This window comes from Neovison vison, chromosome 6 (genome assembly GCF_020171115.1).
Source record: "Neovison vison isolate M4711 chromosome 6, ASM_NN_V1, whole genome shotgun sequence".
Classification (NCBI taxonomy): Eukaryota; Metazoa; Chordata; class Mammalia; order Carnivora; family Mustelidae; genus Neogale; species Neogale vison.
In genome coordinates, this window is record NC_058096.1 from 94499700 (window position 1) to 94643878 (window position 144179).

Here is a 144179-nt window from a genome sequence, read left to right on the forward strand (position 1 = left end):
CATTTGATGTGTAAGACTAGCCACATAAGATTGAGAATAAGACAAAAATGTTCACATGCTCCTCTTTATTCAACATAGTACTAAAAGTTCTAGCTAAGGCATTCAAGCAAGAAAAAGAAATAGAAGGCACCCAAGTTAGAAAGGGGTAAATCAATTTGTATTCTAAAATGGCATAATCTGGTGTACAGGAAATTCTAAGGGACTCACCAAAACACTATCAGAACTAATGAGTTCAGCAAGCTTGTAGAACACTGGGAATATGAAAATTTAGTCTTCTACACTAGCAATGAATAATCAAAAAATGAAATTAGGATGGGAATGTAAATTGATGTAGCCACTATGGATAACAGAATGGTGGTTCCTAAAAAAAATAAAAAATAGCAGTATGATAGGATGCAGCAATCTCAGTTCTGGTTATTTAGCCAAAAAAACCAAACACTACCTTGAAAAGATATTGCACCCCATGAAGCATTATTTACAATAACCAAGACATGGAAACACATATTTATTATAGATTCTTATTGATGACAAATTAAGCAATAAGCCTCCTCTGAAAATAGTAATTACCTTCAGAACATGAGCAGGCCAATGATGAAGGATTTTTCAAACTTGTAAGAATCCAAAATAAAAAGCTCTTCATGCCATACCTTTCTAAATTCTCATTTCCCATATAACATAAATTTCCTTTTGTCACAAGCATACTAAATTTTCTATTAATCCAATTAAAATTTCACACTCTCACTTCAGAAATAGTTTATACTTCACAGCTAATTGATTCATATTTAACATGTTGATACAGGTCCCCAATTCTCAATCCTCTGATACCAAGTCTTTCAACAGGAATTTTTATTTAGAGTTTATAATCTAGGGGCAGTGGGGTTGGTTGACCAACCAACCAACAAACCATCCAACCAACCAACCAAGGAGCTCAGTTGGTTAGGGGTCTGCCTTCAGCTTAGGTCATGATCCTAGGGTCCTAGGATTCAGCTCCCCTCTGGCTCCCTGCTCAGCAGAGAGCCTGCTTCTCCTTCTCCCTCTGCGGCTCCCCCTGCTTTTGCTTCTCTGTCAAATAAGTAAATAAAATCTTTTTTAAAAAGTGTTTATAATCCAAGTTTGTAGCAATTGAAGGACATCATGCCAGACTTAGTGTCAGACGTAACTGATGAGTCAATCCTCCAACCCTATTGATCATAATAGAGAAAGTTATTTCCCTGATTATTCCAGCCTTTTTAGCATGTGTTGGTGCCAGGACTGAGGCAGGAGCTGGATTCCCACCTGTATTTGCAGTATGTGACAAGATCAGTGGAAGGTCAGAGACAAGGCTACAAGGTCAGATCCGTTATACCCTAATCTTTAGCTAGGCAGTGATAGAAAAAAATAGAAAAAACAATGCTGATGGATGGACTGGGTAAATACTGTGCACCTGTGCCATGCGACGGCACTATACAAGGGCCGAGGTATTGGGGCTGCAAAGGAAGAAATGTCGGTCTTTCATCATACTTTCCAGTTGAGTTTCCTCTTTTATTACGTTCATTATTACATTTGTTACATATGTTATTAAATTCTTTCCATAAAAGAGCTTGTGCTGAGCCGGTTACCAAAGTCTTGTTTCCCAAAAAGGCACTGTATAATTGAGATGATTTATGCAATTGGAAGGGAGAATTCATCAGGCGACAAACTGTAGATCGTGACGAAGCCCAATCATTTCCAGTGACCTCAGATGCCCAAGCTGGATTCAGGATTTCAAGCCGAACCCTCGCCGCGGCGTGCAAGCCGGAGACAGACTCGGTTCGAGAGCAGGGGAGGATGGTTTCCGACGTAAAGAACCTCCAGTCCCAGAATCCCATCGGGACTCCAAATCCCAGAAACCCGGCAGGGCTAATCTATCCCAGTCCCTGGTCGGCTGACCGCGGACGCAACCAAGTTGGGAAACCGGGGTGAGATGCTGCCGCCTTGTCCCCTAATGTTTTCCCTGCAGGAAGGGGGCTTTGTAGGGAGAACTTTGGCATTCTCTCAGTCACAGCTTCCAAGAAGGTCTCCCTTCCGGCCCGTGTGATGTGACAGGCTGCGTCTCCCATCCTCTCTCCCCCTTTTCCTAGCCCCCGTAAGAATGGTGCAGGCGGGCGGTGAGGCTCCTTGAGATGGATCGATGGTTGCGCCCGCCCTCCCCCGGAATGTGGGCCTTTGGAGCGAGCTAGGTGGGAGGGACCCGAGCGGGGAGGCGTGCTGGGCCCGGGCGGCGGGAGGAGCCGCGCGGTTCCGGCTGCCCCGGCGAGGCGACCCTTGGGTCCGCGCCGCGGGCGGAGTGGACAGGTAAGCAAGCGGCAGCCGCGCCTCTGGAAGAGACTCGGGTAGCGGAGTCCCCCCACGGCGCCCGGCGCGCCCCCCGCACCCTCGGCCTCCCGCGTTGAGGCGGGGGAGTAAGGAGATGCCGACCCAGAGGGACAGCAGTACCATGTCTCACCCGATCGCAGGCGGCGGCAGCGGGGACCATTCCCACCAGGTCCGGGTGAAAGCCTACTATCGCGGGTGAGTGTCTCAGAGTAGGGGTGGGGGTGGGAGGGGAGGGGAAAGGCCCGCTCCACTTGGACTGGAGGCGGGGAGGGTGAGGGGCTGGAGATGTGGGCGAATGGGTCCGGGTGGGAGCCTCTAGGGACTCAGGGTGGGTGACCAAGTGGTCGGGGGAGGAGCATGGGGCGCTGCGTTGGGGCACCCCAAGGTGTGTTTCAGGGCGCCCGGGAGTCGCGCGGCTGATGGCTCCAGACTAGGGTCCGAGGGAGGAGTCTTGGAATGGAGCACGTCCACCTGGTGGGTTCGAGAGAGACTCGCCTACTAAGGGATTTACTAGGGCTTTACGTCATGAAGTCTGAATGTGTTTGGGGTTGCGAGTTGATTCCGAGTGATGCCTCAGTGAACTAAGTTTGCTCTAGGCTTGAAAGACAGGACCGCTTTAGTTTGCTGGTTCTTTGGATTACCAGAAGGCCTAAAGCCTCTGGTTCTCTAAGTCAGGTTTACCTTCCTCGCCTAGAACAGTTCACAAAGTGTATCCGGACTGTGGTCAGGCTGCCTGTGTATTAGACATAGGAGTTATTATTTAAGAGTAAAGTTGATGGTTTTTAGGGATGTGCATTAGGTACTTATGTCTCGCCGAGATTAGGCTGTATATGTGTAGATTAAAACTGTGAATGCTTCTTTGTCAGTGTTGCTTCAAGGACCATTTTGATGGGGGGAGATACTGCAAGGAGAGAAGAGGATGAACCAAGGCATAGTTTTAATATCTGTGATCTTTACGCATATTATTACCTGTTACAACTCCTGTGCTTACACCAGTAATAACCCAGTCCTAATATTGTTGTATTAAATCATAGTCTATAATCAGTGACCTGACGGACATATCCCCCTTCTCTTGAATTCAGTTGTGGTTTGAAATACGAGATAATTATATTTAGTAGCTTTAGAGAGGTGAAATGTTAGTGTGAACATGAAGATTTGAAGTTAAGGGTTAACAGAAAACCCAGTGGCTTTGGCCTGTCTGACTGTTTGTCCAAGCAGAAGTAAATTGCTTAAAAAAAACTCAAGCACTAGGAGGTTGAAACTGCAATGCATACTTTTACATTCCGGAGGGGATCAGTGAAGATAGCAAATTAAAAAAAAAAAACAAAACAAAAAACCCCGCCTCTCTTGTTTTGATTTCAAAGGAAATGGAAGCCCTAAAATGTGTTATTGGTTTGATATAACGACTTACTAGTTCTCTTGCTGCCATGTAGCCTCTGACTTCTTGTTTATTAGGTTGAGTGTATTCAGCAGTAGTTTACAAGAATTATTTTGGACAGTATCAGTGTTTTTGATTAAATTGATCAAGGAGGTCTTTAGTTTAAGACAATACCTAGAAGTGTGTGTGCCTGTTTTTTAAAAGTTTGTAGTGGTCCCAAGAGCTGTTTTGACTTGAATATGGTCAGCTATGAACTTTGCAAAAAAAAAAAAAAAAAGTTTTTGCTTCCTTTATCTTACCTTTAACTTGATAGATGAGGTATTTCACTTTACTTTCTTTTCTTTTTTTTTTTTTTAAGAATAGTGACTGGTCATATAGGCTTTTTTCTTAAGTAACATTTTATTTATTTGACAGACAGAGAGTCAGAGAGCACAAGCAGGGGGAACAGTAGAGGGAGAGGGAGAAGGAGGCTCCCCACTGAGCTGGGAGCAGGACTTGGGACTCAATTCCAGAATCCTGGGATCACGGCCTGAGCTGAAGGCAGACACAACCGACTGAGCCACCCAGAGAGTCACCTCACTTTCCATTTTACAAAGTTGAGAGTCCATGAGTTATTAGGCCTAGAGAATGAAATGTATAGTAGGTGTTTGGGTTTTTTTTTAAGGTGTCTCATTATTGACATTTAAAAAACTGGATTAAATGAATATACTCACGTGGTAGGAATGTGCAGATTATACAGAGGTATAAAATAAGCGACTTTCATCCCATTGTCCTAGCTTCCAGAGGTATGCTGTTAACAGTTTATTTCTGTTCTTCTGGTGGTTGACTTTAGTACTTTAAAAGTTATACTGCTGTTTCATGATTCAACTTTAGATAGTACCTTTTAATCCAGTCCTCTCAAAGATTAGAAATTGGGTGAACACTGCCTTTTGTTTGCCCTTCTTCTGGTTGGTGCTTCTCAATTTTTGATTGTTAAACTATTATTCTCAGTTCTCTGGTTTACATTTATGACTTTAAACAATATAAATTCTTGTCTTACTAAATTTAAATAATTTCCAATGATTTTAACTATGAAGAGGAAGAAATTTAGCTCTCCCCCCCATTTTTACTGGTTTTACAAATAGAAATAGGCCTAGTTAGTAAATTAAAATTACCATAAACTTCTCCTTTGGAAAGAAATCAAAGTCTGTTATATTTCAGGAATGTAGGTGTCATATTGTCTTGGCTTATTGCTACAATTATTTTTATAAAAGAGAAAAAAAATATAACCCTTTAAGTGCCTGACTAAAATTTCTCCAAAACAGTCAAGTTAACATTTTTTTTTTTTTTTAAATCTATCAATTTGGGCACCTGGGTGGCTCAGTCGTTGAGCATCTGGCTTCAGCTCAGTCATGATCCCAGGGTCCTGGGATTCAGCCCAGCATTGGCAGGCTCCCTGCCTAGCAGGAAGTCTGCTTCTCCCTCTCCCACTTCCCTGCTTGTGTTCTCTCTCTTGCTGTGTCTCTCTCTGTCAAATAAATAAATAAAATCTTAAAAAAAAAAAATAAAATCTATGAATTTTTGTTAAAGAATTTTTTTGCCCTTTATTGCTTTTTATTCATTGGAAGCTTTCTAACAGTGCCTTCATTTCAAGCCTCATTTAAAGACAACATCAGCACTTTCTAAATTGTACCAATTTCTGTCCCCTGAAATTAGATCTGTTAAGATTATATGTTTATTAACAATAGTCTAAACTGGTGGTTTTGATATTACATAGTCAGCTGCTCATTACTACAGATGAAACTAAAATGAGTCACCAGTGAGGGTAGCTAATAAACAGGTAGGCTAACTAGAACACCTACCTGATTTTAAAATAGAAAATTCTTCCTTTGTATCAAGAAATGTAAGGACAAGGTGCATTTGAAAAAAGTTTCTATTCTTTCAGATCTTATGAAAGGCTATTATTGGAAAGTTTTCTCCTATCCCCTTGTAACAGTATTTCTTTCCAATGAACATTGAATCTTGGAATAGCCAGAATTTTTCAGTGAATCAATTGCCTTCTCCTTTCAAAGACGTGTATAGTGTTCTCTCATTCAGTTAAATTTGTTCTTAGTGCAAATGTGACATCCCTCTAGATGTAACAGATTTAATTAGATTTTTTCTAGTTTTTAAGCAGCAGATTAATAGCATTGCGAATCCGACTGGTTTGGGGTGCCTGGGTTGCTCAGTTGGTCAGTTGTCTGACTCTTGATTTTGGCTCAGGTCGTGATCTTGGGGTGATGAGATTGAGCCCAGTGTGGGACTCCTTGCTCAGGAGGGAGTCTGCTTCATATCTCTCTTGCTGTCCCTCTGCCCCTCCCCCAGCACGCACTCAAGCTTTCTCTCTAAAATAAATAAATCAGTCTTCAAAAAAAAAATCTGACTGTGTCACAGCCTATACACCCTTCTTTCCTTGACATGGGAGTTTGTCAGTGAGTGGCCTTCCTTCTTCAATCATTACCTAGTAGTGTTAGGAGGAAGAGAAACAGGTTTTGTTGGTTAGTGATAAATTGTTATTGTATGCGCTTATCCTTATATTAAAGTTACTTGATATTATGGGATAGAGTTTAACAAGGAAATGTCTGGACTACTCATTTCATTTTACATTATAAATGTATGGGAGATTTTGCAGAAAGATTGTAAAAATGCTTTTTAAACCCACTGCCACTGAACGGTTATAACATTCTAGAATATTCTTTTTGTGCACATCTGTAAATAGGAGATTAACTCCTTGTGTATTTGGATTGTATAGCTGGTTCAGTGAAGAAGTATGCAGGATTTTTTTGTGAACAAGTCTTGGCAAGATTTGTTTTTAAAAGTATTGCAAAATAATTTTAGCAATATAAGGCATATCTCTAGAATGTTTTAAGGAAATACAAAGAGTATATTGAGTTGGGAGTTGGGGGAATGTTAGTTATTAGTCCTGGAGCTTCTGGCATGACACCTAACCACAGGACAACTCCTCATAGCTTTATCAGAGGAGAAATGACTTGGTGGCCTGGTGCCAAAAACCAAAATAGCTCTCTCAGAAATTTGAATCAGATAATACAGAGATAAATTGCTTGGTAGCAGTGAAGACTGGAGCTGCAGAGTTAAGGGAGAGGCTAGTGAGGCCAGCACCAACCAAATACAAACGTCAGGTCTGAGAAAGCAGAGGAGGAGGCAGTTTTCTGTGAAAAAATTCTTCCTGGAGGTCCATGAGAGCTTTCTAGTACAACTCTGAACCCTCTTGTTAAGGTAATTTGAGTGTTTGGGTTTTTTTTTCAAGGTTGAAGTGAGCATAGTGAAAACCTGAATTTTAAAAATTCCACTCTTGCTTAGGATTTCATGTATTACCTAAAGTGTGTTTAAACTCACTTTAGTAAATACTGTTGAATACCTGCTGCCTACTCGAAGGTAGGCACATGGTGCTAGGGTGGACAGAGGGTGTAGAGGTGACTAATATAAGGCTCTGCCCTCAAGGGACTGAGGAACTTCTAGGAGGACAGACATAGAAGAGTTAATAAAGGAGTGTGTATGTGTTTATGGTAAGGTCCTTGCAGGGATGGATATTGGGGAGGGGTTTGGGAAACCTTCTAGAGGATGAAGGGTTTGAGGCTTTTAAAGGATAAATAGGTTTGCCTGGTTGATGAAGATGTGGGGTGAGGGTCATTCCAGGCATTGCACAACTGCGTGGTATGTTTGGGGAATTCAGATCAGTTTAGTTGTTAGTCCCATAGTCATTCCTTATTAGGACATAAAGTGTGAAGTGGGCACTGATAAGAAGTGAGGCTAAGAAGAGGTTCACAAGCACTACTCATGAAGATTCTTGAATATCATACTTTGGGCTTCGGACTTTTTTTCATTTGGTGAGGGTTTTAAGTAAGAGAGATTTATGCTTAGATTTTCATCTTAGAAGGCTCACTCTTAGAACCAGTATGGGTGATGAGTTAGCAGTGGATGAAGACTAATTTGGAGGCTTTGGAAGTAGTCCAGCTGAGAGAATCAGAGGGGGAGAAGAGGATATGGATTGAACAGTGATTTTAGGGGTAGAATCAATATGAATTACACATTGATTGCCTGTGGGGAAAAAAGGGATTCTGACAACAATGGGTTTCTTATTTCAGAGAGACTAGGGAATAAAGGAGGAAAAGATTAGTGAGAGGAGGTAATTCATTATGTGGAACAAGTAACTGAATTTTGAGTTCTTCATGCTTTGCAGGCATCCAGGTGAAAATGCCTAGAATTAACTGAAGTGCCATTTATTGTGTGCCTGCTGTATGTCCCAAGCCCTATACCTGGCAGCTTACCTATGTAAGAATGTGGCTGAGAATGATGATAGAAACAAAAATGAAACCAGTTACCAAATGTAGATGACAAAGGCAAAGGACTAAAACTATATTTTAACATACCTAAAGTGGAAAGTTCCCCTTCTACCCTCTCAGCCTCACTTCCTAATGGTATCCATTGTTAATAGTTGGGATATTCTGCATCATATTAATATGTCTTTAAGTATAGATATTGTATGCACACAACCCCTTTTTTTTTTTTCAAGTAAACAGATTTGTATTTCTACACGTTTCTGCAACTTGAATTGTTTTCATTCATGATCATCTTTCCATGTGAAGGTAGGCAGGGATAACTAGAGACGTTCATATAGAGAGAGCAAACTGCTTACTTGATAATCGATGTGTAGTGTTCTATAGTGTTGTTATATCATAATTTAATCTTTTTCCTGGTTGATGAGCATAAAAAATTACCTTCATTAAATCAGTATTTCAAATTATGCTGAAGGAACATCATTTTTATTTAGTATATATTCTTGCAAACGTGGTCCAAAATTTGCCTATTTTAAAACTTGATAATTGTCTCCAAACACCTACCAATTTATGTTTCAAACAACAGTGTACAAATGAAGTATTTTCCTTGTTTCCCAACTGCACATTATTGGTCTTTAAAGTTTTTCCCAGTGGGGGCGCCTGGGTGGCTCAATCAGTTCGGTGTCTGCCTTCAGCTCAGGTCATGATCCCAGAGTCCTGGGATCAAGCCCTCCATTGGGCTCCCTGCTCAGCTGGGAGTCTGCTTCTCACTCTCCCTCTGCTCCTCCCCCTGCTCCTGTGTGTGTGCGCGCTTGCGCTCTCTCTCTCTCTCTCTCAAATAAATGAAATCTTTTTTTTTTTTTTTTAAGATTATTTATTTATTTATTTGACAGAGAGCGATCACAAGTAGGCAGAGAGGCAGGCAGAGAGAGAGAGGAGGAAGCAGGCTCCCCGCTGAGCAGAGAGCCCAATGCGGGACTTGATCCCAGGACCCTGAGATCATGACCTGAGCCGAAGGCAGCGGCTTAACCCACTGAGCCACCCAGGCACCCCTCAAATAAATGAAATCTTAAGAAAATAAATAAAAATTTTCCCAATAGGCAAAAAATGCTAACTTTTTTTTTTACAGCTATCTTTTTATACATTACTGATCATTTGTAGTTCTGCAGCTTGTTTTTTCATGTCTTTTGCCCAGTTTTTCTCTTGGATTCTTTTTTTTTTTTATTTGAAGGGGCATTGACATTTTGTCTGTTAAAAAAGTTGCCAACATTTCTGTAACCTGTTTGGAATTTTTCACTTTAATCAAATCCATCTGTTGTTTTTTTTTTTCCTCTTTAGCTTCTGGGTTCTCTTAGGTATGGGTATTTCCCATCTAAAAATATTTTTTGTATATTAATTATGCAGTTTTTCAAGTGATTATCTTTTCAATCAATCTGATATTTGGGGGTTTAGTTGTTTGTGATGTACTGATACGACTTAATTTTTTTTTTAAAGTGTATTCTAATATTGTTACTGAATAGGTTCTTTAACCATTGGGCTGAAGGACAACTTTGTTCCATACTAAATTTTTCAGATGAACTTAAGTACTTTTTATTCTGTTTCATTGATTTTTTTTTTTAAAGATTTTATTTATTTGAGAGAGAGAGAGTGAACATGAGCAGAGGGAGAGGCAGAGGAAGAGAGAGAGGGAGAATTAGACACTCTGCTGAGTAGGGAATCAGATGCAGGACTCTATCCCAGGTCCATGTTATCATGACCTCAGCTGAAGGCAGACAGACACTCAACCAACTTGAGCCACTCAGGTGTCCCTTTTTCACTGATTTTGGGGAGAAATATATTTTTGCACATACCGCCATTAGTTTAATTATTTTAGTTAGTTTTGATATATGCTATGGAAAAGTCATTTCATTAATTTTCTATTTCCACATTTCCTTGGCTGTTCTTGTATATTTATTTTCTCTTCCAGATTAGTTTTTGAAGGTTTTTCTAGGTTCCAGGAAAAAATCTTTTATTTTTTAAATTTTACTTTATTTTTTTTTAAAGATTTTACTTATTTATTTCAGAGAGCAAAAGTGAGCAGGGGGAAGAGCAGAAGGAGAGGGACAAGCAGACTCCCATTTGTGCATGGGGCCTGATGCAGGACTTAATTGTAGGACCATGAGATCATGACCTGACCTGAAAGAGTCAGACACTTAAGAGACTGAGCCTCCCAGGTGTCCCCAGGAAAGAAAAAATCTTACTGGTATTTTGATTTGGAATTGCTTTGAATTTATAAGTTAATGTGAGAACTGATAGTTTTATAATACAGAGCTTTGCCTTTTAACTATGAGGTATTATTTATTGATTTTTTTTTTCCACTAAGGTTTCTATCCCTTAGATTTTACACATTTCCTGTTAAATTTATTCTTAAATGTTTTATAATTTTGTTCTTTTTGTGAATGGAATATTTTGTTTTCAGAAGCTTATGATATAGCATCTATTTTTGAATATTTAAGTTTAACTGGTCACCTTAATTCTAATAATTTCTTAGTTAACTTGGAATTTATAGCTAGATAATATCTGCAAATAACAATTTTGCCTCTTTAATATATATCTCACTTTTTTTTTTACTATATATTTCACTTATTTTTCTTATCTTAACTATTTGGCTAGGTTTTCTAGACAGTGTTGAATTTTAGCAAGATCTTTTATCTTTTTTTTTTTTTTAAGAGAGGGAAAGGGGGAGCGGGGTGGGGTAGAGGGAGAGGGGGACAGAGAGAAAATCTCAAGCAGGATCCATGCCCAGCTTAATGTAGGACTCCATCTCACCACTCTGAGATCATGATCTGAGCCAAAATCAACAGTTGGACGCTTGACTGACTAAGTCATCTGGGCATCCCAGCAGTGATCTCTTACCTTAATGAGGTGGTATTATCAATAGTTAGAAAAATGTCACAAATTATCGCCAAAGATGCCCAGTCTCCTTTCCCCCTCTATGAGGAATGCTAAAAAGCATAGAAACTAATCTTTATAATGTATCCAGTTGTTCCAAGAACTATGATGAGTGTTTTCCCATCATTTTAATTTAATCTTCACGGCAATATCCAGACACAGATATCTTCATTGTATGGATGGTAATGTTGAGGCTTAGTAAGCCACAGCACAAAGCTGAGTCTTTACCCTTCAGAGAATTTTTTTTTCCTTTTACTATATGGATGGGGCTTTTTAAAATCAATTTTTTGCTTTTTTGTCAAAGTCTTATTTCACAGTTCTTTTTAAGCCAGTTTTCTTTTTCTTTCTTTCTTTCTTTCTTTTTTTTTTTTTTTTTTTAAGATTTTTAATTCACTTGAGAGAGAGTGAGAGAGCACAGAGAGAGTGAGCAAGCACAGGGAGGGGCAGAGGTAGAAGGAAAGAGAAATTCCAGCAGACTCCTCCCTGAGCTCAGAGCCTGGGGGCGGTGGGGGTCACCTGAGACTGTGACCCTAAGCTGAAAGTAAGAGTTGGACACTAAACCAACTGCACCACTCAGGGCCCTATTTATCATCATGATCATTTAAAAATGGCAGTTGCTTTATGACTTTTTATGAATAAATTAAAGGAGTGGTACTATGAGATTATATGAATATTCTCTTTCCTCAGAACTTTTAACCCAGTGATTTTACCATCCATGGATAATTCTGCCTGAATCTATTATATCAGTGATTACAAATAAGACTTTTTTCTCTTTATACTACATTTAATTTTGGAGAAAAACTTATTTTGAGATAGCAGAAGGACTGAACTAGTGGTTCTTTTTTCAAGTTTATTTTTAAAAGCAATTAGTCCTACAGAAAAACTTTAGATTCTATATTTTAGAACATAGGAACATAATGAATGCTTAAAGCAGTTTGTCTTCTGAAGCCCAGTAGCAAAATTAAGACTGCCTTTTTTTTTCTTTTTTAAAAATTCAGCTTAAACTATATCTAAATTTGCCATTTTGGGAATTTTTGTGGTGAAGCAGACTATATTCTGTCGAAGACCAGTGGTAAGATAATTTATGCTAACACTGAAGTTAAAACCAGAAAAAAAAATCTTTCATGCATAATTTGTTTTATACCTTTAGAAAGTAATATCTTTATTTTGTAGCTCATTTTTAGCTTTAGGGCTATAATAAGGATCTGGTGTTTGTAGAGGGTATGAACATGGTGCTTTTTCAATTACTTAGAGAAGTGTTTATATAAAACTCCCTTAAATGTTTTAGTTCCTGGAACTTAAGGAGTGGCAGTTGATAAAGCATGACTCCTTCACTGAGTCTCTTTATGATGTTTGTACTTACGTTTTTTAAGGCTTATTTTAAAAATATTCTGATAAATATTTTTTAGCTCTTGCAAAATAAGATTTCTTAAAAATTCCTATTGTATACAGACATGCTTACATATGTGTTAATTTTAAGTTCATGTGGACCTTAATAAGGAAGTCACATTTTGATGATATCTGATACTGGTTTTTTTCCCTTGCCTTCAAAAAACACAATGCCATACTTGTTCTTTGCCAGAGAAAGTCTACAGGAGCTTTTACTTATTTAATTCTAAAATACATTCTTTCAACTTTTACTCCCTTATACTAATGACCTTAAGGGTATTTTGAAAGAAAAATTGCTGGGGAGGTGGGGGGGATGGGCAAAGTGGGTGATGGGTATTACGGAGGGTGCTTTTGATGACCATGAGGTGTTGTATGTAAGTGATGAATCCCTAAGTTCTACTCCTGAAACCAATACTACACTATATGTTAACTAACTTGAATTTAAATAAAAGCTTGGAAGAAAAAATATAATATTAAAGAGATAAATAAAATTGAACAACCCCCCCCAAAGTTGCTTTAAGGTTACCATATCTCTTAATAATGTTGTTAGAAGAAGGACCTATTTTCTATATTTATTTTCTTTTTAAAAAATAAAATTTTAAAATATTTAAAACAATTTTATTAATAAAAATCATTTTAAATTTTTAAAATATTTTGTTTATATTTTTTCTAGAAAGCAAATTTTATAATAAAATCATACCTTTATATGGTAGAGAAATTAATGATTATCTATACCATTCAGAAGAGTCTAAGTACAAAGCACATCTTCTTTCCATCTCTGATCTCTCCCCAATCCCCAGTTCCACTACCCAGAGTTAACTACTTTTTAAATTTTGTTTTGTTTTGAGGTGCCTGGGTCAATCAGTCGGTTAGGCATATGACTCTTGATTTTAGCTCAGGTCACAATCTCAGTGTCCTGAGATAAGCCAGCGTTGGCCTCCACGCTGGGTATGGAACCTGCTTACGAATCTTTCCCTCTCTTGTCCCTTTCCCACTCCCCATGCTCGCTCTCTCAAAAAAATAAATAAAAATAAAAATCTTGAAAATTTTGTTTTATTATATCTATTGTTCAGTATGAAAGATGAGGAATTTAATACTTCTTTGTCATTGTCTCTCCTGGTTTTTAGTTCTTCTAATCATTATGTTTGTAACTTAAATAATGTACCTTCTTCTGCTTTTCTTTTTAATTGTGGTTTAAAAAACCCACTTAATTCACATCTTAACCATTTTTAAGTGTACAATTCAGTAGTGTTAACTATATTCACATTGTTGTGTAACCAATCTCTAGAACTTTTTCATTTTGTAAAACTGAAACTGTACCTGTTGAACAACTCCCCATTTCCACCCACCCCCAACCCCTGGGAACCACTGTTCCAATTGAGTGGATTCATACAGTATTTGTCTTTTTCTGACTGGCCTACTTCGCTTAACATAATGTCTTCAAGGTTCACCCATGTGTCAGAATGTGCTTATATTACTTCCTTCCTTCATTCAAGCAATCTCTGCACCCAATATGGGGCTGTAACTTGGGACCCTGAGATCAAGGGCCGCATGCTCCCCTGACTGCTCCAGCCCGGTGTCCCAGAATTTCCTTGAAGGCTGAATAATATTCCTTTGTGTTTATAGATCACATTTTGTTTATCCATTTCTCTTTTAATGGACACTCCGGTTGCTTCCATCTTTTGGCTATTGAAAGTAATGCTACTATGAACATGGGTGTACAAATACCTTTTGGAGTCCCTTTGTCCTGTTCTTTTGGACCTGTACCCAGAAGTAGAATTACAGGATCAAGTGGAAATTCTGTTTTTAATTTTTTGAGGACCCTCCATACTTTTTCCTATAGCTGCTGCACCGTTTTACATTCCCACCAACAGTGCACAGGGCTTCTGTTTCACCACATCTTTGTCAACACTTGTTATTCTGTTTTGTTTTGTTTTGTTTTGTTTTGTTTTGTTTTGATAGTAGTTATCCTAATGGGTGTGAGGTGATATTTCATTATGGTTTTGATTTGTATCTCACTAATGTTTAGCTATGCTGAACATCTTTTCATAAGCTTGTTGGCTATTTGTGTTATCATTTTGGAGAAATGTCGGTTCAAGTCCTTTGCCCATCTTTTATTTGGGTTATTTGGTTTTTTCTTTTTCTTTTTTTTTTTTTTAAGATTTTATTTATTTATTAGAGAGAAAGAACAAATGGGGAGGGGGACAGAGAGAGAGGGGCTCCATGCTCAGTGGGGAGCCCCTTGTGGGACTCAATCCTAGGACTCTGGGATCATGACATGAGCCAAAGGCAGACACTTAACTGACTGAGCCACCCAGGTGCCCCCATTTGGATTTTTCTTGTTCCCTGTTTTTATTTTTAACTTATTAATTTTAGATAGAGCATTGACTCTCTACTAAGAAACATTCTGAAAATAAAATTTCTCCACATCTTGATTTTTCTTAGAAATTTTTACATTCTAAAAGTTTGTAACATTGTTCTCTTTAACTTACAAATTTTTGTTTAAAGCAATTGTTAAAAGTATTTATGAGTTGCCTAACTGGCTCAGTTGGTAGAGTGTGTGACCTTGATCTTGGGGTTGTGAGTTTAAGCCCCATGTTGGGTGTAGAGACTACTCAAGGATAAAGTCTGGCGCACCTTAGGGGAAGGGGTGTGGGGTTATAAATATTGGGGAGCTATGGTGAGTGCTGTGAAGTGTGTAAACCTGGTGATTCACATACCTGTACCCCGAGGGATAAAAATATATTATATGCTTATAAAAAATAAAAAATTAAAAAAAAAAAAAAGTCTGGCACACCTGGGTGGCTTAGTTGGTTAAACATCTGACTTCAGCTCAGATCATGATCTCCAGGTCCTGGAATCAAGCCGTGCACTGAGCAGGGAGTCTGCTTATCCCTTTCCCTTTGTTCCTCCCTACCCCCAACTGGTGCGCACACGTGTACTCTGTCTCTCTCTCAAATAAATAAATAAAATCTTTTTAAAACAAAAAAACCCCACATTTATAATGAATGCTTATGTAGGTGTTAAGTACTTGAAGAGCCAAGTAGTATGATCAGATGCTTAAAGAAGGAAAAGTAATCTTGCATAAATAAAACTTTTCTCTTTTAAAGGTTCCTCTTAACTTTGTTGTTTGGGGCTGATATGTTTTCTTCACCACTTTTATTTCATCTGTTTTCAGTCATCTGGGGTTTTTACTTTCTGGTCCGCTGGTGGTGCCTTTTCTGACTTCTAAGACAGCATAATTTGGCATTTCAGTTTTCTTCTCTCTCTTTTTTTAAAAAGATTTTATTTATTTATTTGACAGAGATCACAAGTAGGCAGAGAAGCAGGCAGAGTGAGGAGGAAGCAGGCTCCCTGCTACACTTGATCTTAGCCAAAAGGCTGCTAAGCAGAGAGCCCGATGCGGGCTCTATCCCAGGACACTGGGATCATGACCCAAGCTGAGGGCAGAGGTTTTAACCCACTGAGCCACCCAGGCGCCCCACCATTTCAGTTTTCTGATGTTCCATGGTCCCTTCGAATGAAGGGACACAGATATGTGTTCCTCTGCCATATTAAACCAAAGGCATTTGTTGCTTTTGTTTGTTGCTTTTAAAAGGTTAGTTGGGGAGGGGAAGGGTCAGAGCACAGTGTCCACCCCAGGTGTCATTAGATTTGGATTTGAATTCATATCCTATTTTTTTTTTAAGATTTTATTTATCTGACAGACAGAGATCACAAGTAGGCAGAAAGGTAGGCAGAAAGAGAAGCAGGTTCCCTGCTGAGCAGAGAGCCAGATGTGGGGCTCAATCCCAGGACCCTGGGACCATGACCTGAGCCGAAAGCAGAGGCTTTAACCCACTGAGCCAACCCAGGCGTCCCCATATTCTATTTTTTAACTGGGAGAGACTGGCAAATATTCCTTTATACTTTGCTTTTTAAATCTGTAAGATAGGTTAGTCTGCCTAGTTTGACAGTTACTGTGAATGTCGTATAAGATACAGTTTGTTTAAATACTCAGAGCACATTCAGTATTCTATGAATGCTTATAGGCAAAGGAAACATAAACCATGATAGTACCCTGTCAAAAGTGTGTTTTCTGGAAGATGGTTTTCTCCTAGAGAGTATTTCTTCTGTAGTCAGTTAAGAAATGTTTAAGTTCTTATTATGTTAATAGTTATGTGAATCTGTGAAACAGTCTGAGAATTCTTGTCTTCCAGTTGTGTATGGTTTAGTTGAGGATGTGTTATCAATGTATGAGTTAAATAACAGAAGATGGAACATAAGATACATGTTGGGCAGGTTTAGAAATGTAGACCATTGGGCTTGTGTGGTTGAAAAAGGCTTAATGGAAGTTCATGTTGAAATACCAGTTAAAAAATTGATCCCCACCTCCCCATATAAACTGGGCCTTGAACTGAGGAAAGGTCAGAATTAAAACTTGGATCATCAGGGTCTTCTGTGTGAAGGTCATGAGTAAACCAGATGTCTGTCATAGAGTATATGTGTCGGGGATGGGTTCAATTTGAGAATAGAACCAGATTATTAAAAAACTTAAATACCACACACAGAGAGCTGGAATTACAGATTTAAGAGACCCACTACATAGAGATAGTAATTAAAACACTGAATGTGAATTAGGTTTAGGGAGAAAGAAAGAATGACAGAGGATGAATATGAGAGAGGGTGTAAAGAGTATCTTGTGATTGACGACCAAAAGAGACTAGAGTTCAGAAAAGCAGACAGAGAACCAGGGTGGCATACTATTATGAAAGCCAAGGCAAGAGGGTTCTCAGAGGCAGGGGCAGAAAGTTCTGAGTTGCTTAGAGGGATTCTCAAGAAAAGGCCAGTCAGTTTCCATGCTCTGTTCTCTGCTTACCTTTGACAGCCCCTAAAGACTATAGTTGTTTTTTTTTTTAACTTTTTTACAGATGACTTAAAATTCTAAACTCCTTATTTCCCTCTCTGTGCTCTGTGTTCAAGCTCCCTATGTGTGTTCACAGTTCTTCCTTTCTTCCGTGAATATTTCTCAAGAATCCATTCTTTGGGGCACCTGGGAGGCTCAGTGGGTTAAGCCTCTGCCTTCAGCTTGGGTCATGGTCTCAGGGTCCTGGGATTGATCCCCACATTGGGCTCTCTGCTTGGCAAGGAGCCTGCTTCCCCCTTTCTCTGCCTTCCTCTCTGCCTACTTGTGATTTATCTCTCTGTCAAATAAATAAACAAAATCTAAAAAAAAAATCGATTCTGTGCTAGGCACTGGGTCTAGGCACTGTGTTGTCCACTAGGAATATAATGAACAAAACAAAATCCCTACTTTCATCAAACTTATATTCTAGCTGGGGTAGATGGTAGACTATAAACACTGGTTTACCTGTTGAAGTAGTAGAAGAAGTTGGTCCGAGAGGTAGCCAGCGCCTGGTAGACCCTGCTAGGGACTTTGTTACTCTGCATGAGAGACAAAGACATTTGAAGAGTTTAAAATAGGAAGGATATGAACTACATTAACTCTGTAAAACTCTTAGAACAGTTTGACACCTAGAGATCTTTGTAAGTGTTTGTTAAATTAGAGTCTTTCAGGCTATCTGACTTAACATTTGAAAGGATACTGTGGCTGGCTACTGGGCCTAGATTAGATCATAGGGAGCCTTCTCCAGGCTCCTTGGAGGAAACCCCAGGCCTCCTGTTACGATTTCAGGCTTCACAGTGAGTAGCTGCTGGGTAGATTTATTTGAATACTGTTGCTTATCTAACACTAAAACAAACGTAAATACACATTTATGTCTATTCCTATGTTTTCTGCGTATCTACCTTAAAACATTAGTCATATTATAAAACCAATTGGGGCAAATGGGAGTTCTTTGGGAAAAGGTGAAAATGAAGGTGTGCAGACTAAAAATCATGCCATACAAAGAATGGATGAAAATCTCATGGATAGTTAATCAGTGGATGTGAGGGCTGAGGAAGAGGACATGACAGATCTTTGTCCACTTATTGAAGAGCCATCTCTTAGATGAAGGGTAGACTTCTTAGGGAGGGGAGATCTGGAGTCAGCGATTAGAACAGATTTCAATTATATATAAGGCAGAAACTAATCAATAACTGAGCTGTTCATCTGTGGAGTGCAGTGCCTCACAGAAGAGTGTGCTCCTGAAAACTAATATTAAAGCAAAGTGGGACAAACGTCAGAGCAGTTAGGGTGGGCTTCCTGAAGGAGGAGGGAGATTGAATTGAAGTTTCTCACAAATCCACTATTTTTATTTTTAAATTTTTAATTTAAATTCAATTTAGTTAACATTCTACTTTTTTTATTTTTGAAATTATTGATATGGGTTTTTCTTTTTTCTTCTTTTTTCTTTTACTTTACAGAGATTGTAAAGTAAATAATGATACACTCACAAAATATCTGATGTCCTTCAGATTGCCAGGCATTCAGTAGTATGTAGAACATCATTAGTTTCAGTTATCTTCAAACTTAAAACTCTTTTTCTTTTTCAGGGATATCATGATAACACATTTTGAACCTTCAATCTCCTTCGAGGGCCTTTGCAGTGAGGTTCGAGATATGTGTTCCTTTGACAATGAACAGCTTTTCACCATGAAATGGATAGATGAGGAAGGTGAGTGATAAAGAGAGGGCTATATGTGTAGGCATTTGATCTAAGATACTATTCTGTCATTTATTTTTAAAATACAGTAAAAGTCCTAATTTATGGAGTATTAGGTAAATTAGAAATTCGATGCCATTTTTATTTTGCTTCAGGTACTTAAAAGAATATCACCAAAGGCGACAGTCTTTGTTTTGTCCTTTTGACTCCAAAAAAATGAGAAATTAATGTGACTGTCTACCCCCATTAACATAAACATCAAATAGTGTTAAATTTTACTTTAATTTTGAATATGAATGTTTTATACTTTAGAGATTACCATCAATAATTTGGCAGTATTTTTTGCTGAATATTTCTTCAAAGAAAATGTTACAGAATAAAAGTGATTGTGACACTATGATTTCAAAGATGGTGGCATTGATACCTTAATGACTTGAGCTCAGAAAACATTTATTGAAGATCTATGTACTAAAGATAGATATTTTCTGCTCTTAAAGTCAATGTCTCATTGGGAGATGGACATGTAAATAACAGATGTGGTGAGTTGAACATAAATGCGTAGGGGTCTTGGAATGCAAAAGCAGTAGCATGTCCATGTGCCCGAAATATTTGTGACATTTGGACTAAAATGTAACAGAGTAAAAGTTTTTGAAGTGGCGGAGGTGAGGGGAAAACCATTTTTGACAAAGAATAAGATAGAAAAAGGACAGAGGTATGAAGAACATGGTGTGTGTGGAAGAGCAGTAATTCACTAAATTAACGTGTGGGGAATGGTGTGGTATCAGGACTAGATCCTTGCTCCTGAGTGTGGTCTGCAGAACTTTTAGAAAAGGCTCATCACAGACTTCTGGATCTGAATCTATATTTTAACAGGAACTACAGGTAAGTCACTTGAATATTAAACTTGTAGAAGCTTAGGGTTGACTCAATCCTGGAAGGCTTTGCAAACCACATTAGACTTTATTTTACATGCTAGAATGTCACCGAAGTATAGCTTAAAGATACCCTAAATATACTAACTTTGTATTATGGCCCTCTATTAATTGTAATGAGAATGAAATTTCTTTTTAAGGAAAGTTGTTATAATATGTAGCTCAATATTTGGGGCCATTTCTAGGTTTCCTGATAGGAAGAACCCTGGAAAGATATTATCCTAGATCCAAGTTGTACATAAACTCAAAATCTATTTTTACTTTTTAAACACATTTTTAAAAAAAAGTTTTATTTATCTAATCTCTCTGCCCAATGTGGGGATAGAACTCATGACCCCGAGATCAAGAATCACATGTTCCTCCCAACTGAGCCAGCGAGGCACCCCTTTAAAGACATTTTTAAAAGTTTCTCTAAGGTAATCCATGTTTGCTGTTTGGGGAAAAAAAGTAGCACAGATGTTTTGAAATTTTGAAAGAAGTCTCTGTTTGCCCTTTCTCTTCTTTCCTTCCTCATCAGTCCCAGGCGTAAGAGAGAAAAACCACTGTTACAGCTAGTATATATCCTTCAAGATATTTTCTCTGTATATACAAATATGTTTGTTTCTGTACATTATTTATAAGTGTACTTTTTTAATACAAAAAGAATTCAATCACATAAATCATTAAATGATATTTCCCTTTTACATTTTGAATTGGACATTTTTCATTTCAGCATGAATGAAATTACACCATTGCCTTTTTTTTTTTTAAAGAATTTTATTTTTTTAAAGTAATCTCTGCACCCAAAGTGGGGCTTGAACTCACAACCTCAAAATTAAGAGTCACATGCTCCACTGACTGAGCCAGCCAGGCACCCCTACAGCATTACTTTTTTTTTTTTTTTTAAAGATTTTATTTATTTATTTTGACAGACAGAGATCACAAGCAGGCAGAGAGAGGAGGAAGCAGGCTCCCCGCTGAGCAGAGAGCCCGATGTGGGACTCGATCCCAGGACCCTGAGATCATGACCTGAGCCGAAGGCAGCGGCTTAACCCACTGAGCCACCCAGGCGCATTACTTTTTTAAGTGCTGTATAATATACCACATCATTGTAGATATTTCATGGTTTATTTAATCCCTTATTGGTGGATGTTTGGACTACTTTCAAGTTTTTTTTTTTGTTGTTGTTGTTGTTTTTTTCTACTATAAGCAATACATAATGAACATCTTTATATGAAATTTCGGGCAATTGTATGGGACTTTGTGTAGCAAATGCATAGAATATGCACATCATAAATTTTGGTAGCTAGGGACAATTCACATTCAAAACAAGTTCAAACCAATTTATGGCACAGTTACATTGAATGAGAGCATCTCTTTGCTCTTACCCTCACTAACCTCAGATATTATGAGTCTTAACATTTTTTGAAGTCTAGTAAGGGAAATACTAGCTTGGTATTTTAAATTCTGTATTATTTAAGGACAAGTCTGTCTATATTCATCCATTTTTGACCACAAGGCTAGTTTAAGTATTGTTAATTCTAATTCTATTTTTTTTTAAGATTTTATTTATTTATTTGACAGAGAGAAATCACAAGTAGATGGAGAGGCAGGCAGAGAGAGAGAGAGGGAAGCAGGCTCCCTGCCGAGCAGAAAACCTGATGCGGTACTTGATCCCAGGACCCTGAGATCATGACCTGAGCCGAAGGCAGCGGCTTAACCCATTGAGCCACCCAGGCGCCCCGTTAATTCTAATTCTAAATGGTGTGGATATCGCACAGTATATCTTCAGCCTAAATATGAGACTATATAGTTTAGCACAGTATATACAATATAGTTAGCATCAATAAATTGATTCTTGATGAACTAATGTTATTCTCTCTCTCTCTCTCTTTTTTTTTTTTTTCTTTAAATGAACTCTGCCTAATATGGGGCTTGAGCTCACAACCCTGAGATCAGGAGTCTTACGCTCTACCAAATGAGCAAGCCAGGAACCCCAGTGTTATTCTCATTTTAAACCTTTCCCGATAATTTCATGCCATTTATTTCCCATTTGGGATTTTTTTTTCAATTGGTGGTTTTCAAACTAGTACACATAGGAATCATAGATAATGCATTTTATTAAATTGATTTAGAGATAATCCATTAAAAATTGTTATAGTATTTGGGGTGCTTGGGTGGCTCAGTTAAGCATCCAACTCTTAATTTCATCTCAGGTCATGATCTTGGGGTTGTGAGATCAAGTCCCAGGTCGGGCATGGAGCCTGCTTAAGATTCTCGCTCCCTCTTCCCCTACCCCTATCTCTCTCACCGTCTCTGAAATAAAATAAAATAAAATTGAAACAAAATTTTATAGTACTCTTAAACTTTGTATTGTCTTTACCTGGGAAGCTCTGTTCCCACATTGTTATACGGCTGTCTCTTTCCTGTCATTCAGGTTACTCAAATGTCCTGCCTCCAAGAAGCCTTTCACTCCGATTCACTTTGAATCTCATTTTATGGTAGAATGTAAGCTCCATGAGAACAGAGATCTTGTCTTTGCCATGGAGCTCCAGTGCCTAGAGCAGTACTCAATAATAGTATGCTCAAAAAACATTTATGAGTTGTAGAAAAGGCTAAAAGCAAGGCTGTAGTTTTATGTACATTATTGAAGATTTAAGTGTTGGGAGTTGTGGTTTATTCTATTTTTTCTTAACATTATAGGATATTTTAATTAACAGATTCACATAGTAAATAAAATTAATTCTCTGGTGAAACAGTCTTATCCTTTTATAATGCAATTCAAAGTTCTTTGTCTCTAAATAGCTATTAAATGTCCTAATTTTCTGGGGAGAACTATAAAACTATGGCCTCATTCAAGTAAAAGGTTAAACTTTCTATTAAAGTCTGCTGATTCCCATGTGATCCTTGTTACCCTGGTTAATTTTGATACCAGTCTCTTCTTAATTTTAGGCATATAGAGCCAGTAGTAATTATTTTTAAGTTCCTTGCAATTATTTTTCAGTTGTAATTTTGTTACCTTTATTTTTAGCCAGGTAGGCATCAGGGGTGCTTATCTAGAGAAAAAATTCTCTTCAGAATCAGTGGGACACAGGACTGTGATTTCTCTGGTTTATGAGCAACACTGTCTAGAAGCTAAGCTTTTAACTGTGGTATTTTTTCTGTTAGAGCAAATAATCACAAGCTTACTTCACTTCTTAAAGTAGATCTATGACAGCCATTCTTTTTCCTTGTGTTCAAAACCAGTTTTACTGATTTGTTTTGATGTGTCTGTGGAAAAACTGGTTTGCTTAATCTAACTAAACATTTTAGAATGAATAGTAATTTTGTAACAAGTATACCTCCCTTCTCATGTGAGGAGAGAGTATGGGACAGAGAATGATAAATGACTTTTTAGTTCATCAAACTTTAATTGTGACTGTTTTTCCTTAAGGATAAGCTTTTTTTATATTCACAATCTAATATTTCTAATTCCATCAGTTTCTTATTCATTCAGAATCTGATTACCAGGTTTATATTTAACTGCTTCTATTCTGTCACTTCTCTTTTATTAGAAATTAGCCTGGGTGGCTCAGTGGTTGGGCCGCTGCCTTCGGCTCGGGTCGTGGTCTCAGGGTCCTGGGGTCAAGCCCCGCGTCGGGCTCTCTGCTCAGCGGGGAGCCTGCTTCCTCCTCTCTCTCTGCCTGCTTGTGATCTCTCTCTGTCAAATAAATAAATAAAATCTTTAAAAAAAAAAATTAACCTTTGGGTATTTTATTTCTTAGTTAAGTTTTTATTAAGAGTGGTGCTTGCTTTTTAACAAAAATATTGATTTGTTTGAAGGAAAAAGTGTCTCTGAGGATCCTCAGATCCTGAGATCTTTCCTATAAACAAATTAATGATGTCTTTTTTGGCGAATATACAACTAGAAGGGTAACAGTTGTTTCCTTTCTTACAAATAGCCAAATATTGTACAGGCTGTTATTTAACCTGCCTTTTCACTTAACATCTTGTGGATTATCTTTCTATAGCAATCTATGTAGAATTATATAACGTGGTTTATATAGTGTTTGTATAACATGGTTGTACCATAACTTAACCAATCCCCCTTTGGATCCAAATCCAAATATTTGGATTATTTTGTAGTGTATAAAAAATATTAATGCAGAGACTATCTTTGTACATACTTTTTGGGGGGACACCTGCACTATATTACTTATAGGGTGAAGTCCTTGAAATGCAAGTGTCCTTGAAAATAGGTGGTACCAAATTGACCTCCAAAAATATTCCACCTTTTGTTATACTTTTCACCAATAACACATGTAAATTATTATTTTATTATTATTTATATTTAAAAGGCCACCTAGGCACACCTCAGTCAGTTAAGCATCTGCCTTTGGCTTGGGTTATGATCCCAGAGTCCAGGAGTGGAGCCCCATGTTGAGCTCCCAGCTCAGTGGGGAGTCTGCTTGTCCCTCTCCCTCTGCTGTTCCCCCTGGTTGTGCTCTCTTATGCCTTCTCTCTCTCTCTCTCTCTCCCCCAAATAAATAAAATCTTAAATAAATAAAAATGAAGGAGGTATAATTGACACAATATAGTGTACATATTAAAAGTATACATGCAATTTGATGAGTTTCGACACCCAGGAAACCATCATCACAAGCAAGATAGAGAGCCTATCCATTACCCCAAGTGTTTCAGTGTGCTTTGTAATTCCTCACCCCTATCCCTCCATGCCAAGTAACTAATGATTTGTTTTCTGTCACTGTAGATTTGTTTACATTTTCTAGAGTTTTGTAGTCATGGAATCACACAGTATGTACTCATTTTGGGGGGCAGGCTAGTCTGGTTTCTTTCACTGAGAAAAATTATTGATATGTGTGTTGTGTGTGTCAATAGTTCATTTATTTTTATTGCTGAGTGAGTGGTATTCCATTATACGGATGTACCACAGTCTTTGAACTGTTCCTCTGTTGATGGCCATTGAGGCTGCACTTTGGGGCTATCACAAATAAAAACTATGGCAGTCACGTATGAGTCTTTGTATAGATACAGATTTTCTTTTCTCATGTTCAAATAACTAGAAGTGGAATGGCTGGATCATCTGGTAGGTATATATCCTTTCTTATTTATTCTTTTTCTTTAAGATTTTATTTATTTATTTATTTGACAGAGAGAGAGAGAGAAAGATCACAAGTAGGCAGAGCAGCAGGCAGAGGGAGAGGGAGAAGCAGGCTCCCTGCTGAGCAAGGAGCCCAATGCAGGGCTCCATCCCAGGATCCTGGGATCATGACCTGAGCCAAAGGCAGACACTTAACTGACTGAGCCACCCAGGTACCCTGGTATATATCCTTCTTAAAAAATAAAATAGGAAAAAAAGTATTTGAAAAGGAGATGAGGTGGGGTACTACAACCCAGGTGCATTCTTGGGCTGATGATTTTTAGAAAAGAATTTATATGGAAGTTGAGGATATGCAAATTGATACCTTTTAAAAACCCTCTAATCCTGGTCATCCCTGGAAAGTCTTCTGCACTCACAAGGATAGAGTACCCCATGCTGAAGACAACTGGCTGACTTAGAGAAGTCCTCAAGCCCTTCTTTCTGTTCTGGCCTCTGCCCCAACTCTGTGCTCCAGGCATTCTGTCCGGTAAACTCTTCCTGCTGCCATTTATACAGCAGGCCGTGTAGATGCCTGAAAGGCGAGGGGATCAGACTGGGGCCCACCTGGAAAAAATCCCTTGCAGTGGTAGGGTGGAGATGAGTTGAGAGGTGAGACAAGAGGGGCTATAAGATACTGACTGGTCACCAGAGATCCGAAACTCCAACTTACGCTCTGGTCTGTGGGAAGGTCTGTTCGTTGGCATCCCTGCCTCCAGTTGCATTTTAAGGGGTAACTACTATCGTAGAAAAAGTTTATAATTCAGACTGTTTCTCACTTACATCCCTTCATCTCCAGGGAACCACTAATCTGGTTTTCTGTCACTATTCTATATATATAAATAACAAAATGCAGTGTTTTCATGTGTTTTTAAATTCATATAAATCATACTGGCACATATTTTGAAACTTCCCCCTTTTCTACTGGACATATGTCTGGAGGTCTGTTCATGTGCCTAGAGAACTAGTGTACTTCTTTTTAAAAATTCTTTTTTTTATTGTCGTCAAGTATACCTAACATAAAATTTTAACTTTTGTTAAGTGTACAATTCAGGGACATTAAGCATATTCACAATTTTATGCAACCATCCCCCCTTACCATATTCTAGAATCTTTTTATTGTCCCAGACAAACTAATATTTCCCCTAATTGAATTTAAATTAAAAACAATAACAACTCTGGGGCGCCTGGGTGGCTCAGTGGGTTAAAGCCTCTGCCTTCGGCTTAGTCATGATCTCAGGGTCCTGGGATCAAGCCCCACATCAGGCTCTCTGCTCAGCAGGGAGTCTGCTTCCTCCCTTCTCCCTCTGCCTGCCTCTCTGCCTACTTGTGATCTCTGTCTGTCAAATAAATAAATAAAATCTTAAAAAAAAAAAAACAAAAAAAACCCTCCATATTTTCCCCTCCTCCAGCTCCTCTTCCTCACATGCTTTTCTTAGACTTCCTGTCTTATGAATTTGTCTTTCTGTCCCTATAAATTTCTCTGTGAAATAGATTTCTGGCTTCCTGCTCTCTAGGTCACCTTTGTTTTTGAAAGATAATTTTGCTGGGCAAATAATTTTTTAAATTTATTTTAATTTTTTTTTTTGCATTCTGTACACTGTCTTCTAGCTTGCATTGTCTCTGATGCAAATCTGCAGTCAGTGACCTTTGTTCTTCTCTATGTAATATATCTCTTTGGCTGCTTTTAAGATTTTTCTCTCTATAATTGGAAAAATTTTGGCCATTATCTCTTCAAACAATTTTTTTTTCTGTCACCAGACCCCTCTTTTAGGGACTCCAGTTACAGGTATGTTAGTTCTCCTGAGGTGTCATAAAGCTCACTAATGCTCTGTTCCTTTTTTTCTCCCCCAGTCTGTTTCTCTGCTTTTCATTTTCGTAGTTTCATTGCTGCCTGTCTAAGTTCACCAGTCTTTTCTTCTGCCGTTAATCTCATCTAGTATAGTTCAATTTGGGCCTTTATGTTCCATCTTTACTTGACATGCCCAATACCTACAGCTTCGTGAGCATATTGGATATAACTATAATAACTTTTAATATCCCTTCCTACAAATTCTTTCATCTTTCAGGGTCTTTTCCAATTGATTGATGTTTCTCCTGGTGTGGTTCGTATTTTCCTGCTTCTTCATGTGCCTGGGTCTGTTTTACTGGATCCTGGATATTGTGACATTGGCAATGGATATATTTGTATTTTTATGAATATTTCTGAGTTTTGTTTAGGGATGCATTTAAGTTACTTGGAAACAGTTGATCCTTTGTTGCTTATTTCCATCTCCTGAATCTTTTTTTCCACTTGTTTTGTGTAGTTTTCTTGTGTTTCTGGTGGAGGGTTGAATCCAGTTCCTATTACCTCATCATCTCCAGAAGTGGAAGTTGAGGATGGGCAGCTTGATAGGATAGCATATGCTTCTGTAACCACTGGTTTCCACCTTCTAGAAAAGCAAGCCAGAAGCCAGAAGTCTGCTGCTTTTGTGATTGGGCCTAATATTGAAAGGATGGCCATTTAAACACTCTAGCATTCTTGGAAACTTTTTGCAAATCTGTATTTTAAGCAATGCAGCCCTTCAGAGCAGGGAGTGCAGGAGCTTTCACAAGTAGTACTAGTGTTCTGAACCCAGTTTTCAGAGGGGGGATGGCAGTAGGAAGGTTCAGCGGGAACGGGGAGTTTGTAAATCTACAGCCGACTCAGGCATCCGGGAGAGGACTCTGGTGATACTACCTCAGGCAAATGTGAACGGTTGCCAACTTTGGTTGTAGGCTGCGTTGATTCTCTTAAGTGTGGGGCACTGAATTGAGTCATGTGCTGAAATACCTAATATAACTAGAGTTATATATAAGTTTCATTTTTTTTTAAAAGATTTTATTTATTTATTTGACAGAGAGAGAGAGATCACAAGTAGGCAGAGAGGGAAGCAGGCTCCCTGCTCTGCAGAGAGCCCGATGCGAGGCTCAAGCCCAGGACCCTGAGATCATGACCTGAGCAGAAGGCAGAGGCTTAACCCACTGAGCCACCCAGGTGCCCCTATGTATGTGTTTTAAGTTCTGCATCTTGTCAGGTTATCTCATAAATAACTGAGTCTTACATATTTATCAAACTCCTGAGGTCCAGTGCCCTAATTTTCTTCTTTCTTTTCATAGGTGAAAGAAAATGTAGATATATTGAAAGAAAGACTTGATCTGCTGGTTATAATACACACATTTTATTACCTTGAAATTCATTGACCATAGCTGATCGATCTCTGGCTGTATGTGTGTTTCAGGAGGTGAATTTGGACTTGAATAATAGAGGGGGCTTTGAGAAATAGCTTTTTTTCCTATCTTTGTTTCATGATGACTCTTCATGGAATGTTTTACTTCTGAGTTACGTGTCCTGCTTTATCAGGCATGAAACAGTTGGCCCAAAAAGGTAATACTTGAACCACAGATAAAAACAAAATAGACTTGAATATACGTAATGTCAGTAATTAACTCCTCTTTTCACACTTGTGATTTTTCAAAAGTATCAGTCTCTAGGTAAATACTGAATACAGGTACTTCACCCAGTCTAGGTTTCAACCAACAGCAAGCAGGTACTAGTCTTGCAAAAAGACAGTGTCTAGCAGAAGGGAAAGATTGATTTTTTAAAATATGGTTGTAATGATACTTTTAACAATAGTTAATTCCATCCATGGCATTTAGTCAAAGCACAATAATAAAAGCCACATGTGTAATGGACCAAGCATACCATGAGTCATTTTAAATATATGATCTTCAGTTTTCCCATTATCCTCACAATATAAGTAATAGGCCTCTGCAGAGAGAGAGATAGATATGTGTGCAGAGACATAAATATGTTATATATATATGTTTTTAAACAATGAGAATATAGGTGTTACTATATATATACATATATATGTATATATATAGCCCATGCTCATTAGCATTCACTACCTATTTCCCCTAAGTTCTTTACCCACTGCAGCCCTCATATGTATGTGTGTGTGTGTGTGTATGTATATATATATATATATATATATATATATATATAGTAATACCTATGTTCTCATTGTTTAAAAACAACCTGAGCTAAGTTTAAATGTATTTGCCAGCATGGATTCAGTTTCCTCACCTGGAAAATTGGAAATGAAGTGTTAGTTAAATTTTAGACTCAATCTATTTCTAGAATTCTTTGAATATTTCATTATTTAGAATTAATTTAGTCAGTTGGCTTGTTTAACTGGAATGATTTACACATTCACTGATATGTGAAATTTTTATTACTTTTTATGTTGCTTTTTTATTTTTGGCCTATACTTAAATCTACTGTAGAAACAAGTTAATTTTTTTAACCTGTATCAAAAATGGTATATAATTAAATTGACTTTCACTTTCATAAATGTGGCAAAATGGGAGAAATCTGGATAACTGAGAAAGTGAATCTGTGAATGAATTACTTTATTTCTTTGAGGCAAACTAAGACAGACTATGCTTTTGGACTAGAATTTTCTTTGCTGTCAGACTCAAATTTATAAAAACGCTGTATTACGTAAACATTTTTTCTAAAACAGCTTCACTGAGATATAATTTATTATTTAAAGGAGTTTTTAGTATATTCACAGAGTTACACAACCGTCACCACAATCAATTTTAAAACATTTCATCACCCAAAAAATAAATCCCATGCTCATTAGCATTTACTACCTATTTCTACTTTTTTTTTTTTTTTAAAGATTTTATTTGTTTATTTGACAGAGATCACAAGTAGCCAGAGAGGCAGGCAGAGAGAGAAAGAGAGAGAGAGAGAGAGAGAGGAGGAAGCAGGCGTCCTGCTGAGCAGAGAGCCCGATGCGGGGCTCGATCCCAGGACTCTGGGATCATGACCTGAGCCGAAGGCAGCGGCTTAATCCACTGAGCCACCCAGGCACCCTACCTATTTCCCCCTAAGTTCTTTACCCAATGCAGCCCGTAGACCTAGGTAACTACTAATCAACTTCATGTCTGTCTGTCTGTTTTTCTTTCTCTTTCTTTCTTTCTTTTTTTCTTTCTTTCTTTTCTTAAGATTTTATTTATTTATTTGAGAAAGAGAGAGAGAGCATGAGAGGGTAGAGGTCAGAGGGAGAAGGAGACTCCCTACCAAGTGGGGAGCCTGATGTGGGATTTGATCCCAGGACTCCAGGATCATGACCTAAGCCAAAGGCAGTTGCTTAACCAACTGAACAATGTGGGGGGCCCCAACTTTATGTTTCTATAGATTTGCCTAATCTACACGTGTCATATCAGTACTTGTTCAATTAACAAACATTTGGGTAATTTCCATTTTTTGGCTGTTATGAGTACTACCACTATGAACATTTAGTTACAACTTTTTATATGGCCATATGTTTTCATTTCTCTGGATATATACCTAGGAGAAGAATTGCTGGGTCATACGGTAACTATGTTTAACCTTTTGAGGAACTACTGGACGGTTTTTCGAAGTGGCAGCACCATTTTACATTCCCATCAGCAGTATATATGGATTGATCCTCACCAGTACTTGTTATTATCAGTGTATTGAGTGTTGACCCAAAAATGGTGTATCTGTGTAACCTGGTTGAATCATTTTGACTCACTGTTTTTTATCTAGCATCTTTAAGATATTAATAACACCAAGTTAAAGACTGAATGTATGAGAGAACCAATCTTTCTTTTATGTAAATTATACTCAGTCAGATAATAAATCAGAAGAAAAGATTCCATCCATAAAACATGATTTTTTTAAAATCTAGGGGTAAACTTTAAAGGAATGTGAAGAACCCATGTAAAGAAATCTGAAACAAAAACAACTGGATTCCATAAGCAAAACCTTAAATGAATGGGGTTAGGAAGAAGTATCGTGTAAAATGAGAACTCCCTGCAGATAAATCTATAAAGACCATGACCGCCCCCCCAAATTCTAATAGGATTTTTAAAAAACTGACAATTTCATTTGGAAAAATAAACAGGAAAATTCTGAAAAAGGAAATGTAAAGAGGGAAGAATTATTTTAATTTTTATGTTGAAAAACACCATAATCACAGATAAAAGAGTAATAACAGCTGACAGAAAATACTTGTAACATTTCCAGAGAGTTGGTATCTCTAATATAAAATAATTAGGTAAAAAAAAAAAGATGAAATATCTACTTAAAGAAATGTAGATAGCTAATTCATAAATGACCAAAAAAACTAAAAAATTACTAATAGTTTAAAAAACCAAAGATTTGAAAATAAGACATTTTCACTACCAGATTAGAAGATAATTAAAATTTAATAATTACTTATAGGGAGTTAGGAAAGATACACTGTTGTATATTTGATAACCATTTGGAGTTCCTTTCATTCTAAAATTTGTCATTTTAAATTCTAAATTCTAAATTTAAATTCTAAATTCTAAATAATTGCCAAAATTTTAAATGGGGGCCCTTTATTTTATTTTTTAAAGATTTATTTTAGAGAAGGAAAGAGCACGAGCAAGGAGAGGGGCAAGGAGGATGCAGAAGGATAGGGAGAGAATCTTAAGTAGATTCCATGCTGAAAGTGGAGTCCATCACATGGCTTGATCTTACGACCCCGAGGTCACGATTTGAGCTGAAACCGAGAGTAGGACAGCCAACCAACTGAGCCACCCATGTGCCCCAAGTGGGCACACTTTAATCAATCCTACTTGTAGGAAATCATCATGAAAAGTTATTCAAATACACAAATACTTAAAGAATATTTGCTGTCTTATTCACTAATAAAAAAGACTGACATACTGATACATGCTACAACATGGAGGAACCTTAAAAACGTGCTCAGGGAGGAAAGAGGGACATGAATGACCACATATTGTATGATTCCATCTATATGAAATGTCCAGAAGAGCCAAATCTATAGATGCTGAAAATAGTGGTTATTTAGTGGTTGCCTAGGTCTGGCAATAGGAGGAGAGGTTGGGGGAAACGGAGAGTGACCACTATGGGCAAGGGGCTTTTTTGAGGAGGAAATAATAAAAGTATTCTAAAACGGATTCTGTTGATAGTTACCAGCTCTGTGAACATACTGACAGCCATTGTACACTTCAAATGGGTACATTGAATGCTTTGTGAATTATATCTCAATAAAACCTTTACTAAAAATTAGGTTATCCTAGGCTTTTCAAAAAATGTGAAATATTACATCCTTAGATAGGGCTGTTCAGAAGAGGTGGCATTTGTCCTGGGTCTTGTAAAGATTCACAGAATTTCAAGATTCAGCTTGAAAGATGGCTGTAAGGTGTTGGTTCCATTAACAACTCACCTCAGAGTATAGTAGCGTTAAAAAAAAACCTTGCCGCTTTATTTTATAATCTCTCACACTTCTGTGAGTTGACTCACTCTGCTGGTCTCACGAGAGGTCTCTCCTGCAGTGGCAATCAGAGGGCAGCTTGGTCTGCAGTCACGTGGAGGCTCACTGGGATGCTGGCATAGTTGGTTCTCTCTCCCCTTTTGTGTAGTCTCATCACAAGGAGTCAGTATCTCGTTGATTTTCACTTTCTTAATGATTAATGATGTTAAACATCTTTTCATGTGCTCATTGGCTATTTATACATCTCCTTTGGAGAAATGTTCGTTGTTTTTTTTTTTCTCTTGCCTGTGGTTTTGGTGTCAAATCCAAGAAATCATTGCCAAATCCAGCGTCGTGAAGCTTGCTCCCTATGTTTTCTTCCAAGCGTTTTTATAGATTTAGCTCTTGCATTTAAGTCTTTGTTCCATTTTGAGTTAATTTTTATTTATGGTATGAGATAAAAGTTCAACTTTATTCTTTTGCATATGGTTACATTTGGATATTTTATATAAAATGAATTTTTGTTAGTCTTTATAGGTTTATAATGGTATTATGATCATATTAAGGAATTTTAGTTTTAAGCTAAAGAGATTTATGCAGAATGATACTGTAGAAGTGAGTGGCTATGTAAGGGGAAGCCAGATTTGGTAATATGTGTGAAAATTTCCAAAATGAGGGGTGCTTAAGTGGCTCAGTTGTTTAAGTGTCTGGCTCCTGATATCAGCTCAGATCTTGATCTCAAGGGTATGAGTACAAGTCCTGCATTGGCCTCCAGGCTGGGAGTGGAGCGTACTTTAAAAAAGAAAGAAAGAGAGAGGAAGAAAGAAAGAAACGAAAGAAAGGAATTGAAAAGAAAAAGAAATTTTTCAAAATGAAAAGTTAAAAAGGAGAGTTAGTAAACCAGGAAAATGGTGTTTAGAAACCTAGAGGCATGTTGGTGGAGGGATGGGGTAACTGGGTAACAGGCATTAAGGAAGGCATGTGATATAATGAACACTGGGTGTTCTATGCAGCTGATGAATTACTGAACTCTATATCTGAAACTAATGATATACTATATGTTAACTAATTGAATTTAAATAAAATAAGTTTAAAACAAAAAAGAAACCTCGATGCCAAGTTTCTGTAAATAGTCAGTGGGCAACTTAGCTAGATGCTATAGAGAGGTCCATTAGAGTAAAGACAGAAAAGGGGATTTAGCAGCTCTCTTCATGACTGTGGATATAGCACTTTTAGTAGACCATATGGACTAAAACTGGTTAGCAGAATTTTTGAGAGGATGGGAACATTGGAGAAAGCAAGGTGGATTCACTCTTGATATTAAGAAAAGCTATTTCTAATAAACCTAAAGGATTATAAACCTCTGATTAAAATTACAAAAGAAAAGTATGATGTCAAAGCCAAAGGCCCCATCGTTCTTCCCCTTCTTCTCACCCACCCCCTCCAGTTTCAGTCTTCAGTTTGCTCTTGAGACGTGTGGCTACTGAATGAAGAGAATGGAACCTGAGTGTGTGGGAGATTGCTGAGAGGGAGACACAAACATGCCTTTGCCTGAGAAGAGCTAGTGGAAGGAAAGAAAAATTGAAAACGGAAATGAAGGGGACTAATGGGATAAGGCCCAGAGAAGATAAAAGGAAGAGATTCCTTAAGGGAGTCTCCAAGTTGGAGAAAGGTACAGAGGTACTCATTTCTTTGAGCCTGGAGGACAGGAGATGGCTTCGGTTTTCTCTCTTGAGTAATAGACATAGTTCTCTGCAGAGAGTGATTGAGGTTTGGATAATGTTGGTGGCATCTTGTGTGTGGTCACATTTGGTGTAACCACAGGAATGTGCAAAAGCACTGCCCTGAGGAGGACCCAGCTCAGGCTCCAGCTATGATCAAAATGACTTTTTCATTGAGGAATGCCATCATCTGGGGAGACATGCCATCTCACTGTTGGCCAGGGATGACTCAGTTCTTTGGCTGGTTGATTAGGGAGGTGTTTCTCCCTTAACCTTTCTGTGGGTAAGTTTCCTAAAACTATGCATTCACGTTTGAAAGAGCTCAAGCAGGGCTCTCCGAGGTCTGGAGTACTCTAGTAGCTGTGCTTCTTCTTTGTGAGTCTCTTGGGTAAGGAAAGACTCACAGGTGAAGGAAAATTTTGATAGAATGATGACATTATGGCAGTGAAACCACTTTCACTTCCTCCTTTAAAGAGGAGGGTAACAGAAAGCTTGTCCCTGGCCATTAGTCATCTTGTAGTAACAGTCCAAATGTGGTCAGGGTAGATTCCATTTGCTGTATTCTGAATATCTATGTTATTGAGAATTAAATGGTTTTTGTATGTATCAAATTGGGTATTGATGAGCCTCATGTAATATTTTGTAGAAATAAAAATGGAATTTTGTTACCCACTTTAGAAAACAGAATTGTCTAAATATCTAAAATTTGTCCTTGCCAAATACTTGTCTGTGTGTGTGTGTGTGTGTGTGTGAGGAAATTGTTTTTCTCAAGATTTTATATAAAGGCAATTGGTTTTGCTCAAGATTTTATGTAATAAAAATTGCTTATTAAACATTACATTTTAGAGGGTTTAAAAGGTGAGCTTTGCTTTACTTTTTATATTTTTTAGGAGACCCGTGTACAGTATCATCTCAGTTGGAGTTAGAAGAAGCCTTTAGGCTTTATGAGCTAAACAAGGATTCTGAACTCCTGATTCATGGTAAAGAAGTAGTCATTTCTTACTCTTCTAGAGCTCCAATTTTTTTTTAAACCCTATATTCTTGACATTTTAATACATAATCCTGATGTCATTTTCTTAATCTCTACCCTCATTGCTATGTGACTGCTCATATTCAATAGTTTCTCAAATGCTAGAGAAAATAAAATCAATCATCTTAGACTCTTGGAAAATTTGTTATTTGGGTATGCCTTCGTGGATATTAAACTGATCTTCTCTCAAGTGTTTCACTTTAAAGTTTAAGAGAGAATTTAAAATTGAGTGCCTAGTAGGATTCTCCTGAGTCATTCCCTTGCAGTTTTGTAATGTATGCAAATAATGATCTCCAAAGAGAAGGTATCTGAAATGTCCTTTCTTTTATTTGAGGGTTAATAGTGAAACTATTTACATAGTCATAGAGATTACTGTGTTAAACATCTGCAGGCCCACAAGCTGGCTAGTGGTAGCGAAGAAGAAAAGAAACTCAGCCATCACGTAATGGTGTGTTGTAGACCAGGGTATGGAATCTGGGTATTCCGCTTCCAAGTCTATGTTCTTTTCATTCTACTATGCTACCCCTCAAATTTTTTATGTCCTGTAAAACCCACTTAATATATCACATTTCACTGCAATTCATCGGCATTATTTCATGTAATATTTTTAGGAGGCCAAACCTAGAGAACTCTTTAAAACTTGAACAAACGTAAATCGCCCATAAGTATAGTGAGTCAACACCTTGTTATTATTCCCTTGTACTTTTCTTTACAGTGTGTCTTTTAAAAATCAGTAGTTTGATATTTTCTACCTTCATAGTTTGAGATAGTGACTCCTAAGGGATCAGTAATCTAATTGGTTGAGGTCCTAGCAGAATGTCAGAAGTCATCCATTTTTGGAGTCATTTTTTTCTAGAATAAAACTGCAATGAATGTTGAAAGAAGTGATTGATCAGTAATATTAAACAGTTTGTTTTAAGTTTTTGTTATTTTTATCCCATAGCACAACTGAAGTTAGCTTATATTTCAACAGGTCATGATCCCAGCGTCCTGGGATCGAGTCCCACATCGGGCTCCTTGCTCGGCAGAGAGCCTGCTTCTCCTTCTGCCTCTGCCTGCCTCTCTGTCTGCCTGTGCTCGCTCTCTCTCCCTCTCTCTCTGACAAATAAATAAATAAAATCTTTAAAAAAAAAATATATATATAAGGGCCCATGCTTCTCATACTTTGTGTTTTTTTAAGCCATGTCCTTTTGTACACCACAGACTACAAATAGTTGACTAGTTCATAAATATACTGTCTTTATTTTCTATCTCTTTATGAAAATGGCCTGAATTAACATGTTTATAGATTTGTAGTTCCTAAGATAAAAAGTATATTTTTTGGATTTGGGTAATCTTAGTGATGTAAATTTTTTCCTAAATTCAGTATACATTTTTTAAGAATTGTAATGGTTTGTGTTCATATTTGTATACATTTTCTTTCTTTTTTTTTTTAAAGATTTTATTTATTTATTTGTCAGAGAGAGAGAGAGAGAGAGAGAGAGCACAGGCAGGCAGAATGACAGGCAGAGGCAGAGGGAGAAGCAGGCTCCCTGCTGAGAAAGGAGCCTGACCTGGGACTTAATCCAGGACACTGGGATCATGACCTAAGCTGAAGGCAGCCACTTAACCGGCTGAACCACCCAGGCGTTCCTGTATACATTTTTCTAATTCAGTTTTAGTTCTTCATTTTAGCAAACTTGTCAGTACAACAAAGATTTAAGGAAATAGTTCAAGGTTTTTCTAAGGGCAAAAAAATCAATTAGTAACATAATAGGGACTAGTGTGAATAATTTGAGCTTCTAATGCATTTGATTTTGGCTGTTAACTTTTATGAAAACTTTTTTCCATATAGACCTAATAAAACCAATCCCTTGAAAAAATATTACTGACCGCATGCTAAATATCTTGTGTCAAGAGAGGGTTGAAATTTGGGTCAGTTTTTTTGATTTAGAATTTTTCTATGTAATTTGTATATTTTCAATTTTCTATATTAATTTTAGTTTCTTTTCTTTTAGTCTTCCCTTGTGTACCAGAACGTCCTGGAATGCCATGTCCAGGAGAAGACAGTGAGTGTGTATTTACTTCATATCTTTGAACGTAGAGTTATTTATGGCATAAAGGCACAAGTGAAAGGAAATCAGAAATAGAACTTTTAGTCCATTTCATTTCTTTTCCATTCTTCAGTCTAATTTAGGCTATCTTAGCAACTGCCTAAATTCTCTACTTTTGCCAGATGAAAATCAGGCAGTTTTTAGTTACAAGTTACTGACATGAATATCTGTTGTACATTTGAGAGGAAAATTAAGTGAATTTTAAGTCATGTTTCTTCCTAGTTTTTAATTTTGGAAATTTTCAAACCTATGGAGAAGTTGAAACAACATTGAAAACAAAGACACAAAGATATCCTTTGCCTTCATTGACCAATTATTAAGATTTTCTATGTTTGTTTATTTCTGCATCTGTATGTGTTCACACATAGACATACATGTATATACATAAGGAACATGCTTGTTTATTTTTATTTTTTTTGTGTAACATTTGAAAGTAACATGATGCTTCCTTTCTAAGTACTTGAACATGCATAGTTAGAAATTGTTAGGGATTTTCTTTTGAATGTCTCGACTGATAGTTACCACTAGTAAAAAGAACTGAAAGAGCAAACAATTATCTGGTCTGATGGAACTTAAATATGTAAACTTATTTATGATCATAAGTTACTGCTTTTGATATTTTGTATAGCTTATTAGTTGTGGATATTACTCATTTTCATTTGTGGCTTCTGCACATATGCATGACTTTACAAGAATTGTGATAAGTATTTTCCTTTGAATTAAATGAAATAATTTTAAACTTGAAGTTCCGTGACTCTTTAAAAAAAAAAAAAAAAGATTTTATTTATTTATTTGAGAGAGAAAGAGAGAGTGAGCACACAAGCGGGGGGGAGGGGCAGTGAAAGAAGGAGAAGCAGACTCCCGACTGAGCAGGGAGCCTGACATGGGGCTTCATCCCAGGACCCCGGGATCATGACCTGAGCTGGCAGTTAAGGCAGACGCTTAACTGACTGAGCCTCCCAGGCGCCCCAGTTCTGTGACTCTTCCTGCAACTTGGTGAAGAAAAATAAAAGAGATAGGAATATTTATGTAGAGAGTTGAATGTACTATTTAGGAAGATGGGGAAATTTTTTTTCCAATTTATTTATTTTCAGAAAAACAGTATTCATTATTTTTTTTTACCACACCCAGTGCTCCATGCAAGCCGTGCCCTCTATAATACCCACCACCTGGTACCCCAACCTCCCACCCCCCCCCGCCACTTCAAACCCCTCAGATTGTTTTTCAGAGTCCATAGTCTCTCATGGTTCACCTCCCCTTCCAATTTACCCAAAAGCACATACCCTCCCCAATGTCCATAACCCTAAAGATGGGGAAATTTAAGGAAGTAGGTAGAACCCTGAAGTAGTAGTGAAAAATTTAGGTCTGAATTCAGAGAAGAATATTTCCCAGAGTTCCAATGATGGATGGATCAAAGACTGAGCCACCCAGGTGCCCTTAGGTTAAGATATAATTAACAGAAATTTTCTGCTTTGGTTACTCCTAACAGAATAAATAAATAAAAATAAAAGTATCTGTATTTAAGGTTCTGTATTATGCTATCTTAAGATTTCTAATTTAGAGCATTTCACTAGTTTTTTCTATCTTAATTTTAAATGGTAAATCCAGTGCTACATCGGCTTTAAAATACAGTTTAGAAACCTAATGGAATCTTTCTACAGTTTTAACTGTCACTGTGGAATGCTAATAGTAATGACTAATAGGCAATATATATAATAGTGATTGACTTAACCAAAGTTACACAGGTCAACTAGATTTGGTCTTATGGAAGCTCTTTGTTTAGAAAATGTATTAATATAAAAACCTTGATTAAAGATTAATGGGGAGGGGCACCTAGGTGTCTCAGTTGGTCAAGCCTCTGACTCTTGATTTCCAGCTCAGGTCATGATGTCAGGGTTATGAGATCAGCCCCACTTTGGCTCAGTGCTGGGTATGAAGCCTGCTTAAGATTCTCTCTCTTCCTCTCCCTCTGCCCCTCTCCCCCTCTTAAAAAAAAAAAATTAGTGGGGAAGATAATATTCTTGTGGTTGCAGAGTGTCCCCTTTAGAGCATCTATGAAAAGTAAAATGTACCTTTACAGTGAAGAGAACAAGCAGTCACTGCCTTTAACAGAGTGATTGAACTGGGAGTCAGCAATCTCACATTTTTTTTTTTTAATTTTACTTATTTATTTGACAGAAAGAGGGGGAGAGATCACAAGTAGGCAGAGAGGCAGGCAGAGAGAGAGGGAAGCAGGCTCTCTGCTGAGCAGGGAGCCCAATGCAGGCAGGACTCCATCTCAGAACCCTGAGATCCTGACCTGAGCCGAAGGTAGAGGCTTAACCCACTGAGCCACCCAGGTGCCCTGCATTTGTGTATCTCTTAATGTGATACCGCAAGCAATATATATCACCTATGTATTATTTTTGCCAAAAGTATTTGATACTGATTCTAATGAGGAAGCAGACAAATGCAGAATGTAGGACATAATATAAGACAACTGCCTGGACTCTTTTTTTTTTTTTTTTTTAAATCAACATCACAAAGGAAAAACAGCAAATATGGCAACATGACAGTTTCAGCCTACATTCAAGAAACAAAAAAGGTATAGCAACCAAAGGCAATGTTTGAATCTTGCTTGGATCCTGGAGAGAAAGAGAAAGCTATGAAAGATACTTTGAGGGCAAATAGGGCGTTTTGTATATGAGCTATTAGGGGATATTGAATTAATGTTGATTTTCTAAGACATGGTAATGGTGTTAGGGTTAAATAGCATTAGGGGAAACACCCTTAATCTAAGGCAGTAAGTGAATACTTAGGTATTTAAGGGTGAGATGCTATGTATGCAACTTACTTTTAAAGGATGCAGACAAAAAGAGAGGAAAGCAGATGCGGCATAATGTTAGGTATTGGTAAGTCTGCACGAAGGATTAACTGTTCATTGTTCTTGTCTTTCAGCTTTTCTGTGGGCTTAAAATTGTTCAAAATTAAAACTGGGGGGAAATTTTTTTTTAAAAAGATTTCATTTATTTTATTCTTGTAAGAGAGTGAGAGGGGGTGGAGGTGGCATGTAGGGGCAGAGGGAGAAGCAGACGCAGGGTTCGATCCGAGACCCTGAGATCGTGACCTGAAGTGAAGGCAGACGCTTAACCAACTGAACCACCCAAGTGTGCAAAAATTGGGGGGGAAATTAAAAGACAGAAAAGCCTTAATAGTAATTTTTAATACACTTTTGCTCCATAGGCTTTGTTTTCATTAATTCCTTGGTGAATCTATTTTATTTCTTCACTTTCAGGTTTTTATCAGAATATTTTTTTCTTAAAAAAAAAAAAAAAGAATATTTGTTTCTTAAAGTGAATATCATGAAAGAAGGTCACAGACTTAATTATAAGAAGACTTTTATTCACACTTGCTCTTTTTCCTTTTTTTAACGTTTTATCTCTCTTTAGAATCTATCTATCGCAGAGGTGCACGCCGCTGGAGAAAGCTTTATTGTGCAAATGGCCACACTTTCCAAGCCAAGCGTTTCAACAGGGTAAACCTGAGTTTGTAGAATGTTAATAACTTGAGATATCTGGTTTTTTTCTCCCTACTGTGAAAGAAGGGTAGTGTTCTTTTCCCTTTTAAAGGAGTCAGTAGGGTGACACGCTCCCATTTTGCCTGGGGCAGTATCTGTGTTATCTTGAGGTAATTTTTAATAGCATCTCCTTTCACTCTTAAAAATACCTCTGATTGAATTGTGTAGTTACCTTAGCTAAAAGAAAGTTGGCTTTTTTACTATAATTTTAGACAACCATAAATAAGCAAAGTTTATTTTGCAAACCTTTTAATGTGATTTTAACTTTAACTGCTTCAGAAATAATAATTGCAAACCACTTATCTAACTTTTACTAAGTACCAGGTGCTTTTCCAAATGCTTGACGTCTGTTGACCCATTTAATCTTTACAACAGCCTTGTGAATTAGGTACTATATATTTCTGTTTTATAGATGAAAAAAGCTGAGGTGTGGGGCAGTTAAGTAACTTGCCCAAGATGACACAGCTAGTAAGTGGCAGAACCAAGGTTTGAAAGAAGTCTGTTTCCAGAAGTCCTTGTTTTTAACTACTCTTCATAACTACAAAAATATGGACCCCATTTCCATTGTAAAACCAGTGCCATGTTCTGAATTCATTCATGTAACTAAAAGCTGTGACCTGAGGTTCCCCAAATCCTTTTCCCAGCAGCACTGATACTAACAGAGCTTTGAAAGGAACAAGTCACTTTAGGAAATGCTCTTTGAGAGAGCCGGGCTTTGGTTTGACCTCTGAACAGTCTGGAAGGTTGATGTTTGTTTGGGAGTCCTTCCGTAGCTTTTTCTGCCGAAAGCTTTTCAAGTTTAATTCACTTTTACTATTTTCAGTACTCTGAGTTTATGCGAAGACTAAAAATTCTTGAACTTATAACAGAAAACAGCATGTTGCAAATTTCACTCTTGCAAATAACTCTTTTCTGTTTATTTTTCTGTGTTTATATTTCTGTTAACTTTTCAGAAAAGTTACATTTGATGAAGGGAATTGAGTTAGAGAAGAAAGCCATTCATTTTCACTTTTTTTTTTTCTTTTTTGGAGAGAGAGCGAGTGCTTGAGTGGGGGTAGGAAGGGGCACAGGGAGTTGGAGAAAGAGAATCCCAGGCAGGTTCCACACCCAGTGCAGAGGCCAGACAGGGGTCCATCTCACCCCCCTGAAATCATGCCCTGAGCCCAGATCAAGAGACAGACGCTTAACTGACTAAGCCACCCAGCTGCCCCTTATTTTCACTATTTTGGCAAATGATTATGACATTTTATTTGCTAATAAGTTGCTGTTGAATTACTCTTTCCAGCGTGCCCACTGTGCCATCTGTACTGACCGAATATGGGGACTTGGACGTCAGGGGTATAAGTGCATCAACTGCAAACTCCTCGTTCATAAGAAGTGCCACAAACTTGTCACCATCGAATGTGGGCGGCATTCTATGCCACCGGTAAGGCACAACTGTCTTTTTTTAATAGAACATTTTCAGTAACACTGCTAGGATGGAGGGCTATATATAATACACGGGTGGTAAGGAATCACAGTTAAACACTGTTGATACAGAACCTAACTTTACAGTCCAGTTGACATATTGTGAGTTTTGGAATTATTATTAGAAATTTTTTTATGGTATGTAGCTAACTTTTTGATTTAATCTGCTACAGAATCATCAGGTTAAATTAGGTAGAGGTAGGAAGAACTATTTAAGAGCCTTTTTTTCTTCCTTAAGATAAACTCATAAGTTTGTAGCTCCCATTGTTTTAGCATCTACACTAAACAGAGATCAGGCAAGAAGAATCAGAGGCTTCATGTTTGCTATTTAAAGTGTGTGATTACTGGGGAGATTTTGAATTTAAAATTTTTATTTTCACTTTCTATTTTAAACATGCAGTTACAACATGTTCATTATAGAAAAAAAGGGGAATATAGATAAAGAAAAATTACATAAAAATCCCCTGTGAAATCTACTGTCTAAAGATAAATTGTCTTCTGGTGTATATCCTTCCAGAACTTTTTCTGTACAAATTTATATGCATACTTAAAATTTTTCCATATAGGAAATTTCTATAAGGAAAAATTTTAAATATTTTTAAGAGTCACTATAACAGTATAATGAACTTCCATATACCAGTCCCCCAACTTCAGTAGGTACCAGCTCATGACCAGTCTTAGTTCAGCTGCACCCCCACCCGTGTAACCTGCTTTCATCCTGTGTTATTTTGAAACAAATCTAAAAGATAAGGACTCTTTAAAAATGAAAAAGCAAATTCCTTATATCGAATATTCATCTAGGGAATGTTCAACATTCCAGTTGCCTCATAAATGTGAAAATTTTTAGTTTTCATTCTGAATCAGTATCTAAATGAAGTCCATATTTGCCCTTGACTGATATGTGTCCTAGATATTTTCTCAACTTACTGATTCTTCCATTTCTCTCTCTCTTCCCATCCCCCTTAAAATTTAAATGTAGAAGAAATTATGTTGTCATTTAAAGTGTTGCAGTATTTTTCTCTTTGCTTCTCTATGGTTATGTTTAAAATGTTCCCTTGTCCTTTTTATTTTCTGTGCATTATAGTTGGATCTAGAAGTTTAATTAGATTCTGGCTTTTCTTTTTCTTTTTTAAAATTTTATTTATTTGTTAGAGAGCATAAGCGGGGTTGGGGGGGTAGGGGGTGGAGCAGGCAGAACAGGCAGAGGGAGAAGCAGGATCCCCGCTGAGCAAGGGAGCCTGATGCAGGGCTCTATCCCAGGACCCCAGGATTATGACCTGAGCTGAAGGCAGACACTTAACCAACTGAACCACCCAGGCAGCCCCCTGGCTTTTCATTTTTGGTTTTTATAGACTGTTTTTGAGACTGCTTCATATAAGGTGGAATGTTTATCAGAATGTGCTTAATGTGTGAGTCTCATTCTTTTAAACAAAAGTGAGATCATATATATACTGTTCTCTAACTCCTTTTTTTCACTTAACTGTATTTTGGTCACCTTTCCATATCTATCTATATCCTCTTCAATTTTAGCATAGTATTTGGTTACATATCTATGTCATAATTGACTTAACCTGTTCCTCATGATTTTATATTTGATTTGTTTTCTACATTTTCCTGTAAAGAAAATCATAGGAAGTTTCTGGTAAATAAATCTTATTATTTCCTTAGGAATCCAGAAGTAAATTACTGGCTTAAAGGATATGCATTTTTTTTATAAAGATTTTTATTTATTTATTTGATAGAGAGAGATCACAAGTAGGCAGAGAGGTAGGCAGAGAGAGAGGGGGAAGCAGGCTCCCCGCTGAGCAGAGAGCCCGATGTGGGGCTCGATCCCAGGACCCTAAGATCATGACCTGAGCCGAAGGCAGCGGCTTAACCCACTGAGCCACCCAGGCGCCCCAAGGATATGCATTTTTAAAAAGATCTGGATGCAGGGGCTCCTGGGTGGCTCAGTCGGTTAAGCAACTGACTCTTGATTTCAGCTAAGGTCATGATCTCAGGGTTGTGAGATTGAACCCTATGCTGAGCTCCACATTGGTGGCTCTTTGGTATTAGAAGTATTTAGCTAGTTCATTTAAGCTCAGGAGTGGGTTTATCATTAGGGAGGTGAAAATTGCATCTTAAGGGAAAAAAAACTAGGCCAAAAATTGTGAACATAATTTATTTAGGCTACTGTGATATTCTTGAGTATTCTTCGGTGATGGAATGACCTGTGTAAATTTATAAATGTAGAAGGGAAGAGGGATGGAATTAGTGATTATTGATAATCACTAAATGCATTGTAAAATCCAGGAGCCAATCCAGACAGCCTTAAAATTACAACTGTGTAAGGGGCGCCTGGCTGGTGCAGTCAGTAGAATGTGTGACTCTTTTTTTTTTTTTAAAGATTTTCTTTATTTATCTGAGAGAGAGAGAGAGCATGAACAGGCAGAAGCAGCAGAGGGAGAGGGAGAAGTAGGCTTCTCACTGAGCAAGGAGCCCAATGCAGGGCTCGATCCCAGAACTCTGGGATCATGACCTGAGCCCAAAGGTAGAGGCTTAACCCACTGAGCCACCCAGGCATCGCGAGAACGTGTGACTCTTGATCTCAGAGTTGTGATTTTGAGCCCCATGTTGGGTGTAGACATTACTTAAAAATAAAATCTTCAAAAAAAAATTAAAACTGTCTTAACTAATGCTCCTTCTCAACTTTACCCTTTTTTTGTTGATATTTGTTAAACCTGGGTCCAAGATTAATGAATTAGAACATTTTGGTTTGAATTAACATTTTTCCTGAGGTTATGGGCAGTGGGTTGTTTTGTTTTTTTTTTTTTTAATTTTTTTTTTTTAATTTTTATTTATTTGACAGACAGAGATCACAAGTAGGCAGAGAGGCAGGCAGAGAGAGAGGAGGGGAAGCAGGCTCCCTGACAAGCAGAGAGCCCGATGCAGGGGCTTAATCCCAGGACCCTGGGATCATGACCTAAGCCGAAGGCAGAGGCTTTAACCCACTGAGCCACCCAGGCGCCCCGGCAGTGGGTTTTTTAAGTCAGTTTCTAGAATGATTGCTTTTCCTTATTTGGATCACTGGCACTTTTGAGAATCTTCAGAAAAATGGGAAACCCACAAAATTTTAGATTTATAGACTCATCTTCGGACTCAACTAAGGAACCTAGGGACTAGAGGCTCCCTTTGCCAAAGATGTAAAGTGAATATGTGGAGCTTATAGGAAGAATAGTATAGAAAAAACACAAATCAAAGTAGATAGAAGTTCAATTTGATTTCTAATTGATGGTCTGAAGTTAGTTTTCTGTTTCTTCTGTTATCTGTGAAATGTGACTAGTATTATCTCATTCACGGGAATATTGCATGGTTTCATATAATTAAACATAGTAATGAAGTTTTCATTTATTAAGTTCTGTTCTTTCAAATTTAAATTTTAATATGCTGTGTCTCGTCAAAATAATGTTTCTGAATTTATAGTGTTACTGGGATTTAGAAAGAACCTGCTAAGTTACTGTGTCTTTGGAAATGTTTGTAGGAACCAATGATGCCCATGGACCAGTCATCCATGCATTCAGACCATGCACAGACAGGTAAGAACGACACTGGCAGGAACTGTGATTCATCAGCAAGTGTCATTTAAAGCTTCTTTAGGTGACACTTCCACTTAAGATTGAACCCATTTATGTTCTTCCCAAATAAAAGTTAGCCCCATTTTGCAGTGGTACTCTCCGTCACAATATTTAACATATACCTTTGGCATTTTAAGAAGACAACTATGTAAACTACAATAAAGGACTCTTTTCTCGGATTCAGATAAATTTATTCTGAGACTTTTTTTAAAATTGAGCAACCTAGCTTTTTCAATAATGAAAACGCATACTTTTTTTCTGGGTCATGTTGATTCTTTAGGTGATCTGTTTTTATTAAAAGCTTTATTATTAGAAGTAGAAATTATGTAAAAGATATAGTATAGAAAATTCAAAAAAGATCATGTGATCTTCCAGAACCTTAAATATGTATCTATGAAATTTAGAGAGCAATTAATTGGGCAGAATGTACTGATCTTGGATGAATCAAGAAAGGGAAGGTGAGGGAGTTTTTCTGGAAGGCCGGAATGTACTTTCTTGTTCATACAAGAAGCTGGTTATATGAAACATGGGCTTTGTGTGTGTGTGTGTGTGTGTGTGTGGCTTGAAGTAGCTTTAAGGAATAGAAACCTAGAGTTCAGTCTTTGTCAGTTCTTTACTTGACCTATGTGGTATGGTAGTTAGGAACATTGTAAGTATGAAGGAAGTGAAGAGTAAAAACCAAGCGCCCCCTAACTCTGTGCCTTAGTCATACTGAAATAATTGAATAAGGTTTATGGAGTCACCCTTAGAAAAGGAACTGATTAATTTGTGAAGAAGATAATTTTTTTTTTTAAGATTTTATTTATTTATTTGACAGAGATCACAAGTAGGCAGAGAAGCAGTGAGAGAGACAGGAAGGGAAGCAGGCTCCCTGCTGAACAGAGAGCCTGACTTGGGGCTTGATCCCAGGACCCTGAGATCATGACCTGAGCCGAAGGCAGAGAGGCCTTAACCCACTGAGCCAGCCAGGTGCCCCGAAGAGAAATATTTTTTAAATGCCAAAAATATTTGTTAAAATCAGTACTTGGTTGCAGTTGGTTATGTCTCTCCACTCTCATTAAAGATTAGGATTTAAGTCATAAATACATACAGTTTATTACTAGTAGGACAGATACTCAATTTTAAATAATGCAAACTTATTCTGAAATAAAAACTTAAATCAAATCATGAAAACATTTTAAGTCAAACTCAGGTTAATGGGTGCTATGTTTTCTCCTTTTTCTTTTTTTCCCCATGTTTGGGATTGGGTTTTCAGTAATTCCATATAATCCTTCAAGTCATGAGAGTTTGGACCAAGTTGGTGAAGAAAAGGAGGTAAGATAATTAGTTTTATTGTACATTACATCATCAGCTTTTTAATAAGATTCAACAGTTAAAAAATATGACAATTAACTTGCTTAGATTTTTAAATCATAATGGTAAAAATGCAGAAATGATGTTTAATGATGGTAGAGTTTTATTCTGATTTAATCTAATTATTCATTTCATTTAAATTAAAACTCATGAGATAAGTTCTTTTTTTAACAGGAGAAAATAAAATTCAATAGCATACAGGAATAACATTTCTTTTTAAGATAGTAGAACCTATAAAGTATAATTAAGAATGAGGTTTAGAATACTTGGTAAGTATTGATAAGACATATTATAAATCCTACCATTTTATGGGCTAATTGTTTATTTAAAATATAAATGATTGAGCATCTTGACTGCTACTATTTTTTCTATTAAACATTTTATCAGCTTTTAAAGCAATAGGTTTTTAATTAAAATGATAATTTTTTTGAAAAAAAGCTTACAGTGAAAAAGATTTATCATGCCTCACACCTTCCACTCCCACTTTGACTTCTGAGAGCAACTCTTTTTAATCATTTCTAATTGTGCCTATAACACTTATAACTCAGTTTTCCAACTTTATATATTTTAAGCCATAAAGGTTTAGTTCACAGTACCTCCCCCCTCTTTTTTCTTTCCAGTGTTTGATAGGTGCATTATGTTTTACTCTCCATTACCTTTAAAAAAGCCCCAACTTTTTATCATGGAAAATGTAATTAAAAGTAAACAGGGTAGTATAACAAAGCCCCTGTATCCATTGCCCAGATAAAACAGTTATCAGTGTATCCAGTGTTGTTCCGTCTACCTACTTCCTTTGCTCCTGCATTATCTTGAAGTACATCTGTTGGTTACATATTTAATCTCATATCTTAGTTTTTTGTTCTATGTAAGTCAATAAGCTTGACTCTCTAGCCGTTCCTTCTCTTTCTTCCAGTTTTCCTTTTTTATGTGCATATTTATTTTTACATTGCCAAGGTTGTTAACATTTACGATCTGTTCTGCAGCCACAACTACATCTTCCATATTTTGTTCACAGGTTGAATGAATCATTCAAAGGAGGAAATTCCCAATAATAAGGAATGAATTCTCTATTCTAACGCCATGAATTGCTATAGTATTTCTTTCTTTTCAATCCTTGACACTTTTACAGCTTTTTGTTCTTTTTTGTTTCTGTTTATTGTTATTGATTGGTTTGTTTGTTTACCAAAGACTCATTTGCTTGTATCCTCAAGAGTTTTAATATTTTTTTAAGATTTTTTCTTATAAGTAACAGTCTATTGCACATCATTTTTTTTTTTAAGAGGTTTTTTTTGGGTTTATTTTTTGTTTTTTAAGATTTTATTTATTTATTTTACTGAGAGAGACACAGAGAAAGAGAGAACACGAGTCGGGGAGCAGCAGAGGGAGAAGCAGGCTTCCTGATAAGCAGAGAGCCCGACATGGGCTTGATCCCAGGACCCCAGGATCATGACCTGAGCCAAAGGCAGATGCTTAATGACTGAGCCTTTCAGGCGCCCCTTTTTAAGACTTTTATCATACAGTGAAGTATGCAAATCATGTCTGTATAGATAAGTGAGTTTTCATACACTTTGTAATGACCACCCTGACCAGGAAATAGGATCTACTAATATCCCAGAAGCTCATGTACTTTCTTCTAGTGACTAACGCTCCCTCCTCACTATAAGTGACCATTGTCTTAATACCAGAGATTAGTTTGGCTTTTTCCCCAAACTTTATATGAATGGATTCATATAGTATGTATTTTTCTGTGTCTGGCTTCTTTTGCTCAGTATTGTGTTTGTGAGATTCCGTTATGTTTCATGTAGTAGTATTTCATTTATGTTCACTGTTTCAATTTATCTATTCTACTATTGATTCCCCCCAATTGAGATTCGTACGATATACTGTTATGAACACTCTTATAAGTGTAGTTTGGTTCACATATATAAAGATTTCTGTTAGGTATATAATTAAGAGTGGAATTCCTGAGTCACATGTAACCGAACTTTAGTGGATAATTCCAAACAGTTTTGCAAAGTGCTTGTATTGTTTTATACTTTCACCATTAATGTGTGTTTGATTGCTTCACAAATCTTTGTCAGCACTTTGTATAGTCTGTCTTTTTAATTTTAGTGAATCTGTTGAATGTGTAGTGGTAGCTCATTATAGTTTTTTAATGTGCATTTCCTTGCACAACTTTTCATATATTTATTGGCCATTTGGGTATCATCTTTAGTTAGGTGTCTGTTTTTTTTAAATGAGTGGTCTTTGTTATGTTGTTTTATAGGAGTTCTTTGTAATTTCTTGACATTATTAGCCTTTTACCGGTTATATATTGAAAATATATTCTCCCACTCTATGGCTAGTATTTTCACTCTGTTAATGGCATCTTCTGATGAATAGATGTTCTTGATGTTTAAGGTAGTGAAATACATTCACCTTTTTCTTTTTGATACTGCTTTTGGGCCTTTTTATTTTTTTATTTTTTTAATTTGACAGAGAGAGAGAGAGAGAGATTACAAGTAGGCAGAGAGGCAGGCGGAGAGGTGGGGAGGCAAGCGCCTTGATCCCAGGACTCTGAGATCATGACCTGAGCTGAAGACAGAGGCTTAACCCACTGAGCCATCCAGGCGTTTTGGATGGCCTTTTGAAATCTGTTTTTCCCAACGCTATTGAAGATATTGAAAAGGCTCTACCTTCCACCATTACTCAGCAAAGCTATCTCTTCATCAGTTATATGCTTATGACATGATCTAATTTTGGATTCTCTCTTATTTTTTGTTGTTTTATTATTATCATTGGGTATTGTGCTTCATGATCACTTTAGCTTTATAATAAGTCTGTCTAGTAAAATTCGTCTGCTTTGCTGTCTAGGGATTATCTTGGCTACTCTTCCTGGCTTTTTGCATTTCCATGTAAATTTTATTTTATTTATTTATTTATTTTTTAAGATTTTATTTATTTGACAGAGAGAGATCACAAGTAGACAGAGAGGCAGGCAGAGAGAGGAAGGGAAGCAGGCCCCCTGCTGAGCAGAGAGCCCGATGTGGGACTCGATCCCAGGACCCTGAGATCATGACCTGAGCCGAAGGCAACGGCTTAACCCACTGAGCCACCCAGGCGCCCTCCATGTAAATTTTAGAATCAACTTGCTGGTTTCTACAAAAATCAAGCAAATAAACCAAATCGATCAGTACATTTCAGAAAAAGTGACATCTTTACAATATGAAATCTTCAAACTATGAGCATGATATTCCTTCTCTTATTTAGGTGTTTAAAGTCTGTCAATGTTTTATAGTTTTCAGAGTCCTTGAACTATAGGTATTGAATGTAAATGGTATTATTTTAAAATAAAATTTTCTATTTAATACTGTATTTCTATTTACTACTATAACTTTATTTATTTATTTTTAATTTTTTTAAAACAAGGATTATTTATTTATTTATTTGACAGCCCAAATAGGCAGAGAGGCAGGCAGAGAGAGAGGAGGAAGCAGGCTCCCCGCTGAGCAGAGAGCCGGATGTGGGGCTTGGTCCCAGGGCCCTGATATCATGACCTGAGCCAAAGGAAGAGGCTTAATCCACTGAGCCCCCTGGAACCCCAGAGGGGAAGGATTTTAATTCTAGTTTATGTCTGAAGAGATCTGGGACAATTTAGATATCTCTATTTTGTCTTGTGTTTGTGTTATTCTTGGGAATTTGTTGAGCCTAAATTCTCAGATTTATTGACGTGAAGTTGTCCATTTCTGAGAATATGAAATGACATCCTTTTTTATTCCTGATAAAATTTGTTGTGCATTCCCTTTTTCTTCATCATTCTTGCCAGGAGGTATCAGTTTATTAGTCTTTTCAGAGAATTAATGTTTGGCTCTTCTCTATTGGATGCTTATTTACTATTCTAGTGCATTGGTTTCTCCCCTATCTCCTTATGCTTTTTTGTCATTCACTTTAAAATAGTATCTTTTTGTTGTTGTTGTTGTTTTTTAAAGATTATTTATTTATTTATTTGACAGACAGAGATCACAAGTAGGCAGAGATGCAAGCAGAGAGGGAGGGGAAGGAAGCAGGCTCCCTGCTGAGTAAGAGCCAGATGTGGGGCTCAATCCCAGGACCCTGGGACCATGACCTGAGCCGAAGGCAGAGGCTTAACCCACTGAGCCACCCAGGTGCCCCTCACGTTAAAATATATCTTAATCTCTATTATGATTTCTTCTTTGGTCAGAGCATTATTTTCAAGTATACTGGTTTTTACATATTTGGAAAAAAATTTTCTTTTTGAAAAATTTTTTGACTTCTAACTTAATTCCTCTATAAGTCAGAGAATGCATTGTGTGTGATCTCTGTCCTTTGAATTTTTTTTAAATTTGCTTGAAGGCTAAGTTACATATACATTGGTATATGTTCCATACATATTTTCTAATACAGTATGTTTTGTAGTTATTGAGTATGGTGTTCTGTACAGGTCATTTAGGTCAAGATTATTAACAATGTTACTCCATTTCTATTGCCTCACTGACTATTCTTTCTCAACCACAAGGTTACATTGTAGATATGTCTGTTCCTTGTTTGTTTTGTTAGGTTTTGCTTTATATATTTTGAGGCCATGTTATTGAATACATACAAACTTAGAATCATAATACTTCTATTGGATTAACCCTTTTTCATCATGAAATCTCCCTTTCTGTTTTTAGAAATGCTTTTTGCCTTAAAATTCTTATGTTAGGTAATTGCTATGTAACAAATAATCCCAAAATTTAGTGACTTAAAACAAGAAGATTTATGTCATAGTTTCTATGTGTCAGGAATCCAAGCATGACTTATCTGGGCCCTTTGCCTCAGAATCACATACAGGCTACAGTCAAGGTGCTGGCAAAGACTGCTATTACCTCATAGCTTGACTGGGGAAGAAGTTACTTCCATACTTATCTAATTGTTGACAGGATTCTGTCCTTGCCACATGGGCCTCTCTAAAAGGCAGCTTATAACAAAGTAGCTTACTTTATTTCATCGGAGCAAGTAAGCCGTAAGATCCAGAGAGCGTGAATGCCAGCAGAGCAGAACTCAGTCTTTTGTAACCTAATCTCAGAAGTGACTTCCTATTGCTTTTGCATTTTTTTTTTTTTAAAGATTTTATTTATTTATTTGTCAGAGAGAGAGCAAGCGAGAGCGAGCACAGGCAGACAGAGTGGAAGGCAGAGTCAGAGGGAGAAGCAGGCTCCCCGCGGAGCAAGGAACCCGATGTGGGACTTGATCCCAGGACGCTGGGATCATGACCTGAGCCGAAGGCAGCTGCTTAACCAACTGAGCCACCCAGGTGTCCCTGCATTATTTTTTTTAATTACAAGCAAGTCACTACATCCAGCCCATACTCAAGGGGAGGGGATAACACAAAGGCATGAATACTAGCTGGTGGGGATCATTGGGGGACATCTTAGAAGTCAGCCTACACAGTAGGTGACAATTACTTTGTCTTATATTGGTTTAGCTACAACTATCTTTTGGTTAGGATCATGACCTGAGTGAAGGCAGATGTCTAACCTACTGAGCCCTGTACTAATGTTTTTAAATAGTCTTTATTTAGGTTTATCCACATTTTATTCTTTTTGTTCTGCATTCCTTCCTGTATGTCTGTCCTTCCATATGAGATTCTTTCTTCTTGAAGAACTCAATATTTCCTTTAGTGAGAGGCAACTAGTGATGGACTTCTTTAGTTTGTGTTTGTCTGAAAATGTTTTTATTTCACTTTCATTTTGAAGGCTATTTTTGTAGATAAGCAGCGTATTTAGATCCTTTGACGGTGACATACCACTGGTTTCTGCATCTGCCTTGTTATTGATTCTATGAAGGTGTTGTGCTTTTGTTCCATGTCATTCTCTTTTACAGTTTACAGTTAACCACATTTCAAGTCTGTAGATTGCCTTATCTTAACATTCTGTGCTTTCTTAATCTGCTCTAATCTGATTTCCTTCACTCCTCTTTATTTATCCTTATTACCACATCAGATTTTTATTTCTAGATTTTTATAAATGACCCTTCTCTTGAAGCATCACTTTCCTTCAGTTTTCATAATACTTTTTTTTTTTTTCTGATTTGCACTTGTTTTCTTTTTTTTTTTAAAGATTTTATTTATTTATTTGACAGAGAGAGATCACAAGTAGGCAGAGAGGCAGGCAGAGAGAGAGGAGGAAGCAGGCTCCCTGCTGAGCAGAGAGCCCGATGCGGGACTCGATCCCAGGACCCTGAGATCATGACCTGAGCCGAAGGCAGCGGCTTAACCCACTGAGCCACCCAGGCGCCCTGATTTGCACTTGTTTTTCTTAAAATTTGGTCTTTGCTTTTCTTGATACTCTTCACGTGAGAAAATTCGTACTTAATTCTTATGGGTACATCTGTTGATTATATGCAGAGGATTTTGCAGATATGTTAAAAAAGGATTATCTTCCAGTGTTCTCTATAAATTACTAGAAGCCTAAGTTTCTAGTTTCTAAGTTTCTAGTTGTAAATGAATTTAAGGCTAATTTTAATTTAAGGCTACTACTCATTCCAAAGGAGCCTTGGTACTGTGTAGAAAAAAATATTTTCTATTAGTTAAGCTGTCTCATGCTTGTTTTCTGTCTATAGCTTTTTTGAAAGTATCTCTGTCGTCGCATTAGTTCAGATGTCATATATCAAGCTTCCAGTAGACTCTTTAATCTTGATATCCCATTGTAGCTTGTATCTTCAGGATGAAAAACCAAGCCTATTATCTCAATAGCTCTGTCAATCTTATCCTGTGTGCACACTTTGTTTTTCTGTTAGTAGTACCTCCAATCTCCAGGTCATCAAAGTTAGTGTCATTTTTTAAATTCATGTATCTTCATTGCCTCCAGACCCAAATTTTATCAGATCTTAAGATACCCTTTAACACTTCCCAGATTTCAACTTCCTGTGACTATCCCTCTGAGCTCAATTCACGAATTGATCCTATGTCCTGTGTAGTTAGATTATATCATTCGGAATGATGTAAGAAGAGAATTATTAAGAACTTAGAAGATATTTTAAAATCATCTTAGGTATAATCAGGTGTTATAAATATAACGTATTACGCAAAATTTCTCCAGGCATAACTCTTTGATGTAAATGTTCTTGACAGGCAATGAATACCAGGGAAAGTGGCAAAGCGTCATCCAGTTTAGGTCTTCAGGACTTTGATTTGCTTCGGGTAATAGGCAGAGGAAGTTATGCCAAAGTACTATTGGTGCGATTAAAAAAAACAGATCGTATTTATGCAATGAAAGTTGTGAAAAAAGAGCTGGTCAATGATGATGAGGTAAGTACAATGATTTATTATTTCTGAACTGTTAAATTGGATTAAGTGTACTATTTTGGAGAAAACCTCAATGTTTCTGTCTTAAATTTCAGTCTATTCTAAATAAATGCTTCAGACAGATTACATAAGATAGATTTGATGTAATGTGATGATTACTAGATTTTTAAAAAATCAAAATCAAACCATATTATTATCAAGGAAATGTACTGGAACTTTGTAAAAGTTTTCGTAGACCATTTCATAATATCGAAAGATTTATTGGTGGTGTTTTCTCTGTATGTAGGCTCTTGTTTCCTGTTGTTTCATGAAAATCAGTGCTTTTGATTTTTGGCCTAGTTAGTAATTACATTTATGGTAATTGAATTACTAAGAATAAATTTATCATAGTTTTCATTATAATTCAGTTTGACATAGATTTCTTTCATTTTTGAAATAGGATATTGATTGGGTACAGACAGAGAAGCACGTTTTTGAACAGGCATCCAATCATCCTTTTCTTGTTGGGCTGCATTCTTGCTTTCAGACAGAAAGCAGGTAAGTTTAAAAGATAATGGGATGATTACTGGGCTTTACACAATGAGAACTGCTTTCTGCTGTAAGCCGGAAGTGGAAGACTGGGAGATGGACACAATAGTACTATGCTTAAAATTTCCTACTACTCAGAGTCCAATCAGTGATACCATTTTAACACTGGATCAGGATTTAGCATTAGGAAATTACCCGCTTTAGGCAAAAAAAAAAAAAAAAAGAGGCCAGATCATAAATATCTGTAAGAGTCTAGTTTTAGTTCTTAAAGCTTCCTAGAATTTAGCTAGAGGGAGAAATCCTAACTTCTTTATCTTAAGTAACAGATGAAAATGACTTACCTTGCAAATGCTGAACTTGGGGTGAGAGTGAAAAGCTCTGGATTTTAGTGGTGCTATTTTCAAATAGAAGAAAGAGTTTACACAACTGTGCTGGTTTGTTTTCTTGTATCTTCTGTGATTAAACAGCTTTCCACTCCAACTACCCTTTGTTTCCACCAAATTCCTGGAGTTTTTGTTAAGGGTAAATCTGTAGAATGCTCTCTGTGTTGTAACTGGTCTTTGTAGTGTTTAAGATGCAAAATGGCACTGCCTTATTTTGAATCTTGGTTTCATGTGCTCTCTGCTGTTGTTTATTTTTTTAAGCCTGCTGACATGTAAAGTTCCTAGATATAAGCGCTGCTGATTATTTCTTATTATTTCTTTTCTTTTCTTCTTCTTTTTAAAAAAAAAAAAACAACTTTTGGGGCTCCTGGGTGGCTCAGTCGGTTAAGTGTCTGCCTTCGGCTCGGGTCATGGTCCCAGAGCCCTGGGATCGACCCTAACATTGGGCCCCCTGCTCAGTGGAGAGTCTGCTTCTCCTTCTCCCTCTGCCAGCTGCTCTGCCTACTTCTGCTCTTTATCTCTCTGTCAAAGAAATAAATAAAGAATCTTAAAAAAAAAAAAAAAAATCTTTTTTTCTCTCCAGTTAGTTCACATACAGTGTAATATTAGTTTCGGGTGTACAGTATAGTTTAGTAATACTTTCATACAACACCTGTTGCTCCTTGAGAGTACCCTCCTTAATCCCCACCACCTCTGCCCACCTCCCCTCTAGTAACCATCAGTTTGTTCTCTAGAGTTAAGAGTCCATTTCTTGGTTTGCTGCTCTTCCCCCTGCCCCATGTTCATTTGTTCTGCTTCTTACCTCTTCTCTGTTTTAGATTGTTCTTTGTCATAGAATATGTAAATGGAGGAGATCTAATGTTTCATATGCAGCGACAAAGAAAACTTCCTGAAGAACATGCCAGGTAGATGTGTACTGTTTGTGTTAGATTTTTCCTGGAGGTGGGGCTGGTGGGAGGGGGCTTGGTGGGGAGGGAATGCTGTAGGACTTTTTATGTGTCTCTGGTTGAAAAAGAGTAGATAAATCATGTATTTTGATGCTAGTTAGTTTTTGTAAGTCACGTAGGGGCTAAGCTACAAGTTAGTTTACATTATAATATATAAATTATATGTAATGTTATATACATATTAATATAAGCAGTTGAAAAGTATAAACAGTGTTAAAGGGGGAGCCTTTAGTTTTCTAAACCCAGTTATTTTAAAATACTTTGTCTATTCAATATCCACAATTGAAACAATTGATGAATTTATAAACACTTACTCATCTAAGGTTTGCAGTGCTCTCTGACAATTTTTCATTGATTATTATTTGTATATACTTGAGAGTAATAAAACAATTTCTTTTAAGCTATTATGTAATTCTTCCAGTAATTATAATTTCTGAATTGTTCTGCCTTTGGCTTTTTTTTTTTCCTCTGATCACATACCTATTGATAAATAAAAGATCATTAAATATTATTTATTTATTTTGTGTCTTTAATTTGATATTATTATATAAGATTGTAAATTGCTTATATGTTGGAGGAATTAGGTGGGGAAGGATCATGGCCTTGGATAAGTTTAATTCATCTGTGCCATGTTTTGTTTTGTACTTAGAATTAGGAATAATTCACACCCTTTAGTGGTCCAAAATGAAGCATATGAGTATGCATATGCATGTGATGAAGGTTAAAGATTTTATTTTTATAAATACTTGTTCAGTGAAAATCTTGTTAGGACATTGATTATTTCTTACCAAAAGGAGATAATATCCTTCAATTTTATAAGAAGGTAGAAATTGTACTAATCTAATCTTGGGCCAAACTGTGTTTGGTTTTGTTAATTTCCTGTATGTTCGTTTCCTGTATTTAGTCTTTATTAAATGATCACCCTTCATAGCAGAGCCACAAATGATATTTCTGATTGTGACCATAGCTTGAATTTGTTCCATATTTGTTCCGTTGGACTTGGGGGAAGTAGTTTTTACTGTATTCAAGTGCCAGTTCTGGTTTTATTCCATCCTTTTCTGGGAACCAAATTACAAAATAAAATATCAGGTTCTTTCTGCATAGAATTAAGTAGCTGAGAAGGTATGTGTTAGGCACCTCCAAACATGATCATGGTAACATTCGCCAAAGTAGCCGTAAACCAACTTGGGTGTTTCGTTTTCATTATTCAGGTCAAAAGTTCTGGTTATCTACCAATGGGTTAGTGGCAGATCTAAAAAACTCTTTAACATTAAATGGTATGGTTGTAGAAGAATTTATTTTAATTCCCTCTCTAGAATTTTGGAATGGATTTTGAATAGTTTGAGTAGGACTTTTAGCATTTTTTCTATTCTAGACCAATCAGTGATTCTTAGCATTTGGGGAGATCATTCTTAGAGCAGTGGTGAAAGCTGTGGAAATCCTATAGAAGATGTACAAGTACACATATACATACAGCTGTGCTCTGGTTGTAGCAGTGTGGACTGCCCGAAGTCCAGCCAAGGACCCAGATTAAGAGCTCTTGTCGAGACTAGCAAATTAAAAATTTTATGACTTTAATGTAGGCTGGAACTTTTATAATTGTGTTTTGGGCTCAGATATTTTAAAGTAGTACTTCAATTTGTGTTTTGGTATTATTTCTAAAAACATTGGGAGAAAAAAATCTTTTGACATGATTTTGGTGTTTTCATTTGCAGATGGGAGTAGGACTTCTAGAAACTTAAAACAATTTAAAAATTTGAATCAAATGAGTTATTTTTCATTTTAGATTTTACTCTGCAGAAATCAGTCTAGCATTAAATTATCTTCATGAACGAGGGATAATTTATAGAGATTTGAAATTGGACAATGTATTGCTGGACTCAGAAGGACACATTAAACTCACTGACTACGGCATGTGTAAGGTGAGGGAAATTTCTAGTTAATCAGAAGGTCTCAGCAGCTCACAAAATTCTTTTGGTAAAATAACAATATTTAAAGTTGAGGAAATGACTCTACTTAGGGGTGATTTTTGGGATTTTAGCACAAGGATATATATACATATTTTCTAACCATTTAAAAAATTCTATATTTTCTGTGAGTGTATATGTGCTATAATAAGAGTTAATTTCTTTTTATTGTCTGTAAGCTTTTTATCTTGAATGTTGTGATACTACAGAAGAAAATTTGGAAATAAAAATTGTCTGCAATCCCATGACGTTAACGTAACTACTTACATGTCACCCTCCAGTTTTTGCTATTTAATTGTAACTTTTAATGATGCATTAAGGATTTTATCAGGAAATCTGTCATTTTTTAATATTTAAAGTTTAAATATCTGACATGAAGTATGGTAGAACAAAATAAGAATTTCAGTTACTCTCAGGACATGTCCTTTATTTCTTGGTACTTTATTCTTTCTGTAACAGTGTTTCATTTAAGGGTCCAGTGTTTTTCCACAAAATGTGTAGGGAGCTACTCTCCTTGTTAAAAGTAGCTGGGACAGAATTATCCTCACACAATAATATGGCAACAAGCATGTAAATGTGTGAATTACATTCCCCCATTCACTGGAGGGAAGTGCCTCCAGAGCTTGAAGGTTATTTAAATGTTAACATTAAGTAAGACTCTCTAATAGTATTGAAGATTCGACCTTATTATCTGTTCAGCAACATGAGAAAAGAAAATCTTTACCTAAAGTACTTTTGCTTTTAGGCACAAAACTCAGGCATTTATCTTTTCTTATATTTAATTTCTGTTTCCTTAAATTATTCTATCACACAAATCTTTAGTCATAAACATATAGAGATTTAGTAGGCAAACCCCTATGTACCCATCACTGAGATTTGTGATACCTTTTTCATCTCTCACTTTTTTTTTTAAAGATTTGGTTGATTTATTAGAGAGAGAGAGAGAGCATGAGATGGGGGGTGGGTAGAGGGAGAAGGAGAAGCAGATCCTCTGCCGAGCTGGTAGCCCAACACAGTTCAATCCCAGGACTCTGGGATCATGACATAAGCTGAAGGCAGATGCTGAACCAACTGAGCCACCCAGACACCCCTCTCCATCACTTTTTCCCCAGAGGATTTTTTTCTTATTTCAAAAGAAAAATGACAATAATATAAAAGTCAACAACAAAATCATGAGGAATGCTAACCTTATTATAAAGTGTACATATTGAAACAATAATGAGACTTAATTTTTACATGCCAGATACTGGTTTTTAAAATTAAAATAGTCTACTTACAAGAGTTTAAAGTAATAGGTATTCTCCTGTATCATTGGTGAGTGTATGCATTGTTACGATCTTGTGGATAACAGTTGGTGGGGATATATCAGGATTCTTAAAGATGTACAGCCACACTCTTCTGTCTAGTACTTCTGCCTTGTGATATTCTGAGTACATATTTTGATCTATGAGGAAAAGTTTGTGACCAGGTTTTTTTATTGTAGTTTGTGATAAATATTATAAATAATCTAACTGGTCACTGGTAAGAATAATGATTAGGGAAACTATGGCATGACCACAGAACAGAGCATTGTGAAGTCATTAAAATGTTTACCAGAAGTTCATGACCATGTAAAATGTTTAGAATGTAACATTAATTAAAGTTCTAAAGTATAGCATTGTCTAATTCTATATGCTTTGTTCTGTTATGTAGCATTACACATTTATTTTGTTCACCTTTGTGTATTTTTTTTTAAAGATTTTATTTATTTATTTGACAGAGAGAGATTACAAGTAGGCAGAGAGGCAGGTAGAGAGAGAAGGTGGAGGAAGCAGGGTCCCTGCTGAGCAGAGAGCCCGATGCGGGACTCGATCCCAGGACCCTGAGATCATGACCTGAGCCGAAGGCAGCGGCTTAACCCACTGAGCCACCCAGGCGCCCCATCCTTTGTGTATTTTTTAAGTTATTATAATGGGTATGCATTACTTAAACAATGAAACTCACAAAAATGAATTGTCTTTCTCTTGCTTGCTTAATTGTATATTTAGTATTATTTAGATTGTTTTTATTTTTTTAAGATTTTATTTATTTATTTGACAGAGATCACAAGTAGGCAGAGAGGCAGGCAGAGAGAGAGGAAGGAAAGCACGCTCCCCAATGAGTAGAGAGCCCTATGCAGGGCTCAATCCCAGGACTCTGGGATCATGACCTGAGCTGAAGGCAGCTGCTTAACCCACTGAGCCACCCAGGTGCCCCTAGCTTGTTTTTAAACTATCTTTTTATTGTTGATTTCTTATTTAATTGCTGTGTCCAGCAAATGGTCTAAATGATACAGGTTCTTTGAAAATATTTTGAGGTTTCCTTTGTGACTTAGTATTTGATCAGTATCCCACATGTATTTAAAAAAGAATATATAGGGGCACCTGGGTGGCTCAATTGGTTAAGCAGCTGCCTTTGGCTCGGGTCATGATCCCAGGATCCTGGGATCAAGTCTTGCACTGCGCTCCCTGCTCAGTGGAGAGCCTGCTTCTCCCTTTCCCTCTGCTGCTCTGCCTACTTGTGCGTTCTCTCTCTCTCTGTCAAATAAATAAATAAAATCTTCAAAAAAAAAAAAGGATATATAATCTCTTGTTTGTATGCAAGGCATCTCTGTTCTTTACACCCTCTCTCCTTCCCTCCTCCCTCTCTCCTCACATGCACATAGATTACACATATTCTATATTATATTTAGCTCTGGTTTTTATCTAAATACTTTTCTGCTTACTAGATTTTTTTTTGTCTGTATTATTTATCATTTTCTGATAAATATGTGTTAAAATCACCTATCATGATTGGAGATTATATTATCAGTTCAGCCCGATGCGGGGTCAGTCCCAGGACCCTGGGATCATGACCTGAGCCCAAGGCAGACTATTAATGACTGAGCCACCCAGGCGTCCCCCTCAAATGTAATTTTTATCTTAACTGAATTCTACCAACAGCTAATGAGGACAGGTTTTCTTTAAGCTATTTAATGGCAACCTGTGATTTTAATAATATGGACAACTGTGCTAGTGGTATTTTACTTTAAGCTTTATATATTACCATAGATGCTGAGTTTATATGATGATGAAATAAAAGAGATGAATTTAGAAGATAATTTTCTGTCTTACTATATCATTTCTCTCTCTCTCTCTCTCTCTTTTTTTTTTTTAATAAAAGGAAGGATTACGACCAGGAGATACAACCAGCACTTTTTGTGGTACTCCCAATTACATTGCTCCTGAAATTTTAAGAGGAGAAGATTATGGTAATAAATAAATAGGTGGCATTTTAGTTGTGTGCTAGATGGGTGGTTAAATTTGGTACCAAATGCATTGTATTATACTATAGTATTTAAATGCTAATCTTATTAATATAAACTTTCTTGATTCCCTTAAAACCTACATGAAAACCCTAAACTATGAAATCAGAGACAGTGGGACCTTATCAGTATTTGAAGGTACAGATTTGAATAATATTTTATTAAGGGCAACACTAAAAGTATTAGGTACTAATATAAGCAGTTTATACTATTAATTAAGCCTGTCAATAATCCTAGGAGGTAAGCACTGGTTAATTCCCATTTTTAGAGAAAGTTTAAATAAATTGTCCAAGGTCCTACAGCTAGAAAGTGGCAGAGTAGGGATTTAAATTTTAGCCATGTGACTCCAGAGTCATGAACCCCTAGAAGATTGTTTCTATTTCCTGGGGTGTTTCCTCTAGGAATCTGAAAAATGAGGGAAAGATTGCTGGTCAGGAACCAGAGGATATATTTATCTTAAGCATACATTTGACCTCTTGGGTTCTGACCCTTTGATGTAAAGGAGGATGGGTACTTCTGACAGCTGCTCATAATCTGATTCCAAGGTCCTTCAAGGATCTTTAATCAGCTAGCAAAAGATCAGGTTTCAGACCAACGAAAGTTATTCTCAAGTACAATTTAATTATATCCTCAAAAACAACATGTTAGAAACATGAGTCTGAAATTACAGGCATACTTGAGAAAAGAAACTTCTGTTTCATTCCAATATTTTATTTTTTATTTATTTGTTTTTAAAGATTTTATTTACTTATTTTAGGGAGAGTGATAGAGTCTATGCAGGTAGGGGGAGGGGCAGAGGCAGAGGGAGTGGAAGAGGGAAAGAATTCCAAGCAGACTGCACTGAGCCGGTACCTGACACAGGGATCAAACCCATGACCCTGAGATTGTGACCTGAGCTGAATCCAAGAGCCAGGTGCTTAAATGAATGAGCCACCCAGGTGTCCTTCCAATATTATATTTTTAAAGCTATCTTTTTGGTACCTCCCCTCTTTGAAAACTGAATTATTCCTATAATTGTCATTGCCTACCATGATAGTTATAATGCATTTAGAGTTTAGTTTTTCTTTATGTTTATTTTTTCATTATATAATAGAATGAATCTCAAGTTACTGACTTTTGGGAATGCAGAAGAGATCATTTGTTACTTCAAAGAATTTCTTTTTTGAAGGTTTCAGTGTCGATTGGTGGGCCCTTGGAGTACTAATGTTTGAGATGATGGCAGGAAGATCTCCATTTGATATTGTTGGAAGCTCTGATAACCCTGATCAAAACACAGAGGATTATCTCTTCCAAGGTAATTTACAGTATTTTATAGGGATTCTCCGTGAATAACCTGTTCTAGAGCATGAATGAGGATGGCTCACATTTTTACTTTGAGTAAGAAAGAGGAAAATAATTTGGACAGTGTACTTCTTAATATTTGAGTCTTCAATTTTTTAAAAAGATACATCTTCCTACCTCTCTACCTTCAGTCCATTTGCCAACTACTCTCTCATACTCAAAAATAAAACAAAGAGTTTCCTTTAGATTGTGTATCATAGAGAGTAGAGGAAGGAATCCTGTGGCTAGAGAGGACAGTCTTTTCACATGTACCCTGAGGGTGAGTTCATAAGTCCAAGAACAATATGGAGATAAAGTAGGGTACCAAGAATGTAAGAGAATCAAAAGGTAAAAAAATCAAAAGGTAAAAAAAAGGCCTGCGATAGAGACTCGAACTGGATACAAACAAGCAAATATCGAAGTAATATATGTCATGTCTTATTTTTTCCGCTAGAGTGCCTTATGTTCCTTGTAATAAAAATGTAAAGATTGAACCCATGTAAAAGTTAAATATATAATGCCGTAATTTTGTCTTTCTAGTTATTTTGGAAAAGCAAATACGCATACCGCGTTCTCTATCTGTAAAAGCTGCAAGTGTCCTGAAGAGTTTTCTCAACAAGGTATAAATCGCATATAACAATCTTTAGTGGTTTGTCTGTATGTAAATGAAACTGTAAGTAGAGGCCCAGGCAATGTAACATTCCAGAACATCAAAGTATGTGATTTTTTTCAGTTAGGTCTGGAATTTGTGTCTTCACCAAAGAATAATTTGACAGTGTTAGATCGTGAGATGAGTTGTCCTTTCCATTTTGGTGATGTAATTCACCCCCAGCTATATATTACATACGGTGTTTTTAAGTAAATGATATATATCATGTACACAATGAGAGAAAAATTGTAGTCTTTGGGGATAGCCTCAGTGGTACTCCTAGCTCCAGGACTCAGTTTTCTTTGGGTCATTACTCACTTGGCAGCAGTGTTCCCTATAGATGATCATGTCAAAAGCCCAAGATAAAATTTAGAAGAAATGAAGTGCTATCATTGGCCTTTAAAAGTCTGAAGATCATTCAATTATTTGTTGTTGTTGGTAGGTTAGAAGAGCTTTGGGATCTAAGATTATGATTCTGAACAGTTTTTACTCACAACACTTTTAACACCGAATGTGTAGGTTTTCCCCCACACCACAACCAATTCTCCAGCTCTCCAGACATACTGGGTGTCCCACAATTCATTTTTTGGGGCACTAACTTCCCAGAGTTAACATCAGATTCCAGGGGTTTAAGGGCTCAGGCTCACAAGACTGTCTTCACTTCAGAGGCCAGTCGCAAGTACTGAGCACCCACACTTCTGTGTGACTTGGCTGCAAAGTTGGGGGTTCCCACAACCCTCCCACGTCAGGTTTGAGAATTTGCTGGAATGGCTCACAGGACTCTGGGAAATAGTTTCCTTACCATCACTAGTTTGTTATAAAGGATACAGTGCACAACCAGATGAAAAGATACACAAGGCGAGGTCCAGAAGGATCCTGAAAGCACGGGAGCTTCTGTCCCTGTGGAGTTGGGGTGCACCACCCTCACAGCACATGGGTGTTCACCAACCCAGGAGCTCAGGGGGTTCAGAGGGTTTTGTGGCGGTTCCATGACATTCAGCATGGCTGATTAAATCACTGGCCAGTGGTGATTGAGCTCCATTTCCAGCCCCTCTGAAAAGGAGGTTGAAAGTTGCAACTCTAGTAATCACACGGTTGCTTCCTCTGGCAACCAGATCCCATCCTGAAGCTATGACAGGCCCACCAAGAGTCACCTTATTAGCATAAACTAAGGTATAATCAAAAGCGATTTGTTATGAAAAACGACACATCTGAGACTCAGGAAATTACAAGGGTTTTAGGAGCTCCGTCAGGGACCTGGGACAGGCCCCAGATATGCTGCTTACTGTATCACAGCAATCTTGGCAAATTGTAAATCTTACTTTAAATTTTAGGTTAGAAGGTAGGTTGATGTGCATTTACCTTCTCAGGTACATGTAGATAAGATAATGACGAATTTTAATAAAATAAGAAATTGAGGCTTTTGAGTACTTTATATGAAGAAAGATTTAAAATGGAAATCTAAGTGTCAACACACTGAAAAATTAAGGTGAGAGGTTTTTATATTCAAAACAAAATGTCTTTTACTGGAAAGGAGGATGGTAACATGGTCTCATTCACAGTCATGAATAAGCCATGACTTTTTATAAGTTGCAGTCCCTCCTCGGTCCAGTGAGTCACCTAATGGTTGTGTCACTATTGTACACAGATGTTGGCTTGTTGCTATAATTGGGCATAGGGCTTTTTTTTTTTTTTAATATTATTTATTTATTTATTTGACAGAGAGAGAGAAAGAGATCACAAGTAGGCAGAGAGGCAGGCAGAGAGAGAGAGGAGGAAGCAGACTCCCCACTGAGCAGAGAGCCCGAAGCGGGGCTCGATCCCAGGAACCTGGGATCATGACCTGAGTTGAAGGCAGAGGCTTTAATCGACTGAGCCACCCAGGCACCCTGGGCATAGGGCTTTTAAAATGAGCCAAGAACAGACTTGTGAAGTTTGGGGTTTGTATATTTTGACTAGCACTCTAACCTATGCCAAAGAAATATCAGGAAGCCACTCAAATGATTCTGGTGCTCTTTCCTCCCTTTTTCTTCAGCAAGGAGTGGACCTATGTCCACTAGAATCACATGATAGCTGAAGAGAAAGCCACAAGGAAATCTTGTCACAAGCTTCAGATACTCATTTAAGTCTTGTATTATGTTACATAGAAATGAAAGGTAGACCATACTGATTTCAGAAATAGAAGTATCGTATAATAGACATCAAACCCAGGTCACAAGATGATTTATTCTAAAGCATGATACCCACTCACTTCTTGAAACATTTCTTCCCACCATAGGACCCAAAGGAACGATTAGGTTGTCATCCACAAACAGGATTTGCTGATATTCAGGGACACCCATTTTTTCGAAATGTTGATTGGGATATGGTATGTAAATTTTCATTGTTTTCTATGTTAGGTTTCATTATTATCTTGGGCCAAATTTTATTATCTTGAAAGAATGCAGAAAAACAAATATATCACAGCTTCAGTAACTTAAAACCACTCTGTAAAGTGCTTTTAAAAAAGCTTTTAAAACAGTAATAGCTTGGAATATTAATTTAATGGATCAGGTTGTTGTAATATTAGTAAGGCCCGCATCAGTGTTCAGTTTTGTACATGATTTCCATCCTTGTGAATACTGTAGAGCCATTGCTATGAACGCACTGGGATAGGACGAGGAGGCATCTGAGGGCAGAGGAGAAATGTAGAGGTGGAATTTTTCTGGGAACGTAGGCTTGAGCTGTCATCTAATATGTCTTTTCTAGATGGAGCAAAAGCAGGTGGTACCTCCCTTTAAACCAAATATTTCTGGGGAATTTGGTTTGGACAACTTCGATTCTCAGTTTACTAATGAACCTGTCCAGCTCACTCCAGATGATGAGTAAGTAATTCCATAGACTGAAATATTTCTAAAGTTCTTTGGAAGCTTCACTGTTAGTGGCTACACAGTGCTTCGTTATCAAATTATAGTATGATTTATTTAGCCATTCAGTTATGGGGTATTTGAATCTATGACAGTCTTTTAAGTTATAACAGCCACCCTCTTCTACTTTGCCTCCCATGCCTTATCTCAGATTCTCACAACAGCCTTGTAAATCGACTTGCTGTCCTCTTCGTCTTACAGATGAGGAAACCAAGGCTCAGAGAGGTGAAGCAGAGTTTCACAGTCACCAGGCAGTGGCGTCAGGACGCAAACCCACGTGTGCCTGTGCTCCTGCCCCTGCTCTGGGCTGCCCTGCTGTGCCGATGGCCGTTTTAGTCTGAGTCCCTGTAGGTCACCTTAAGATAGATTCCAACAAAACGAATTAGGTCCAAGGGGATCACATGCTTCAGGCTCTTGATGTGTATTGCCAGATTGCTTTTTTTTAAAAGAGTGGTTTAGAATAATTTGGGGGTATTTCATCACTGACCTGTCATTACAGATTTGTTCTCTCATCTCGAGGAAGCCCTTCCTCCTCGGCAGTATTTTTACTCACGTCTTCTAATTCCTCTCACATTCCTCACGCAGCTGTTCCACACTGACTCTACATTTTAGAAGCCTTCAGTCCTACCCCCGTGTCCCCCACCATAGTGGATCAGCCTTGCCTTACCCTGACTGCAAGGACTGGGACCTCCTGCTTTGGGCTTGCTCCTCCTGCTTTGAGCTTGCTCCCTTTTCATCTCTCACCAGACCACCGCGAGGCTCACAATTGCTCTCTTACCTCCTTTTCCTTCTTCCGGGTGCTTGGAAGTTCCTCGTTTGCAGGGGGTGCTCCATTTCCCTACATCTGTTTCCTTAGCTTCTCTGCTAGGATTTCATTTTGTCAGTTATGTCTGTTCTTCTGCTTCCTTTAATTTCTCTTTCCGGCTGCTTTTCTGCTACTTACCAACATGCTCCAAAATCCAAGTTTTCCCCCTGAATCTTAGCACATCTTTGAACCGTCACATTTTCTTACTTCATTTTCTTCCCAAAATAATTAATAGATGCTCATGGTAAAAGAAAATAAATAAGCAGTATCTCTCTCGAACTCCTTCAGAATAGTCAACATCAATTGTCTTAAGCTTTCTTACTCTGGGCACTTCAGCTCCTTGCAGTTTAACCTGTTCCTCCAGCGTCTGAAGGTTGAATTGATTTGTTAATTTCTGACTTTTAAAGCGTATTCTGATTCGTGTGATTCATTGTCATCTCCCCTGACGTCTGTACAGCATTTGGCGCTCACAGCCTTGCTTTGGTTGGCACTAGCCATCCTGGTTCTGTGGCATCTCTGTGACCACTTGTCACCCTTTTTTCCCTGTCCCCTTGAGGCAGGGATGTCCCACAGTTCAGTTCACAACAGCCTTCTCTTTGCTGTGTGCAGTTTGTGTCTGGGGATTTCAGCCAGCCCCACAATATTGACACCAGCTCTTTCAGTGACTGCCAGCGAAATTGGCAAACAGTTGTTGAGCAAAAGGCACTGTGCTAAGTATTAGCCATTCGAAGACGATTAAGATGTAGGTCAGTCTCCCGAAAAGCTTCCTGTCTACTAAAGGAGAGAGAGACGTACCAATATCATTACTTCTGACAGCATCATGTGTTAGAAGTCACACCAGATTCAATCAAAGGACAGGAATTTGTCCTGACACCACCTCTTCCCCACTGGGTAACCTGGGTTTGAATGTCATAACTTCTCTGAGCCTGTTTGTTCTCTTCCTGCCTGTGTTGCAAGGCCACTGTGAAGAATGAAAGAACGATGGTTCTGGAGCACCTCGTCTCTCCACCCAGTGCCTCTCCTGAGCTGCATTTCTGTCTGCTGATTTAAACGTCTCCCCTAATTCGCCAGACAAGCACCTCAAACACAAACCCTTAAATACTTTCAGTAACGATGCTTGAGATGTCTGGCTGCATCCGTCAGTGGAGCGCGCGACTCTTGAGCTCAGGGTTATTTCGAGCCCCATGTTGGTACAGAGATTAAAAATAAAGAAAAGTAATGATTCTTTATGGTCTCTTTTTCTGTTCTCAACCTGCCATTTTTATTTACCTTTTTCTGTTCCTTATGTCATCACGTATTTGTTCAGATTCAAAATACCCATGATTATGGACCCTTCCTTTTCCTTAACAAACCGTAACACATTCAGCCGCCAAGTAAATCCTGTCTGTTCTTCCTTTACTTCACTACTTGCGTCAGATCCTTCATGTTCGTTCCCACTGCCATGAGTCCAGTTCGTATCTCTTTCAGATCATACCCAGAACACGACCCCATCCTCCTCATTGGGCATCTTCTTTGCTTTGCCACCCATTCGGCCCATCTCACTAAGTAGCCCTCCCAGTTCTGTCACCCCCTTGTCGGAAGCCTCCAGGGACCTCTTGCTTGCCTAGCAGATAAAATCTGTCCCCTAGGCCAGCAGTTAGAGCCTCCCACTTCTGCCTGACTCCCTGGCCGTCTCTCTCTCTGTGCTCTGTGTTCTGACCAGTGTCTTGTTACTCTGCGTTCCGTGATGGTGTGCTCTTACCTTTGTTGATGCTGTTCCTCTGTATGCATCCTTCATTTTTATGTACTGGAATCTTCTCCATCTTTCTGAGCTAGTTCAGGTGCAGCCAGATCTTTGATGAACCAAGGTGAAACTCCTCAGGGTAAACCTCACTGGCTTCTTTGAGCTAGCCATTACCTTCCTTTCAGATCACCTGTCATTTGACATGCCTCTGTTCCTGTGCTTTTAACTCGAATAAATTACTTGCATTTTCTCAGACCCAACATCATCTTTCGTGATTCCATTCAGTATATGTTTATGTAGTGGATGCTGGCGTTTTTGATTTCTCCAACCAGAAGTCACCCTTTATTTTAGAACTGTGGTTAGATCCAGGCTTAGCTGTCCTGTATGAAACTCAGGGTGTACTGCTTTCTTTTATAGCTTTTTGTTGTATGACGTTCCTTCCCTCCTTGAAGGAAGGGACTGTATCCTGTGTAACTTCGTGCTCTGCCATACAGTGTGTGCATTTAAGTATTAAAATACTCAGTAGTACTATTCTTACTGCATATTAAATTAGAAACCCAGTATAGCAGAATGCCAGCATGTTTATACCCTGCGACCCATTACCTCCTTGCAGTGTCTTTCTGGGTACCTGTCCCTATTGCCTTTTTTTTTTCTGGGTACCTGTCCATATTTGCGTGTTTTTTTTAAAGATTTTATTTATTTATTTGACAGAGAGAGAGACACACACACACACAGTGAGAGAGGGAACACAAGCAGGGAGAGTGCGAGAGGGAAAAGCAGGCATCCCTCTGAGCAGGGAGCCCGATGCAATGCTGGATCCGGGATCATGACCTGAACCAAACGCAGACACTTAATGGCTGATCCACCAAGGGGCCCCTTCTGGGTTAACCCAGAAGGTTAACTTTTTCTGGGTCTTGTTGTCATCACCTTCCTGTTGAGGTGATGACTAAATTGAATGCTAATTCAGACCTGTATGTTCACCTATAGAGAGGAATGTTGTTCAGGTCAAAAGTTAAAATTAACTAGGCTTGTGACAGTTTGACTTTTTTATTCCTAGCCTTCAGTTTTGGACCACCTTTTAGTTCTAAGCTTGCTTATGGGATTGTTAGTCTTCTTTTATTTTCAGTACTCTTGGTTCTTCTAGAAAATGTTTTGGAACTAATCTAAACACTTAATAGATTTCCCTTCCATAATTTATGTAAATTAGCCTTCTTTTTTCTTTTTTTAATTTTATTTTACCAATTAAATAAAAAGTTGGTTAGTTTATGAAAATTAATGTATTTTTCTTTCAACAGTGACATCGTGAGGAAGATCGATCAGTCTGAATTCGAAGGTTTTGAGTACATCAATCCTCTTTTGATGTCTGCAGAAGAATGTGTCTGATCTTCATTTTCCAGCTGTGCATTTTGCTTGTGTTGCCATTTAATGCATGAATAAACTTGTTACCACCTGGGATACAATGAACCATTTTATATTTTTCACCTACAAAAAAAGCACTCAATATCTTCTATTATTGGCTGTGAGAGTCAATTTATTACATCTAACTGTGAAAAAGAAAATGAAACTAGTTTCCAGACAGTGTCAACACTTAACTCTATTGGTAATCCAGCAGCCTACTGATGAGTAATGAAGTTGTCCTTTTGTTTAAAGAAACTACTTACCACCGCCTTTAAACGGAGAATCCATAGCATTAAGGCACCTGGTGGGATTATATCTTAAGTCTCCGTAATTTTTTCATTATTCACCTCACCTTGAAGTGTTTAATTTTGATATAAAACAATGATTCAAAAAACAGCAATTTATTATATTTCCTATTACTTTCTGAGTTGTCTGTGTTTAAAAATTCAGCTGTAAGTTTTATTGCCTTGGATAATTAAATTACTGATTTTTAAGGCAGCAGTTATTAAATTGGTAATAAAAGATGACTCTTGCTTTGAATTAGGGAATATGCATTCTGCTTGAGGGAGAAAAATGGGCACATTTTATTAAGCATCAGATTCCAATCATTAGCTGTTTTTGAAAAACTTATTAGAGTGATTTCTTTAGTATAGGGGCATTAACTTCTGAGCTTACCCCTTTTTAACTGGTAAGTTAATAAATGGCACGCAAAGAGCCAGGATGCTTTTGAATGGAGCATGTCTCAGCATATAGAAAGAAAAAAAAATAGACATTTAAAATAGATACAGAAAAGTGCAATGGTGAGATTTCTTTCTTAGCAAATCCCATAGGTATTTTTTGTGATTTGATTTAGATAATAAGGAAGCGCTCGTTATCAGACTTATAAAAACATTCCATTATCCAGTGGAGACAGAATGTATGCTATTTTTTTCTTATAGTTTAGTATACAGAAAAAGTATTTATCTTCCAAATAGTGGCTTAACCATACTCACTTCTTCACCAAAGCCCCATCATCCCTACTTTTGGACCCTGTTTATGGAGTCTTCAGTGAAATTTTAAAAAATAAGCACGAATAAATATTAGGGACACGCACATATATGCACAACGTTTCCAGCTCCTTAAGTGAGTTTGTATTAAGTAGATAACACAGGTAATCAGAGTGGAATACATTTCAAAGGCAGAGTTCTTCAGATTATTTTTTATTAATATTAGTGTTTAGCAATTTATTATTTAAAGGGATGCCAGTGATAGCATCTGTTTATTTTTTTTAATGAAAAGGGATGTAAAAAGTAACCATAATCATCTAAGTTACTTACAGTTGTCCAGTCTTGGTAAAATTGAATTTTGGAGAAAGCTAGCTAGTTTTAAAACTAGAATGATTTAAAATTTATAGGCATTTAATAAATTATCTCTTCTTGTGATGCTACATTTTACTAGAAATGTAATTTTTCTGAAGTTTCTGGCCATATACTCATTTTTCTTGAAATAACTAAATCTGAAAGCAATGAAAACCTCAAAAAGTTTATATATGTTCCCATGTTTATATAACAGGTATATATGTTTTTCTTAATACCTAAAACTTGTTTTAAGAAGCAATATTCACTGCAAACCATAAACCCATAGAAAATTCTGACATGTCTGAAATGTATTTATGATCTTGCTTTTAAGTGGTACTGTTTCCCTTGGGCATTAGTTCTCAAATTTCAGAATGGGGAACAATCACTTGGGACATTGTTTAAAATGCACATTGCTGGGCCCACCTTAGAATTCTGTTGGGTCTTTGAACCTTATTTTGAGAAACACTTTCTTGGAGCTATTCTTTCATGTCCTGTAGTTATATATTAGAATATTCATGATAAGTTTTGAGAAAGGGGTAGGCAGTGAATTACTATCTTATCTACAATTTTAAATAAATTTCAAATGACTTCTTCAGGTTAGATATCCCCCACCCCCGACCCCCCAAAAATCCCATCTATTTTCTATCAGGACTGTTACAAATGATGAACATTTTTCTGTGATAGGTTTTAACCATTATTCAGGGTGGTTTTTTGTTTAAAAAAATTTTTTTTAACAGATAAGATTTACCATGTATATTTTATACAAAACTGCATTACAAATATGTTTTTAATTGCATTGTTTTTTTTGTAGTTTTTAAGTGCCATGCCAGTTCCTTTTATATTATATAGAAGTTCTCACAAAATACTCAATGGGAATAAGGCAGCTGACAGAATGGGATTTTGGTGTTCTAAGAAAAAATTTATTTTGCATAAGCATGTCTGTGGTCAGATCATTTTACGTGTCTGCAGTCTGAATTGCATATCAGGTATTATGCTTGTTTAGTACCTGTACATTTACTTTTTAACTTTCGTTTTGATTTTTGTCATGTGGAATACTGCCTTGGTCATCATAATGTAATCTGTGTTTGTGTACCCTTTTTTTTACTTTAAAATCTTTAAATAAAATGTTTAATACTCATCAGGACTGGGACAGGTTTAATATGTAGCATTTCAGAAATTTATGTAAGAACAGGGTGCATCAGAATTTGTTCAAGAAGGAAAGTAGAAATTTTAGAGTTTGGAATTTTGCTCTACTTAAATTAGCATTCTGGTAGTACTCATGCCATAATCACAGACATTCATTCATAAAATATTGTTCAGTGTATTTTTAAACTCACTCTTCTATGTATCCCTGCTATTGGAAAACAAATTAGTAAGAAATCAGCAGAACGTAGAGCATTTTAACTAGTTTTAAAACTGAAGCAAATTTGAACAGATTCCAAATGGGTTTTTCCCAAATTATGTTGCACTGTAATCTAAAGTTCCAGAACTTGTCCTTTCTCGGTTGTAGTTGGTGTCTGTAGATAACAGCTGTGAGATCGCCGCCTCACACTTAGCAAACCTCTTTACCACAGCTTAATGTCGCCTTCCCTTCACGAGGAGAATGAAATCTTAAGTGCCTTTACTTTTTTTCCCTGAGTGGACTTGTCAGAGAGCAAGGGGTTGTATATTAAAAGCACCAAGGACTGATCTCCTGTGTCTTATTTTATGTTTTAAAAGATTTTATTTTATTTAAGATTTTATTTCTTTATTTGACAGAGAGAGAGATAGGGAGAGAGAACAAATGCAGGGGGAGTGGGAGAGGGAGAAGCAGTCTCCCCGTTAAGCAGGCAGCGCCATGCAGGGCTCAATCCTAGGACTCTGGGATCATGACCTGAACCAAAGGCAGATGATTAATGACTGAGCCACCCAGGCAACCCAAAAGTTTTATTTTAAAGTAATCTCTACACTAAGCATGGAGCTCCAACTTAAAACCCGAAATCAAGTCATATGCTCCACCAACTAAGCCACCCCGCACCTCCTGTGTTTTACTATTTTATCCTAATTTCAATTCTTGCTTAAAATGGAGTTAGAGGTGGTATTAATGAAGTTCTGCTCAAGCTAGCCCCAGTATCTAATCATGAGTTTGATTGTTTCCTTTGAGATAGTAAAATCCCAAAGCAGAGTACAAAGAGGAGCTTTGCAGCTTTAGGGAAACTGCAGTAAGGCGGTCACTGAGGCAACCGGTTTCTCCCTGAAAGGTAAAGCCAATTCCCAGTTTTTAAAATTCAGCAGCTTGGCTTCTGGACAACACCCACCAGTGAGTCAGTCTGGTGTATTGATGGCCTATCTCCCTAGATTTACCCTCCTCTGCCCTAGCACTTCAAGGATCAGTTAAAACCCAGATAATCCGTGTACTTTGTATCCATAGTTTATTGTTCCAGAATATACTGTAGTTTACTATGCAGGGTGCCAGAAAAGAATCTCTGGCCTTGACATTCAAGATGGAGCGTGGACACACTGAGAAAGATGTTCATGCCTACAACAAAGAATCCGATGAGAGGAACCAAATAAATGCAGTAAATGTACAGTATGTGGTTGTGATAGTTTATCATCTTCACCAGGGAAACTTGTCTTGAGTTTTACTTGACATTCGTATGTAATTTATGCGAGACGTTCTTCAAATTTATGGTAGATTCCGCAAAGCTTTCAGAATTCATATATATACAGAAAGAATTCGTTTATATATAATAAGAATTCATATATATACATACATGCTTTCATATATTATATTCGATTGTTTTTGGCTCTTGTGCCCAGAAATATGAATGGGAGTGGGAGAGAAAATTGTTGGATGCTTCTACTTAGACTGGATTTTGTACAATTCATCTCTGAAATTTATGATGACAATGAATCCGGCTCAGAATTTGAGAGTGATTTTCGGTAGCCAGTCCACCTTCATGTAGCCTTTGTGCCTTACTGACATTAACACTATTTTTACTGTAATTACTATTCTTAATGTTTTTATTGAAGAAAATGAAATTATAATTTTTCTAAGAGTTAAGTGATTGCTTGGCCTGATCTTTCATAGGATGTCTGAAAGTTAAAAAAAAAAAAAACAAAAACCATGCCAGCTGGATTTGAGATTTGAGAGAAATTCAGCTTTTTTTTTTTTTTTAAGATTTTATTTACGTATTTCACAGAGAGGGAGAGCACAAGCAGGGGGAGTGACAGGCAGAGAGGGAGAAGTGGGCTCTCCACTGCAGGGAGCCCAGTGTGGGGTGGGGCTCGATCCCATGATCCTAGATTCCATGATCCTGTGGTCACAACCTGAGTGAAAGACAGACCCAAACTGACTAAACCAGGCAGGTGCCCCAAGAACTTTAGCTTTTCATTGACAGTTTAGCTGATCAGAAGAACATTCTAATTCTATAGGAAAACCCATTAGGAAAGAGAGCCAGTTGAAAAGATCTATCAAAATCCTTGAAAAATTAGATACTGCTATTTTTTTTTCCATAAAAGGTAAGTGCTGGGCTTCTAGAAGTAGTGACACGAAATGAGATTTAAAACTTACATGTTAGGGACGCCTGGGTGGCGCAGTTGGTTGGACGACTGCCTTCGGCTCAGGGCGTGATCCTGGAGTCCCGGGATCGAGTCCCACATCAGGCTCCCAGCTCCATGGGGAGTCTGCTTCGCTCTCTGACCTTCTCCTCGCTCATGCTCTGTCTCACTGTCTCTCTCTCTCAAATAAATAAATAAAATAAATAAATAAATAAAACTTACATGTTATAAACTGTCTGCAATGTGGGTGGTTATTCTTGGTTACTTTTTTACATTATGCATAACATATTTAGGGGAAAATCAGGTAAAGGTAGTTAAGTACAGGAACTATTCTAACATTTTATGGCCTTTAACAGAACATTTTCTCTCTAAGCAACATTTCTTTCTAGGCACTCTAGGTTTTAATTTAAAAGTCAGGTTTTTAAACTTGAGGATCACGAAAGGATGTGCATTTGTGAACAGTTCGAAAGTTTACCCATTTTGAAACAGTATTTCAATGAGGAAAATCTAAATCACTGTGGCAAAGACTTGACATTTTGCTAAATTAATCCTTAAGTTTAAATTTTTAATTTTATTTATTGGAGGCATTACAATGTGTCTAACACTCTGCCAATTCTGCAGGATTTAGAAACATTTTATTATGAGAAATTTTTTTGTGATCTAAAGAAAAAATTCGTTCAGAAAAGTTGGCATAAGTTCAAAAGAATAGTCTGTATGCATGTTATTCCTTTAGATAGGGGATATTTCCTACGATTAAAACAAAAATTAACATTCTCCCACAGGCAGCTAGGTCCGAAACACAGGGCAGTATGTCCGCCTCTTGCAATGGTGATTCTATCTCCTTTACCACCACCAGGGGCCAGTCTGCTGCTGTAATCAAGGTCAGAGTCACCTCAGCCCTCTGGGAGACGCCGTCTGTCCACCGCAGGCCAGCGAGCAAGAGGTTCCAGGATTTCATTGGTGCTCAACGGGTATTGTGATTTTATAGAACTTTCGGAAATCAACATTTGAACTGCTCTTTTGAAGGAATTCTCAAGTATGTCACCCGGGAGTCTGGCAAGTTTTCTCAAAAGTGCTTTGCCTTCTGGGTGTTGGAACTTTGATATTTATTCAACACAAGTGAGGACCTACTATGTGCCAGGCACCGGGGAATAATTCAAGCAAGGATTTAGTCATATCACATCTCATGCTACTTGGGCATTTCCCCCCTCTACGGAGGGTACCTTCAGCTGAAAATAAAATCAGGGCTTTTTTTGGTTATTTAAACACCAAGAAATTCAGCAAAAATAAAATCCAAGATTCTTCAGTTGTGGAACTTTCTATATCAGATATGGCGTGACCTCACAGATTTAACCCATGAATGTTTGCAAACACTCAGATTGTCCATTAAAAACATGATTTCAGAAAAATTTTGACTCTGTTTCTATTTCAAAAACACTTAACACTTTTGTACTGGAGGTAAGGGGTTGAAAGCATCAATTTGCCAAGAAAAGGCTTAAAAAAAAAAAAGATTATTTATTTATTTATTTGACAGAGATCACTAGTAGATAGAGAGTTAGGCAAAGAGAGCGCGGGGAAAGCAGTTTCCCCACTAAGCAGAGAGCCCAATGAGGGGCTTGATTCCAGGACCCTGAGATTATGACCTGAGCCGAAGGCAGAGGCTTAACCCTCTGAGTCACCCAGATGCCCCAAGAAAAGGCATTTTCTTGTTAATCCTGTTGAAAATGAATTTCCACCATGCCTCAATTCTAGGCAGGTATTTACTTCATTGCCCAAAATAACTGCTTGTACAATGTGCCGTAAGTTGCATTAAACAACCTCACACCTTCTCCTTCACAGGCTTTTTCATCGACAACTTTTTTAAGACTGGGTGTGTTGTAGACACCACTTTGTAATCTGCACATTGTAACTTGGTAGTAAGAGGAACTGGGAAGTATGATGACTGTCCACTTGCACAGTTTTCTTAGAAGTATAAGAATTCCTTTGCATTTTTTAAAAGACAGGTGAAAGCTTGTACTTTATCATGAGGCCTGGCAGAAGTTTTTTGGGGTGTGTGTGTGTGTGTGTTTTAACTTATGCTTGATTTTCAATGATGCCAGAGGAAGTTAAATTTCCCAAAGAAAGTTGCTCCTCGACATTGAATCCACCCAGAAAGGAATACTATTTACTGATTTTAATAGCTAACTAACATGGGCCAGGGCTATGCCAAACATTTTTGCATTCAATCCTAAGAAACTTCTGACAGTGCCGCCCACCCCAGACCTACTAAACTGAAGTCTCTGGAGTGGGACCCGAGACTAGCATCTCAGACGAGTCTCAGTTTAAATTTTGAGAACCACTAACCTGTATTAATATGGGCTACTTTCACCATTCATCAGATTTTTTTTTAAAAATGGAGATTTAGGAAGCAAACTCCCTATGTTTTTGGTGCCTACTGCTTCTCAAGAGATTTTATATAAATACAAAGTTTGCACTAAAATCTGTCTCCTTCTGAGAAATTACACACAACGAACACACTGTTTTTAAAATGCTGTCTTGCTGACTCAAAGGCCATCTCTGTGGGTATGTTTAACGCCTCAGTCCATTCTCTGCAACTGTGTCAGTTCAAGTCGGCCAGCCTTTCACATGATGCTGTACTCTGTCTTTCCATAGTTTAAGCCTCCTACTCTATAGACAGGCCAGGACCCCTTCCTTTCAAGCAGGTAGAGCTGTGTGGTAGTCCATCAGAAACTGTTTCCAGGAGCTCCTGGGTGGCTCAGTTGGTTAAACATCTGTCTTTGCCGCAGGTCATGATTCCAGGGTCCTGGGATTGAGCCCTGCATCAGGTTCCCTGCTTAGCAAGGAGCCTGTTTCTCCCTCTACTACTCTCCCTGCTTGTACTCTCTTTCTCTCTCTATCTCTCTCTGTCAAATAAATAAATAAAATCTTTAAAAAAAAAAGAAAAGGAAAAAAAGAAGAAACTATTCCATATCTGACACTGGGTGTGAGCCTGCCCAGTGAAAGAATCCTGTGTCTGGCCTCCTTCCCCAGCTCAGACACCCTCAGATCAAGAAGTCCAGGATGCTGCTGATTTCTGGAAACTCAAGGTGCCCTCTAAAACACACCTATCACTAATGCTCTAGGTGACTGTGAGGGTTTCTTCTTTTAGCTCTTTGGAGTTCACTGTGCCCGTATGCCAGTGATCTCTGCCGACCGCCCACCGTGTGACTCCAGAGAGGTAACCTGCCTCATCCTTGCTTTCCCATCCTTCTCTGTTTTCACTCTTCCCAAAGTCAACCTTCCCTCTTCCGTACCCTCTTACCATTTCTCCAGTGCCCACTGGGATCCTGAATCAATGAACATTATCAAAGCTCTCAACCTATTCATGGCACTCTCCTTCTCCCTTTGACTCTCCTGGGGTCATTGTTTTCCCTCCACACTCTGAAGTAGAAGCTGCTTGTTCTCCCGATGGTTCCCAGCCCAGGGGCCAGCATTCTTCCGGTTCCTTCATGCCACTGCCTACTATGACTCCTCCACCCAAGTAGGAAAATCCTACTTCTTCCAGGTTCATGCCCTGTGGCTCGACCTCCTTGTCTGATAACGCCCTCCTGTTTATCCCATTTCACCTGAGGAGGATTTGGCCCCTGGCACATTGCTCTCTCTACCCTAAGGGCTACTTCCTTTCCCAGACCAGAAATCATGAGCTGAGCCGAACTCTTAAAGGGAGCCGCTTAACCGACTGAGCCCCGCAGGCGGCCCCATTCGTTGGCTTGTTTTATTATCATCTGTCACTTCCACCAATCTGGGGGCTCCACGAGGAAAGGGGCCAGGTCAGTTTCACTGACCACTGTAGTCCCAGCACCTGGAGCAATGCTTGGTACACAGACCCTCCAGAAATATTTATTAAATGAGTGAATAAACGAGTGAATGAACAAACATTACTGAAAAGAGAAAGCTCCCGGTGGCTGATGATTTCCCTCTGAGTGGAGAACGTCAGAGTAACTTTCATTGCTACAGTAGAGTGGGGGCTAAGGAGCCAGGACTTTGAAGAGACCACGTCGATGGTTTTTATGCTTTTACAGGGACTGGAAAGCGGAGCTAGGAAAAGGCCTTCCCCCACACACTGAATGCTGACCTAGGCTAAAGAAACTTTTTGCTACAATTGGGAAGGTGAATCATTCTGGGGTTTTGCGGGATTGCCCAGCACTGATAAAAACGGAAGCTTTTAGACAAGACCCTTAATTTCTCAGGTAATACATGGAAATCTGGGGAAAAGGGCCTCCTGAAATACTACAGAGGCTGCAAAACATAGACCGGTTTAGCTGATTATGAGTTTTCCACTTTGTAGGAAGAATTTAGGAGAGGAGAATTTCAGTTTATAGACGGCCTCGATTGCCTTAGCCAGGTGAATCCTATTGAAAAGGCTCAGTGGCAGCACATTTCATACTTTGAGGAAGGATCTGACTCAGAAATACTCCAAAGCTATTTAGAGTCAAGTCTCATGTGGGTGGCAAATCTGGGAAATATTGTTCTGGAAACCTGGACCTTAATTCTGCCTCCTTTCTTCTCCCTGATGCAAGAACCTCTGCTGGAATGACTTTGAGGTAAATAGGACATTTTGCTTCTTCTTCTTGACCCACAGAGGAAGGCTTCAATTCTCAGGGGAGAAGAAATGATGATGGAGAGAACATCTTTTTTTCTCTCCAGCTCAATGATTCCCCAAAGCTGCGTTCTTTGTCTTTTCATTCAGCCTCGGGAGAGGGAGAAGCAGACTCCTCACTGAGTAGAGAGCCTGACGCATGGCTCTATCCCAGGACCCCGGGATCAGGACCTGAGCCGAAGCCAGGTGCTTAACCGACTGAGCCACCTGGCACCCTGAGTTAACTACTATTCTTACCCCACATCCCATCTCTGCTGCTCAGATGAATAGAGGAAACAGGCATTTTGGGGTTGGGGGGACAGAAAAGAATTGCAATTGCCTTGCTTTTGTTTTGTTTTTTGTTTTGCTTTGTTTTGTTTTGGGTGACTTCTAAATTCCTTTTTACTAAAAAAATCAGAGTTTGCCTTGTGAGGATTAGTATCTTGTGGCTCCGTCTCCAGGTCTACAATTAAGATTCATATTCCGCGGGTGCCTGGGTGGCTCAGATCATGATCACAGCGTCCAGGGATCAAGCCCCACATTGGGCTCCCTGCTCAGCAAGGAGCCTGCTCTGCTCTCTGCCTGCTGCTCTGCCTCTTGTGATCTCTCTCTCTGTCAAATAAATAAATAAAATCTTTAAAAAAAAAAAGATTTATACTCTGCTTGCGTGATTCTTGGGCCTTTGGGCCTTCACAGAGTATCTGCCTCCTTTTAAAACCTGGAGTAATCTTACCAAGGCCCTTTCTATTAATGTGAGCTTAACAGAAACCACGTCTGATTTCCCCTTCTCAATTTCCTGTTTTCTTCACCCTCCGACATCAGACAGAGATGTTATAAATGATGGTGGACTGTATTGAGTTAGTGTTTTTGGTCTTTTAGGTTAAGTAAGTGTTAGGTGTGAGGACCTAACTGCCATTTCTAACACGGGGAAAGATCTTCTATGTTCTAAATAAAGACAGACAAGCAAACTAGTAGACCTAGTGTTACTGTGGAAACAGTCTCTATGTGTATGCATGGGTGGTCATACACATGACCCATATAAAGGCAATGTTCTGGGGCATCCTCTCTGGGACTATCCTTTTGAGGGCTTTGTGAATCTGAAGCCTCCCTGAGTATTTCTTGAAGGTAGGCTACACGGCTTCAACCAGTAGACTTGTAAGGTAAGGGAAGTTTATTTCTTCCTCTCTTAACAGTCCACAACAGATGCTCTGGGTCTGCAGCTGGAAGGATGGGGTTCTGTTTCCCATTGACATTCAGGGGCCCAGGCTGATGGGAGGTCTGCCGTCTTCCAACCATCAGAAGGGGAAAGGCAGGCAGATACATTCACAGGAGGTGTTATGGCCCAGGCCCTGACGGAGCCTGCCTCACTTAGGCTCTAATTACTTCAGCTAGAACTCAGTCCTTTGGCCTTTCCTAAAACCAGGGAGGCTGAAGAATCCCAGCCAGCTGCACACCGACGAAGAAGAGGCAAGTAGATGTTTCCACCATGCTGCAGTAGAATTTCTTTCAGACTGAGTCATGTCGAATGAGAGGCCCGGAACAGACCCTCGGAGGGACCTCAGTGTATGTTTCACATGGAGACAGATTAGGTGGCAAGTCCTGAATTGACAGTCAGAGGGTCACCAGCACAGCCCCTCTTGGTTCCTGGGGACGGCAGCTCTTACGTCCCTCTCGGACTTCCTTCTTCAAGAAAGGATCAGGTGGCTTGGCTGAGAACAGCCTAATGTAGGGAATAGCCCTAGACCTTGTGCCGATGCCCCGTGCCTAGGACGCTGCCGTTCAAGGCTGCCCATTGGCTTGGCACTTTGGTCTCCTCCTTTGTTCTCCTCATCTCCATCTGACCTCCGTCCAGGCCAGTTGCTGGTTTGGCTTTCTTGAAGTTGTCTCTTTTGCACTCAAACACACTCAGCTTTTTGCTCTCCCAAGCTGCAGATTGGGTCTATGTTGGGGGCCTAGGGCCGAGGGCCTCGTGCCTCCTTCCTGTGAAGAGCTCCCTAACTGGAAATCTTCTGTGGCCCAAGCAGTTCAGAAGACATAGACATAAAATATGCTCAGTAAGAATCCTCATCTGTCCCTTCACATATGTCAACAGCCTTGTAATGGTGAGATTTTTTTTTTTAAGATTTAATTTATTTATTTGACAGAGAGAATACAGTCGGGGGAGGGGTAGAGGAAGAGGGAGGAGCAAACTTCCTGTTGAGCAGAGAGCCCCACCCTGGGCTGGACCCCAGGACCTGGAGATCATGACCTGAGCCAAAGCCAGACACTTAATGGACTGAGCCACCAGGCACCTAGGTTTTTTTGTTTTCTGTTTTTTGTTTTTTAAATGTAGGTGACCTGCCACCTGCCTCCCTATCTAAGTTAGAAACCCTTGATCTAGATTTAATGAGTATCTTATTACGACCTAAGTGTTGTGGCTCATATATACTTCTTTGTTTACTCCTCAGCACCTAGCACATACTTAGCACTCACTAAATGCTACCAATACTAGCTTTTCCTTCCTTCATTTACTATTTTAAGGGAAAAATTTTTTTAAAATAACATCACAGCTACTCTATTTTATTTCTTTAAGACAGAGAAAGAGACAAAGAGGGAGTGAGCATAGGGTGGGGGTGGAGACAGAGGGAGAGGGAGAGAGAGAATCCCAAGCAGGCTCCACACTCAGCATGGACCCTGACACGGGGCTCAAAGTCACAGTCCTGAGATCATGACTGAAGCTGAAATCCAGAGTCTGTCACTTAACCGACTGAGCCACCCAGGCACTCCAGGGGTTTCTTTTTATGGTGAAGCTTTAGATGACTTAAGCATTGGCTACTCACTCCTTAAAATAAATATTACAGATGAAGCAATGACAGAATAGACTACAGAGTAGGTTAACTATATAGCCCTCCTGAGGAAGATTCTACCAAAAACTAAAAAGAAAAACAGTTTAAAGACTATATATGCTAGAAAGATGTAAAGCTACATATTTATTGTACTATTCTAGATCTTGCTTTGTCATTGTACTTATATTGTGGTTTGCCTGTGCTTTTCACAGCATTATAACTACATGTGGAAATGAGGATCTGTCTCGATAAAAATATGGCAGCTATAAAGAGAAATACCATCTACGCAGGCTAGAAGTTGACCTGATCAAGAAATTCTTCGCACACTCCTTTGTATCTTCTGGCTAAGCAAACCTGGAGAAGGAATTGTAAATTAAGGAATAATAGCCAAAATTTGAAAAGGGGAATCTGCTTGGTGGAAAATGAGTTCTTTTTTAAAGAATGGGGAATGAAGGAAAAAACTGATGGATGGTTTAAAAGGAAATGTTTGACTGAAGCCTGCCTGCTGTACCCATAGCTACCTGCCCACAAGAATGTGGCTCCCTGGTGACAGCTGCGCTAATTATAGAAAAACAAGTTGAGTGGAAGAAGATGAATTATGTAAATTTACATTGACTGAGGATCTTGTTGGAACATTTAGGAATTTTGGTTATTAAAAATAAATCTAAGATTTTCTTACATTGGAAAGCTGTGGAACTGAAGGATAATTTGCCAGAGTCTTAACATGAAATCTGGATCAGCAAAAATAATATTTATTCACATAACTGTAAATTACTTGTAATAGCCATTTTGCAGATGTGAGGGGAATCTAAAGTTTTTGGTTGGAAGTTTACACATGATTTTTTGTTTATTAAAAAAAATGACAGGTACCCCCCAAATCACCTTTTTCATAAACCATTGCTGTTAAAATAGAACCCTGCAACTTTCTCTGTTCCATTTCAAGCAGTTTTCGTGGTTTTTTTTTTTTTTTAAGATTTTATTTAATTATTTCACAGAGAGAGAGAGACACAGTGAGAGAGGGAACACAAGTAGTGGGAGTGGGAGACGAAGAAGCAGGCTTCCTGCTGAGCAGAGAGCCCAATGTGGGGCTCTTTCCCAGGATACTTGGGATCATGACCTGAGCCAAAGGCAGAGGCTTAAACACACTGAGCCACCCAGGCACCCCCCTCAAGCAGTTTTCTTATTCTAAAATATAATCTAGCTTCAAGGCTGAGGATTAAGAAATAATAAAGAATGGAACGCCACTCAATCTCCTAAAAGAAAACATTTTTTATTTGTGTTCAAAGATGGGTCATTGAAATCAATACCTTCATAAGGAGGATTCTTTACACATTTAGAAATTTGATACAGTCAGTTTTAGTGACTATGTTCACAAAAGCGAATGAAACTGGTATTTAAAAATTTTTCTTAGCGAAACATTACTCAACACTTAATTTAATATGCTGTAATTTTAAATGAATCTTTTTCCCTACTCAGACACGTTGAAGATGCAGCTACATTGTTTCAGTCACCCACTCACTGAACCCAAAAATGACTTATTGCTTGGTACATATCAGGAAGGTGGAGGGTCTACCACTAAGGCAGCACAATTCACAAGAAAAGTTGTTTTCTCACTCACTCCCCACTATCATAACGCTTTGACTAAGTGGGGAGAGCACTGTTACATCGGGGTCAGAAAAATGTGTGAATGCAAATAGCCCTGTGTTTCTTGTGGCTCTTGACTCCCAAATATGTACTTTTTTTTTTTCATTTTTTAAATTAATTTATTTATTTTCAGCATAATAGTATTCATTATTTTTTCACCACACCCAGTGCTCCATGCAAGCCGTGCCCCCTATAATACCCACCACCTGGTACCCCAACCTCCCACCCCCCGCCACTTCAAACCCGTCAGATTGTTTTTCAGAGTCCATAGTCTCTCGTGATTCACCTCCCCTTCCAATTTACCCCAACTCCCTTCTCCTCTCTAACACCCCTTGTCCAAATATGTATATTTTAATAGAATCTACAGTTCAGGAGAGAACACCCAAGCCTTTTTCCAACGCTGATCTTTCACGATTTGTCTTACAACAAAAATTCCTGTGCAGACAAAGGACCGCTTGAGGATACCCAGTGTTCATCTTTAGCACTGACACTGCACTTTCATCTGTAACGTGCCTTGCAAACATTAACTAATTAAGAGGAACAACACCCCTGCAAGGTATTTAGCAACATGCAAAAATGAAAAGCTACAAGCAAGACAAGACAGGATGCATAAATCATGAAGTGTTAAATCAACATGACCTGAAAACCAGCAGGACTCCCTCCCCCTTTTCTTGCCACCACCATCTTTGGGGAAAGGCAAGAAGTCAGATTTTATACCAACTGATGGGGAGGGGGGGATGCCAGGGGAGGGGTGGGTGGGAGGATGGTGAGATAGTTCCAAGTATCACATCTCCAAAAGGGAAATGTTCTACTAACTCAGAGAAGGGGGGCTCAAGAATATAACCCTTTTAGAAATACCCCAGAGAATAGAAAATCAATCCAGTGTTTAATTAATTTACTGCAGATTGACTTCACATAGAGGAGCCCCAGCCAGGAAAGTCCTCTGCTAGGAAATCTGACAGTGAGCAGTTGGAGAGTCTAAGAGGGCAGGAGAATGCCCCGTAGTAGAATTTTCAGTCTTTGTCCTTTAAGGGGTGGGGGAGGGCAATCCTGACTGCCCTGGGGTCCTATGGTATTTTGCTCACTCGCTCTCTGAAAGCATTCTCAGTAGGTAACAGCACTACACAACCGTGAGTGGAATCAGTTCCGTAGCTTGTAGAGGAACGGACAGAGTGCCATTTAGAAGAATCTGCCATTCAGGGCTTTGGATGAACAAGACTGGGATTCTAAGTAGTGCCATGATCCAAGTCTCTGTCTCTTCACCTCATATGGTTTGATAGTCTCTATCTCGAACATGATGCCAGAACGTGACATGGAAACATGGATGGAAACATGCTTGAAGTGCAGAGCAGATACTCCATGAACTAGTGTTCTTCTCCTTACTGCCTTGGGTGTACTGCGGATAGGAAGTAGGCGCACTCCTGTCTTAACCACACGAGGTCCCCACCTTAAAAGCAGTTCCTAGAGTCCAGTCAGATGCCCTTGAGTTCCATGGTCTAATGCGCTGGCCAGGAGCCACATGTACTACTGAGCATTAGGCTAGTTCAAATTCAGATAAGCTGTCAGTGTAGACTACATACTAGATTTCAAAGACTTAGTAAGAAAAGAAGTGTAAACATTTTTATTAATAATTTTTATATTTATGTCATGTTGGAATGAGAATATTTTGGACATAATGTGTTAAACAAAATATATTTTAAGATATATTTTATATATATATATTTTATATTTAAATATAATATAATAATTTAAGTACAATATAATATAAATATATTTTTATGTAAAAAAATTGTGGCTATGGAATACTTAGTTACATATGGGGCTCACATTTGTGGTTCACATTACATTTCTGTAGGACAGTGTTGGCCTAGAGCATAACTCTCAAATATCCTAGATCACACAATTCATCAATGAAGGGGTGCCTGGATGGCTCAGTTGGTTAAGCTTTTGCCTTTGACTCAGGTCATGATCCCAGAGTCCTAGGATCAAACCCTACATTAGGCTCCCTGCTCAGTGGGGGTGTGTATATCCCTCTCTCTCTGTACTCTTTCCCTCAAAGTAAATAAATAAAATCTTAAAACAACAACAACAACAATTTATCAAGGAAAGAATGTTTGAGAATGCACCCCCAAAATGTAAATTTTTTGTTAGAAGTTTCCTTTATGTACATTAGAAAACATACAAAAATAGAAAGCAGACATATGAATAAAAGTCTCAGTATCGTCTTCCCACACCCCAATGATCACCGTGTGTATCCCTGGGATGTGCACATGCCCCTTTGAAAATTGCTATCTTAGAACTGGCTCTTGATGAGGCAAAGGACCCATTTATCACACTCCCTTGGGGAGTAGAGGAACTGGATGCTTATAATGGGAGAGAAACAAAATTACAAAAAATTGAAACAATACACAGATTACACAAGTACAACCAAGTATAGTATTACAAATGTTACACCTTAAGTTAAAAAAAAAAAATTGCTAGCAATAGGCTCCTCTCAGTTTTAGCAGCTGAAGTTTGTTGGTTGGGGTGCAAGTGGAGGAGGGATCAAGTGAGAGGTGGTGAGATCTAGCCCTGAAGCTATCTGTACACAGAACTTTACATAGGATTGCAAAATTGTCAATTGTTGGAATCAAAGATTATGGGGGAGGGACTAAGGCAGATATTCTCCCCGCCCACGACCCCCCTTCCTACCCCCACGCTTATAGTTAAGAGGAACAGGCTCTGAGTTTCTCAAAGTTCATTAAGAAGAGAAGGAAAGGAAAGAAGAAAGTGGAGAAGGAGCCAGTGCCCATGTCTATGTTTTCAGGTTCTATGAGCCGGTACAATGGAGTCCCACTCCACACAGGCCCCCCCAGAGATGACAAGATCTTTCCTGATGACAAGTGTAGGGAGATGCTAAGATTTGAAGGCAGCAGTAAAAGATTCTTCTGCCCAAGTTTGGACCAAGAACGGAAGACACCATGGGCTTGGACACTGCATGGGAAACTATGTGCACTAGAGACCAGATGACCTGCCCATGTACTTAAGAATACACCAGACCATCTGGGACTCTTGAATGACTGTAGGGAGAGAAGGATTCCAAATCATGACAGAGATTAATTTTATGGCAGTTGAAATAGAAATGTGACAAGTTTTTTTTAAAGATTTGATTTCTGTATTTGAGAGAGAGAGCAGGAGGGGGGCAGGTAAGGGCAGAGGGAAAGGGAGAAGCTGACTCTGCTGAGCAGGGAGGCCAATGTGAGGCTTGATCCCAGGACCCCGAGATCATGACCTGAGCCGAAGTCAGATGCTCAACCAACTGAGCCACCCAGGTATCCCTGAAATGTGACAAGTTTTTAATGAAAAATATCTCAATTTATAAATGTACATAGTTACATAATTTGAAACGTCAAATAGAAATGAAAATACTCTGAAAAACAGTCTGAGGGGTTTGAAGTGGCGGGGGGGTGGGAGGTTGGGGTACCAGGTGGTGGGTATTATAGAGGGCACAGCTTGCATGGAGCACTGGGTGTGGTGAAAAAATAATGAATACTGTTTTTCTGAAAATAAATAAATTGGGGAAAAAAAAATTTAGGGGATTCATGATTCCCAAATAAGAAACCTTGTTCTGAGCAAAAAAAAAAAAAAAAAAAGAAATGAAAATAAAAGTCCCTCACCCCAACCCCCTCACTTTAGATTCCCACTTCCCAGGAACAACCACCTTCAACTTTTTTAGCTGTTTCTTCCCACATTTACCTCCATAATTCTAAATAAGGTAATTCATACTACTTCTGAAGTTTCCGAGTTTTATATTTTAATCTAAGGACTGTTTCCTATGGAAGACAAAAGTTCAACCCCCTTACACAAACACACACACACACACACACACACACACTCTCTCTCTCTCTCTCTCACACACACACACACACACACACAGCACAATTTCACAATTTTGGTTATTTATAGAGGATTTACATTACTATGACTACATCAATTTTATTCACCGCAGAGCCAGGTAATATATTGTGATTTCCTTTCTCGAATGACTTTTTTCTAGAGTTAGCACCTAAACACACAAACCAAAACAACTTTGCTGAGTTTTCTGTATACCCATTTATCACTTGTTCATCTTCAAACATTACACGACATACTAGGGTTCAACCATTAGGAAGCGGTTTGTTTGTTCAACCATTAGGAAATGTGTCATTTTCTGTCATTTCTCATTCTTCTGCACTCGCCTCACCTGGAACGCACTTGTCACCTGGGGCTTCCCTCCCATATCAATCTCATCTTTGTGTCCTGTGTCCTTATCTTTTCTAGCTTTTTGTCATCACTGTTGCGGCTGTTCTTGTTTATTCATTTATTCCCCCTTTAATGAGTGGTTTGGAAAGAAGCACAGATCATTTTTCCAGGACGGCTGCTTGTCGGGTAGTAGGAATGTGCTATTTCCCAACCTCAGTCTTGTAGAGTAAAAGTCACAGCAGCCACACCGAAACTGCAGCACCTGAAAACCATGAGCAGTGAGCAGTACAATACCAATGACACACAGAAGGGAAGTTCCTTCTCCCAGCTGAAGCTGACTCCAACCATCATCACCACTGGCAGACTTCATAGAGGAACGCAGAGTCCTCTTACACCCAATAGCACACACATTTTGGTCTATAAATACTGGATTTAAGTAATTCATAACAAGTCATTTTAGAAGTTCTGGAAAGTAGCTCTTAGACATATCGGAAAGTAAATGCTTATACAAATGTGGGTCATTCACCTCTAAGAACCAAAGCAGCTCCTTATGTTGAAAGTGGAACATTTTGAACAAAAACACTCTGTAATAGATTGAGATATGGAAAATATGTTAATATCCATGTTCTGTAATGATGCAAAGATTAAAAGCTAAAATATTTCTTGGTCTTCTTTGGAGGATGCTTATTCTCCTGAAAACCGGTAGATAAAAGGTGAACAGCCTGCCTGTTCTGAAAAACAAAAAGCAGAAAAATAACCCTATACCTCAGGGTAACCAATAGACCATGAGAGAGAGTTCTTCCAAACACACAGTCTAGCTAATAAATGAAGAAGGAGTAAATGATATTGCAACCTCTAACAAAATAATAAATCCAGGCGATGCTCATCAATGGCCTCTGAAAGCATTTGTTGAAAATTGATGGGGAACATTATAATAGATGGATCAGGCTGACAACATCCGATTGGCTGAAAACTGGCTGAAAACCATGATTGATCTTCATCTTAAAAAAAAAAAAAAAGTCAAGCAGACATTGTGTGTCTCAGGTGATATAAATAGGAAGTATACAATATGGCCAATAAACTCTTCTTGTCAACAAATCACACATAATCTGATCAAGTCTCTAGATTTTACTACCAAAGAAAATGGAGGCTACATGACATGAAAAATTGACATTATTGGGACGCAGTCAACAAAATCAGAATATAGGCACCTGCACAGGCCAAATGACAGTTTTTTCCCCCCACCAATAGACGGCAAAGAAAAAGGAGTACCTATAGTCTCAAAGATTTAAGAAACACCCAAGTGTAGGAGGTGGATCTTGATTCAGTCATACCCACTTTTAAAACAAGCCACCAAGCAAGACTTCATCAGGCAACCAGGGAAAGGCGAACACTGACTACATATTTGATGATATTAAGGTAATGTTATTAAGTAGTTAAGGTATGGCACTGGTGTTGTGATAGTGTTTTAAGAGGACTTGTTGTTTAGAGGTACATACCAGAGAAAAGAGAAGCTTATTCTTTTGCTTGTCTTCTTGGTCCCACCAACCGTTATTCCGTGGGACTGGCTTTCCTTACAATGGAGTCAGAAAGCTGGTGTAGATGCCCAGGCCTCCTGTGGCTTGTCACAGACCTACTCTGTGCGGGCCGTTGGAGTCAGGCTGGGTCTTCAGAGCCAAGGAAGAGCCAGCGTAGCTAGCACTGTGAATGGTAGTAATTGCTGAGTGTAAAAGTGTGTGCCAGGGCTAGAGCTTGGAAGTACTGGGGCCACGGTACATGGAAGAGCGCATGCTCTATCCGAAAGCATTCAAACTCAATGACACACAGAAAGAGAGCGAACACTGGAGCCCAAGAACACAGGTCTAAGCTATAGCCTCTCGTCAAGTTCACGATCCCTACAGTAGACCTAAACCTTATCCCGTACTTGAGCTGAATCTAGACTTTTCTTGGAAGTATAACTTTTGGCCATATCCATCCCTTTGACAGCCCACAGAACTCTGACTAGCTAGCGCCTTGTCAGAATGGATTAAAAAATATTTCACTTATCAAACTGACAAAGCAAGAATGGGTAGGAAATGCAGGACCAGGAAAAAGGCCGTCCCGTAGGGAGCCTGTCTGTGTTGACCTAATGATAAGAATCTGTATACCAAGGGTGTCAGCCAGACAGGAAATCCATCCTGGTGAGAGTCAGAAGTGCCCCAGTCAGGACTAACAGGCTATGGCCACATCGATTGGCTCCAAAGGGCATCCTTTATACACACAGGCAAAGGGCATGTCTAGACTTTGCAGTCACCAGAGATTTTGCTGGACACTGTAAGGGAGTAAAGGGCAGTGGGAGGAGGATTAAGGGCCTAAGAAAGAAGCAGGAAACTTACTTCTTTCCTCTCTGTGATTAGTTGATTTTTATTCAATTTAAAAATAATTCTGAGGGGCTTGGTTGGTTAAGCGTCTGCCCTCAGCTCAGGTCATGATCCCAGGGTCCTAGGATCGAGTCCTGCAACAGGGTCTCTGCTCAGCAGGGAGTCTGCTTCTCCCTCTGCCCTCCCCCCACCATTGTGTTCTCTCTCTCTTTCTCTCAAAAATAAATAATTTTAGGGACGCCTGGGTGGCTCAGTTGGTTGGACGACTGCCTTCGGCTCAGGGCGTGATCCTGGAGTCCCGGGATCGAGTCCCACATCAGGCTCCCAGCTCCATGGGGAGTCTGCTTCGCTCTCTGACCTTCTCCTCGCTCATGCTCTCTCTCACTGTCTCTCTCTCTCAAATAAATAAATAAAATCTTTAAAAAAAAAAAAGATTTAAAAAATAAATAATTTTAAAAATCTTTAAAAAAGATAATTCTGAGATTCTCCCTAAATATTAGAGAAATACCTGCAGTAGGAAAGTATTACAAAAAACCAGGGGAGTATTACAAAAAACCAGCAGGAGCAAGCAGGGAAGTTGAGTCCGAGGGGAAAAAAAAAAAAAAGAGAGAGAGAGACCCGAGCGAGACTCCGGAGGGCCTTTCTTCTGCCAGGTCAAACCATTCCTGGCAGAGCAAGGGGCCAGTTGAGTTCTGGGACCTGGGGGCCAACATAGAGTTGTACAGCCTCCAGCCTTCTCTCCTAGACTGCAAACGAATGTGAAACTAGCAAGTCAAACGTGGTGCCCCTCCAGATCTGGGAGACGATGTTGTGAAGACCTCTCCCATAGTTTATCATTGTTTTACATTATTATTATTATTATTATTAATTATTATTATTATTATTATTTTATGTCCATGTGCGTCTTCTCTCCTGTTCTCTCTCTGACATTCCAAACCAGCAGGCCCCTTTCTAGTTCTGGGGCTACCTGAGTCTAGAACCCTTCGTTGGCGTGAAAATTTGTGTCCTGTACAGAGTGACAATAGAAATAAATGTTTGGTTTCTCGTGAAAAAAACAAACAAACAAAAAAAAAAACAACAACAGAAAACACTTGGTGTGTTTCAGGATCTTGCTGATAGGATTATTGGCTCATGTGGTAGGTTAATAGGAAGGCTGACCATATCAACTTCTGTGTTGTCAAGAACAAATACTTGCTGAGACTACCACGTAAAGGAACCATACCAAGCCCTGTGGGGGACATGGGCATGATAAGATGCAGTTCCTGCTCTGTCAGATCTTTCAATACAGAAGATGATCTAAGATCATAAAATTACATTCTAATACATAATACGGTGAATATCAATGACCGTGAGATTAGGAAAGGCTGAGATAGACAGGCAAATCTTCACAAAAGATCTGGGAAATGATGCTAGCTTTAAAGTCTGGCACCAATTTTAGTAGATGTTAAGAGGGGAGAGAGACTTCTTATCTAATTATTTCATGCTATACTAGATATTGTTTGCCTTCCCTCTAAAGAAGTTGTCTTGCCCAAAGTCTCTTCTAGGCAGTCATGTTTTAATGCCCAGAACCTCTGTTCCAGCAAGTTAGGTTCAAGTTGGTTTCATGACCCAAGAATGTCACTCCCAGGCGTGGCCTGACCAGAGTAGCCTGGCTGAGAAAGATATTCTGAGCCCATGAGAGTCTCCTTTTTGAAAATGTAAAGGTAGAGATATGAAAAAAGCTAAATGAAAGGATATCATGTGTAAGTCAAAGTTCTGAAGAACTTTGGTGGTGGTACGAGGCTACCTGGGAGCTTGAGGATTTTCTGGTTCCAGTTGAGGGTGTCCTTAAATCCTCTACCTCTAAGTGATTTGAAGTAAATGGAATGGATATCTGTTTAACCAAATCATCTGATGAAATCATGTGGACAAGATGAATGGAAATAGTAACTTTTGCCTTTTCTCTTAGCTCTGAGGCTCTCTTTGTACAAATACCTTGAAAGTCATCTTAGTAATTATAGAGTAGACATTACCCTTATATTTGCATGTGACAGGAACTGAGAAGTGGCATGAATTAACCAGAACTTCCAGTTTCTTTTTCTCTTACTCCCAATTTCTCGCTCCCTCTCCCTCCCTCCTTCCTTGTCTCATGGATGAAATGAGAACAATGAGAAATTTAAGGTGAGAAATATAATCAAACCAGGTGTAGAGCTAACACACAACTATGACCGGATGTGGTCTACAAATCTGATTCTGAACTTGTAACTAGCTGTGGGGGGTGGGGGGATGTGGTTAATAACAACCTTTTTAGTATTTGTAAGACAGAAGTAAAGCAGCTGAGGCCCAACGGAAATACCTCTCATGGGTCCTCATGAAGGAAATGCCACGTCATCCTTAACCAATGAAGGACAGGTGGCTCTTTCTTCTAATATCCATTACACAGATGAAGAGCATAATACCAAATTCAGGTAAGGAAGGGAACTCTCCTTGTTTTAAATATGAACACTGATGGTTTGACTTAATCCCAGGAAAAAATCTGGGAGGGGAAAAATATAACATGCCTAGTGGAGCAAACAGCCTTCCAGTCCTCCAGGAAATGTCTGATGAATAGCATTCCTCAAAACTGTGCTTTGATAAGAATTAAAAAATGGAGAGGTTATATCCTGAAGGACAGAAATTGGATACAGTTGATTCACAGTAGTTGTGTATTTCTGACATTTTGATATGCGGAGAATCAGTGGAGCAGGTGTTATGGTTGGCATTAAAGAGACAAAAGTGGAGAGGTGACACCAGAAGATCTTCTAGATTAGGTACAGGTCTCAACAGAACATCCAAGCAGGCGTGGGGTTGGTAGGGTCCTAGAGGCCTGTGGGAATTATTATGGGCCACCCTGCAACGTGTATGTCATGGAGGGCCTTAGAAGTTATGGATGATTGTATACAACTGAATAATTTTGTAACAGTTATTGGCAGGTTGTTCTCCCTTTGCCTAAAATCATGGTAATGCCATGTTTATTTTATCTATTTTTAAATGTGTAAAATATACTGACTGCCTGGCACTTGTCCATGCAGGAGAAAGTGTTAGAGCACACGAGGACAATATTATATAGAGCTTTATTTGACAAGATGATTTATTTAAAAATCAACAAAGTGGCTAATGGAACTTCAGGGTAGTAATTTCACATTTATATTAAACTTTAATGAGCCCATGTGGTTTCTTTAAAATCTATATTACCTGTGTAAAGAAAACCTATTCATTAGAAATCCAGTCTCTGATTTTCGTAACAGAGCCAATATTCATATCCCACAGAGGCCAGTTCTAGCAAGCTTTAAAATCCAAGATATTTAACTTGGTGAATGTAAGACTTTATTATCAACACTTATTTCCCATGCTCTCAATTGAAAGAATATGTTGACCACCTACTGTAACTAATTTAGCTGGTAAATAAATGGTCAAGACATTAATGGATGAAACAACAGAGTTGTTAATATTTTCTTATGAAAATAACTTCCATACTTACAGTAAGCATATTTTTAAGTAATCATTTTATTGCCTGATGTTTTAATATATAACTTTATAATTTATTTATAAGGAAAAATGTGTATGTCGATTCCAATTGCTAGTTCTGTATTTTTCTCTTAAATTGTAAAAGGAGAAAGGCTAATTGGCCTAATTAATTAGTATCAAGCCTTCTGGGCCAGGACTTTTGGGTCAGGCTAAGCTACGTTATTGGCCAGCCTATGATTCAGGGCCCCACTCCTGATCCATTCAGTGACCACCCTTTGCTCAAGGAATAGTCTAGATCACAGCAAAAGACCATGAGCAGGATGGGTTCTGTTAAGAGGATGAAGGCATTACTGGCATCATGGTTGGTGTGTTTCATATCAGAAGTTTCCAATCTCTATTGTAAGCCACTTTGATTTTCATCCTTGTTTTGTGGGGTTTTTTTAAAGATTTTATTTATTTATTTATTTGTCAGACAGAGATCACATGTAGGCAGAGGCAGGCAGAGAGAGGAGGTAGCAGGCTCCCCGCTGAGCAGAAAGCCTGATGCACGGCTCGATCCCAGGACACTGGGATCATGACCTGAGCCTAAGGCAGAGGCCCCAACCCTGAGCCACCCAGGTGCCCTACATCCTTGTTTTATACCTTTTTGCACTTGTCCATTAACTCTGCTAAGATAAATTTCTGGAAGAGTAACTATTAAGTCAAAGGATCTGAAAAATTTTAATTTTACTACCTGTCCTGACATAATTTTACCATATGTTCATCTCTTACTATTTCACTTACTGAACACAAAGAATATAATACTCCTTCTTTCCATGTGTGTAAACATGAAAGAAATAAAAGTTTTACTTCTGCAATCAGCTCACAAAAACGGTGAAGCCTTACCACTTTGCTCTCTTTCTCATGCTTCTGTGAAACGGTGATGAAAAATTTTTAATGTTATGTTTTGGGAAACAGTCATATCTCTAGAATTTTTTTTCTTTTTTCTTTTAAAAGATTTTATTTGTTTATTTGACAGACAGAGATCACAAGTAGACAGAGAGAGAGAGGGAAGCAGGCTCCCTGCTGAGCAGAAAGCCCCATGCAGGACTCGATCCCAGGACCCTGAGATCATGACCTGAGCCGAAGGCAGCACCTTAACCCACTGAGCCACCCAGGTGCCCTAGAATTGTTTTTCTTTGAGAAAAGGTGAGGGCCCCTTGGCTGCCACTGGGGAGGCTAGCAACCAGGGGATAGAAAAAATAACATTCCAGGTGCTCTTTTTCACTTAATTTTGCAAATTTTGTAATAGATTAAAACACACACACACAAAGCCAAACTGCTTTCAGTGTGGGCGTACCCCTGACAGAGTCTGGAAAGTGGGCGTGGGTGTTGTCTCTGGGAATGCTGCCTTGGTGTTCTGCCTTGTCTGCCCCTATGGCCACTCTGACTGATTCTGCTGCCAGAGTTGTTCAGGTAGAAGAATTCTCCCTTCTACTTTTCCTTTATACTTCCCTGGGTGGAGAGCTTCTCAGAATTGAGAACGCAGGGACATGCCTGGATGTTTATTGAAATTGCTGATTGCCGCGTTCCAACCCCTGAGATTCTAATTTGGTAGTTCTGGGGCCCAAGAGTCTAGATCTTTAACGAGTTCCTCAGATGACTCTGGTGCAGGTGCTTGGCAAACCCCACTTTGAGAAAAATTCTTTGGGGACTTAATGGGTACTTTTTGGGTGAGAGGAAATAAAAAGTAAAAATTTTCTATTTAAAAAAATTTTCCTATAAAAAATGGCTATGCTACTCTTTCTTTCAGTAAGTCAAATCTGGATATATCTTTTTTTTTTTTTTTATGGATTTCATTTGCTAAGTAATCTCCACACCAAATGTGGAGCTTAAACTTGCAACCCCAAGATCAAGATTTGCCCACTCCACTGACTGAGACAGCCAGGCACCGCAGATCTGAATGTATCTTAAAGAAGAACTTGAACTCTGTTTCAAACCCAGTACCTCCCTAACAAGAATGCTACTGGCCCTTGCTTTCTCTTACTATATACATCCTTTTTTTTTTTTTAAAACTTTTATGTAGGGGCACCTGGGTGGCTCAGTGGGTTAAGCCTCTGCCTTCATCTCATGTCATGATCTCAGGGTCCTCGAATCAAGCACCTCATCAGGCTCTCTGCTCAGCCTGCTTTCCCCCCTTTTTCTCTCTGCCTGCCTCTCTGGCTACTTGTGATCTCTGTCAAATAAATAAATAAAATCTTAAAAAAAAATAAAGCTCTTATGTATTTATTTGACACAGAGAGAGGAGAGAGAGGGAACACAAGCTGGGGGAGTAGGAGAGGGAGAAGCAGGCTTCCTGTAGAGCAGGGAGCCTGATGCAGGGCTTGAGCCCAGGACCCTGGGTTGGGGACCTGAGCCAAAAGCGGATGCTTAACTACTGAGCCACCCAGGTGCCCCACTATCCATCCTTTTTAATTAACTCATGTGTCTCACAGTCTTCCATTCCTAATCTCTCTGATTCTCCTGTTCTTATTGGCCCATCCCAGAATCCACTGAGGAGCTCTGGCGTTTCTCCTGATTCTACTTTAGGAATTAATATTTCGAGGACAAGTCTCTGGGACACGTCAGGATTGTGTGGGGAGGCCATTCAGCTGCCTCTCCTAGGGATAGACCTTTTTGGCATTATCTGGGTTAATTAGAACTTGGTTCTTGGCCTCGAAGGTTCAGCTGCTTGATTTTGTCAACAAATAAGATTGGCTCTGGTCTGTGAGCCGGTTCACTTGAACCAAACTCACAACATCTGGTGCGCACAATCAGCATAGCAGGCATTTGTTTACAGTCAGAAAGGAACTGGACATTTACACTGACATGGACTTCTCCACATACCAGTGGTTTGGGAAGCTCAAGTATAATCAGACGTTTGCTTCAGAATAAGGAAGGTTAAATACACAATTTGTTCTCTGGATACCTCAAGGCCGATGCATTCATTCATCTCCACAATTGAGAGAGCCTTGCTAATCTTCCTGACCAGTTATGCCTTCTGAAGGATACCTCTATTTTGTAGGCTTGTTAATATAATCAGGTGAAGATTTTTTTTTTTTTGAGGATTTTATTTTTTAAGTTATTTCTGCACCTAATGTGGGGCTCAAAGTCACAACACTAAAATCAAGAATCACATGTTTTATGGACTGAGCCAGACCAGCGCTCCTGCCATCAGGTAAATTTTATTCTGACCAGAGAACCATTTATTTTATTTTATTTTTTATGTTTATTTTTGTTCTTTATTTTTTTAAAAGATTTTATTTATTAGAGAGAGAGAGTGGGGAGAAGCACAGGGGGAGGGGGAGGAAGAGGAATAAAGAATCTGAAGCAGACTCTGCACTGGGCCCAATATAGGCTCAATCCCAGGACTGGAAGATCATGACCTAAGCTGAAACCAAGTCACATGCCTTTTTTTTTTTTTTTTAAAAGATTTTATTTATTTATTTGACAGAGAGAGAGACAACGAGAGAGGGAACAGAAACAGGGGGAGTGGGAGAAGAAGTAGTCTTCCAGCCTAGCAGGAAGCTCCATGCAGGGCTCCATCCCAGGACCCCGGGATCATGACCTGAGCTGAAGGCAGAGGCCCAATGACTGAGCCACCCAGGTGCCCCAAGAGTCACACTCTTAACCAATGGAGGCCCCAGAGAACCATTTTATGTCTTCATAGTGTTTTTGCTTCTCTCCGCTTTCCCCCTTCCTTCCCCATTTTTTAAACTTTTTTTTATCCCCCTCTTTCTTTAAAAAGATTTATTTATTTAGTTATTTGTCATAGAGAGAGCACACAAGCAGGGAAGCAGCAGAGGCTGAGGGGGAAGCAGTCTCCCCACTGAGTGGGGAGCCAGGCACGGGGCTCCATTCAAGGCACTTGAGATCATGACCTGAGCCCAAGGCAGACACTTAAACCTACTGAGCTACCCAGGAGTCCCAGATGGGGTGTTCTAATAGATATTTTGTTGTTGTTTGGTTTTTGGTTTTCTTGGTGAATCTAAGTCTAGTGAGATTTGGTAGTTAACACTAAGTCCAGAGCTGTGTAAAACAGAAGCAGACAGGTTTTTCTGCCACTACCCCATTCTTCCACTTCTTTCTGACTCTAGGTTGCAAGGACTCGGACTAGCTCAAGTTTAAGAGGGGATTCAGCTCAGGGTTGCAGGAGCATCCAAGGACAGTAGTAGAGCATGGGAACACACAGGAGCCTAAACCTTGAGTCTTATCAGCACTCTACCACTCTCCTCTTTACACCTGCCTCATTTGGGTTTCTTCTGGCAGATGGCTTACACTGCTTTTCCACTCCACGATATAGCAGCAGGACAACCAAAAGTTTTGGAGGTTATATTTTCTCCATTCAGTACACCAGCCAGGCTGGGGCTAAACTCTCTTAGTGCCCATTCCAAACACCTCTGGGAAGGTGCTCATTGATCTAGCTTGGCTCAGGTGTCTATTCTGGGTCCAGTTGGTTAGGTTTGCAGGGAAGGTCATTCGTAGTTGAAGAAGCCACGTGGCTCAGGGAGTGGGATAGGAGCCAGGAAAAGACGCATAGCTGGGCAGCCACCACTATGTGAAGCTACTAAATTCTCAGACTACCATTTGGTGGCCCAGAACTCCCTGCTTTGGTTCTTTACCTGCGCTTTCCCTCCCTGAGCTATACATGAATACTTTCTATTTCTATGTCCTCCTCTAATCAAAGTTTCCTTATCTTGTGTGGCATTATAATAGGATTCTGCTATGTGACCAATGAATCTGATATAGACAGCAAAACAGAACAAAGATATAACCTAAACCCAGAATATCAGTTTTCTCATCTGATAAGTAGGGGTAATATTGCCTAACTTGAGACAGTGTTGTGAGATTAATAATTATATAATAATAGAGACTAATAATAATAATAATGTTTATTTCTTTCTATGTAATACATTTGCAGTTTAACCTGAATATTAGTGAAAATAATATATTATGGGAATCTCAAACACTATGTCAGAAAGGCAATGGGGACGATAGAATCTTCTGTGACCTTCAAATCATATAACATAACCCTTAATCCTATTTCTTACTCCAGATTGGTCTTACATAGAACTCAGATTTGAAAATCATGTAGATAATATTTTTCATAATTTGAAGAGGAAGGATGTACCTAGCTCTATGATTTTGAGTATAACTCTGTGCTAGTTTCTTCATCTGTAAAATGGGGTAATAATAGCCACTCTTTTATTGGGTTGTTTTGAGGATTAAATGAGTTATACTTAAAATGCTTAGAACAGAGCTTAGCAATAGTAAATACTATATAAATGTTAACACTGGCTATTATTCTTTAATGCATTGTTTCCTAAACTGTAGGCTGCATGTATTAGTAGCTAATTGAAATTCAAAGATTCAGAATAGAGAGTAGACTATCACAGAGCATTACTCCATAGGAAGGGTCAGTATTATTGTGGGTGATGATAAATATTCTCTGAAGCTTGGTACAATGCTACCTACCTGTAAATTTCAATATTTGGATTTTTTGGGCCAATTTGACAGCCTTTACAGCATGTGGGACTGAGAACCAAGAAGAGTGAGGAAATGAAGAATGGAAACACCAGTGATGTGGGTCAAATGCATGTCCTACTAACCTCTGTTCTGCCACTTATCAGCCTACTGGTTAGGCTTGTAACCTAAACTCTGCCTCAACTTCTCTTTAGTTAAAAAGGGAATTTCTTTTCTGTGTTTCATAGGAAAATGTGAAGCATTTTGAACTACTTATAGTCCTAGCACTACGCAGTTTTCAAATCTTAGCTTGGCAATATCACAGGGCTAATTATGACTTTTTTTCCCTGAAAAAGAGAAAAGGTCTCTGATTTTCAGTAAGTCAAACTTTGCCACACTTTCTAAACACTCATGGAATTCCTAGAATTGACAATGAAATACACTTCCCATGTGTCCATTACACTGATTTTAGAGTTTATTGCAATTTATACGCTAAAAATTCAAACTCTTCTAACATGATCTTTTTCTCTTTTACCCTTTCTGGCTATTCCTTTTTGATTTCTTCTTCATATTTCCCTTCCAGTTTTACAGAGCCCAAGTTAAAATCCAGAAAAAAAAAAAAAGTGCTGCATGACACTATTCAGGAAAAGGAGGTTAATAATTTTTAAGCATCTGGTTCTTATCTTATTTAAGACATGAAAATGGGGATTAGGATCTTGCAGGCATAGTATTGATTTGGCAGATAAGAAGAGAAAGCCTAGTCAATGAGGGGAAGGATCTTTGCACCAACAGGGACAGTAGCATTAAACTAATATGGGGCTTAAAGTGCACTGGGGGTGGGGGTAGGGGCAGGAGAGTGAGGGAGAGGGGATAGGTAGGAAAAAGATGAGAGTGCTGTGAGGAAGTTAAAGAGGATCAGTACCATCATAATTCGGACAAGTAGAAATAAATGAAAAGCTACAGAAAAAAATGAGGTGGAAAAGGAAATAGTTGAGATTCTTTTGTGAAACTGAAGGACCTTGTAGCATCTGATTTGCTGCTAGAAAATATGTCAAACAAGTTTTTTTTGTTGAAGATCAAGGGAGACGGGAGAAGAGGCACTAGAACCATCAAGCTACAACTGGTTTTTCTTCCTTGGAAAAGAGCACAAAGGGTGTAAACAAAAACACAAGCCAGTGTTTTTGTGCTCCGTTATTAACGTTTATCTGACGTTTCTTCCCCCTCCTTCATGAAAATAAAATTAATTTACACTGAGTGTTTGCACTTTACCCTGTCCTTTCCATTTTCATATTCTTCGTAATTAATATTGGTAGGTCATTATCAATAGATAGGTACATGGAGACAAGAGGGAAGCATTTGCACCAAATCATTTATCAGGTCACAGGTCAGAACTAGCCTTTGAATTCTTGGTTTCTCTTATTACCAGAGGGCCATAACGAATGAAGAAGAAATTCTAGACCATCTAGTAGCAATTAGTTTGGATCTTCTAGCTGTACTGCTTAGTGGAAGATGAGACAACGGGTAGGCTCCTCCTCCCTCCAATCATTTGGAATTCTTATATGCACACAGGCACACATTCTCACAGTGGTCTTGCTTAGTTCCTACTGGCACTGAGCAGGATGAGGTAGGAGGCAGATTGAAACCTATCTACTAGCTATTTACTAACCAATACTTGCGGTGACTTTTCAACACTGATGAAGACCATCAGTATATGGGAATTATAATATTCATTACCTTACAGTGCGTATTTTTTCTAAGGATTGTATTCTCTGTGTCCACTTAATTCTGAGATAAAGAACCATTATTATCTGCTTCTGTGTGTTTTTTTTCATATTATACAATTTTGCTGATAATTCCTGAAAATCTTTAAGCAAGCCTGCAAAAATGTGACTTAGGAAGAGCCTCCTCAGCTGCATCAGAACTGTGTAAATGTACCCTGTTTAGTTTCGCTTGTGTTCAAACCTGTACCTTTGAGGCTGAGACCTTGGGAATTCAAGGGTAAAGTGAATTTTAATTTGGTACGTTTTGTACTTTGATGAATAATGAAAAAAAAATGCCCTCAAAGCTTGATTGGCTCTAGCTACATTTGCCTGTCACTATTTCTCAAACTATTGTACATAAAATAACAGGCACAAAAGATCCTTCCCTCAAAAAACAGATTCCTGGGGAAAGCAAATCAAAAGAACAGTGGAGGGGATAATGCGTTTGATTTCTCAAAAGTCTATTTACTGTCCAGTTTATTTTGGTCCTTAAGCCTTTGGTCATGCTAGCAAGTACTTATTTTTATGGCTGATCAAACGACTACTAAACATTTGTCATTAATTGCAGTTTGGAATCACTTTAAAAAAAAATTGTCATTTTGGTTCCCCAAAACCGTTTCTTCTCGAGAGACACGAGCCAGGTGCCACGAGTTGCCCGGATGCCAAGTCCCAGGACTGTCCAGTCTTCCACATTGGATCTGCAGCCGGCCTTCTAAATATTCTCGCGGTTAGAAAAATCTATCCCCCAGACTCACAGATGCTGTTCTCCCCCCACTGGCTCTGCACAGAACATCATTATCTTTGCCGAGCTTCTGTCTCTATGGCAATAACAGATGGGAAGTGCTGCGGAATTATTCATGTTCAGCAAAGAAGGCAGTCAAGAAGGAGGGGAAGGTGGGGGGTGGGCGAGGGGGCACGACCCGGGAGCACGACGTTGGGGGGCGTAAGGAAGGGAACGTGGGAGTGGGGCGAATGAGAGGTTTGTGAGCCTCTGGTAGGCCTTCTGGGAGGAAAAGAGGGGGAAAAAAATCTATGAGCACAGGACTATTCCCAGTCGGTTAGCTCCAAATGAGGACCCCGTAGGAGCGACCTCGAAGCAGTAAAACCGGGAGACACTGGACGAAAAGGGGCGAAAAGGGAAAAAAGAAAAAAGAAAGAAAGAAAGAAAGAAAAAACAACCAGGGGCGAAGCTCGAGTCCTTTGAATTCTGTGCAGTGCAAGTCGGTGAACTATTTCGGTTCCTGATCTTGCGGTGGGGTGGAGAAAAGGGGATTTCTTGGTGTTTCGAAATATGACGGAGCAACTCGGCAGAGTTTAATATGCTAATTGGCTATCCTGGGAACGCTAACAAGGAAGACCACACTGCTCGCCCGATGGTCAAAGCCAAGAGTTCCTAGGTCGTACCTTTCCTCATCTCATTTCGTGTTCCCTTCTAAAACAAAAACCAAATAATAAGCCCTCAGTAAACACCGTAGAAACCTGTAATTTCTAGCTCCCTTTTGAAACCGAGGGAGAAGCCTAGTGGGGAGGGGGAGGAGGGAGGCTGAGAAGTAGGGACAGAAATGTTCTCTATCGGTTTTGCCGGAACTTTGGCCAGCCCTCTAGCCCGGCCGGATGGCGGATGGAGGTCAGCCCGGGAAAGGCGTCTGGGCGGAGGCCGCCTGAACGAGGCGGGGGCCGCCGAGGTGGGGCGGAGCGTAGGCAGCTGGCAGGGCGGCTCGCGGGCTGGAGGCCCCGCGGGGGCGGAGGGCAGCCCCGGCGCGCCCCGGGGAGCAGGGCCCACACCGGGGGCGCTGCAGGGCGGCCGCCACCCGGCTGCCTCCGGGGCGGGGCGGCCCAGCTGCGGCCTCGCGGGGGGAGGGTCGCCCGTGCCTGACCTCGGGCGGCGGCGCTCTGCCGGGCGGGCCCTACCTCCGCCCTGCTGGCAGCTGGGGTCGCGCACAGTGCACTGCGCGGCCGCCCTGCCCCCTCTCTCCCTGTCGCGCGGCAGCCGAGCGGCTAGGGCGCCCCCGGGTCTGGCCCGTCACCACAGAGCAGCGGGTGGGGCGGGGGCGGGGCGGTGGCGGCCCCAGACAGCCGGCTGGGCGACTCGAGGAAGGAAGGAGGGAGGGTGGCGGTGGGGGTGGGGCGGGGAGGGAACATCCTGTCTGCGCCGGGTGCACCGCAGACAGCGCGGTGCGCCAGCCGCCCAGACGGCGCGCGAGGCCAGGAGCGCCGGGAGCGCGCCTGGGGGGGAGGGGCGCGCGCGCGAGGCGACGGGGCGAGGGGGAGCCCTGAGGAGCCACAATAGGCCAGACGGCGCGCGCGTCCCCGAGGAGCTGGGAGCCGAGAGGCGGTGGCGGCGGCGACGCCGGCGGGACCGCGCGCGCGGTGCCGCCGCTGGCTCCGTTCCCCACCCCTCCCCCTCCCCGCCGCCCTCTCTCTCCCCCGGGCGGCCGGAGACGGCGGCGGCGTCTGCGGGAAGCCGTGTGTCTCCGCAGTGACGTGGGCGGGCCGAGGGCTCGGTGACGTCAGAGGGCTGTGTGTAGCGATGTGTGTGGGGTTCGGAGCGGCGCCGGCACAGCCGAAGGGAGCGGGCGAGCGGCGGCGGCTGGCACAGGTGCGGCCCCGGCTCGCGGTGAGGACGCGGCGGGCGCGGCGGGAGGCAAGGGGCGCGCGGCCTCGGGGGAGCCCGACGGTGGTGCTCGGGGTAGTGGGGAGTTAACAAAGCTCGTCGAGCTACTCCCGGCACGGAGGCCGGAGTCAGGGGTCCGGATGCGCGGGTCCCGGGTGGGGTCGGGGCCACAGGGGGCGCAGGGCGGGTGTCCCAGGGCGGATCAAGCTTCGCTAACCCCAGGCGGTGGGCGCGGACACAGGAAGGGCGCTGCACTTGACCGGAGCTGTCGGGACCCCGGAGACCCGGACGCCCGTCACTCCCCCACCCTCTCCCAGCCGCCCGTCTGCACTCCTCGGGGATGCCCCCGGCGTCTGTCGAATGCCTGCGGCGCAAGGATCCCGACTTGGCGCCCCACCCGTTCGCAGACCCTTCTCCCTTCTGGCCCCGGGCAGGCGGGGGAGGTGCAGCCGTAGGGGTGCTGGGGTAACACCCGAGAACTTCCCGGGGAGAGGGTACGCGGGGGGATTTCCACAGTCTTCCCCGCGGCCCCCGCAGTGGGGCACTGTTGGAGGGCACTTGGGGTTGTCCCGAGGCTGTGGGTGGGGGTTGGGGGACTCCTCTTCCTCCACTTCCCACACCCCCTCCCCCCTTGCACAGCCTAAGCGTCCCATATCCCTTGTCCACCCCACTCCGTCCTCCCCCTCGGGTTTGTGATGGGTGGGTGGATTTGCGTGGGCCGAGGATTTCAGGGTTGGGGGCTCCCCCACTGTAGGTCATGCCTCCTGCCCTCTTTCTCAGCATTCGTTCGCTGAGGTGTTCCTGTGGTGGGCAAAGTCAGAACATTGGCTGGTGGCCTTGGTCCGTAGCTCTAAGGGTATATTTTAAGGTAAATTGCTGGGAGTTCGGGAGGCAAAAATTTCTATTTATCGAATTTCTTTCGGAAAAGAAGGAAGTGGAAGAAGAATCTTTTCTTTTTCCTTCTTCCTCCATTTGCATTCTTTGTGAGGTCTGTCTGCCTTGTGTTTTTTCCCCGGGATTAGTCTTGTTAAGGATGGAGATTCCCAGGAGTGGAGTCTAGCTTTTGGCTTCCATTAAGCCACTTCACCCACCTTTTAAAGGGAAAGTTAATTTTTGCCTACAGTCATTCCAGAAAAATAGCATACACCGACTAGGTGAATTAATGCACTTAAAATTGTAACTTAGTTTCATATGGTAGATATGTTAACTCGTATCTGATTTTTGGGGGGGGAATGAAACTGGTATATATTTTTTTTGTATTAAGAGATGTAGTAAGGGATTATTATAATTGAAATGCCATAACTGAGAAAGCCTCTGGTACTGAATTTTGGGTGAGATGATCTACTTAAGGTTCTCCGTATTCTCAGTTGAGGTAGCCCTTTCTCTTTCGAGGGATATTATTGCCCCCTTTACTCATTCTCCAAATTGCTTTCCTGTTTAAATGAAGTTCTTCTATCTAACTGGTGTTAGATTTGAAGAAATTGCTCAAGTGTCACCTTTGGTAAAATTGAACTGGGTATAAGATTAAGAAACTAGTTTCAAACCAACCCTTCGGCCTCTGGAGCAAATTCACATGTAACTCTCCCCCACCCCGCTCTCTTCTAGATTAATTAAAAGAAGAATGAACAGTAATCCATGAAGATTCCCCAGGCAGTTTTTCTTTAGGTATCATTTTTTAACTGTAGAAGTTCAAGTGGAGTCAGAAGCTCTTCTTACTGGTGCAACAATTTATACAAGCCTTCAGTTTGTTAACACAGACCAACAAGATCATCACTTTGAGAGAAGATACCTTTTTTCCCCCTTTTTTGGTGTCCTTGGTGCCAAAACCTAAATTTGGATGTGACATTTTGATCTGTGTTTGTGTCTAGGGTTTATGACACAAGTAATCACATAAGCTTTTCACATGTTTTGCTTAAAACCAAACCAAACCATTGCATTGATTCTGGACTTCTTGAACTGAGAGAATTGATAAGTTTATTTTAATGTATATATTTGAAGAATTACGAAAAAAGGCTTCCTCAGAGGTGTGCCTCACCATTATATTCTTATTATTAGAGACAAAAGAAGAAAGTTATAGCACTGGCAGTGAAATTATACTAGAGTAGAAGCAGAACAAAATAAAAGTTGCAAAATCTGTTGAGTATTTTAGGGAGATTTCTCTTTGAAAATTTAAATTTTCTATGAGAGTAAATTGCCATAAGTATTGATACACATCGCTTTTCTCTCTTCAAATGAGTGACTAAAGAACAATGCAAATTTCAGACTTATTTATTTAACACAACAGTTTTTAGCCATGGCAAACCTACAGACAAATTTTTCCTTGGTTCAGGGCACAAATAAAAAACTGAATGGGATGGGAGATGATGGCGGCCCTCCAGTGAAAAAAATGATGACAGACATCCACGCAAATGGGAAAATGATGATCAACAAGATGCCAGCAGTAAAGAAGGAACACTTGGATGACTATGAAGTGCCAATGGAAACTGATGGGGAACATGTCAAGCGAACCTGTGCCTCTGTGCCTGAACCTTTACATTTAAATCCCAGTTTGAAACACACTTTGGCGCAATTCCATTTAAGTAGTCAGAGCTCCCTGGGTGGACCAGCAGCATTTTCTGCTCGATATTCCCAAGAAAGCATGTCACCTACTGTATTTCTGCCTCTTCCATCTCCTCAGGTTCTTCCTGGCCCACTGCTCATCCCTTCTGATAGCTCCACAGAACTCACCCAGACTGTGTTGGAAGGAGAGTCTATTTCTTGCTTTCAGGTTGGAGGAGAAAAGAGACTCTGTTTGCCCCAAGTCTTAAATTCGGTTCTCCGAGAATTTTCACTCCAGCAAATAAATACAGTGTGTGATGAATTGTACATCTATTGTTCACGGTGTACTTCAGACCAGCTTCATATCTTAAAGGTCCTGGGAATACTTCCATTCAATGCCCCATCCTGTGGGCTGATCACATTAACTGATGCACAAAGACTATGTAATGCTTTATTGCGGCCACGCACTTTTCCTCAAAATGGTAGTGTACTTCCTGCTAAAAACTCATTGGCCCAGTTAAAGGAAACTGGCAGTGCCTTTGAAGTGGAACACGAATGCTTGGGCAAATGTCAGGGTCTATTTGCACCCCAGTTTTATGTTCAGCCCGATGCTCCCTGTATTCAGTGTCTGGAGTGCTGTGGAATGTTTGCACCCCAGACTTTTGTAATGCATTCTCACAGATCACCTGACAAAAGGACTTGCCACTGGGGCTTTGAGTCAGCCAAATGGCATTGCTATCTTCATGTAAACCAGAAATACTTAGGGACACCTGAAGAAAAGAAACTGAAGATAATTTTAGAAGAAATGAAGGAGAAATTTAGCGTGAGAAATGGAAAGAGAACTCAATCCAAGGCAAGTTTTGTTTTTGCTTTTTTAAATAGTAATTTTGAATAATGGCAGTGGTTTACTTTGAAATCAATTCTATATTTAGACTATTACTTAACCTGTGCATTAAGATACTGTTGCTGCTAATGCAACGATAACAAAAAATACTGATCTCTGTAATGCATAATGTTTGTATTACACATTTTAAGCTATAAAATGCTCTCCTGTGTGTGTGCTCATTTGGAAGAATTGAACAACCTGTTGCAAGAATTAGGATTATTCCCATTCTACAGATAAATAGAATGAGGCTCAGAGATCAAGTGGCTTTCCCAAGATTATATAGCCAGGGATTGGAGGATTTGGGGCTTCTTTCTCAAGGCATGTTCTCTTTCTTTTTCACACATCCTGCTTTTTGATGACTAGATCTGTTGTCCTAGGACTCAAGATAATTTACACTTTGGTGTTATTTCCATTTGCAAATGGTATAATAGCTAGCCAAAACAATTCTGGTTGTGGGCTTCAAACAGCATTTTTCAAAGGTAGATCTTGGATTTCTGACATTGTTTCTATATCTGGCTATTTGGTATTGAAAATAAATGGTTAAGGCAGATTTTATCTGAAGAATTTGTGGTTCTAGTAAGCAAGCTTTTTTTCTTTAAAGAAATAACTTAAAAAACCTGACAGCTAGAATAAAAAGATTATTTTAACTAAATATTAATGTAAAAACCTGTCAACAAAGAGATCTTAAACATTATGTATCCACCACATTATTTGGTATTTAAGATTTTCATTCTAAGAGTTTGAATGTCTGGGTAAAACAAGATACAGTTTATTAAATATCCAGTTTGTTGATCTGATTTTTATATGTATTTTTCTACTTGATTAAAACCAATATACTGCTAGCACTGTTTAATACTTACAATGTGGCAAACATTGTTCTTGAGCCTTTACATATATAATTTTATTTGATTCCTACAACAAAAGATTGGCCATGTTTCATCTTAAGAATCTAATTTTCCACTATTAGTTTTATTTCTTGAAATAATCTCTGCCTTTTCTACTTCACAGAAGAAATGAATGAGGCGTATTAAATGACTGAAGCTTATTCACATAAACATTAGAGCTTGGGCTAGATTTGGTGTTGAGTGCTTTATTATAGTACCTTTAACGTTTTGAGGGAAATTTAGTTACAGTTTAGTTTTAAAACTGCGATTTGCTTCTGAAGCTCAAGAAGGTAATTTTAGACTCTAATTTAGGAGAGTTTGCTACTTGCTGCTTCCAAAGGGTCAGCGCTTTGGAGATCCTTGCCTGTGGCTCCTAGATAAGTTTATATTATTCATGTGCATTTATTGACTGATTTTGAAGCAGGATTGACTTCAAGCCACTTCTCAAACTGCTGGACTTGCTTACAGCTGGATTGGTCCCACGCTGAGGCTTGTGCTTGGAAATTCTCTAAATATGGAATGCCCTTTTGATATTTATGATATATTGCCTTAAGCTAATTAGGGGCTCTACCCTTACCTGTCCATAGGTGACCACATTATTTGCCGCCTGTCCTTGCTCCAGTCTTCATTGCTCTTACTTAAGCATTTTTTTTTTTTAAGATTTTATTTATATCTGACAGACAGAGATCACAAGTAGGCAGAGTGGCAGGCAGAGAGAGAGAGAGGAAGGGAAGCAGGCTCCCTGCTGAGCAGAGAGCCCAGAGAGCCCCATGTGGGGCTCAATCCCAGGACCCTGGGATCATGACCTGAGCCGGAAGGCAGAGGCTTTAACCCACTGAGCCACCCAGGCGCCCCTGACATAAGCATTTTTGGGATAAACTACTTTGCCTGATATTTCTGCTCTATGTTCGTGAGAAAAGAACATCTGAGAACCAAGATAAAGGTTAAAAAGAAGATGATGAATTTACTTAAACTGAATGTGCTGGGGTTTGGGTAAAAAGGAAACCATTCTTCATCTGGATGCAGTCCTTTATTGTCTCAGAAATTTGAATAATTTCTAATTTGAATAATTTTGGGGGGGGGAAGATGTGAGATTCCCCCCCCACCTTTTGTCTGTGTTACCTTTTTGCAGGATTTACTTCAGTGTTTTGGTGTATTTCTTCCAATTTTATGTGAATTTTAAGCAATTTAATGGAATTTAAGAAAATTTCTAGCAATCAAATCTTTAAGAAGGAAGTATTTTTCGGTTCACGTGTAATACATACTTAAGTGGTTTATTGTGCTTGTCACTTCATGTTTTGAAAATTTACTCCTTAAAACTTTGTGAGGTAGTTCTTGCTTGAAGGTCTGTGAGTGAGGTTTCTTATGACAAACCAGTCCTAGATGGGTCACATGTTCTGGTTGTATAACTTACTGGGTGGTAGAATGAGGCATTTCTTCTGACTTGGTGTCTAGTAATTTTTAGTGCTCTAAAGCAGACTTAGTAGTAGAAACTTAATTTTCAGAAACATTAACTTTTCTTATCAATTTCTCTTAGTATATTGGTTCATAAATTCTGTATTAACTTGAATTATAGACTCAGGTATTTAACTGGGAGGGGGACTAGGAGATCTGCTTGACTGGGGAACATTTTTTATTATCTTCTCTGAGTCAATGAGTTGGTTGCCAAACAAACCAAATAGACCTAGAGGAAGTGTGTTTGAAAAGTCAAGACAAGCTTTTTTTTTTTTTTTAATAGTAGAATATACTAAATAAATTAACCTCTCATATAAAGAGCTTTATGTTTAGTATGAATACTAATGTAATTCAATATGTTTATATAGTTAATGTAGTCAAAGTATTGTTTTAGATTAAAAAAACTAAGAAATTCAATAGGGAGTTCATTGAAATGTAGCAACTGTTAAATTATTTCCAAGGATGGAAATTATATTAGTAATGATCACCAAACTATTTGCATGACTAATAACTACATTTAATTTGCATAGTAGCTATATTTAGATGGGTGAAATAAGTGGTATAAGGTCAGTGTTCTAAGGAGGAACTGGCTCTGTAGAAATTAAAGGTATATTTTGAACTCTTTATTACTCAGGTCACGACGAGAAACACATTTGATTTTAGAACCGCCTAGGTGGCTTTGCAAAATGGTGTTCTTAAACTAATTATTTCTTTATATCACCAGAGCTTTTTGTAAGAAATATGGTTCTTGTATTTTACAGTGTGTGAATGTATGCAAGAATGTCATATTTCTTTTCCAAATCTTCAGTGAGTATTATTTATTTGATCTAAGTCTGATTTTGTTGTTCATACATTTTTGTCTATGGAAAAAAAGGTTGCTAAGCAAATTGCCCATTTTTTAAAAAAGATTTTATTTATTTGAGAGAGAGAATGAAAGAGAGCTTGTGTGAGTGGGGAGAGAGGCAGAGGGAATCTTAAGGGATCCCAAGCAGACTCCATGCCAAACCTGGAGCCTGATGCAGGGATTGATTCCATGACCCTGAGATCATGGTTTGAGTCAAAATCATGAGTGGGATGCTTAGCCGACTGAGCCATCCAGACACCCTGCAAATTGGTTATTTGTAAATAAAATTTGAAGGGTGATACTTACTTAAGATTATTTTTAAGCACACTAGAAAAGTCCACTTGTAGTCATAGGTGGTTCTTTACTGTTACAGAATGTGGCAGATAATCTTTAAGATGGTGTATGCCCTTATAGTTTTTTTTTTTTTAAAGATTTATGTATTTTAGGGAGAGAGAGTGTGTGTGCACATGTGAGGGCATGTGCACCTGTGTGCAAGGGGTGGGGTGGGGCACGGGGAGAGAGAATCCTAAGCAGGACTCCTTGCTGAGCGTGGAGCCAGAGTCGGGCTCCATCCCACAACCCATGACATGATGGGAGAGGAAACCTGGAATCAGTTTCTCTTTTTTTTTTTTTTAAAGATTTTATTTATTTATTTGACAGACAGAGATCACAAGTAGGCAGAGAGGCAGAGAGAGGAGGAAGCAGGCTCCCTTCTGAGCAGAGAGCCCGATGCGGGGCTCGATCCCAGGACCCTGAGATCATGACCTGAGCCGAAGGCAGCAGCTTAACCCACTGAGCCACCCAGGCGCCCCCCAGGAATCAGTTTCTTAAGGGACTGAGCCACTCGGGTGCCCCATGCCCTGATATATATTTTTTAAATTAAAATTTAGCTTTCTAACATTTAGACTTGACGATTCTTTAAGTAGTATAATATGGTTTTACTCTGCCTAGGGGAAAAAAACCCCTACAGATTGTCTGTGATGCAAATAGATGACCTAAAGATATCAACAAAATTGTTTCTTAAAACCCATTAAACATTTTACTACTTTTAGTTTTGCATTTTACTTTCAGTTCATCATTTCTGCAGAGGTCATTGGAATAATAGTAATAGTAGAAAAAAATTTTCCCATTTTGTAAACTGTTTCTTCTGTTGAGGAAGTGCGTTTCTTATTCCAAACCTAAATGAAGTGAGGAAATACACTTGAGAGAATGGGCAACTACAAACAGTAGTGTTGAGACAAAATGTGTTCTAGTAATAGGTGGGACAGATTTGGTGGTAATTTGTTTGATATATCAGTGATAGATTGTGCATTTTGTGATTAGCATCAATTTTGATCAAGTAGGGATAAGGGTAGCATCAGGTGAAGTGTTTGTGCTCATATAGGGTGCCAGTATGAATATTTTTGTCTAACTTTCTAAAATTAATAACTGACTTTATAAGTTTAGGGACTATCTTTTTTCTAGTTTCCCAGAACATAGCTTAGTGCTTGGCATGTCAGATGCACTCAGCAAATTCCTTTTTTTAACTGAATAGATTTTTGAAAAACAACATTATATTTCAGAATACGTGGAGGGTTTTTTTTTTTTTTAAATGATGGTTTGATCTGGAAATAAACACATATATAATTTGCAGATAAACTGTTGAATGAGATAACTTATCCAGTAAGAGAATGGAAGTGAAAGCACTTTGAAGTTAAGAGTCTAGGAATGCAGGGTGGTGCTTCAAACTATCATTGAAATATTTACTAATACGTATTTGGGGACTTTTCCTTTCCCCATATATCTTCTTGTCTTAATTTAGAATTATGGGAATATATTTCTAATACAAATAAAATAACTGAGTATTGGATTCAGATGTATCTCACTCTTCGTTATTTGTACACAGTAATTATACTATTGGATATTTACTTACTAAAATAAAGTTATGCGAGAAGAAAAGTGTGAAACAAGTCTGTTATAAGAATTCTGTTAAGGACTATTAAATGAAATCTTTAGAATGGCTTTGGGAATAGTGCCCCCTTATGGTTTAGAAAATACAGAGCCTATATTTGTTTTTACCACTAAAAAATAATAAAACAGTTATAAATGTTAACATTTTTAAAAAGGCTTTGATAAAAAACTTAGTTTATTCTTTTTGGTCTGAGAAATGGGAAAAAATTAAGAAACTTCAAGGAAGAAGAAAAAGGGCACACCTGAATCAGTGTGGAGGCAACCAATAGTGTTCTCATAGTTGTGCACATGTCATAGTTTATGCCATTGGAAGAACAAGGAGGGAATCAAGAATTGGGTTAATTTCAGTTCCTTTAGAATTCTGGGAGAGGAAACTATGGAGCCAGAACCCAGTTTGTTCAAGTAAAGAGGTAGAACTAGTTTGGGAATAGCTTTAGGAATGGCAGGAACCTGTATTTTGTCCACAAGTAGAATTTTAGTCTAATGAAGGTTCATACGTAAAAAACTTAAGGATTTTATTAGACTACAGAAAGCAAAAAAAGAAATATATAATTAAATTCTAAACCTTTTCTTAAGCTGCGGTTTGCCTCAATCACTAAATAAAGTATTACAGCTTCTAGGCAGAAGAATGACTAGAAAGAATATAAAGTTGCTTTTTTTTTTTTAATTTGACAAAGAGTGAGTACAAACGGGAAGTGGCAGGCCAAAGGGAGGGAGAAGCAGGCTTCCCACTGAGCAGAGAGCCCAACTCCTGGGCTTGCGCTTGGTGTTAGGACCCCAGGACCCCAGGATCTTGACCTGAGCCTTGGAAGGCAGCTGCTTAAGCTTAACCGACTGAGCTACCCAGGCGCCCTGTAAAACTCATTTTGATTTATAGACTCAGAAGGGGGTCACAGAAATATGTACATAAAGACTAAATGCAGGCCCCTGAGGGCAGGAATTTATCTTCTAGTTTCCGAATCTAGAATGTGGTAGATGTTTAATAAAGGTTTGAATAACTGAATAAAAAGTTTTACTAGCCCTATAAAGTTACCAGTGATTTTCGAGGAGAAAACCAGGGTTAGTTTTAAAGCAAAGTAGCATTTTGTTTTTATTTATGGTATTGAGTTTATTTTGAGATTTCAAATAGCACTGAAAGTGCATATTTTGGGTTATAGGGACAAGGAACACAAAAGTTTAGGAAACTCACTGCAGTTTAATTTGGTAACACTATGGCTTTTATTCCATGTTAAAAAGTTTTTTTGGTGTGATTATTAAAATAGTATAGGTTCATTGTAGTAAATCCTAAACAAGTGCAAAGAAAAAATTTCATACTTGCAGCATAGAGTGATAATTCCTTTACCTATGTAATGCTTTGTAAATCTGTGCAAAAGCACCTGCACAGTACACAGGTGTTATTAAATACAGGACCAGTTGTTGAAATAATACTTTTGGACCTGTTTTTAGACAGTTCACTTAGAGCAAGGTTTTTCAAATTGCAATTTTTCATTCATTCAGCCTTTTTCATCTGGGCTGCCATGAGGGGAGAATTAAGCCCTACAGAAAATTATCTGAGTGATGGTTTCATCAGTTCTTCCAAAGATGGTATATAGTACCCTTCTAAATGCTTTGGAGTGAAGTTAATTCATTGCGTACAGTGGATGCCTTGGGGCATTTGGGCTTGTCTCTTGAGAACCACAGTTGAGAAGGGCCAGGAGGGTTATGAAATCAATTTAGTGGGTCATCAGCATTCAAGTAAAATGAAATAGAGTAAAATAAAAAATGGACTATGTTGCATATAATAAAATTAGTCTACATTTTGATATTGTCAATATGCATTAATTCAAGACCAAAATAATCTGAGATCATTTTTTGAAAGCATGTATGCTGAAATGGGATAGAAAAACAAAACCTTATATTTATACAGATATTTTAGTGAAAAGATGTATATGACATGGAGATTGCTAAATTACTGTAATATTAAATGGATTGGACACTGTAGAATTCCAATATAAAAAATATTATTTTTAGGGGTTCCTGACTTGCTCAGTTGGAGGAGCATGTGACTCTTGATCTCAGGCCCCACATTTGGTGTAGAGATTACTTAAATAAATAAATAAACTTAAATTATTTTTAAAAGTACCAGGATTTTATTAACAGGATTTTTTATCAGTTTGCTCCTTTTCCTTCACATTGTAATGGGCGTGATACCATGCTACTTCACATGGACTTCACTTGGTTTTGTTTCCATAAAGGACTTAAGGTAATAGTTGCACATTATAAAAATGTGAGTCTTTGTTTTTCTGATGAGCATTTTTCAGCACTTTAAACTTAAAATTGGCTTTGTGAGATATGGGGTATCTTTCAGTGTGAGGGAGTAGTAGACATTTCTATAACTCCTGAAGATCTGTTTTTGGGCAGTTAGTGCCCTTATTGTTTCAGTTTTCATTGGGTTGATTACTTTGAATAATTACAAGGAAGCAAGGCACAAGACTAAGCCTTAAAAATCTCTCTAAGTAGCTATTTGCTACTTGTAACACTATTCCTGTTTCAGTTGTTGAAACACTCATTCACAACATGTTGGAAGTATTGAGGAAAGCTGATCCTTTAGTGAGAGATTGAGTTTCTTTCAGTAAGAGTTGTTGGCAGCTGTGTGGTAGGGTGTCTTTGTGTCCTTCTGAAATCGTTTATTGGCCACTTGAATGTCTTAGTATTATAATAACACAGTAAGAAGACCCTGGCGGGTATATTCACTTTATACCTAAGGAGCTGTTGCTTAGCTGTGTATTCAGTCATGTGTTTAGTAAAGTTGCTAATGATTTATGTTGGGCTTATACAAAGTAACGATAATTTAATATGCATTATGTATTACTTCTTATATAAGCACATCATTAGGTAACCTGTTAAATTTACCAGTCTGCTAGTTCTTTGTATGCTTACTGTCTTCTGAACACCACAATGTAAAAATTAATCTACATGTCTTATAGCTCTTTCTAAATTCTGTATTTAAAAATAATTGTTCCACATATTTAAAAAAATTTAATTCTGATTTTTGGTGATATTTGGAAGTCTCATCAATATGTTAAGGTATTGTCTTGATTTCTTTAGTACATTAATATTTGTTTTTCATTAAAGATAGTATTAATCTGATATGTAATGAAAAACTGGAGTGCCACCTAAAAGCAAAGCTTATTATCAGAGATAAGTCTAGGAATTGTAAAGGATTTTGATTGATTGATTGATTGGTTGATTGATTTAAGTATAAATTGGGTTTGTATATGAATAGTGCTGAGTGGGTAGGATTGTTTTGTGTCTAGAAAGTGGCAACTAAATATTTATTTTTATTTATTTATTTATTTTGGTAAATGAGATCAAGTTCTCTGAATTATTTGTCATTGTGAGACTAATAAGCATTGTACTACCAGAATACAGTTGTTCTTTATTAGGAAGTCTGACTATCAAAGGTTCATGCATACATAATACAGTTGAAATTTAGAGAAATTTTCATAAAACATTTCCTGATTTTTACTTATTTAAAATGAATTCTTCTATACATTTTGGGATTGTTTAAAATTTGCTTTCATAGACATTATTTGTTTTATGACTTAGAGAAAGAACCTTTGAAATGAAATAATATGCCTGAAAAATTTCTTATGTGTTTTGGATGAGGATGCCATCTGTTCATTTTGTGATAGATAATGATGGGGAAGTTGGGCAATAAAAGCATTTTAAAATGTTTAAGACTCCAACTTAAGATACTAAGGGATCTATTTCTCTCCTTTGCCAAGTAATACAATGTATTCTATTTTCATGTTTAAATATACAAAGTGAATGAAGTTTTCCTACATTTAAAGGTAAGATAAGAGGGAATAGATGCTTGTATCTTTTGGTATCTAATTTTTATTCCTGATCAGAGCTAGCATTACTGCTGTGCCATTTAATTATATTGTTCTTTTTTTGAAGACCTAATTTGTATGTTGACACAAATGCAGAATAGATGAGAAAATCTGGCATGCCTGTGAATGTTCTGTTGTATAATATGTGTTTTTCTTAATTGTCTTTAACACACAGTTAGGATAAGTTGTTATAAATGTGTTTATGGCTCACCACATGTTGGATAAAATTAAATCCCAACAGTTTATCATGGTCAGTGTTGCACATTTCCTTATCATTTATATTATTTAATTTGTAGATCTGATTCTAAAAATATAACCCAGAAATGGTTGAGCTTCTTTGGTACCTCATGGAGTAGAAGGGTATTGAGTGTGAAAGAAACTGTCTTCTCAGTTTCAGGGTAGTGGAGTAACCTGATAAAAGGCCACTCTGGGAATTAATGAGCTAAGCTGTCATTCAGAATTCATTCAGCAAATATTTATTAGTTCCTACTATATGTCAGGCATGGTGCTAGGTACTGAAAATACAAAAGTAAGGAAGTTGGTCCTTGACCTCAAGCTGCAGTTGAAGCAGAGGCTGGATAGCCTCTTGTTAGGGATTTTGAATGGGGAATTCAGACATTGACTAGGGGACTACACTAAGTGATCTTTAAGGAAGGTTTCTTTAGAATTTCTTGATTGTGATTTTGTTAGTAGGATAGGGTGAGATTAGAAAATAAAGGAAATAAATTAGAGAGGGATGGATGTTTAAAATGCTAGCTGTTATTTACATCTGAAGTTTAAAGACCGTGCTCGCTTCGGCAGCACATATACTGAAGTTTAAAGACCGGGAAGTAGAAGATATGCTGAGTTTGGCTCATGAATAAAAGTAAAACTTACACAAATCAAGCTGTAGAGTTTTGAAATGTGATCAAAATTGAGTCATTTTTTTTTTTTTTTTTTAAATACTGAGTCAGATTTCAAGTCAAGATCTTTGGGCGAAGAAGTTTAGAACTTGCTATTTTGAAGATTGGGGATTCCAGCTTATAATCGAAAAAATTTTGAATATATGAGTGAATTTTAGTAATTTGAATTTAAAATATCTGGAAACAGTTGGTATCTTGGGCAGTACATCTAGAATTACTTTGGATATAAAAGTGATATAAAATGGAGCTTTATTTTCTAAATAATGAGTTTAACAAATGACTTCTAGAAAAGAAATTATCATTTAACTCAAGCTGATGTTTTATTTCATTGATCTGTTAGAGTGAGCTTATCCATGCTTGTAAACACCTCCAGTTATACAGTGTTGTGGTGAAAAATGTTCTGCTTAAGTGAGTTTTCTGGATGAGGAAGCTACTCTTTATAGCAGTGTTTTTTTGAAACTTTAACCTTTGGGGCGCCTGGGTGCCTCAGTCAGTTAAGCGTCTGCCTTCAGCTCAGGTCACGATCCCAAGGTCTTGGGATTGAGCCACATATCAGGCCCCCTGCTCAGTTCTGGCTCCCTGCTCAGTGCAGAGCCTGCTTCTCTTTCTCCCTCTGACTGCTACTCTGCCTACTTGTGCTCTCTCTATCTCTCTGCGAAATAAATAAATAAAATCTTAAAAAAAAAACCAAAAACTTTAACCTTTTTTTTTTTTAAAGATTTTATTCATTTATTTGACAGACAGAGACATGAAGGGAAGCAGGCTTCCTGCTGAGCAGAGAGCCTGATGCCGGACTCGATCCTAGGACCCTAGGATCATGACCTGAGCTGAAGGCAGAGGCTTTAACCCACTGAGCCACCCAGGCACCCCAAACTTTAACCTTTTTAATGCATTCTAAAATGTCTTAGTTTTCAGTCTATGTGGTAGGTATATAGTTATGGTGTATATGTATACAGTGTACTATTTATATCTCATAAATATAGACTATAATTTAACCATGTCATGTTAACTCAAGACTTCTTAAACATCAGTTACTGTACTGTGTTGTGATGAAGGTAGCGGACAATTGAGATATATTAAATTATTTGCCCTGGCCTATGATAAAGCCCTCAGATTGTCTTGCTTTTTGAATCAGGTTTTGTGTTTGGATCTTATAATTCTCCTCTCTTTAGGCTATCAGCTGTCGCCTGGCATCCACCCTTTCTAATTTACTTGTAGAACTGGACTATAGGTTGAGAAACTGTGTGAACAAGTGATTGGCTTATTTTCTGAATAAGCATTTGATTTTGCCTCAGATTCTGAACTTATTTAGAATAATTGATCTGGATTGTGAGTTTTTTTTTTTTTTTTTAAGATTGTATTTATTTGAGAGAGAGAGTTTGTTAATGGGGGGTTAGGGAAAGGGCAGAGATGGGAGAAGCAGAGACCCTACTGAGCAGGAAGCCCAATGCGGGTGGGGCATGATCCCAGGAATGGGGGTATGGGGTGTGGGAGTGGGGCATCACAACCAGAGCCCAAGGCTGACAATTAACCAACTGAGCCACCCAGGCGCCTGAGTTTGTTTGTTTTTTTAACTGTATAGAGCCTAGAGGCCCTCACTGAATAATCGCTGTTTAAATCCTTTGAAAATACCATCATTTTCCTTAATCTTGTGGTCTTGTTAGTTTTTCAAATTCCTTGTTCATTCTTAACCAAAATGTTGATTTACCACCAATTGAAGTTATCATATTTTTATTTTTGGCTTTTCATTGGTCTTAAATCATCTCCTGATTGATTAAATTACGTATAATGTTTGCTACAGAAGTGGTTTCCTTTTCATTTTCAACCCATTTTGTTGGGGCCAAGGGTTATCAGGCTTCTCCTGAGTTTCTTCATCCTAATTGTTTTCCCCCATTAGAAGTATATCCCCAGTCAAATGGTGGACAGTTTATGAATTGATTTTGCTTTAGTCATAACTGCTTAGCATCTGGGGATTGTTTCTTTTCCATTTTATGTAGTTTCTTGGTTCTGAACTGGAATATTGGGACATCAGGCAAAATAGTTTTCCTAATCTCTTAGTATTTAGTGGCTGTCCCTTGAGTGCTGTGTTTATGGATTATTGGATGAGGATGTCATTTCTCCCACATCTTACCAGGAGACATTCAGAGGAATATCCAGGTTTCGTTTTTGTTTCATCTTTCCTTTATCTCAGTCTCAATTCCATCCTCTCTTACTCCATTGGGGTTGTCCATTAACCTCCTGTCTTTGTTGCTCACCCAAACCTTTTGTCCTTTTAGCTCCCTCCTCTACTGTGTCTTGTCCCCCTTTAAGATACTCTTTTTCCAAAATAACAGGGTAATTACTGTGACTTGAAATACTGTGCATGTGCATAATGGTGCTGGTAGTTGGTGGTAGTGGAGAGACCATATAAAACAAACCAAAATAAGGGAGAAGTTTGTAGTCACAGGTTATTCTTTTCTTTTTCAGTTCCTGAACCTCAGTTTACTAATCTGTAAAATGGAGTTAACGATACCTATTTAATGAAGGAGTACTTGTTAGAAGTAAGTAGGGTTTAGGGCGCCTGGGTGGCTCAGTAGGTTGAGCGACTGCCTTCGGCTCAGGTCATGATCCCAGACTTCCGGGATCGAGTCCCGCATCCGGCTCCCAGCTCCTTGGGGAGTCTGCTTCTCCCTCTGACCTTCTCCTCTCTCATGCTCTCTCTCACTCATTCTCTCTCAAATAAATAAATAAAATCTTAAAAAAAAAAAAAAGTAAGTAGGGTTTATAAAGTTCGTATCAGGTAGATAGATGTTCATTAAGTAGCTAGTTACCTTCTTCTTTTCCTTTATTCACATGTGTAGTTTATGAGGAAATGTGTTTTACCAATAAGTGTTAGCAAGCAAAGTAATTTCAAGTTTAGCCTGGCGAAGTTTTGTGTTTTTTTTTTGTTTTTTATTTTTTTTTTTTTGTGGGGTTTTTTTGGTGTGTAAGGTGTTTGTTGGGGAGTTGTTTTTTGCCTGCTAAAGGAAGGGAGTGGAGGTGAGACTGTGTGGAGGGAAGGTAAAATGTGCAATGCAGTCCCATCAGTGTTTCAGCCAAGTTGGTAGAGAACTGTGGAGTGAATAATGGCCATTTGAGTTTACCATGTTAGGATAAAATTGCTACTCCTTTGGTCCCCTCAGCTCTTTACCTCCATTGTATCAGTGACCATATCAGCTGTCCAGAGAAAGGCAGGACTCAGCTTTAAGGAGTTTGCTTATGAGCGAGTGCTGCTCAGGTGCTTATGCTGAATTCTTGAGGTGGATCCTCCACCTCAGATCTGTAGAGTTTTCTCTGGGCAGCTTTCTCTGACCTGCTGACTTGATTTGCCTTGGTCTTTCTGGGTGTTGTACCCTGTCTTCTCCACTCAAGTTACTCTGTGAGGCTCTGACTGGGTTCCCTTGTCTTTCTAATTTTTGTTTTTTCTTTCTTACTTTTTTTTTTTTTAACATTTCACCATACATCTTTTATTATAAATCTACCTGTTTATCTGTCTGTCCACATTTTTTCCCCTCCAGTGTTACTGAGAAATAATCAACGTAATCACTGTATGAGTGTAAGGCATACAGCGTGATAGTTTGATTTACGTATATTGTGAAGTGATTACCACAGCAGGTTCAGTTAACATCCATCCTTGTAATGCAGTTTGTCTCGGTCTCTGAGGTGTGGTGGGGTGCTTCAGCTTCACCAACTCCACACTGCCATGTTACAGGATTCTCTTATGGTATCTTGTTCTTGAATAGATGTTTTTTCTCTTGTGAGGGGGTGTGAAGTCAAGAACAACCTGTATTGCCATCTTAGTGACATCTCTCCCTTGGCAAAGTATTTATTGCTATAGAATGTTATCTAATCCACTAATAAGTACAGTAGGGAAGGGCGACATTCTAGCTGATTGTCACAGCAAGAAGAATCCGCACTTACCGATGCTGTACATTTGCAAGGTACTATTTAAAATGGATTTATTTATTTATTATTTAATTTAATTTTTTTAAAAAAGATTTTTATTTATTGGGGAGAGAGAGCAAGTGAGGGAGAGCAAGTGCACAAGCAGAGGTGGGGGGACAGAGGGAGAGGGAGAAGCAGACTCCCTGTTGAGCTGAGTAGGGAGCCCCGACGATACTGGACTCTGATGATGCCAGACTTGATCCCAGCATCCTTGCATCATTACCTGAGCTGAACGCAGACACTTAACTGACTGAGCCACCCAAATGCCCTTATAATGGATTTTAAAAATAGATTCCTTAGTATGAAGTTTTATGAAATCGTTTTTGGTAGTCCATGTTAATATGCATACTGAAGTTGTTTCTGTGATAGGATAATTCACATAATTTTGAGTGGCTGCATTTGGTACTTTAAGGGAAGGCTGCCTTGTTAGCAGAGGACTCTCAAATAACATACCTTTTATTAGGGTTCTCCAGAGACATGCACTGGCCCTGTCAAGCTGACACAAAAAATTAACCATCACATCTTCCCTCAATGAACTTTTTCCCTTCTGCATTTTTCTACAGATAGATACACCATCAGGAATGGAATTACAGTCATGGTACCCTGTTATAAAGCAGGAGGGTGAGCATGTTGCTCAGACACATTCATTTTTACACCCCAGGTAAGTGAGTATTGGCTCATTTGTTTGTTCATTCATTCATTTGTTCATTCATTTATTCAACATCTATATGTCAGGTACTGTTCTAGTTCCTGAGAATTCATTTTTTAGTTTTAGGCTTGTTAAATGAATTGTAAATTGCATTGAATATTTGAGATAACCTTTTCTTGATGTTTTTATGTTCTTTCTAGGAACTTGTCATTTCCTTTTCTCTCTAAAGTAAAAATTTGGAAGTTTTCCTTTTATATATATATATATATTTCTTTTTAAATTAACATATAATGTATTATTAGCCCCAGGGGTACAGGTCTTTGAATCGCCAGGTTTACACACTTCACAGCACTCACCTTGGCACATACCCTCCCCAATGTCCATAACCCAATCACCCTCCCCCTACCCCCGGAAGTTTTCCTTTAATTTCCTTGCTTCCCTAGAAGAGGTAAACCAACTCTTCAGGAGTTTGGTATGCAATTTTGGTGTTTTACAAATTTTTTGAAACTTAGAAGTTTCATAGTAGCCACATCCCTCAAAATCCAGTTTCATAGTTTTAATAAAAATGCACCTTAGATGATAAACTGTTCATTGATTTCTAGATTTTTAGTGCTGTAGATATATATTCCCCCCCAAATATGGTGATGAAGAATCTCAGTCTTAATTTACATTTGCACAGTTTCTACCATTCCTATTGTGTTGAAGTCTTTGGGCATTATTAAATCTGTCAGTGTTCTTAGCAGAATACAGAGTTTTTAATCCTCAGAATTCTTGTAATTAGTAAAGAGGAATAATATAGATTATTGGATAAAGAAAATAAGATATAAGAGGAGAGCATTTAGATTTTAAGGTATTATGTAGTACATCAGTTAAATGGTTGCATCTTCTGGCTAAAGGTTATGCAGGTTATAGCTAATAATATAGTGCTTCAGTATCTAGCTCAAATTTGTTCCATGGGTCTCTCAGATAATCTGCTGAACAATTTATGTGAGCTTTGAGCAAAATTGGTAGTTATCCCTTCAATCTTAGTTTTGTGCAACTCACTATGGAAGTTTTGTTGTTGTTGTTTTTTTTAATCAAATTAGGAAATACTAACGTATTTTGGGAAGACTGCTGTGTGGGGTTTGAAACAAGTAGGACTGACTGCCCAGGAACAGGAGCTGGTTGGTATTCAGTGCTCTATAAGAAAGGCCCCAGGAACTACTCATTGGGCCTATGGTGAATCAGGGCATAGCCTTGTAGTATGGGACTGAATCAGCCTCTATAACAAAGAGCGAGGATTCCTTGCTTTCACGGGTGGTCGTCAAGAAAATGGTTTTTCAAGTAGCGTTGGTCTGTTTTCTTTCTAGCATAAGCCTTACCTATTCAGGGCTATTAAACAGCCCTAAAGTGCTTCATGCTTTTAGTCTCAGGTGGTTTTGAGGGAAGGAGATGAGACTGTAATTTTCTTTGCCAGTGAGTATCTCTTCAGTGCTTAGAAATTTTTGCAATATAATAAAAATTATTCATAATTTTGCACGTACTGCCTAAGTACTGAATTTTTAAAGAATTCTTTTCTATGATCTAATTTTCTTTTTTAAAAATCATAAACATATAATATTTGTTTGGGGTACAGGCCTGTGATTCATCAGCCTTACACAATACAAGTGTTCCCCACAATGCCTACCCTTACAGTCCTTATTTTCTGAGTTATTTTGTCCATTTTAGTATAAAATTTTTTAACCATAGAAATAGATTTAATGTATTTTGCTTTTTACCCAAATGTGTTATATATCTTGTTTTGCCTTTCTTTGTTTGTAGCTACTACTTATACATGTGCGATAAAGTGGTTGCTCCAAATGTGTCCCTTACTTCTACTGTATCCCAGTCTAAAGAGGTCACAAAGTCAGAGGCAAGTAAATCTATACCAAGACAGTCAGAGAAGCCTCATAGTAGTGGGAAACATCAAAAAATGGCGTCTTACCCAGATGTCTCATTGGAGGAACAGGAGAAAATGGATTTAAAAACAAATAGAGAATTATGTAGCCGTTTAGGTAAGTATTCAGAAAAAAATTATTTTAAATCATACACTTAAACACATTTATTCAGCATTTTCTCTTTCTTTGTTTCTCTTTCTTTTTTTTCCCCTCACTTTTTTTTTTAAAAACAATATTATTGTTTTAAAAACAATATTTTGTTTCTTTCTTTTAAAAACAATATTATTGGGCGCCTGGGTGGCTCAGTGGGTTAAGCCGCTGCCTTCGACTCAGGTCATGATCTCAGGGTCCTGGGATCGAGTCCCGCATCAGGCTCTCTGCTCGGCGGGGAGCCTGCTTCCTCCTCTCTCTCTCTGCCTGCCTCTCTGCCTACTTGTGATCTCTCTCTGTCAAATAAATAAATAAAATCTTTAAAAAACAAACAAACAAACAAAAAAAACCAATATTATTTATTTGACAGAGAAAGACAGCACAAGCAGGGGAAGTGGGAGAGGGAGGGACAGGCTCCCGGCTGAGCGGGCATCAAGACCTGAGTGGAAGTCAGCTGCTTAACCTTAATCAATTGAGCCACCCAGGTTCCATCATTCAGCATTTTCAAAGAGGATTTCTATTTAAGCGAGTGTTCCAGACAGTTGAAGCTTTTATCTTAAAAAAAAGTGCACCTTTCAAAACTCTGAGTGACTACTTAGAACCCTAGTTCCTAAACTTTTTTTTAGAACAGTTACAGCTATAGATGCTAATGCTGTAGATATGTAGTCTACATGGTTTCATACTGTAAGTGGTTTTTACATGATTGGTTTTTTTCCTTTCCTGCCCTTTTTTTGCTGTTAGTTTTCTTCAGAAGGCCCTTTCTAATTTGCTTTGAACTGAGAAACCATTTTATAATGCTAAGAAGTATGTAATGGAGTGCCTGGCTGGCTCAGTCAGTATAGCATGTGACTCTTGGTCTCTGGGTTTGAGCCCCACACTGGATGTAGAAATTACTCAAAACAAAAACAAAAACAACCAAACTTAAAAAAAATTTTTTTTGAAAAGATTTAATTTATTTATGACAGAGATAGTGAGAGAGAGAATACAAGCCCGGGGAAGCTGGAGTGGAAGAAGCAGGCTAACCGCTAAGCAGGGACCCTGATATGGGGCTTGATCCCAGGCTGCTGGGATCATGACCCCAGCCGAAGGCAGATGCCCAACGACTGAGCGACCCAGATGTCCAAGAATAAAAGTCTTAAAAAAATAATGCTAAGGGGCGCCTGGGTGGCTCAGTGGGTTAAGCCGCTGCCTTCGGCTCAGGTCATGATCTCAGGGTCCTGAGATCGAGTCCCACATCGGACTCTCTGCTTAGCAGGGGGCCTGCTTCCCTTCCTCTCTCTCTGCCTACTTCTCTGCCTACTTGTAATCTCTGTCTGTCAAATAAATAAATAAAATCTTTAAAAAAAAAAATAATGCTAAGAAGTACGTAAGAGTAGTTAGGTATAGGACTCAAGGAAACTTATCCATGTGATAAGCAAAGATCGAAAACTCAATAGGTGTGGGAGCCTGGCAGATGGTATAAAAAGCAGACTGCTGGCTGGGCATCTTAAAAAAAAAAAAAAATCTGCCTAGTTACAGTGCCTTTTAAAGTACTGTGGAGCAAAGGAGACATGTCTGCACAAATGCTGCCTATTTTACCCTTTACATAGCAGCAGAGCTTTGCTTCCAGCTTAGGCAGGTGTGACAGTTATTTCAGCTATCTTGGAGTAGCTAAAGTGTCCATTAGTCATTTAACTGTTTTCATAGATAACTGAGATTCTTTGGGGGATTTCTGTACTTTAATTTTGAAGTTCAGCTTTCTTTGGATTTAAATATGGTAAACAATAATTAGTAATGTACTCTTATGTCACATTTGTGTTATATTTCATTTCCCAAATTCTAGTGACTTAAATTGTTGATATATTTCATATACCATAAAATGTATCCCTTTAAGGCATACAGTTTAGTGACTTTCAGTAAATTCTCAACAGTCACAGCTATTTAATTTCAGGACATTTTCATCCCCCCGCCTCCACTGCCAACCAAATCCCTGTGATCCATTAGAAGTTACACTCTATTTTCCTCTTTCCCCAGGCTCTATTTATTTTTTGTTTTTATATATTTGCCTATTGTGGACATACCATATGAAAGAGATCATATAATATGTGACCTTTTATTGTCTGGCTTTTCACTTGGATATTTTTTCAGTCCATGTTGTAGCATATTTTAGTACTTTTTTTCTATATATGGTTTAATAATATTCTGCTATTTTATAGATAAATATACCACATTTTGTTTATCCACTTATTAGCTCATGGACATTGAATTGTGTCCCCCACTTTTTTTATAGTAGGCTCCATGCCAGACTTCAGGCTTGAACTCATGAATCCAAGATTAAGAATCACATGCTTTACTAAGTGAGCCAGCTAAGTGCCCCAAATTGTGTCTACTTTTTGGCTGTAATGAATAATGCTGCTATGAACACTTATGCGCATGTTTTAACATAGACCTGTTTTCATTTCTCTTGGGTGTATATTTAGGAGTGAAATTACTGGGTCATGTTTAATATCTTGAGGGATTGTCAGATATTTTCAAACCAGCTATATACCATTTTTCTTTCCACCAGCAGCTGATGAGGGTTCCAGTCTGCAATCTTTGTCAACATTTGTTATTGTCTCTCTTGATTATAGCCATCCTAATGGTTGTAAAGTGATATCTCATGGTTTTGATTTGCAGTTCTCCAATGACTAATGATATTGAGTAACTTTTTGTGTTTTATTGGATCTGTTCAGATCCTTTGCCTGTTTGTAGATCCTTTGCTTAGATCAGATCCTTTGCTTCTTTATATATAAAGAACAGTTATAACTGTTCTTTATATATTCTGAATAATAGACCCATATCAGATATATGATTTGCCATTCTAGCATCTGTCTTTTCATTTTTTAAGAGATATTTATTTATTTATTTGACACAGAGACAGAGATAACAAGTAGGCAGAGAGGCAGGCAGAGGGAGGGGGGGAATCAAGAATCAGGAATTCTGGGCGCCTGGGTGGCTCAGTGGGTTAAGCCGCTGCCTTCGGCTCAGGTCATGATCTCAGAGTCCTGGGATCGAGTCCCGCATTGGGCTCTCTGCTCAGCAGGGAGCCTGCTTCCTCCTCTCTCTCTCTGCCTGCCTCTCTGCCTACTTATAATCTCTCTCTGTCAAATAAATAAATAAAATCTTTAAAAAAAAAAAAAAAGAATCAGGAATTCTGATGAGCAGAGAACCTGATGAGCAGAGGGCTCTATCCCAGGACCCTGAGACCGTGACCTGAGCTGAAGGCAAAGGTTTAATCCTCTGAGCTACCCAGGTGCCCAGTTGTATTTTCATTTTGTTGTTGATGTTTTTGAAGTACAAAAGCTTTATTTGTTTCTTTTCTTTTTTTTTTTTTTTCCAGAGAGAGCACGAGTATGGTGGGAGAGGGAGGGAGAGAGAGAATCTTAAGTAGGCTTCGTTTTCAGCACAGAGCCCAAGGTGGGGCTCAGTCTCACAACCCTGAGATCATGATCTGAGCCAAAATGAAGAGCCAGATGCTTAACCAACTGAGCCACTCAGGCACCCCAAAGCACAAAACTTTTTTAAATTCTGATGAAGTCCAATATATTTTCTTTAGTTGCTTATGTAGGTGTTACGTCTAAAAAACCTTTGCCTAAACCAAGGTCAGAAAGATTTACATATAACAGTTGTAGCTCTTATATTTAGGTCTTTTCAATCCATTTTGAGTTAATTTTTATATACAGTGTGAGGTTCAGTCTCATTCTTTCTCTGTGATTACATTTGTCCCAACACTATTTGTTGAAAAGACCATTTTCTCCTGACTGAGTTGTTTTGGTGCCCTTGTTAAATATCGGTTGCCCATAAAAATATGGGTTTATTTCTGGACTTAATGTTTATGCCAGTACTACACACCGCCTTGATTTCTGTACCTTTGTGATAAGCTTTGAAATTGGGCATTGTGAGTCCTGAGAGTTTATTATTCTTTTTCAAGATTGTTTTGGCTATTTTGGATTTCTTATGAATTTCTGCATCAGCTTGTCAGTTTCTGCCACAAAGCCAGCTGGGATTTCAGTAGGACTTGCATTGAAAAAGTAGATTGGTTTGGGGGAATATTTACCATCCATCTTAGTGTGTTCAGTCTGCTATAACAAAAATACCCTAGACTGAGTGGCTTATACTACAAACATTTATTTTTTACAGTTCTGGAGGCTGGGAAGTCCAAAGTCAAGGCACCAGCAGATCTGGTGTCTGGTAGGGGCCTGCTTCCTGGTTGATAAAGGTCTTTGTTCTCCTCAGGCACAATGGAAGCCCTCACATGGTGGAAAAGGCAGGAGAGCTCTCTGGAGTCTCTTTCATAAGGGTATAAATCCCATCATGGAGGCTCCATTCTTATGACCTAATTATCTCCCAAAGGCCCCACCTCCTAACACCATCATACGGGGCATTAGGATTTCAACATATGAATTTTGGGGTCATTAACATTCAGTTCATGACACCATCTTAACAATATTAAACCTTCCAATCCATGAACATGGGATGCCTTTCTGTTTATTTAGGTCTTTAATTTTTTTCAATCGTGTTGTGTAGTTTTTATTGAATAGGTCTTATACTACTTTTCTTAAATTTATTCTTAACTATTTCATTATTTTTTATTTCATTTGTAAAAGGAATTTTTTTTTCATTTAGTTTGTGGTTCTAGTGACTTTTTCACAGTGATGCTCACTTTTTGTTTTTCATTTTTGCTTTTCAAAGATCCATCAATCTCCAATAATTCTACAAGTAAAAAGAAACCCGAGTCTGCCACTTGCAATTTCATCAGAGACACAAGCAAGGCAGGAATAGACCGTGATACTGCAGCTTCATCTCCACTTCTTGTCAAAGATATCATTTGTGAGGATGATAAGGGAAAGATCATGGAAGAAGTAATGAGAACTTATGTAAAACAACAGGAAAAACTCAACTCAATTTTGCAGAAGAAGCAACAACTTCAGATGGTAAAATTATTAAAGTGATAGTCTATTATAAAGATACTTTTGTATATTCTCAAGAAAAATGAAGAGAAAGGTTTTAAATGTGTTTAAGATTTAGAGTTCTATGCTCATAAGCAATTTTCTTTCAAATTTTTGGAGAAAATAGTTTTTTCAAGATAATTACTTATATATAAAACTGATGTGACCGCTGAATTTTAGATGTTTTCTGCCTTTTTTTTTGTATTGAAATTTTTAGCATGATGGAAACAAAATAAAAATTGTATTGTGATTCTATGTATTACAGGAAGTTGAAATGTTGAGTAGTTCAAAAGCTATGAAGGAACTCACTGAAGAACAGCAGAATTTACAGAAAGAGCTTGAATCTTTGCAGAATGAACATGCTCATAGAATGGAAGAATTTTATATTGAACAGAAAGACTTAGAGAAAAAATTAGAGCAGGTAATGAAGCAAAAATGTACCTGTGATTCAAATTTAGAAAAAGACAAAGAGGCTGAATATGCAGCGCAGGTAAGAATGACTCAGTTTGTGTCATGTTGCCCTTTCGGTGTGGAGATTGAAGCTGTACCTTCCCTATTAAAATTACTTTTTGTCAAGCTCAGTTCATTGGGCAAGATTTCAAAATATATAAAATTCTGTTCAACACAAGTTTATGGTGTATCATCCAACATGATTTTTTTTTTTTTTTTGAAGATTTCATTTATTTATTTATTTGACAGCACAAGCAGGGGAAGTGGCAGGCAGAAGGAGGAGGAGAAGCAGGTTCCCAGCTGAGCAGGGAGCCTGATGTGGGGCTCAATCCCAGGACCCTGGGATCATGACCTGAGCCAAAGGCAGATGGTTAAGAGTTACCCAGGTGCCCCCCAAGAGATTTTTTGAATTTGATTGCTTTATTAAACTTTCATTAGGTTTCTGTATTTTAGTTGCCCAAATTGCTAATCTCTAGCTCTCTGAATGTCAAATGTTAAATTAACTTAATGTAGTTAAGTTTCAAATCAACAAATTAACAGACATGAATTGTTCAAATGTTCAAAAGCACTTGAACAAAAATGAATAGTAGCTCACAACTTGGGGAAGATGAACAAATAACCCTTAACTCGAGCAGGCTGTTTGAGAGGTATACTAAACTGTAGGGCATAATGAAAGTGCTTTAGGTGTTAGTTCTTTAGTGTTAGACCCCCCCCATTCAATGTTATGTCAAAATTGGATGAATATTATTAGATATTCAAGATTGTATATGCATGAATTTGCAAATGTAGTTCATTTTTTAAAAAGTAATTTTGAAAGTAGATCTTTGCCATGGTGTGAAAATTAAATGGAAAAACAAAACTGAATGAAAACTGACACAGTCTTTTAAATCTCACAGTTGGCAGAACTGAGACAGAGATTGGACCATGCTGAGGCTGATAGGCAAGAACTCCAAGATGAACTTCGACAGGAACGGGAGGCAAGACAGAAGTTAGAGATGATGATAAAAGAGCTAAAGTTGCAAATTTTGAAATCATCTAAGACTGCGAAAGAATAGAAACCTTTAAAGAGATTCATCTCTGTATTCCCAACAGGGTTTAGTTTTGTTTATTTGCTTTGGTTATTGAATTCTGAATAACTTGTCTGCATGAGGATAACTAGGCATCCTATCCATTTGTAGATCAGAGAAAGTGAAGAGATTATATATTAGTACATGAATTTTTACATTTTCCAAATGAATGAAAATGTATGTTTCTTTGTACTTCTTTTTTTCAGCCAGCTTAGAAACAGTACTATATGGTTTGAACTATTATATAATCTGCCTATATTTCAAATGCAAATTTAGCAGTTGTATACTTTTTAAAAGCTGCATTGTGTGATGGATAGTTGCGGTCAGTTTTGTTACCCATATTTCAGACTCAATTTTAATATAATGGTGGCTCCATATTTCAGATATTTGGAGCTACTGAAGGAATTGAGTCTTCATGTTTTTCATTAACACAGTCTCCTTTCTAAATTGATATAATCATTACACATAAAATCTGCTTTTCTTTTGTTTATATTATAGAATGAGTTTCCACCAGTTCTAAGAGACATTTTGTCAAAAGAGGAATTTGATTGATGAGGTTATAGCACACCCCATAGGCGTAATGAGGAAGGATAACATACTTTATTATACACTGCTGTTAAATACAAGAAGCAGTTGTAATTTGTTTTTTGGTTTACATGTGGTTTTATTTAGAATTTTTTTTATGTAGCAACTTCAGAAGAGGGAATAAAATGTAATGATTTTTGAACTTTTGTTTATGTTGTTAATAGAGGTGTGAAAATATCAATGTTCTTGAGAAAAACTGATACCATTGATGTACTTCAGTTTGTATACAATCCATAATCCTCCTGTACAGTTTTTATATGTAGTTATGGGTCTTACTGAAATTTATATAATGGATCTGTTTTCCTTAATGGTTCTTTTTTCCTTAAATTGTAACATATTAAACACCGTGAAGTTTATTTTGGATTTTTGTATGTTTAAATGTTAAGTCTTATCAATATTTGCACGAATGGACCATTTTCAGTTACTACTTAATATCAAAATCAGGAATTTACAGTCAGCTGGTAGTGTATGGTAGGTTAATATAGGGAAGTTTAGTTCTGCTACTAAAAGGTTTTTAGATAATTTTTAGAAGACAAAGGAATTCCATAGTTTGGGGGAGGGACAAATCTTCTGCACTTTTTTTTTTGCACAGAAAAGTCTGTCATTCTTTAATGGCAAATTTCATATTCGTTAATTCTTGGCTTAAAATATACTAGGTAAAGTTCTTAGTATGCATTTTTTAAAGGAAGTTTCCTGAAGCTACCATTAATTGACATCATTATTCCAGGAATTTAATGTTTATGTTCTCATGTAGGGTACTGTATGAAATTACTTGAGAGCTAAGTTTATTTTTAAAATAAATCAGTTAGAGTTAAGGTTGTATACTATTCCCAGTGTAGACGATAGATACTCTACTGGTATAGAACTTCAAAAATCAGTAGGTTATCATTTAGCCAGTTATTTTCATATTTCGCTTAATGGTACTTACATATCCTAAAAGAATTTTTGTACTTCTCAAAGTATAGTTTCTTTACTAGAGTGTGATGTAAATGTGTATTTTCTATTTTCCATTTAAAGTTTACTATATTACCGTCCAATTTAATTTGTTGATTCTTGGTTTCCTCAAGGAGGAACAAATGTTAAAAATGATATACCCTCCTAATACCTTTTATTTAGATCTGGAGAAAGAAGAATCACAAAGACATTTTATGATAAAGTTCATTTTAGTTGTGTCATAGTTAATCTTTTTGGGAGACAAACTCAAACCCCTATAATTTCATCTTTCTAATATACTAAAAAATCTTTGTGCTTATGTAAATGACAAGCTTACTTAAGTTTCAACCCAAAACTTCTAAAATACATGGCTTAATCTTTGAGATAGTTTATTTTAAAACTCTAAGCAGTCCTTAACCATCTCTAAATTATCATAAACTCTTAAGTTAGAATTGAGTAAAGAAATATTTTTTCTAGTCCTTTGCATTAGGAAAACTTGCCACATAAAATTGTGTAGTCTTCATTTTCTAGAAGATACATTGATGTGCCATAGGTTTCTGTCTTCTTCCTTGAAAATAGAGCATTTTAGACAGTTGTAAATATTTTACCTATTCTAGTTAAAGGTAATTTTAAGTTAAACTGCACCACATAGGTTGAAAATAGAGAGATTTTGTAATACTTTAAAAGTGGCCTCTACTGAAATATCCATATAAACTTATTCTTCTATTCTTTGCATGCTCATTTTGTGTGTTGGTTGCTAGCTTAAAGTTTGTTTTGGTGTTAGTTTTTGTGTGCCAATTTATTAGGTAAGCAGATTTTTCCTCAGACTTTGTAATATTCTTTTTACGAAAAATATAAAAATATTTACTTTAAAAAGCTGCATTAAAGGAACGGCCTATCAGAAGTGCTAGGGCATCTTAAGAAGGAAGAAAAGATAGAATATTAACTTACTGGGTGATGGGTGATGATAGTTTCTGTACTTTAATTGTTGTGAGTAAAAGGTACCAAATCTATAAAGGTAGTAAATGAAAAACCTACTGTCATTGAAGAAGCTCTAAACCAGCCTGATATTACAAATGCAGCTTGTAACACTATGAAAGGATTTGACCAACAACATAAGTTTGGCTTGTGCTTTGGTTTTGTAAAGCATATTCTTCTGCTTGAATTTCTGTGTCCATGAGAGTCAGGATGTTTTATGCTTCTTGAACTAATTTTATAACGCATTTAATATATTACCAGTTGAGATATAAAATCATTTGTACATACTGAATTAAAAACCAGTTACTAAAGTAGGTGAAATAGACGAGTACGATGATATTTGCAGGTCATCCATAGGTTTTAGAAGTCATGACAAAACAACCAATTTATTTGCACATCTATGGCTTCTGTTTGAAGGAAAGTAGAATGATAAGGAAACTCCAATAATATGAAATATGTTCAAGGTTTTTCCCTAAAATTAATTGTCAAGCTGGTGCTGAAGGTTTTTGATCAGCTTCTAAAATTTTTCTTCTCAGTGACTTATTTTGATTTGATTTGATTTGATTGCCTTGGGGAAAATCCGCATTTTCATTTGCTCTTACGCATTTAATCTGCACGACAGGACATTAAAAATCAGTGTAATGAAAAGTTGTGCTCATACTGTACATCTGTTTCTGTGCTTAGAACTACTTGTTAATTTTTATTGAAGCTGTCAGCAATAAGGGACACATTACTGCTGTATTATACATTGTGGGATTGAATAAACAGCTTAAATTATTTTCTATTATAAGATACTGAAGCATTTCCATTACTGGAAGAAATTTATATGGGTATTCTATATTACATCTTGTTTAAAAGGACAGTTTTTTGTTTGTTTGTTTCATTTCGTTTTGTTTTTGGAAGATCTTTCCACTTTAGATGGCTTCTAAAACTGTAATGCAGTCTGGCGCTTGTTTCTTTAGTAATAGAATTAAATGTCTTATATAGTGCTACTGGTTTTGAATTAGAAAGTGATCAAATGTAAAAACTGAAATTTAAAAATTAAGCCCAGAAAACAAAATAGTATATTAAGTTAGTTGAATGTAAAAGAAATTTATAAGATTTTTTTCTTCAATATAGATACCTCACTTGAAAATAAAGCACAGCATACTTAAAGTAGTTCTAGTAAAGAAGTCCTGCTAAAAGAATTGCTTAATCTAGGACAACTTTGGGGGAATTATAGTTTGGGAGAAATAAAATATACTTGCTTTTAACCATCCTGTTAGAAGTATTTGCTTATCCTGATAATTTTAAGCCAACAGAGTAGTCTTAAATTATTTCTGAATTTCTAACCTGTGAAGGCAGTAAGTAAAATTGTTCTGCAACTGTTGAAACAAGTTGTTGACTACATTGACCACAATTCAATTTAAAATTTTGCCAATGATGTACAGTTTTATGGTTTAAATTGCTGTGGTTGGTTGCATCACATGACACACAAAACTGTCCTCTACCTCACGTGGAATAAATATTTTATATGGTTTTACTATAAAACAAGACTCATCTATCTGGTTACTTAGTTTACAAATTTTGAATTATATTTATTGAAACATGACATACTGTGCTCTCAGCTTATACCTCAATTGTATTTTGTGCTGTTTTCCATTTTCATGGCTTGTAAATAACTTGTATAGATTGTGGATTAAATTCAGAATAAAACTTTTAATGCCAATAAAACTGATTGAAGCCCTTTTAGTATCCTGTGTGAGCTCAACTTTCTTGTCCCTTAAGATTGACATTTTCTCCTTTTGTTCCTTCAAATCTATTAGTCATTACACACTAAGTGATTAACTTGAGAAATCTTTTTTAAATTATAAATTATGAAATTTTATGCAATATTTCAGGTATAGAACATACCAGCATTTTGTGATTATTTTCTTTCATGATATATAGTCTCTTGCTTTCACTTCTTTCCCTTACTCCTTTACTCCCACCTCTAATATTATTATTTATTACAGTGTAACAAATTACTCCAAATATAGCTGCTTGGAATAACATATCTCAAACAGTAGCTGACAGAAACCCAAAAGCAGGTTAGCTGAGAGTGATGACTCAGGAGCTCTTACAAGTGTGTGTGCAGTTACTATGTTATTTAGGGCTGAAGTCATTTGGAAGCTTGACAGCTGGAGGATCTGCTTTTAAGTTCATTGACATGGCTGTTGACAGGTGCTCACTTCCCTCCTCTATGGACCTGTCCATGGAGCTCCCCACAATATGGTAGATGGCTTCCCCCAAATGAATGATCCAAAAGAGAATGATGCCAGTTTCTTCTATTAAGAGTCTTCTAGACTCTTAAGTGAATCACAAGGCCAGCCCATATGCAGTTGGAGGGTATTACCAAGGGTATGGAGGACCAGGAGGAAGGGAATATTGAGGGCCATCCTAGAATCTGATTACTCTATCCTCCCAATTTTTTTATGGCAAAATATACATAAAATAAGGCAAATTATTTTTAAGAGTAATTTAATGGAATTAGCTACATTCACAATGTTCAACCATCACCACTATATTCAAAAGGTTTTCGTTAACCCAGACAGAAATTCTGTACCTGTTAAACAACTTCTTTTACCCACCACTCCCAGCTCTTGATACCCTCTATTCTATGTTCTATCTCTATTAATTTACGTATTGTAGGTATCTGGTATAAGTGGAATTATAAAATACTTGTCCTTTTGTGTCTGACTTCCATTTTATTCATTCACTTAGATATTTTCAAGATAAATCTGTGTTGTAGAATGTATTGGAATTTCATTCCCTTTTATGGCTGAATATTTTATTGTAAATATATGTGTTATATATCTGCATATCATGTTTATGCATTCATCTGATGATGGACATGTGGGTCATTCCCACATTTAACTTGTGAGTAATGCTGCTATGAACATTGGCTTACAAGTATCTGATTAAGTCCCTGCTTTTGAGCCTTTTCTTGAGTATACACCCACAAGTGGAATTGCTGGATCATTGGGTAATTCTACATTTAACTTCTTGAGGAACCACCAAGCATTTTCCCAGCAGCTGCATTATTTTGCATTCCCACCAGTAATGCACAAGGGTTCTAATTTTTTCATCTTCCCACCAACACTTGTTATTTTCCATTTTATCAATAATAGCCATCCAAATGATTGTGAAGTGTTATTTCACTGTGGTTTGATTTGCATTTCCCTAATGGCTGAGACGTTAAGCATTTTCTCATGTGTTTATTGGCCATTTGTATATCTTTGGAGAAATGTCTGCTTAGGTCCTTTGTTCATTTTTGAATTGGATAATTTGTTTTCGTTGAGCTAGAGGAACTCTTCATGTTTTCTGGATATTAATCTTTTATCAAATAAATGATTTACAAATATTTCCTTCCATTCTGTAGGTGGTCTTTTCACTTTTAATGTCCTTTGATGCACAAAGCATTTAAATTTTGATGAAGTCCAATTTACCCATTTTTTTCTTTAGTTGTTAATGCTTTCAGTATCCTACCCAAAAAATCATTGCCAAATCCAACGTCAGAAAGCTTTCCTCTTCTATTTTCGTCTTAGAATTTTATATTTTAAAAAAAGCTCATACATTTAGGCCTTTGATCCACGTTGAGTTACTTTTGTAAATGATTTAAGGTAAGAGGTCCAATTTCTAAGTTCTTTTTTTTTCTTGTACATGATGTAAGAGGTCCAATTTCTAAGTTCGTTCGTCCTTCCTTCCTTCCTTCTTTTTTTTTTTTTTTTGGTGCATGAATATCCAGTTCCCAGCATCATCTGTTGAAAACTGTCCTTCCTGTTGAATGGTTTTGACATCTTTGTCCAAAATCTCTGCCCATATATGAGAATGTTTCTTTCTGGACTGTTTTTTTCTATTGGTCTATGTATCTCTCCTTATGCCTGTACCACCCTTTTTTAATTACTGTAGTTTTGTAGCAACTTTTGAAATGAGAAAGTGTAAGTCTCCCATATTTATTCTTTTTCAGGATTGTTTTGACTATTTGGGGTCCCTTGATATTCTGTATGAATTTTAGGATGGGTTTTTCTATTTTTACAAAAAACACCATTGGAATTTTTATGGGGATTTCACCGAGTCTGGGTCACTTTGGATGGTATTGTCATCTTAATGATATTAGGTCTTCCAGTCCATGACCACAGAATAGCTTTGCATTTATATATATATATATATATAAAATATATATGGATATATATATTTATATGTATGTAAATATATACATGGAAAACTACAAAATGTTGTTGAATATATATATATACACACACGTATATATGTATGTATATACATACATATATACATACATATATACGTGTGTGTATATATATATATTCAACATTTTGTAGTTTTCCATGTATATATTTACATACATATAAATATATATATCCATATATATTTTATATATGTATAAATGTATATATGTATATACATACATATATACATACATATATACGTGTGTGTATATATATATATTCAACAACATTTTGTAGTTTTCCATGTATATATTTACATACATATAAATATATATATCCATATATATTTTATATATGTATAAATGTATATATGTATATACATACATATATACATACATATATACGTGTGTATATATATACATATATACACACATATATACATATATATACATATATACACGTATATATGTATATATATGTACACATATATATGTGTATATGTATACACATATACATGTACACGTATATATGTATATATATGTACACACATATATGTGTATACTACAAAATATTGTTGAATATATATACATACATATATACGTGTGTATATATATACATATATACGTGTGTATATATATACACATATATATGTATACACATATATATGTGTATGCACACATATATATACACATATATATATTCAACAATATTTTGTAGTTTTCCATGTACAAGAATTTCCCCTCATTTATTCTTACATATTTGGTTCCTTTTGATGATTATAAATGGGATTTTTCTTAATTTCCATTCAGATTGTTCATTGCTAGTGTGTAGAAAATGCAGTTAATTTTTGTGGGTTTTGTGTCCTGGAACTTGGCTGAATTTATTTATTAGCCCTAACAATTCTATACTGTGTGGAATTTTTAGGATTTTCTGCACATAAGATCACATCATCTAAAAATTACTTCTTCCTTTTTAATTTGGATGACTTTACTTCTTTTTCTTGCCTCACTGCTCTAACTAGAACCTCCAACACTATGCTGAATAGAAGTAGTGAAAGCAGGAATCCTTGTTTAGTTCCTGATTTGAGAGGGAAAGGTTTCAGTCTTTCACTATTTTGTATGATACCAGCTGTGGATTTTTTTTCCCCTTTTTTTTTTAGTTGTGGGTTTCTCAGATATGGCCTACTTGAAGAAATTCCTTCTATATCTAAGATATTAAGTGTTTTCATAATGACAAGGTGTTGGATTTTGTCAAGTGGTTTTTCTGCAGTGCTAGAGATGATCATGTGCTCCCCCCCCCATTACTGTGATGTATTACAGTGCTTGGTTTTTGTATGTTGAACTATCTTTTGTATTCCAAGAATAAATCCCATTGCTTGGTGAATATATTTATGTAAGTGACATATACTTGACATACAATGTGTAAATTTAAGGTGTACACTATGTTAATTTGATGCATTTGTATTTTTTTAAGTTTGCTAAGATTGTGGGTTTTTGCATCAATACTCGTAAATGATATTAGTTGGAGTTCGTTCTTTCTTTCTTTCTTTCTTTCTTTCTTTCTTTCTTTTTCTGTAATGTCTTTGGTCCTGGTGTTAGGATAATCCTGGCTTCATAGAATGAGTTAGGAAATGTTCTCTGGGCTTCAAATTTTTGGAAGAATTTGAGAAAGACTGGTGTTAACTCTTCTTTCAGTGTTTGGTAGAACTCACCAGTGAAGCCCTGGATTTTTCTTTGTTGGGAGGTTTTTGATTAGTGATTTAATCTCCTTACTAGTTATAAGTTTATTCAAATTTACTGTTTCTAAATGAGTTGTTTTTTGGGTAGATTTTGTTTCTAGGAATCAGTCCTTTTCATCTAGGTTATTTTTTTAAAACTATTTTTTCCTTTTGGATTTTTAAGATTTATTTATTTGACAGAGAAAGAGAGAGAGAGAGAGGAGTGCACAAGCAGTGGGGGAACAGCAGGAAGAGGGAGAGGGAAAAGCAGTCTTCCTGCTGAGCAGGGAGCCCCACATAGGGCTTGATCCCAGGACCACAGGATCATGACTTGAGCTGAAGGCAGATACTTAATGACTGAGCCACCCAAGCACCCCAGTTATCTATTTTGATGGGATGTAATTGTTCATAGTGTTCTTTTAAAATCCTTTATATTTTTATAAAATAAGTAGAGATGTTCCTATTTTCATTTCTGATTTTAGGAATTTGAGTTGTCTTTCTCCTTAGTCAATCTAGCTAAAGGTTTTTCATTTGTTGATCTTTTCAAAGAACCAACCTTTGATTTTATTGATTTTTCTCTTTTCTATTTATTTCCACTCTAATCTTTTTATTTCCTTCTATTAGCTTTGAATTTAGTTTGCACTTCTTTTTTTGGTTCCTCAGGATTTATAGTTTGGTCATTGATTTTAGATCTTTCTTTCTGTTTAATGGATGTTTTTACAGCTATAAATTTCTATCTTAGAATAGAAAATTAATTAGCATCCCATAGGTTCTGGTATGTAGTGTTGTGTGTTTTTTTCTTTTTATCCATTTGTTTCAAGATATTTTCTAATTTCCCTTGTGATTTCTTCTTGACTCCTTGTTTGTACGTTTGCTTTTTTAGAGAGAGAGGACATGAGCAGGGGGAGGGGAGGGAGAGGAAGAGACAGAATCTGAAGCAGCCCGTATGCTCAGTGTAGAGTCCATCATGGGGCTTGATCTCACAACCCTGAGATCAGACCTGAGCCAAAATCAAAAGTTGGTCACTTAACCAAATAAACCATCCAGGCACTCCTCCTTGGTTGTTTAAGGTTGAGTTGTTTATTTTCCAATTTGTATATTTTCCTGTTTTCCTTCTGTTATTGATTTGTGGTTTCATTCCATTGTGATTAGAAAAGAAAATTTGCATGAGCTCCATCTTTTTAAATTTATTAAGACTCATTTTGTGGCTCAACATATGTTCTATCATGGGGAATTCCATATGTACATGAGAAGAATGTGTACTCTGATGTTATTGAGTGGAATGTTTTGTATGTATCTGTAGGGTCTAATTCGTTCATTGTATTGTTCAACTCCTCTATTTCCTTATTGATTTTCTGTTTGGTTGTCCTATCCATGATTGAAAGCAGGGTATTAAAGGCTCCAACTCTTATTGTAGAACTGTTTCTCCCTTCAATTCTGTCAATGTTTGGTTTATATATTTTGGACACTGTTGTTTGGTGCATATATGTTTACAATTCTTATATCATCTTGATGAACTGCACCTTTTATCAATATATAATATGCTTTGTTTCTTGTAACAGTTTTTGATTTAAGGTCTGTTTCATCTGATATTAGCACATTTATCCCAGCTGTCTTTTGGTTACTATTTTCACAGACTACAGGCATACCTTGTTTTATTGACCTTTATTGCATTTCACAGATACTGCGATTTTTAGAAATTGGAGGTTTGTGGCAACCCTACATCAAGCAAGTCTGCTGGTGCCATTTTTCTAACATTTGATCACTTTACATCTCTGAGTGACATTTTGATAATTCTTGCAATATTTCAAACTTTTTTGTTATTATTATATTTGTTGTAGTGATGTGATCAGTAATTATGACTGACTGAAAGCTCAGATTATGATTAGCATTTTTTAGCAATGAAGTGGTTTTTTTTTTAAAAATTATTTATTTCTGAGAGAGAGAGAGAGAGCACTAGCAGGGGGAGGAGCAGAGGGAGAGGGAGAAGTAGATTCCATGCTGAGCAGGTTGCTCAACGAGGGGCTCAATCCTAGGACTCTGGGATCATGACCTGAGCCAAAGACAGATGCTTAACTGACTGAGCCACCCAGGTAACTCTGAAGTGTTTTTCATTAAAGTATTTACATTGTTTTTTCCAGACAAAATGGAGTTGCTCACCTAATTGACTATAGTGTAGTGCAAACATAAGTCTTAGATGCATTGGGAAACCAAAAAATTCATTTGACTCAGTTTATTGTGATATTTGTGTCATCAGGGTGATCTGGAATTGAGCCCACATATCTCTGAGGTATTTCTGTATCTTTTCCCATCCTTTCACTTTCAATCTGTTTGTGTTTTTAGTTTTAAAGTGTGTTGTACACAGCATATACTTGGATCTTAAAAAAAAATCCATTCTGCCAATCTCAGTTTTTTAATTAGAGTTTAATCCATTTATATTAAAAGTAATTACTGATAAAGAAAGGTCTTACTATCACCATTTTGCTACTTTTTTGGTCCCTCATTAGCTCCATTACTGCCTTAATTTGTTTTTAGTTGTTTTTTGTAATAACATATTTGGATTCCCTTTTCCTTTTCATTTGTGAAAATGTTCTGTAAATACTTTCTTTGTGGTTTCCATGAGGCGTATGTTTAACATCCTAAACTTACAACAATCTAATTTGAATTGATTCCAACTGAACTTCAATTGCATATAAACTTCTGTTCCTATGCCACTAAATTCCCCCCACTTTATTATTATTGATGTTACAAATTACATCTTTATATATTGTGTGCTTAATAACATAGATTTATTATTTTTAATGCAGTTGTTTTTTAAATCATGTGGAACTAAGGGTGTAACCACAAACCAAAATTACAATAATACCGACTTTTATATTTGTCCAAGAATTCACCTTTATTGGAGATCTTTATTTCTTAAAGTGTCATGTTGCCATTGAGTGTCCTTTTGTTTCAATTGGAAAAATTCTTTCCAGTATTTCTTGTAGGACAGGTTTAGTATCAATGAATTTCCTGTTTTTGTTTATTTGGGATGTCTTAATTTCTCCCTTATTTTGGAAGGGCAGTTTTGCCAAATATAAATTTCTTGGTTGACTTTTCCACACTATTTTGCAGACTATTCCTTATTCTGTGTGGTCACTGAAGTAGCTGTTCCTTTAGTTCATGTTCAGCTAATGTTTTGAACGATTTCCTTGAATGTCAGGAGCTAAACAGACAAAACAACAACAAAACTCACAAAAAATATAAAAAGAGAAACAAAAGCAAACCAAGAAGTACAAGCATTTCTCCCAGTCTTTGCAGTTTGACTCTGTGTTGGAGCACTCCTTCAACACTTAGCTATACTTGCTCTCATCCTAGGAGTCAGCCCAAAATGAAAGTTTAAGGCCTTCTTGGATCTTTTCTGGGCATGTAACTTGCCTGGCACGTGTGTGGCTTTCACACACAGAGCTGCTTTTGAATGTTCTAATTTCCCAAAGAATCTCATCCTAGCTTCTCCTTCAGTACTTAGTCTGTGTTCATTTCTACCTTGTTATCTCTTGTGCCAGGCATCTGTGAATTTGTAGTCCACCTTTGCATTGTTTATAAGCAATCCCCACTGCTTTTTCCACTTAAGTTCCAAATCAGGCAAATTGAAGATGAGAAACTTCATCAGTAGTCCAAGTATTCCCAGACAAGTCAGAACAGATGTACACAATGATTTTCATTTTTAAAAGATTTTTATTTATTTCTTTGAGAAAGAGAGAGTGAGAGAGTGCACAAGTGGGCAGAGGGGCAGAGGGAGAGAGAGAAATAGACTTCTGAGCAGGGAGCCCAATGCAGGACTTGATCCCAGGACCCTGGGATCAAGACCTGAGTCGAAGGCAGACATTTAACCAACTGAGCCACCAGGCGCCCCAGATGTACATGATGATTTTCAAATAAGGTTTTCTCTGCTCCCTCTTGTTCAAGGGAGGGATCTGGAAACTGGGCTGGTGCTTTAAGATCAAGACTGCTTCTACACTGGAGAGGGGATAAAAAGGGCAAACAAAACATCCCCAAACATTCTTATCATTTTAGAAGATTTTTTTTTTTAATTGGGTGCTTGCTTGGTTGCTTAAAGCTTTTGCTATTTTCCAGAGTACTGACAAAGTTGATCCTGCCAGTTGCTTTTTTTTTTTTTTTTTTTAATGTTTCTGTGGGAGAATGAGAGCTTAGAGCATCCAGGTTCATTGTTTGACTTACCACTGTCCTATTTAGCCACAGACACTTTATAACCTGATCTTGCAGTGATATATGACTTCTGTCCTATGCTATTGTTCATACAGACCCACTGTGGAACAGTGTGGGAGGGCACTACACAAGAGTGAATACCGGGAGGTAGGGACCACCGAGAGTTATCTTAGAGGTTGCTTACCACAGGATAGGTAATATATATATATATAATACACATATAACCAATAATATAATAATATATCTATAATATAATATACATATAACCAAAATAATCTTGGTTGAAACCACAGGGTTGCATACATTATAGCTAGAACTTTGATTTGGAAAGTTTTAAGGGGAGGTGTTTGGCTTAGATAGCAATGATTACTGTTTGCCCTGGCCTGACACAGATACTGGACCTATCAGCATGAGTCAAGCACAACTTCTACCTTGGAGGAACTCCCAGACACCTGAATGGATCATTTCAAAGCAGCATGTCTAAGTTCTATACAGAGGGCTGGGGGAACATGAAGAGGGCACTTAGCCTAACATGACAGGCAAGGAGTGTTCCTGTTTCAAATGATAACTGAACAGAACTTTGAGAGATGGGAATTTGGGGAGGAAGAGCTGTGGCTGTGTTGGGAAACCTTCTAGGTGGAAGGATCTACTTTCGGATAGTAATGATTACAATGTTATACTTTATGAAAGAACAAGTCACACAGTTTAATTTGAATCTTAACAGTATAATGCTAGTAATTTATGTTTTGATATAACCATACAAAAGGTGCTATGGGAACACCTCAGAACTTCATAGGAAAAGGCACATAAATTCCT

At 38.1% G+C, this 144179-nt stretch overlaps 2 protein-coding genes across 4 annotated transcripts; both read left to right on the forward strand.

Annotated features, from left to right (window-relative positions):
* Nucleotides 1-2220: 2220 nt before the first annotated feature.
* Nucleotides 2221-73377, forward strand: PRKCI (protein kinase C iota). Of its 2 annotated transcripts, none has more exons than XM_044251773.1 (18): nucleotides 2221-2529; nucleotides 18823-18944; nucleotides 34896-34985; nucleotides 37033-37083; nucleotides 40557-40642; nucleotides 41970-42110; nucleotides 45672-45726; nucleotides 47021-47079; nucleotides 54230-54406; nucleotides 54843-54940; nucleotides 56133-56219; nucleotides 58048-58183; nucleotides 61409-61496; nucleotides 62719-62844; nucleotides 63411-63490; nucleotides 65798-65887; nucleotides 66268-66383; nucleotides 70249-73377. In XM_044251773.1, the coding sequence occupies exons 1-18, from the start codon at nucleotides 2429-2431 to the stop codon at nucleotides 70334-70336; spliced, it is 1791 nt and encodes a 596-aa protein (XP_044107708.1). In that variant the 5' UTR covers nucleotides 2221-2428; the 3' UTR covers nucleotides 70337-73377. The 2 variants fall into 2 exon arrangements, with proteins under 2 accessions (XP_044107708.1, XP_044107709.1); XM_044251774.1 differs by lacking the exon at nucleotides 2221-2529 and adding an exon at nucleotides 33732-33956 and having other exon boundaries at nucleotides 18893-18944.
* A 30659-nt stretch (nucleotides 73378-104036) lies between these two features.
* SKIL (SKI like proto-oncogene) lies at nucleotides 104037-134960 on the forward strand. 2 transcript variants are annotated; one of them, XM_044251776.1, is made up of 7 exons: nucleotides 104037-104240; nucleotides 105843-107628; nucleotides 122098-122195; nucleotides 123984-124216; nucleotides 128960-129201; nucleotides 129482-129706; nucleotides 130563-134960. In XM_044251776.1, the coding sequence occupies exons 2-7, from the start codon at nucleotides 106531-106533 to the stop codon at nucleotides 130719-130721; spliced, it is 2055 nt and encodes a 684-aa protein (XP_044107711.1). In that variant the 5' UTR covers nucleotides 104037-104240; nucleotides 105843-106530; the 3' UTR covers nucleotides 130722-134960. The 2 variants fall into 2 exon arrangements, with proteins under 2 accessions (XP_044107711.1, XP_044107710.1); XM_044251775.1 differs by having other exon boundaries at nucleotides 104037-104222.
* The last annotated feature ends 9219 nt before the right edge of the window (nucleotides 134961-144179 follow it).

Coding starts and splice junctions, on each gene's coding strand:
- PRKCI (XM_044251773.1), top strand. CDS start 2,429: ATGCCGACCCAGAGGGACAGCAGTACCATGTCTCACCCGATCGCAGGC. Junction 40,643..41,969: donor AAGCCAAGCGTTTCAACAGG/GTAAACCTGAGT, acceptor TACTCTTTCCAG/CGTGCCCACTGTGCCATCTG. Junction 62,845..63,410: donor AGAGGATTATCTCTTCCAAG/GTAATTTACAGT, acceptor TTGTCTTTCTAG/TTATTTTGGAAAAGCAAATA.
- SKIL (XM_044251776.1), top strand. CDS start 106,531: ATGGCAAACCTACAGACAAATTTTTCCTTGGTTCAGGGCACAAATAAA. Junction 124,217..128,959: donor AGAATTATGTAGCCGTTTAG/GTAAGTATTCAG, acceptor TGCTTTTCAAAG/ATCCATCAATCTCCAATAAT. Junction 129,202..129,481: donor AGAAGCAACAACTTCAGATG/GTAAAATTATTA, acceptor TATGTATTACAG/GAAGTTGAAATGTTGAGTAG.